This window comes from Schistocerca gregaria, chromosome 5, assembly GCF_023897955.1.
Source record: "Schistocerca gregaria isolate iqSchGreg1 chromosome 5, iqSchGreg1.2, whole genome shotgun sequence".
In the NCBI taxonomy this organism is placed as follows: domain Eukaryota; kingdom Metazoa; phylum Arthropoda; class Insecta; order Orthoptera; family Acrididae; genus Schistocerca; species Schistocerca gregaria.
This window is the reverse complement of record NC_064924.1, coordinates 252,690,242-252,834,420: the sequence shown is the minus strand read 5'-3', so window position 1 is coordinate 252,834,420 and position 144,179 is coordinate 252,690,242. Positions and strand designations below refer to the sequence as shown.

Genomic DNA, 144,179 nt, shown 5'->3' with positions numbered 1-144,179 from the left:
GGGTCCCGGGTTCGATTTCCGGCGGGGTCAGGGATTTTTCCTGCCTGGGTGTTGTTGTGTCGTTGTGACTGGGTGTTGTTGTGTCGTCTTCATCCCCATTACGCTCGGAGGAAGGCAACGGCAAACCACCTCCATCAAAACCATTCCTAGTACGGCGGTGCGGGTCTTCCGCATCATTCCCCTACGCTCTGTAAAGAAGCATGGGGCTTCATTTCCATTTTTTCCATATAAGTGATGACAAAATATGCTTATTTCTTTTATTGATAATCTCATTGGATTTCTCGATGATACAAAAAATATTGATTCATTGATCTTATCTACTTCCGCGACAAAAAAAAAAATACATTTCGATTAGATTTGGAAATGGAGCACAGAAATTCGAAACTGTTCTCTTAGAGTTACGCTACCGACTCACTTGGTTTAATGTAACATGAAAACTTTGATTGTTATTCTCGTGAACTATTGACTGTTGGCACTTAAGATAGAATTGGTTTCGCTTTATTTTAACCCTTCTTTCACCAAGCGAAGTTGCGAATGTGTCGGAGAGCGTGCTATGATGGGCTCCCCTTGTTTTTACAAATAATGGTGCAAAGTAATTGGTACTTCCTTCGAAAATTATCTCCTGCATCTTAGCCAGAGATTTCAGTGCGAAGGAAAGATCGTTATATGTTTCCACGCCCACATGTTTGTAAGGTGCATAGAAAGGTTAAATGAAAACGTCTCTAAAAACATGACAGGCTGTTAAAGCTTTTTTTCTTAACCTCTTATTGTTATTTCATCCATCTTGCGCCATAATGGTGGGGGTTGAGCTGTCAGCGGTATAATATTCCGCTCTTCAACCAATAGGACAAATAAAAGAAAAAAGAACATTACGACTGTTTTCCTTTTTAAGTGAAAAATCAATGTCGGGGGGCAACAGAAAACAAAAATACGTGCTACAGCCTTTTGAAAACATGTTTGCTAGGTAGATACGCAACGAGGTAGTCATGGTGGGGAGCGGTTACGCCGGTTCCGCTGATGTCATTTGCCGTCTACCCTGCGTCTCTTACCTGATTCGAGCCTCATCCACGTGTCTGTGAGTGCTATAGCAATATCTTTGAGTACACGTTTGCAGACTATACAGACATTATCCTCCTGAATGGCGGAGCTCACGGTAATGGAAGAGCTGATCGACGCATTTATCAAGCTCATTGTGCACAACATCTGAATCTTTTGCATTCTCTTTTCGCCATAATTATGCAACGGCTTTGAGAAAATATGCCTTCACCGTCAACAGGCGTGACTGTGGTGCTCCAAGCAGACTCTGCACACCCGAATTGGAAGGGGCCGTATTGCAGCACGTCGAAGAGGGGTGACGAGCAATTAAGGCGTGGAATTGCAAAACAAGTGATGCACTGGGTCACACATAATCAATTGCTTGTAAAAGGGGTCGCATTACTAACACGTTTTGAAATGGTTGTAGCACGGAAACAGTACGTTTCGGGACATCAGTTCCAATTCAACTTATTGCATACTTATTCCCCTCTGCATGTTCTAGAAGTCTGTAACGGGAGTTTCTGAACACCCTGAACACATTTTAAAGATACGTCACAGAATGGTGAATTCTTCAAAGAAAAACCACTAGAAACTGAAGTACTAGAACTGAGAGAGAAGTATGTCAGGAGGAGAGAATGTTCCATAGGGTTGAGGGGTTGTGGGTAGAAAAGATAGGGGTCTGTCAATGGAACAACTGTGGAGATGAAGGAAGGTACTGAGGTGTATAGTGGGAATACAGTAGAAGGACAGATGGTGAGGAGGAGTTTGGTTTGTGGGTATGGTGGTGATTACAAAAGGAAAGGGATGGGGATGGATGGGGAGGGAAGGGGGAGAGGAGCTCTAATCTGAAGGGGGATAGGAGGGGAAAAGCTAAGATTGACAGGAGCGAAAAATATTCAGGCGTATCTTACCATCCGCGAGAGGGAGTTGGTTGGAGTTACGTTGGGAGAGGATATGGAGTGTGCAAAGGTGTGGGGATGTTGGGGCGTCTTTTCAAAGTCGCGGCAACATATCAGGATTGGTGTTCAGAGGAGAGACGATGGGGTTATTGGAATCCAGTTTGCGTCTAGTGTACGAGATGCGGTGGTGTTTGATGTGGATGAGGAGGGGTGGGAACAGTTAAAGCTTTTTAAACTCTTATTCAAACGCCACCCCAGCTGAAGGCTCATCGATCGCAAAAGTCACAAAATACACTACTGGCCATTAAAATTGCCACACCAAGAAGAAATGCAGATGATAAACGGGTTTTCATTGGACAAAAATATTATACTAGAGCTGACATGTGATTACATTTTCATGCAATTTGGGTGCATAGATCTTGAGAAATAAGTACCTAGAACAACCACCTCTGGCCGTAATACCGGCCTTGATACGCCTGGGCATTGAGTCAAACAGAGCTTGGATGGCGTCTACAGGTACAGCTGCCCATGAAACTTCAACACGATACCACAATTCATCAAGAGTAGTGACTGGCGTATTGTGACGCACCAGTTGCTCGGCCACCATTGACCAGACGTTTTCAGTTGGTGAGAGATCTGGAGAATGTGCTGGCCAGGGCAGCAGTCGAACATTTTCTGTATTCAGAAAGACCCGTACAGGACCTGCAACATACGGTCGTGCATTATCCTCCTGAAATGTAGGGTTTCGCGGGGATCGAATGAAGGGTAGAGCCACGGGTCGTAACACATCTGAAATGTAACGTCCACTATTCAAAGTGCCGCCAATGCGAACAAGAGGAGAACGAGACGTGCAACCAATGGCACCCCATACCATCACGCCGGGTGATACGCCAGTATGGCGATGATGAATAAACGCTTCCAATGTGCATTCACCGCCACGTCGCCAAACACGGATGCGACCGACATGATGCTGTAAACAGAACCTGGATTCATCCGAAAAAATGACGTTTTGCCATTCGTGCACCCAGGTTCGTCGTTGAGTACACCATCGCAGGCGCTCCTGTCTGTGATGCAGCGTCAAGGGTAACGGCAGCCATGGTCTCCGAGCTGATAGTCCATGGTGCTGCAAACGTTGTCGAACTGTTCGTGCAGATGGTTGTTGTCTTCCAAACGTCCCCATCTGTTGACTCAGGGATCGAGACGTGGCTGCACGATCCGCTACAGCCATGGGGATAAGATGTCATCTCGACTGCTAGCGATACGAGGCCGTTGGGATCCAGCACAGCGTTCCGTATTACCCTCCTGAACCCATCGATTCCATATTCTGCTAACAGTCATTGGATCTCGACCAACGCGAGCAGCAATATCGCGATACGATAAACCGCAATCGCGATAGGCTACAATCCGACCATTATCAAAGTCGGAAACGTTATGGTACAAATGTCTCCTCCTTACACGAGGTATCACAACAACGTTTCACCAGGCAACGCCGATCGACTGCTGTTTATGTATGAGAAATCGTCTGGAAACTTTTTTCATGTCAGCACGTTGTAGGTGTTGCCACCGGCGCCAACCCTTGTGTGAATGCTCTAAAAATCTAATCATTTGTGTATCACAGCATTTTCTTGCTGTCGGTTAAATTTCGCGTCTGTAGCACGTCATCTTCGTGGTGTAGCAATTTTAATGGCCAGTAGTGTAATTTACAACTCTTGAAATAATACGTATGACATTTGTGGTACTTTAGCTACTGAACTGCTTGGTGTACGTAAGACAGGTAGTCATTACTCTCTCCCCAAAACAGTCAAGCAGCGACCAGGTAAGTAGGTGATGGTGCTTCCGTTACATATTCACGGTTCCTTGCGACACATTTGTCCAACAGTGGATGACTATGTGGAGATGCTAGTTGTAAAAATCGCCATTTGACTGATGAGGATGGGTTTCATTTTGAATTTCGCCTCTTCGTCATTCTCGAAATGTTTGCATGAAAGATTTTCTCGTCCGAGGAAAGAGGAGAAGTGATTGGAAACCACATCATGAGGTGTGGGGATAGGGAATCAAAATTTGACAGCTCACAGAGGCAGCAGTAGGCTGCGGTCTACCCAGCAAGAGCTGATATGTTGTTATGTAGCAGAAACCACAGGGTGACGAACCTAATGATGATCAATACGTCGTGCATGAATTACTTCTATTTTTTTCATTGCCTCCCCGACTGTGATTCGCCGGTCTTCGAGAACACAGGTCACCACCTCATTCGCGATTCCCGGTTTCTCATACACAGGTAGTCTGTCTGTTGATTTTTCCACATTCACACTTGTTGAACCACTCAGAACGTGTCAGCACAACCTAACCATTATGTAATTACTAAGTCAAGTGGTGGTGCGTTATTACCGCACAGATTCACCAACTCAGCATAGTTGTAATTCTTCAGGCTCACCCGGAGGTCTATTGACATCTTGAGGGTATTCTGCCAGATATCAGTGTCGTTACAGTTTATGTCGAAGTTGAACCTCACGTCAACGAGATAAAGCGTCGAGCAAGCATGGCACTTGAGAGAGAAAGGATTCGAGATATGCGCCACAGGCTAGGTGTGCGAGCCAGGGTGTTGTTTCACTTTCATCTAAACATGACAGCCTCCTTAGCAGCTGAAGACTGGGTCAGGTTAGACAGTGCCTCTTGGTCTCTAGCGAAGTGCACCAAGAAGAAAGCTTCAGTATGCCAGTATGCGAAGTTCAACTGCATGAGAACACAGAAGACGGGGAAAATCGCACTGTCATTAACCTAAGTGGTAACAATTTTGATGACGACACTTTGAAGGTACTCATCACGGGTCTCGGCTTTGCAACAACTCCTGAAAATGTGCCCATTTCAAGTTTCATCAATGCGGCGGAGCAAATTGCCAACAGACTTACACTTTGTGTCAGAAGAAATTCGCTGTGAGAACTACAGGGCGCTCACCAGGACAAATCCTCAAAAAGCGAAAGTCGTTTTGCAGCAGTCTGACTGTGATGAGAAAGTGCGTCAACTGCTGAAGGACCTTTCTCACAGGCTTTTGGAATGTCGCACTAGGGACAGGGTAGACAAGAAGACCAGGACACCTTTAAAGGAAACCGGTATGTCTGGCAAGCTCATTAAGGAACTACGAATGAGAGCGCCAGTTCCACCGAGGCTATATTGTCATCAACTCCAGTTTTGCATTACATATCATTGCCTGCTCCAATTTCAAGTACACTACAACTTCTCTTTTCATCTCTTCTTAATACGTCTGCATTCCTCTTCCCTTGAGGTGTATATCTGTATATTATTTTAGATACTTGTTCTTCTGGTATTCTTAGAATTTTTTCAGCTCCTTCTTTCTGATTCCTCTATACTACGTAGTATTTTCCGAAGTAAGCTTTCGCAGCCAGTTCATTCCTTATTTTACTATTTTTTATCCTATCTATGAGTATGTAATCAGCGAGAGGTTTTAGGAGTCTCATATATGATTCCACAATCCTCCTCCTCTGACTATGAGTTAGAGTCCAAGGCTCTGACCCATACATTAGAAGTGGCACAGCCATCACATTATAAAATTAGTACTGCGTCTTTTCTAAGTAGAGTGCTATTCACAGTACCTGCCAAACACTGGAATTTTTGCAGATTGTATTCATGATCATTGTGTGTGATAAGTGAGACCTCACATCCCAGGTATGTAAAAGTATTTATTTTTTATACCGGCTTATCATTAATTATTAATTTTGCTTACCTTGGAATGTCATTGTCTTAGTTTTACTTCTAGATATAGTCATACTGTAGGCATTTGCCACCTTTGCAAGTACGATACTGCTCTCTCTGATTTATCTTCTGAGTTAGCTAAGATTACTTGGTCATCTGCAAACAGGAGTGTATTTACAATTTTATTATTAAGCTTATAACGGTGCACTACTTCATTCTGGCATATCTTTAAGACGTCGTCCATGTAAATATTAAATATGTGGGGTGATAAGGGACATCCTTGTCTCACTCCTTGACGGATGAGTCTCGCAAACGGACTTCTTTTTTGTACTTTGATATTATTATGTATTTATCTATTTTTAATTCACTTATTAGGTGCAGGAGTATTCTAAAAATTTCTCATGATCTGATTCTGTTAAGTTTATAAAAAGCTTTCCCATAGTCAATAACGTGGGATGATTGTATTCTCTAAGTTTTCCAATAATTTTGCAGACTGGAGAGCAGTGACTAAAGAAGATCTTCATATCCGAAACCTTTCTGTTCCTCAGTAAGAAACGTTTCCGAAAGTACCTTTAGTCTATTTGTTATTGGTTTTGCATATTTCCTGTATCCAGCATTCAGAAGACTGATACGTCGATAACTGTCACCTTTTCTGTGATTGCTTTTTTTAAACAACTGTATTTCCAACAACTGTTTACAATGATTGTTGGAAATACAGCAACAGATCAGAGGATTCGCAAAGAGCAGGCGTAATCTCATTGTCCAAAAAAGAGGATCCAGGAAATGTAACAGTTGTCGAGGAATTAGTCTTCTGAAATCTGGATTCGAGGCTACATGTGCTGCCAAAAGTCACAAACAGGGCGTACCACTGAGCACAGTTGTCACAAACGTAGGCTACATCAATGTAACTAACAGCCAAATACTTGAATAAACTGCTGTTTTCATGCGTGGGGAAGTGTATTCACCGCAACCGCAAGTCAAGAGACATCTTGCAACATATCAAGCTACCGGTTTTGGTGTGGTATCCGTGTTCACTAGAGTGCCACTGAAAGGATCGATGGAGCTAATTGCAGAAAATTTAGCCACGCTGTGCGTAGCTTGTTCGGGCATATACTGACCTCAACCTATTTTCTGTATGGGGACAAAAATTACAAGCAGACAGAATGTGTAGACACGGGCAGCCCTCCGTCTCCAGCAGTTGCCAATATGTTGATGAGAGATTTTAAGAGGAGGCATTAGACACCGCTAGATACAAACACACATGCTTCTTCAGGTATGTGGGATGATACCTTTGTGATCTGTCGTCATGGTAGGGATAGACTCAGTGAGTTGCTGGAACGTCTGAACTCACGTCATCAAAACATTAAGTTCACCATGGAACTTGAAGCGGATGGCCAGTTGCCGTTTCTGGATGTAGTTGTCGAAAGGAGAGCAGATGTCTCTTATAGCCACACCATGTACAGCGAGCTTACACACACTAATTTATACCTGCAAGCCACCAGCTGTTACCGTAAAGTGTAGAAGTACGATGTTCTGAAGACATTGATCCACAGAGAACACAACTTCTCAGATCCAGTCAGTCTGGTAACAGAAATAGAGCATCTACGATCAATGTTCTGCAAGTAATGAGACGTGGCCAAACAAATTCAGAAGATCCTCCAGCCAACCACGTCGCCTCACGATCTTGACGATGAACAAGATGAGGCAAAGACGGTGGCGTACCTGGCCGACGCAGATCTATTTTTGTCTAAATAAACGGGTATCTCAGGAAGCATAAAATTAAAGTGTGTGTTCTGTCCCTCTACAAAAATAAGGGACTACTGGGAAATATGAAACAGAACGACTACGAAATTACATACACCAAAAACTTTTTGCATCACCCCGGTTCCCAGAACTTCTGAAGATAAACGTTGACTGTGAATATTGTATCACAGACACAGCCCCTTTCACTGTTCAGAGATGTCTCTAAACCTGCTCAAAGATATAAACAACCATGTATGAGCAGCGCCTATTAGACGGAGGGGGTCCGACAGCCGATCAGTTCCAGTCATTCCACCAAGACGGAGGTGTCGTCTGTAGTTCAACCATGCCTAGACGGTCAATACCGCGATTCGATCGCGTCCGCATTGTTACTTTGTGCTAGGAATGGCTCTCAACAAGGGAAGTGACCAGGCGTCTCGGAATGAGCCAGAGCGATGATGTTAGGACATGGAGGAAATACAGAGAGACAGGAACTGTCGATGATATGCCTCGCTTAGGCCCCCCGAGGGCTACTACTGCAGTGGATGACCGCAACCTACAGATTATGGCTCGGAGGAGCCCTGACAGCAACGCCACCATGTTGAATAATGCTTTTCGTGCAACCACCGGATGTCCTGTTACGAATCAAACTATGCGCAATAGGCTGCATGAGGCGCAACTTCACTCCCGACGTTCATGGCGAGGTCCGTCTGTGCAATCACGACACCATGCAGCGCGGTACAGATGGGTCCAACAAGATGCCGAATGGATCGCTCAGGATTGGCATCACGTTCTCTTTACCGATGGTTGTCGCATATGCTTTCAACCAGACAAACTTCGGAGATGTGTTTGGTGGCAACCCCTTCAGGCTGAACGCCTTAGACACACTGTGCAGCGAATGCAGTAAGGTGGAGGTTCCCCGCTGTTTCGGGGTGGCATTATGTGGGGCCGACGTACGCCGCTGGTGGCCACGGAAGGCGCCCTAGCGACTGTACGATACGTGAATGCCATCAATTGACCGGTAGTGCAACCATATCGGCAGCATATTGTCGAGGCATTCGTCTTCATGGACAACAGTTCACGCCCCCATCGTGCACATCGTGTGAGTGACTTCCTTCAGGATAAAGACATCGCACGACTAGAGCGGCCAACATGTTCTCCAGACATGAACCCTATCGAACATGCCTGGGATAGATTGAAATGGGCTGTTTAGGAACGACGTGACCTACCAACCACAATGAGGGACCTACGCTGAATCGCCGTTGAGGAGTGGGATAATCTGGAACAACAGTGCTTTGATGAACTTTTCTATAGTATGCCACGAGAAATACAGGCAGGTATCAATGCAATAGGACGTGCTACACGGTATTAGAGGTACCGATGTGTACAGAAATGTGAACCACCACCTCTGAAGGTCTCGCTGTATGGTGGTACAACACGCAATGTGTGGTTTTCATGTGAAATAAAGTGGGCGGAAATAATGTGTATGTTGATCTCTATTTCAATTTTCTGTACAACTCTCGGTGCAGAGATGATACAATACTTTTAGTAATGTGTGTTGTAATTTATAGTAGCCCTTGCCAATGTTGCACGTCGTATTGGCCAAACAACTAGGGCAATGGACAATAGGTGCAAAGAACACTAGAGGTACACCCGATTAAGACAGGCAACTAAATTGGCCATTACCGATCACTGTATGGAACTCAGTCGCTCAAGAACTATGATGAAACGAGGGTTCTGGCACACACTCCCAAATACTGTGACAGTTTTATAAGAATCTGCAGAGACAAAGATTACGAATAACCGTATGAATCGTAAGACTGGGAACCAATTTGGCAGGGCCTGGGATCCTGCACTGGAGATGCTAAAAACGCAACAGCATCACCAGGAGAACTTCACAAAAAGAAGAACTGAGGGTGCGAACATAGGAAACAAACCCGCAGACATAGCAGCAGATGGAGGGCGCTTCCAGTGGGAGAGGACTGCAAAGTGGACACATGAGACCGCACTGGACCGAAAACGGAGCACCGACACGCCAGCGAAGACGAAACACCAGCGCTTGGCCTGGTGCACCGGACAGAAGAGGGGAACACCTAAGAGAGTTTCTAGCGAGAGAGAACAGTTGGAACCGCAGTGGACCGAAAATGGAGCGCTAGACCACAGTCAGGCGCTCCATACCTAAGACGGACATTCGAAACCGACGATGGAGAGAGAAGAGCGTATGTATAAATACTGGACCCCTTCCATTCGACGAGCAATCTCGGTAGCATCTTTGTAGAAGGTAATGAATCACGGTGTTGAAATATCATGGAAGAACGAAGCTGATATGCAGCGGAACACTCGACACCCTAAGATATCAGCATAGTTTGTCGCAGAATTTCTTTGTGACAACCCCATCATCTCAGAGTAGCACTTGCACACTAGATACTTAGTTATTGTTGGATATATTTCAATCTCTGTTTTACCCAACAGTTTTTACCCTCCACAGCTCCCTGTAGTACGACAGAGGTTATTCCTTGATGGCTTAAAACACGTCTTATCATCCAGTCCCCTCTTCTTGTCTGTATTTCCCATATCTTCCTTTCTTCCCCTATTCTTTCCCTTTCTTACCAGCCCACACAATTTGCACATCCTCCTATTGCACCACATTTCAAACGTTTATATTCTCATCTTCCTACAGCCCATGTTTCACTACCACTCAATGCTGTTCTCTAAAAGCACATTCTCAGGGTTTCGTGTTCATTTTGTTACTAGGCGAAATCTTTTGGGCAGGAATGCTTTCTTTGCCTGTGCTAGTCTGCTTTTTATGTTTCTCTTGCTTCATCTTTTATTTGCTAATTTTCCTCCAAGGTATCTGAATTCCTTAACTTCGTCTACTTCTTGGTGCCCAATGTAGATAATAAGTTTATTGTTAACCTCATTTACGCTCCTTCTGATTGATGTTGTCTTTCTTCGGCATACTGTCAATCCATATTATATACTAATCAGATTATTTATTCCGGTCAACAACTATTGTAATTCTTCTTCAATTTCACTGTATCAGCGAATCTTGCCATTGATATCCTTTCACCCTGAATTTTTATCCCACGCTTTACTCATTCATTTAACTCCATCATTGCTTCTTCGACGTAAAAATTAGACAGTAGCAGCGAAAAACGTTATCAATTCTTATTTTTCCTCCTTGGTTCTTGCACGTATTTCGTATTACTCATCTTTCCTTATAGCTTACTCCTCTTTTTCTCAGAATTCCGAATATTTTGCACTGTTATGCATTGTCGAACACATTTATTAGCTCAAACAATCTTATGAACGTGTCTTCATTTTTCTTAAGTTTTATTTCAATTATCAAGTTGACTGACACTGCGGTGCCCTTACCTTCTAGAAAACCAAAGTAGTCGTCTTCTAACAGACTGATATTCTTGTGAGTGTTATTCTTTTTGACAGATTGGATTCAGCCGTTAACGTGATGGTGCAGTAGTCCACACACATGTCTTAGCTTGTTGACCTTGGAACTGGTTGGATGCGTTTTTCCGGTAAGTCTGATGGTATACAGCCAGTCTCATAAATTCTACAAACCAAGCTGAACAGTCGTTTGGTTGCTACTTCACCCAGTGATTTCAGGAAGCCCTAAGGAATGTTATCTCCCTCGTCTACCTGACTTGACGCAAGTGTTCAAAAGCTCTGTTAAACTATCACTATAGTAGTTGATACTCTGTGTCTTACAGACGTACATAAACATTTTTTCCTCTACCACGTCACTTGACAAGATTTCCCCATCCCATCCCTCCTCCCCTCTTCTCTGGCGCAGGGATATCTTGTGTATTCTCTTCACCTAAACGCTCTTCCTTCTGCGTTTAACAGTGAAATTTCGATTGCATTCTTACTGTTGACACTATTTCTTTTAATTTCACCGGGGTTGTTTTAAGATTTCAAGATAACGGACGTGTCCTACCGATAACTATTACTTTCTCGATTTCTTCGCAGTTTTCTGCACTATTTCGCCTTCGTTTCCCTACTATTTCCACGTATTTTGTTCTTAAGAGACTTATATTGTTGTAGTCACGTCATTCCTTGCAGTCACTTTCCTTGTAGCTATGTCTGTCCGTCTAATTTCTGTAATTCCCCTTTTAAGAGATATCCACTCCACTGCTCTGCGAACTGTGATATGCATTATCGCGATACCCACGTACTTAGCGACGTTTAAACGCGTCTCATCATTCTCAATATTTCAGTATCCAACTTCCTCCCACAATGATTATTCCGTACGATTTTCTTAAACTTCCTATACCTTTCATCATTACTAAATTGTGATCTGATTCTGTGTTTACTCCTGAGTACTGTTGCTCTCCCTCTCCGACGGAAGAAGAATTACATTGGCAAAAAAATTATTTATGTTTTTGGGGATGAGAGTATGTAGACGAGTACTCCATTGCCGGAATGATAGGCTTGCAATTCCTAATGTTCTACCGCCTGAATATTAATTATTACAGGCATGTGTCTTTATTTGTGCTTGGACAACGGACTTCGTAATGAAATAAAACTACAGGCTCTGAAAAAGTTTGCTAGCGTTAACAGCGATCTGCGTGAAACGTAGAAAATGGTTCCTAATTGTTCGCCGGCAAACCGTTATTCTGGAAAGCGTTACACGTACTTACAGGAACCCGAACATCTGGACAGTCAGCTGTGAAAATGGCGGTAATTAGTCTTACAATAAATATACGCACTCCGTTCCCAGCTAATGCAGTTATTATTATCTAATAATCACAACTGCTTACACAAGCAGTGGCCAAGGCAGGAGAGGGTAGGCTAGCAGAAGAAGACAAGAGTGAGAGTTTAGTAAAGACAAGTGATGAGCAACTTACAAGAATTCGGAGATAACGTTCTAATCGCAATTAGTGATATATACATTGTTTTCCCTCTCTTACCATGTGCATGAAAGGTCATTCAATTACAGATATTAAATCGCATTTATAACACGAAATATATACAACTATAAGAAGCATTTGACATACATAGGAAAAGAAGTCGATGTATCGTTACAGTACGCCTTCAATCCAGTACCTGATTTCGAAATTTTTGTCTGACCATGAAGTAATCCAGTTGGAATTTTCTCCTGTATGCGGGCATTCTCTACGTAAGCAGGAGATCCCAGGTGCGATTCCCGGTCGGGGCACACATTTTCAGCTGTCTCCATCGAGGTATATCAACTACATCTGTCGGCAACTGAGGGTTTTGCATTTAATCATCATTTATTCTAGAGAAGCTTCACGGTCATCAATGGTATCTGTTATTTCGAGAGCAGTTACTATCTTCATATATAGTGTTGCTTCAGATTACGAGGAAAATGGTGAATAATTCACATAAGATCTGAAAAGAACACACACTGAAGAAGTGTTCTGCAAGGTTTGCAGAAGAGCTTCTGTAAAGTTTGGAAGATAGGAGACGAGATACTGGCAGAAGTAAAGCTGTGAGTACGGCGCGTGAGTCGTGCTGCGGTAGCTCAGATGGTAGAGCACTTGCCCGCGAAAGGCAAAGGTCCCGAGTTCGAGTCTCGGTCGGGCACACAGTTTTAATCTGCCAGGAAGTTTCATATCAGCGCACACTCCGCTGCAGAGTGAAAATCTCATTCTGGAAACATCCTCCAGGCTGTGGCTAAGCCATGTCTCCGCTATATCCTTTCTTTCAGGAGTGCTAGTTCTGCAGTTTTCGCAGAAGAGCTTCTGTAAAGTTTGGAAGGTAGGAGACGAGATACTGGCAGAAGTAAAGCTGTGAGTACCGCGCGTGAGTCGTGCTTCGGTAGCTCAGATGGTAGAGCACTTGCCCACGAAAGGCAAAGGTCCCGAGTTAGAGTCTCGGTCGGGCAAACAGTTTTAATCTGCCAGGAAGTTTCACACACTGAAGAGTCAAAGAAACTGGTACATCGTGTAGGATCCCCGGCGAGAACGCAGAAGTGCTGCAACACGACTTGACACTGACTCGACTAATGTCTAAGTAATGCTGGAGGGAACTGACACAGTGAATTCTGCAGGGCTGTCCATAAATCCGTAGGAGTACGAGGCGACGGAGATGCAAGGCATCCAAGATATGCTCAATAATGTTCATATCTCGGGAGTTTGGTGGCCATCGGAAGTGTTTTATCTCAGAAGAGTGTTCCTGAAGCCACTCTGTAGCAATTCTGGACGTGTGGAGTGTCGCACTGTCCTGCTGGAATTGCCCAAGTCCGTCGCAATGCACAATGGACATGAAAGGATGCAGGTGAACAGACAGGATGCTTACATACGTGTCACCTGACAAAGTCGTATCTGGACGTGTCAGGGGTCCCAGACGCTATTACAGTGCTTCTACTAGCTTGAACAGTCTCCGCTGACACGCGAGTTCCATGGATTCATGAGGTTGTCTCCATACCCGTACTCGTATACCGGCCCGATACGATTTGAAGCGAGACTCGACTGACCAGGCAATCTGTTTCCAGTCATCAACAGTCCAGCGTCGGTGTTGATGCGCGCTGGCAAGGCGTAAAGCATTGTATCATGCAGTCTTGAAGGGTACACGAATGGGCCTTCGGCTCCGAATGCCCATAACGATGATGTTTCGTTGAATGGCTGGCACGCTGACACTTGCTGATGGCCCAACATTGAAATCTGCAGGAATTTGCGGAAGGGTTGCACTTCTGTCACGTTGAATGATTTTCTTGAGTCGTCGTTGGTCCCGTTCTTGCCGGATCGTTTCCGGCCGCAGGGATGTCGAAGATTTGATGTTTTATCGGATTCTTAGTATTCACAGTACTCTCGTGAAATGATAGTACGAGAAAATCCCCACTTCATCGCTACCTAGGAGATGCTACGTCCCACCGCTCGTGAGCCGACTATAACACAACGTTGTTGCTCGCTTAAATATTGATAACCCGCTATCGTAGTAGCAGTAACCGATCTAACAACTGCGCCAGACACTTGTTGTCTTATATAGGCGTTGCTGCCTGTTTACATATCCCTGTAGTGAATACGCATGCATACACCAGTTTCTTAAGCGCTTCAGTGTAAATACAGGAGAATGAAATGATTTTGCCTCTGTATTCCTCAAGCAAAAATTTTAGGGATTCGAGAATCATGGAACCAAATACACGCAATAACTCTTTAAATAAATTAATATTCACTATAATAACACATTAAGTGGGAGTCTGTACTGTTTGAAAAAGGATGCATGGTAGTAATGTTCACTTTGGAACAGTTTTTCGTGACGCATATGTCATCAGGCGCCAATGCCGTCCTGCAATACATCATTGGCAGGCGGGTTGCAGGCTGCACGGCCCCTGCGACACAACGACTGCACAGTCCTGTGAGGCAAGAAATTTTCAGTCCGGCCCACAGAGGGCCTTCGCGTACACCAGACACGAAGAACAGGTGGCGAGCGCAACCGCGACAGGGGTTGTTCCTGCTGCACCCCTTTTGCTGCACCCTCCGTTTCACATGCGGCCAATCTATTGCAAGTATACCTCCGGCTTGCGAGTTTAGGATCAAGCCGACCCCGGTTCAGGCACTTCCGTCGCAACCAAACAGTTGAGGTTACCTGCATCGGACCCAGCACCACTTCCGACGTCACGCCACCTTCGCCTACAGTGGACAACGCGTATGACATGCTCGCCGGAATAGTTGGTATCATTCGTTACTATCAGACTCGTCCGAAGACGAACGAATGTGGTCCGCAGCTCGTGGTCGTGTGGTAGCGTTCTCGCTTCCCGCGCCCTGGTTCCCGGGTTCGATTCGCGGCGGGGTCAGGGATTTTCTCTGCCTCGTGATGACTTGGTGTTGTGTGCTGTCGTTAGGTTTGAGTAGTTCTAAGTTCTAGGGGACTGATGACCATAGCTGTTAAGTCTCCTAGTGCTCAGAGCCATTTGAACTTTTTGAACGAATGTGTACAGTAATCTGCTGTGAACATTTACCCAACTCCCCCTTAACGTGTTTCTGTCACTGCTAAGAAGTCACAATCAGGACGTAAAAAACACTTGAGAGGAACCTTTATTAAGTGAAAGCAATCACAGTTCAGAGACCCACTCTCGCATCTAAAAAATGGCTCTGAGCACTATGGGACTCATCTGCTGGGGTCATCAGTCCGCTAGAACTTAGAACTACTTAAACCTAACTAACCTAAGGACATCACACACATCCATGCCCGAGGCAGGATTCGAACCTGCGACCGTAGTAGTCGCACGGTTCCGGACTGCGCTCCTAGAACCGCGAGACAACCGCGGCCGGCTCTCTCGCATCTCCCATGCCTTCCAAACTGACCACGTCTCACAACCTCATGGCGACACGTAGGTGTATAAAACACGTGACTTTGAACAGCTCTAGTTTACTTTATTTATCTTAATCATAGTCTGCTTTATTCCACTGTAATCTTGTATTTTCTACTAATATGGTCCAGTACTTAATTCCAGCATCATCGAGTACTTAATTTCAAATTCCTTAGGAGCTAGTATCGTCCAGTAATTTGTGTTGCTATCATAATGCCTTCGTATTTGTATAATTCATTACTTTATGCCAGTAGCTTTCACTCCCTCTCATGTCCGATTCGTGAAGGGCTATAATTGCATTGTTCACTTGCGGTACTGGTTCGATAAATGAATCCTAGCTTAAACCGTTTCACGGCATTTAGTCTGTGAGTTCAAACAGAGAAACGAAACTTCACTTCGAAGCAGTTTCCTCCTAAAATAATCAATTTGTGTAATTAGTTCGCCGGCTGGGGTGGCCGCTACAGTCTGGAACCGCACAACCGCTACGGTCGCAGGTTCGAATCCTGCCTCGGGCATGGATGTGTGATGTCCTTAGGTTAGTTAGGTTTAAGTGGTTCTAAGTTCTAGGGGACTGATGACCTCAGAAGTAAGTCCCATAGTGCTCAGAGCCATTTGAACAATTTTGTGTAGTTAGTCCGTTAACTAGCTTCGAGTAAGCCGTACACACCAAGCACACAGCAAACTCAGTTTGCCTATGCTTTTACACCCAGATTTTCCAATCCCTTAGAAGCTCTTTCACGGTAGCGGGGAACTAATAATAAATGGCGAGGCGATATACTTACGTTTAGACTTATGGATGGTCAACATAAAAAAGTCTCCAGTCAGTCAGTAAAACTTTCAGTCCGTAGCAAAAGCTAGAGATAAAGTCCATTTCGTCAGCACTTTTTCCTTAGAAGAGACTGAGTTAAAGGCACACTGCTTCAGGGACATTTGAACGAACTTCGAGGTTTGGGGACTCAGCAGAAAGAAAAGTATCTGCCGAAGGAAAAGTAGGTTTCCTCATTAACTTTATCTGTCAGACAGATCAACAGCCGGCCGTTGTGGCCGAGCGGTTCTAGGCGCTTCAGTCCGGAACCGCGGTGATGCTACGGTCGCAGGTCCGAATCTTACCTCGGGCATGGGTGTATGCGATGTTCTTAGGTTAGTTAGGTTTAAGCAGTGCTAAGTCTAGGGGACTGATGACCTCAGATGTTAAGTCCCATAGTGCTTAAAGCCATTTGAACCATTTGAACGAATCAACATTTCATTTTCACATTAGTAAGTGAAAATATCGATTCTACTTTCCACAGTAGAACCAGTTTCTGTAAATAATGTCGCTAACACACGATAGTACGTTGTTGCTCTTCAGATCATAATGACAGAATGAATTGGAGTCAATTATATTACACCAACAAAGAGAGGAATGTTGAGGGCCTAAGTATTCTGATCAAAAGACCACTTACCATCGTTCTGCCTTGATTTCCAAATATTTTTGGAGTACCACTTGGAGCGAGGGTGAGAGAAACAGTACACTGTTACCAGCCTGTTCGTTGGGGGCGTTAAGCTCGGCAGTTTCCTTGATGTTGTCTAGTGGAGTAGAATATGAGCTGGAAACAGATTTAAGATCACCTTTACTTTTAGTCCCTACTCCTCCACTGCAACACCAACGTAAAACTGCATTCCACAAGTGCAGAACGGTGTCATCCATACGTCACACGTAGGCAGTTCATACTTCGAATCTAGTTGAAGCGGAGCAATGACTGGAGATCAGTCCAGAACTTACCCGTCGTTCCCGACTGTCGCCCAGTGTACACTTGTGTCGTATGCCAAGTTGAAGCCAACCATTTTAATCGTACATGCCAAATTTTTTAAAAAAAGCAAACCATGGAAGCATTTTGCAGAAATAGATACAAAAAGGCGATTCTTATCCCCCTCGAAACCAGCGCTTTGTATACTAATGAAGTCAATTTATATGCGAGACCTCACTCTTGAATTCCGTCAAGTTAAACGTTCTCAGGTTATCACGCCCAAAACAGCCTTTGTAATTGACAATGGTAACACAAATCTGTTCCCTACATCACAGTAACACTCAAACTATGACCTCAAAGAAGCATAATAACAAAACCTTGTAGCTTCACCCACACACTCACACAACTGATTTTGTATGAAATATATATCGGCACACGTATATGTTAGTGGAGCTGTCATGAATTTTGTTTTCACTTTGTGCTCTTGTATCTGATACGTATTGCATTACCATCTAGATATTTGTTAGAAACCGGTACGAAACTATAAAATATTTCATGGAATGTATCTTTCTTAGGAGATGGATTAACACAGACAATTATATTTGTACCAATAGTAGAAAATATTTCTAGTGCGTACTTTCAACTCTGCTCTCTGTAATTTTTTCAGTGACTGATAGCACCTAATGAAATGTAATTTTTTTATTTTTAGCAATCTGTAAATGCTTACTAGTATGTCATTTACACGCCACACTCCTTAACTGCAGCTCCTGCAGCTCTCAGAATTGTATATTATTTCTATTCCTTAATTCACTGCCGCTATTTTAACACGTTTCGCTGCAGGCAAGATAAAGTGCTTCATTGTTTCTCTTGCGTTTTTAATTACTCCATTGTGTTTTCTAGCTGTAGTGGGTGTCAGGTCGCTGTTACCTTGTTGCCTAAGGTTCACTTTAAAACTATAACTAATTAACTAATCTAGAAAAGTAATTATTAAGTTACAGGTTGACTGCAAATAAAGTACGCAGAGTCAAATCACAAGACAAATGATCCATATAATTACGAGGCTTGCCCTCCAAACACAGACTGTTTTAGTATCTTCTTCCATACTTCTAACGTGTTTTAATTAACATCCACCATTTGCTTTGACTAATTTACTTTTCCTCGTAATTCATAATTTTTACATTGGAACTTCAGTACTGAAAACTATATTTGGTTGTAAAATGGAACAGTTTATGTTATTACGCGAGAAACTGTAAAAATTAGTACTTTTTTAAAATACTAAGTGGCAGATCTTTCAATATACAATAAATTAATAAAATGTTTCCTTCACTTATTTTTTACTGTTCGCCTACGTAGGTTGGAGACCAAAAGTAGGTCTTTAGCTGAGTGGAAAGTGTGTATAATATACGTGTATTTGTAAGTTACTCATTTAAGACTGGGTTTCATATTTTATCACATTTATCCATGTCCATAACTAGAATTCTGTCGACCATGGCATGAACCTTTTTTTATTGTAGTCACATATTCTGTTTCTTCCTTGTAAGTACGTGAAAACTGTAAATCTTCGCTAATGAAATTGCCAGTGTTCGTATATTTCACTTAATCACTATTTATTTTTACATATATAATTATGACTGCATGTTTTTACCTATCTGAATTTTATTCTACAAAAGATGACATATCCTTGCTTTGTTATCGTTCTTCATATCTCCCCACTCCCTCAGAAGGCAGAAAGTAGTTGTGTTGCTGTCTTCAGTCCAAAGACTAGTTTGATGCAGCTCTCTATGCTTCGCTATGCTGTGCAAGCTTCTTCATCTCCAAGTAACTGCTGCAGCCTACATCTTTCTGAACCTGCTTAGTATATTCATCACTTTGTCTCCCAATATGATTTTTACCCTCCACACTGTCCTTAAATACTAAATAGGTGTTTCCTTGATGCCTCAGAACATGTCCTACCAACCGATCCCTTCTTCTAGCTAAGCTGTGTCACAAATTCCTCTTCTCCCCAATTCTATTCAGTACCTCCTCATTAGTTACGTGATCTAGCCATCTAATCTTCAGCATTCTTCTGTGGCACCACACTTGGAAAGCTTCTATTCCATTTTTGTCTACAGTATTTATCGTCTATGTTTTACTTCCATACAGGGCTACACTTCACACAAATACTTTCAGAAAAGACTTCCTGACACTTCAATATATACTCAATGTTAATAAATTTCTCCTCTTCATAAACGCTTTCCTTGACATTGGCAGTCTACATGTTATATCCTCTCTACTTCGAGCGTCATCAGTTATTTTGCACCACAAATAGCAAAACTCATCAACTACTTTAAGTGTCTGATTTCCCAATCTGATTCCCTCAGAATCACCTCGACCCCATTCCATTATCCTCATTTTGCTATTGTTGATGTTCATCTTATATCCTTCTTTCAAGACACTGTCCATTCCGTTAAACTGCTCTTCCAGGTCCTTTGCTGTCTCTGACCGAATTACGATGCCATAAATTTTAATTCCTACTCCGAATTTTTCTTTTGTTTCCTTTACCGCTTGCTCAATATGCAGACTGAATAACATCAGAGGTAGGCTACAGCCCTGTCTCACTCCCTTACCAACCACTGCTTCCTTTTCATGCCTCTCGTCTCTTATAACTGCCATGTGGTTCCTATACAGATTATAAATACCTTTTCGATCCTTGTATTTTACACCGACCACCTTTAGAATTTGAAAGAGAGTATTCCAGTCAACATTGTCAAATGCTTTCTCTAAGTCTGAAAATGCTAGAATCGTAGGTTTTCCTTCCCTTAATCTATTTTCTAAGATAATGCTTAGGGTCAGTATTGCCTTACGTGTTCCTACATTTCTACGTAATCGAAACTGATCTTTAACGAGGTCGGCTTCTACCAGTTTTCCTATTCGTCTGTAAAGAATTCGTCTTAGTATTTTGCAGCAGTGACTTATTAAGCTGATAGTTCGGTAATTTTCACGCTTGTCAACACCAGCTTCCTTTTTGATCAGAATTATTATATTCTTCGTGAAGTTTGATGGTATTTCGCCTGACTCATACATCTTGCTCATCATATCAAAGACCTGTCAGGGGCTATCGGTCCTGTTAATGGAATGTTGTCCACTCCCAGGGCCTTCTTTCGACTCAGGTCTTTCAGTGCTCTGTCAAACTCTTCACGCTGTAACATATCTCCAATTTCATCTTCATCTAAGTCCTCTTCCATTTTCATAATATTGCCCTCAAGTACATCGCCTTGTGTAGACTCTCTCTACACCCCTTCAAAATTCCTGTTTTCCCTTCTTTGCTTAGTACTGGTTTTCCAACTGAACTCTGAATATTCATGTAAGTGGTTCTCTTTTCTCCAAAGGTATCTTTAATTTTCCTGTAGGTTGTGTCTATCTTACTCATGGTGATATATGCCTCTACATCCTTACATTTGTCCTCCAGCCATCATTACTTAGCCATTTTGCACTTACTGTCAATGTCATTTTTGAGACGCTCGTATTCAACTTTGCCTGCTTCTTTTACTGCATTTTTATATTTTCTCCTTTCATCAACTAAATTCAATATCTTTTCTGTTACCCGGAGATTTCTACTAGTCCTTGTCTTTTTACCTATTTGATCCTCTGCTCCCTTCACGAATTCATCTCTGAAAGCTACCCATCCTTTTTCTGCTGTTTTTCTTTCTCCCATTCTTGTCAATCGTTCACTAATGCTCTCTCTGAAACTCTCTACAGCCTCTGGTTCTATCAGTTTATCCAGGTCCTATCTCCTTAAGTTCCTACCTTTTTGCAGTTTCTTCAGTTTTAATCTACAGTTCATAACCAACAGATTGTGGTCAGAGTCCACAATTTAAAACCTGGTTCCTAAATCTCTGTCTTACCATTATATAATCTATCTGAAACCTTCCAGTGTCTTCAGGCCTCTTCCATGTATACAACCGTCTTTTATGATTCTTAAACAAGGTCTTAGCTATGATTAAGCTATTCCCTATGCAAAATTCTAGCAAACGGCTTCCTCTTTCATTCTTTATCCCCATTCGATTTTCATCTACTACTTTTCCTTCCTTTCTTTTACTACTATCGAATTCCAGTCCCACATGACTATTAAATTTTCGTCTCCCTTCACTATCTGAATAATTTCTTTTATATAATCACACATTTCTTCAATGTCTTCGTCATATGCGGAGCTAGTTGTCATATGAACTTGTACTGCTGTGGTAAGCGTGGGCTTCGTGTCTATCTTGGCTACAATAATGCGTTCACTATGCTGTTCGTAGTAGCTTACTCGCTCTCCTATTTTTTATTCACTATTAAACCTATTCCTGCATTACCCCTACTTGATTTTGTATTTATGACCCTATATTGGTCTGACCAAGAGTCTTGTTCCTCCTGCCACCGAACTTCACTAATTTCCACCATATCTAATTTTAACCTATCCATTTCCCTTTTTAAATTTTGTAACCCACCTGCCCAATAAAGGGATCTGACATTCCACGCTCCGATCTGTAGAAGGCCAGTTTTGTTTCCTGATAACGACGTCCTCCTGAGTAGTCCCTGCCTGGAGTTCCGAATGGGGGACTATTTTACCTCCGCAATATTTTACCCAAGAGGACGCCATCATCATTTAACCATACAGTTGCATGTCCTCGGGGAAAACAACGGCTGTAGTTTCCCCTTGCTTTCAGCCATTCGTAGTACCAACGCAGCAAGGCCGTTTTGGTTAGTGTTACAAGGCCAGATCAGTCAATCATCCAGACTGTGGCTCGGGAATGAAAATAAACCACAGAAGCTTCAGTTAAAAGTATGTGGCTCACATCATAATCATGGATACAAGACGCAGTACAGTTTTTGTCCGATCGTGAACCACGTGTTACACATGGCCACCACATGAAAAAAGAATAGATTGAATAGAAATTCTAGATACACTAGATATCCCTGCAAATATTTAAGTAAACGAGAGGTGTAATGGACATGTGCACTATATAGATGAATTAATGAAAACCAGTTAATGAACAATGTTCTTGGATAGCTAAATGCTACACTCAACAATGAAACTCACATTAAGAGAGCGGAAAACATGTTGCAAATATGCCTTAAATAAGCTGCACAATACTAGCTGCAGCCTCTCTGTACTATTTGCAACTCTTAGCACTAGAATGACCATCAGAAAGAAACTTCAAAGAAAATTACTACCCTAGGCATCCATAGTCAACTCGTGGAGGCTGAACCAAGCACTCCGCCACAACAGCTCCTCCAAAACCACGCTGAAATAGGTACGTACAAGGATAGAGAAGTACTGCATTGTTTCGTTCAAAGGGGCTCACCACAGAGTCCACGTGGCCATGCAACACTATTTTTGTCCCGCAGTTGTAGCCTCCAAAGTAAATCCTGGCAGATATGGCTTTATCGAACTAGTCAAAGACTCTGATACTTTCAGTAATCGATCACAAACAATGTTTTCAACGTGCCTGCGATTCAGAATTCGTGGACAAAAGGAAAATTATGAAAGTTGACATTCTAATAAACAGAAAACGTTAAAAATTCTTGAGAATTAAAAATACAAGTGACTGACATTAGAGGCAGAGAGAAGCAAAAACTTTTGACGGTGCTTTGGTAAGAAATCTAGGCTGTTCAACTTTTGTTACTATCTGTAACATCCTCAGTGGGGGAGTGCCGTCCTGTAATGTGGAGAATCGTTTCCCTTCTAGAAAAATATCGTTTCTGATCGACATTCTATCACTGCAAAGAATTTTGAGATGTACCTGGTTGTTCACAGATCTTCAAAATGAAAGGTAAGGTAGGATATCACACTAATTTCTGTCAAGTTTGACATCTTAGCAAAAACATGTGATCGAAAATAGTTTTCTTTTATTACCGCAGTATTTACTTATAAAATAAGGTCAGTAACGTAAAATGTGCTTTATTAATGCACTTATTAGTGTTTCTGTTACTTTGAAGTACATACGAAGTTCATATAGTAGATAACTGTGTAATCAAAAAGTTGATTTATGTTAAAGTTATTGTTTTATGTTGAATGTAGTATGTGTCCTTATTAATGATAAATATTTTCAGAGGCGGTGAGAATCGGCAAATACAGTATATGAAAACATGCTGTGAAACAATCGAGCTGGAACTTGGAACTTTAAAACGAGAACGAGAAAATTTCAGATTAACTGGTGGTCTCCTGACGACAATAAACCTTCCATTAGGCATGTATTTGTGGTAATTCTAACTACCTGCAAAAATTACATATTGCGCTCTATCTATGGAGATACGTCATCGTTCTGTGTTATCTATCTGAAGAAACCTGGTTTTGTTCGAACAGTGTCACTTGGTAAGATATCTCCATCAGTAACAACGTATTTCACACAAACGAAAACTTTCCCTTAACTCTAAAAGAATTAATTAAGTGGAATCACAGCAAGTGAACGAGTTATCCTTGAAAAATATTTCTATTCATTTTTCAGGGAGCCTGTAAATCAGGGCGAAATGAGTTGGATCTCCATCACGTTTGAACTATAAACGGATACGAACATCAAGCAATTCCTCTTCCAAATTGTGGGAAAGTAATCTTAGATATTCAAAACAAATTCACATTACCAGCTATTCACAGTTCTGGTGACAAGATTCACAGCATTCTATCACGACCATTGCATTCTGTCTGACAACGTTTCACCCAAGCAAAGAAGATAATCAGAAAAGAGGTGATGGGCCAAACAGCAGTTCAGCACCCATTGGTTCAACAAAAGGCATATCCCTAAATCAGCAGGAGTGAATATTTGCTCTTCTTGTGAGTCATGTTACTTTCCACGCATACTTGTACGAGACATTCATTTCACCTGGAACTGACCAATGGTTTATTGAAGGCTAATAATGGTTGCGACCAAGCACTGATTTTCCAACTTGAGAGGTCCTTCAGTTCTTTGTGATCTTTCGTCTTTTCACTGCTGTGTAACGTTCCCTGTTTTCCTTGACAGCTGAAAACATTATTCTCAAGGATCTCTCCTAAGTGGTAATCAGACCGATACATCCCTTCGTCCTCCATACAGTTTTCATTTTCTTATTTGTTCTTTAAAATTATATCTGTTGATTTGGAAACCGTGTGACACAGCATTTGCTGCACGTGGGCAGATGAATTACACTTCAAATTATAAGCAGAGACTGAAGTCTTCAAACTTTTACAAAGCACCCACCGTATCAGTGGACAAACAACGCCATCTACAATATCGAGAGATGTGGCGTAGCTGTAATACAGTACAGTAGACTGGTATTCGGGACGACAGCAGTTCAAATCTAAATCTGGTCAAGCAGATTGATATAGGTCGAAATTCCCCTATGTCACGTAATCTGATTGTCAAGATTGTACCTTTCAACTGCCGCTGCAGATTTTCTCTCCCCAGGCATCCAGTTTGTGAAACTGTGCTTCATCTTCAATGAAAATGTCGTTTACAGGAAATTAAATCTTACTAGTCCTTCCAGATTTTTCCCATGTACCGCTAATTAGCGTAGATTAGGCCCCCATCTCTCATTATATACATTTACAATTTGGTCGGGTTTTCCTACCTACTAACAGAAAAAATCCAAGCACCAAAAAATAATTAATGTAGAGTAGTGAAATTTCTGAAATACATTTTCCTAGGTGACATATTCAGGTGACTAACATTGGGAGATGACATGTTAATGTAAGCGCTAGAAAAGTAATTGAAAATGTGAAATTCTGGTACGTATCCACCAGAATTCTTAATGCAAGCTCGCAAATGTGCATGTATTTTGTTGTACATGTGCAGGATGTCAGTTTGTGGAATGGAGATCTTTGCTACTTGCACTTAGTCGGTCAATACAGGGACGGTTAATGGTGGTTGTGCATGACGCTGCAGTTGTCGTCCGACGATGTCCCATAAGTGCTCGATTGAAGACATATCTCGTGATCGAGCAGACCAAAACAACACGTCGACAGTCTGTAGAGTGTGATGGGTTACAACAGCGGTGTGTGGGTGAGCGTTATCCAGTCGGAGAACACCTTGTGGAGTGGTGTTCATGAATGGCGGCACAACAAGTCGAATGATTTGGATGGACGTTACAATCAGGATGCTTAGGATAATCACGAAAGTGCCCCCCTGCTGTCATACAAAATCGCACTCCGGACCATAGCTCCAGGCTGAGGTCTTCTGTGTCCAGTACGCAGGCTGGTTGGTTGCAGTCCCTCAACTGATATCACACAGTCATCACAGGCAATGAGACAGAACCAGCTTTCATCAGAAAACACCTCCACTCTGCTCTACAGTGAGCTCTCGCTTTATACTCTTGAAGTCGCCAATGACGGTGGTTTGGGGTCGCGTGTGGCACGGAGCTGTCCTTGAAGTAACTTATTTGTGACAGTTTTTTGTGTAAGTGTAGTGCCAACTGCTGCTCAGATACCGCTGCAGAGCCGACCGGAGCAGCCGAGCGGTTCTAGGCGCTACAGTCTGGAACAGCGTAACCACTACGGTCGCAGGTTCGAATCCTGCCTCAGGCATGGATGTGCGTGATATCCTTAGGTTAGTTACGTTTAAATAGTTCTAAGTTCTAGGGGACTGATGACTTCAACAGTTATGTCCCATAGTGCTCAGAGCCATTTGAGCCTCAGTACGATGCTCGAGAGCTATGCGCTAATCCGGCGGTCTTCCTTATCGGGAGTGCCATGTGGTAAAAGCAGTCAGTATTGTGGTTGTTTACCAATAGTAATGATGTTTCCAATCATCGATTAATATTATTTACTGCAAAAACATTTTATTTTGAATTATTACTTTTTCAATATGATAATCAAACCCAACTTTTTACAAAAACAACAGTAATAAACGGAATGGCTTACAAGATAACACAAACAGGCCTGTGGTCCAAGGTGACTGGAGGCCAGAGCATCCTCACATTGACATAACAGAGCTAGAAAATGAGCCTCGACGAACATATGACGGCCAGTCGTGGAAGCAATAAAACCAATATACAGGGACCTTGCAGATACAAAATTACTTAGCAGATGTCTACATGGCAATACACAAAACCCTAATGAGAGTTTCAACAGCTGCGTGTGGCAATGAGTACCAAAAACAGTGTTTGTTGGGTAGACAGTACTCAAAATGGGTGTGATGGATTTTGTCATCTGTTTCAGTGATGGTGTAATCATCAGGATAAAAGTAATGGACAAATTAGGCATCCAACCAGGAAATAATAGGATAGCTGCTCAATTTTCGAAACTACATTTTCAGAACCTTAGGTACATATAACTTCACAATGGTTTCATCCATGTTCACCAAATTTCTCTCAAGTGAAGAATGGAATAGCATCTTTGTATTATTCCAATACGTCGCAGATGATCTATTTTTGTCATTCTGTATACAATTTTAGCTGTATATTTAGACAAAGTAGTAATGTGGTATAATAAGGGTTTTTCTATTTCCTCAGATATACTCCAAGCGACAAAACGAGAGGCATAATCTGTTCCTATGAAAGTTGACAGCAGCCTGCCACAGTTTGAATGCTATTAGACTGATGACGGACCAGAAAATGGTATCAAAATGGGAACGTGTATTATAAAAACATTTATTAGGCAAAATACTGTAATTCTTAATAACAGATATTACAAGAAATTTCCTTTTACAGCTTGAGTTAATGTCATTCATTGTTGGTAAAAACCCAGGTCCCTTTAAAGAGAAACTGGTGCATTTATCGCGTCGTCAGACACTGCCGCATCTTGACAGCTAGAACACGAAGTTTCGGACATGGTTTCCACATATTTTTTATCAGGATATATCTGGGATTGGTTGATAGGACCTTTCCTGAGATAACAACAGGTTTTTCTGGATGCGGTTTACAGTAGTTTTGTAGCTGTGTGAGAGTAGTGGGTAGAGCAGCGTCAAATTAATCTTCGGACTGAGGACCACAACAACACAACAACAACAACAACAACAACAGTATGTCATCTAATACAGATTTGATATTTTTAGGAAAAAGAAGATATGGAATAAAATTTTTATTTATACTTTCCCGAGTATTATCTAACATATAATCCCATTGTGTTATTTGATCTAAAAATAAGGAAATTTTGTTTAGCGTAATTCTATTCCCTCGCTCTGAGGGGAACGACTGGGTTGAAAAGAGCGTATACACCGCTAATCACTCAAATGTATTTCAAAATATTGCCGAAGTATACAAGGAACATCTATGTACTGTATAAATGTAATAGTAAAACTCGAATCCGTCGCATTGGCAAGTCTTCCATTTTCACGATGAGGGGATTAAACGTAAGATATATGAGCCGCCATGCAGCTGTTTGTAGGTTTCCGCCCTCTGTTATAGGCCAGCCCGTATCCTTTAGTTGGTATGGCTGCAGTTGTTTGTCTACTTCTCGTTTTGACTGGCGCAACTCGTTTCGTAAGCGTTGCATACCCACCAGTGGCAGCAACGGAGGTTATCGATTTGTTGTAACTGTTGCCCTATCTTTGGGGTGACGTGGATGTTTTTCTGTGTCGTGGGAGTGTGGCAGTTTGGTTGGGGACTCAGGAGGAGCCAGGTCCGTGCAGTGCTAGAACATGCCGGGACCGCTGGCGGCGCACATGGACTGCCGGATGGAAGGGCTGTGGCCACGAGGGTGCACGACCTCGTTGTGAACCAGATCTGCAGGCTTTAAGATGGGTGCATTTCAATTCAAGTTGAGAAACCTCCACCACTGTGACATCTCGTGATTCTCCAGTGACTTGAGTTCATGTTGCTGCTCGTAGTGCCGCCGAGGCAGAGCACCGAGTAGAGTGCTTGGGGAAGGCGGATCTGATTAGCCTTCCTCGAGTTCTTATTACTATTTACTGTGTTCAGTTTATTACAAATTAAGTTCAACCAGCGGTATTTTTCCTGCATGGTGGCCACTAACGCCCCAGTTACTTGCCCTGGGGTTAGTGTATGTAACGGCAGTGTACGTTTCCTCACCCTGCAGCTGCTATCCGGTAAGGTGTGTAGTTTTGACAGCTTTCTTGATTGTAGGCCGTTTGTGATTCTTCTTCTCTGGTTGCAGTGTTCCGTTTATCATTCTGGGTGCTCTGAGCACAGTATTCTGGAGACGTAGTGCACTCCACCGGTTCAGGCTTTGGCGTGTTGTTCCATTCTTGCATTTGGTTTATTGGATGTCAGGTAGCTTCAGCATGATTGTTATTAGTCATTTGTTAGACTGCCACTAGTCTGAGTTACCATCTTGTGAAGTGAATGCTACTCTTGGCTGCCTATCTCATCGCACGCGAAAGTGTTTGTTGCTGGACCTTCTCAGAGGTCGATTCCTGGAGCATCGTCTCTGGCTGGTCCTTGTGTTTCATTAGTGTATTATTATTACCATACCTTGTAATGCCTACATTAAAACGTTATGTATGTCGACTTAATAGTTCCAACCGCCTTCTGGAATGAATCTAGCAGTATAAGAGTTGTGTTACAAGATTACCATCTGTTTGGTGGTCAGTTGCTAGTTTCTTTTAATTAACCTTTGCCTATATTTGCTGTTTTACAGTAGGTTTCTAAATTTTTATATGATTGTCGTTCCTGGCGTGTAAGGACTTCAGCCACGACTGTAGTAATTTGCTTTGAAAAAATGATTCGATATTTCTATTTTAGCAGTAAGTCTTAAAACCTTATTTACTGCCATTCCTGGCGTCTGATACATTCAAATGTGTTTATGGCCACTTACTTTTAATATTTCAATACCTTTAAGTTGTAACTGCAGAGAGTTCTTAAACGTTCTTAATTTACTGTCATTCTTGGCGCATAAGGCCTTCAGTCGTGATCACAGTTTTTTTTATTAAACATTATCTGTATCCGTATTTTATGGTGATTTGCTAAATTGTAACGCACTGAAAACACTATTATTTACACAGTCGTTTATTCCTTCGTTAATAAAGCGTGGTATTTTTTTATATTTATAGTTGAGCCTGGAATTACTTTTAAAAAAATAAATGTGTGTAACTTTAAAAGACAACCAATAGTAACTGAGTACCGCCGCGTCCACAATCGTAACCGAATGCTGCCTTCTCTTAACAACCAGGTTTCAATATAGGAAATCAGTACACTGGGAAACAGGTTAGTGGAATCACACAAACGGACGTCGAAGTCAGGTGGAAGTCATATGCGCCGAAGGAATCAATTTTTTCGCGTGACAAAAACATTTCAACACATGACTACAGGCGTAATCGAAGGCATCAGCATTCGACGTCGTTATGCTTCGATGCTATTCTACGAAAAGCTGACATGTAAAAATGGCTCTGAGCACTATGCGACTTAACGTCTGAGGTCATCAGTCGCCTAGAACTTAGAACTAATTAAACGTAACTAACCTAAGGGCATCACACACATCCATGCCTGAGGCAGGATCCGAACCTGCGAATGCAGCGGTCGCGCAGTTCCAGACTGTAGCGCCTAGAACCGCTCGGCCACTCCGGCCGGCTTCACCGAAGCGTTTAAAGTTAAAACATGTCTTTCCTAGCTGCTGGTGAAAAATAATTCGGTAGCTGAAATGTACAATTGACTTATATAATATTTTATTTCAGTGGTATTTATATCCACGTTGCTAAACGTTATTGCTTTACTGGGATTCCGGTTTACTGATAAATTGGAAATGCCGTGTGACTATGGTTTCCCGTCGTGTAGACCGTTCGCCTGGTGAAAGCCTTTTGAGTTGACGCCACTTCGGTGATTTGCGTGTCCATGGGGATGAAATAACGATGATAAGGGCAACGCAACACCCAGTCTCTGAGCGGAGAAAATCTCCCGAGACAGCCGGGAATCGAACTCGGGTCTTTAGGTACGACTTTCGTCGCGCTGTCCACTCAGCTACCAGGGGCGGGGCACGGGTATGTTAACAACAATGCCATCTCACTTAAACCGTTGTGTACCGTTGCCTAGCAATTACTTCCGTATTCTCTGGAGTACTCGAAGTATCCATACGAATTCGTTCTGAGAGTTATTGAGTGTAAGGAGCTTCAGTTGTGAATTAAGTACTGCAGTGTTGCATTTTGTGTTTCGAGCACATCTAGCGAAACATTTTAAAGTTCTTGTGGAGCTTTAGAAGCTTTCAGAAGAGCGAACGCCCAGCTTCAGAGGCGAGGTGCGTTGTGCTGCAAGAGGTATGAGCCGTTGATTTAACTACCATCTATTTATTTATCATACTGGATCATTTGCACTTAGAATATCGTATAAGCTTATAATGGCTGAGTATATAGCGGAGAAGTACTGGAAAACTGATGCGGGTCCTAGAGTGTGATATCATTTGAGAACATGCCGTTATTAACGGTATCCAATGTGAAATAGAACATTGTTTTTTTTTTATGCAGTTTCAAAGGTTGGATGTTAACTTGTAGAGGCAGATTTCTGTACTTTGTTTTTGGCGAACTTCGTGCCCATGCCTAATGTATTCTCAAATTAATTGCTTAGTTCCACAATGATGACGGTGTAACCAACTTTCTCTCTTTTGGATTACTCACACGTACTCCCTGCGATTTTGGAGTTCAGTGCTGCTGTAATTTTGGTCCGTGTGTGAAGAAAAATTAATTTTGGACCTCTTGATAAGTGCACTGCATCGTATCGAGCAAAGCTGGTAGTATAACAAAAGAGTTTTTCTCCTCTGTTACTCAAGATATGTGAATGAATATCTTGGAGTAGGTGGCGTGTGAGAAAAGCAATGAGACTGATTCCCCCCCATGAACCATGGACCTTGCCGTTGGTGGGGAGGCTTGCGTGCCTCAGCCATACAGATGGCCGTACCGTAGGTGCAACCACAACGGAGGGGTATCTGTTGAGAGGCCAGACAAACGTGTGGTTCCTGAAGAGGGGCAGCAGCCTTTTCAGTAGTTGCAGGGGAAACAGTCTGGATGATTGACTGATCTGGCCTTGCAACTTTAACCAAAACGGCCTTGCTGTGCTGGTACTGCGAACGGCTGAAAGCAAGGGGAAACTACAGCCGTAATTTTTCCCGAGGACATGCAGCTGTACTGTATGATTAAATGATGATGGCATCCTCTTGGGTAAAATATTCCGGAGGTAAAATAGTCCCCCATTCGGATCTCCGGGCGGGGACTACTCAGGAGGATGTCGTTATCAGGAGAAAGAAAACTGGCGTTCTACGGATCGAAGCGTGGAATGTCAGATCCCTTAATCGGGCAGGTAGGTTAGAAAATTTAAAAAGGGAAATGGATAGGTTAAAGTTAGATATAGTGGGAATTAGTGAAGTTCGGTGGCAGGAGGAACAAGACTTCTGGTCAGGTGACTACAGGGTTATAAACACAAAATCAAATAGGGGTAATGCAGGAGTAGGTTTAATAATGAATAGGAAAATAGGAATGCGGGTAAGCTACTACAAACAGCATAGTGAACGCATTATTGTGGCCAAGATAGATACGAAGCCCACACCTACTACAGTAGTACAAGTTTATATGCCAACTAGCTCTGCAGATGATGAAGAAATTGAAGAAATGTACGATGAAATAAAAGAAATTATTCAGATAGTGAAGGGAGACGAAAATTTAATAGTAATGGGTGACTGGAATTCGAGTGTAGGAAAAGGGAGAGTAGGAAACATAGTAGGTGAATATGGATTGGGGCTAAGAAATGAAAGAGGAAGCCGCCTAGTAGAATTTTGCACAGAGCACAACTTAATCATAGCTAACACTTGGTTTAAGAATCATGAAAGAAGGTTGTATACGTGGAAGAACCCTGGAGATACTAAAAGGTATCAGATAGATTATATAATGGTAAGACAGAGATTTAGGAACCAGGTTTTAAGTTGTAAGACATTTCCAGGGGCAGATGTGGACTCTGACCACAATCTATTGGTTATGACCTGCAGATTAAAACTGAAGAAACGGCAAAAATGTGGGAAATTAAGGAGATGGGACCTGGATAAACTGAAAGAACCAGAAGTTGTACAGAGTTTCAGGGAGAGCATAAGGGAACAATTGACAGGAATAGGGGAAAGAAATACAGTAGAAGAAGAATGGGTAGCTCTGAGGGATGAAGTAGTGAAGGCAGCAGAGGATAAAGTAGGTACAAAGACGAGGGCTGCTAGAAATCCTTGGGTAACAGAAGAAATATTGAATTTAATTGATGAAAGGAGAAAATATAAAAATGCAGTAAATGAAGCAGGCAAAAAGGAATACAAACGTCTAAAAAATGAGATCGACAGGAAGTGCAAAATGGCTAAACAGGGATGGCTAGAGGACAAATGTAAGGATGTAGAAGCTTATCTCACTAGGGGTTAGATAGATACTGCCTACAGGAAAATTAAAGAGACCTTTGGAGAGAAGAGAACCACGTGTATGAATATCAAGAGCTCAGATGGCAACCCAGTTCTAAGCAAAGAAGGGAAGGCAGAAAGGTGGAAGGAGTATATAGAAGGTTTATACAAGGGCGATGTTCTTGAGGACAATATTATGGAAATGGAAGAGGATGTAGATGAAGACGAAATGGGAGATACGATACTGCGTGAAGAGTTTGACAGAGCACTGAAAGACCTGAGTCGAAACAAGGCCCCCGGAGTAGACAACATTCCATTAGAACTACTGACGGCCTTGGGAGAACCAGTCCTGACAAAACTCTACCAGCTGGTGAGCAAGATGTATGAGACAGGCGAAATACCCTCAGACTTCAAGAAGAATATAATAATTCCAATCCCAAAGAAAGCAGGTGCTGACAGATGTGAAAATTACCGAACTATCATTTTAATAAGCCACGGCTGCAAAATACTAACTCGAATTCTTTACAGACGAATGGAAAAACTGGTAGATGCAGACCTCGGGGAGGATCAGTTTGGATTCCGTCGAAATGTTGGAACACGTGAGGCAATACTGACCTTACGACTTATCTTAGAAGAAAGATTAAGAAAAGGCAAACCTACGTTTCTAGCATTTGTAGACTTAGAGAAAGCTTTTGACAATGTTGACTGGAATACTCTATTTAAAATTCTAAAGGTGGCAGGGGTAAAATACAGGGAGCGAAAGGCTATTTACAATTTGTATAGAAACCAGATGGCAGTCATAAGAGTCGAGGGGCATGAAAGGGAAGCAGTGGTTGGGAAAGGAGTGAGACAGGGTTGTAGCCTCTCCCCGATGTTATTCAATCTGTATATTGAGCAAGCAGTAAAGGAAACAAAAGAAAAATTTGGAGTCGGTATTAAAATTCATGGATACGAAGTAAAAACTTTGAGGTTCGCCGATGACATTGTAATTCTGTCAGAGACGGCAAAGGACTTGGAAGAGCAGTTGAACGGAATGGACAGTGTCTTGAAAGGAGGATATAAGATGAACATTAACAAAAGCAAAACGAGGATAATGGAATGTAGTCAAAGTAAATCGGGTGATGCTGAGGGAATTAGATTAGGAAATGAGACACTTAAAGTGGTAAAGGACTTTTGCTATTTAGGAAGTAAAATAACTGATGATTGTCGACGTAGAGAGGATATAAAATGGAGACTGGCAATGGCAAGGAAAGCGTTTCTGAAGAAGAGAAATTTGTTAACATCGAATATAGATTTATGTATCAGGAAGTCGTTTCTGAAAGTATATGTTTGGAGTGTAGCCATGTATGGAAGTGAAACATGGACGATAAATAGTTTGGACAAGAAGAGAATAGAAGCTTTCGAAATGTGGTGCTACAGAAGAATGCTGAAGATTAAATGGGTAGATCACATAATTAATGAGGAAGTATTGAATAGGGCTGGGGAGAAGAGAAGTTTGTGGCACAACTTGACTAGAAGAAGGGATCGGTTGGTAGGACATGTTTTGAGGCATCAAGGGATCACAAATTTAGCATTGGAGGGCAGCGTGGAGGGTAAAAATCGTAGAGGGAGACCGAGAGATGAGTACACTAAGCAGATTCAGAAGGATGTAGGTTGCAGTAGGTACTGGGAGATGAAGCAGCTTGCACAGGATAGAGTAGCATGGAGAGCTGCATCAAACCAGTCTCAGGACTGAAGACAACAACATCAACAACAAGGTTTTATTTCCTTCAAACGACAGTAATGTCCCCTGCGAAGTAGTCCCCTTCGGCAGCTGTAGGCCTGCGAAGTCGTTGTTCCTCGGTATCGGTAGAGGCGTAGAAAGCCTTCAACTGGTAGGGCCTTTGCCATGTCGGTCACATGCTCTTAAATGTTCTCCAGAGTCCCAAAATGACATCCTTTTAAGACATTTTCCAATTTTGGAAAAAGAAACAATTCACAGTTAACACGTTTCTGTGAATATGGGGGGGGGGGGGGGGGCGAGGACTGTGGAACAATAGGAATGAAAGTGGCCATGTGGCATGGTGCGTTACCGTGATGCAACATCCAATATGCAATGTATGATCTCACTCGATTCACTTCTTTCCTGAGCTTTTCCAGGACATCGTTTTAACACAGCTGTTTGACGGTTTGTCCTGGATGAACAAATTCTATATGCAAAAAAGCAAATCTGTCAAAACAACAAATCAGTTTTGCTTCGGGCTTTGCCTTGATGATCAAGCTTATTTCAGTCGAAGAGATTCCTCGGGGTTCCTCTCCTCACTTTGCCAGTTGGTCTCAGGATAGTGTTCGGAAATCCATGATTCATAACCTGTGATTACACAACTGAATCATTCGTGGCCATGGGCAGTTCTCGCAAGAGGACAACGCCCACGTTTCTTCCATTCTCCTCCTGCTCAGTTGTGAGTCTTTTTGACACCGTTTCGCATAAATACACTCCTGGAAATGGAAAAAAGAACACATTGACACCGGTGTATCAGACCCACCATACTTGCTCCGGACACTGCGAGAGGGCTGTACAAGCAATGATCACACGCAAGGCACAGCGGACACACCAGGAACAGCGGTGTTGGCCGTCGAATGGCGCTAGCTGCGCAGCATTTGTGCACCGCCGCCGTCAGTGTCAGCCAGTTTGCCGTGGCATACGGAGCTCCATCGCAGTCTTTAACACTGGTAGCATGCCGCGAGAGCGTGCACGTGAACCGTATGTACAGTTGACGGACATCGAGCGAGGGCGTATAGTGGGCATGCGGGAGGCAGGGTGGACGTACCGCCGAATTGCTCAACACGTGGGGCGTGAGGTCTCCACAGTACATCGATGTTGTCGCCAGTGGTCGGCGGAAGGTGCACGTGCGCGACGACATGGGACCGGACCGCAGCGACGCACGGATGCACGCCAAGACCGTAGGATCCTACGCAGTACCGTAGGGGACCGCACCACCACTTCCCAGCAAATCAGGGACACTGTTGCTCCTGGGGTATCAGCGAGGATCATTCGCAACCGTCTCCGTGAAGCTGGGCTACGGTCCCGCACACCGTTAGGCCGTCTTCCGCTCACGCCCCAACATCGTGCAGCCTGCCTCCAGTGATGTCGCGACAGGCGTGAATGGAGGGACGAATGGAGACGTGTCGTCGTGAGCGATGAGAGTCGCTTCTGCCTTGGTGCCAATGATGGTCGTATGCGTGTTTGGCGCCGTGCAGGTGAGCGCCACAATCAGAACTGCATACGACCGAGGCACACAGGGCCAACACCCGGCATCATGGTGTGGGGAGCGATCTCCTACACTGGCCGTACACCTCTAGTGATCGTCGAGGGGACACTGAATAGTGCACGGTACATCCAAACCCATAGTTCTACCATTCCTAGACCGGCAAGGGAACTTGCTGTTCCAACAGGACAATGCACGTCCGCATGTATCCCGTGCCACCCAACGTGCTCTAGAAGGTGTAAGTCAACTACCCTGGCCAGCAAGATCTCCGGATCTGTCCCCCATTGAGCATGTTTGGGACTGGATGAAGCGTCGTCTGACGCGGTCTGCACGTCCAGCACGAACGCTGGTCCAACTGAGGCGCCAGGTGGAAATGGCATGGCAAGCCGTTCCACAGGACTACATCCAGCATCTCTACGATCGTCTCCATAGGAGAATAGCAGCTTGCATTGCTGCGAAAGGTGGATATACACTGTACTAGTGCCGACATTGTGCATGCTCTGTTGCCTGTGTCTATGTGCCTGTGGTTCTGTCAGTGTGATCATGTGATGTATCTGACCCCAGGAATGTGTCAATAAAGTTTCCCCTTCCTGGGACAATGAATTCACGGTGTTCTTATTTCAATTTCCAGGAGTGTATTTCACACGTGCAAAACGTCGATGCAAATTTGATGTATGCTGAAAATGTTTAACCATGTCATCCATCATCTTTATGTTTACACACTGCTTCGATGTCACAAGAGAGCGCATACGTTCGACGTTTTCTTCGGTTTTATAAGGTGAAGGTCTACCCTGAACGAGGTTCATCATCAACGTGTTCTCGGCCTTCCAGAAATGATATGTGCCGCACAGAAACTTGGACTATTTGATAAGGAATGTTCCCCATAGGGTTGTTTCAATTTTGAAAAGATCACTCTCTCTGGTACCCCAAGTGTAACACTAGATGGCATAACATTGCTCTAAATTCCACTTTTGCACTTTTACAACACGCAGAAAAAAAAAAAAAAAATTCCCCGATGGCGCTTTCAAAATGACGGCAGTACGGAGTTGTAGTTACCGGGGTTGCTACTTAATGTTGATCATAGTGTATGCTAACAACAATACCATGTCACTTAAACCGTTGTGAACCGTTGCCCAGCAGTTACTTCCGTATTCTCTGGAGTACTCGAAGTATTCATACGAATTCGTTCTGCGAGTTATTGAGTGTACGAAACTTCTGTTGTGAATTAAGTGTTCCAGTGTTGTATTTTGTGTTTCGAGCACTTCTAGCGAAACATTTTAAAGTTCTTGAGGAGCTTTTCTCAGCGAAGCGAACGCCCAACTTCAGAGGCGAGGTGCATCGTCCCCGCATTAGGTGTGAGCCATTGATTTAATGCTGCATATTAATTTTGTATACAAAATCGTCTCGAGTTAGAATATCGTAAAAGCTAATAAATGACTGTGTATTTGATGGAGAAGTACTGGAAAATTGAAGCATTTTAATGGAGTGTAGTGTGATTACAGAATATGAAGTTCTTAACTGTATATAACGTGAAATAGCACTTCGTTTTAATCTTTATGGAGTTTCAAACGTCAGGTGGTTACTTGCAGAGTTAGACCTCCATACTAAATTTTTTTAAAGTTCATGTGCTTTCGTCATGTATTCTCAAATTAACAGTTTAGTTTAACAATTACAACCATGTCAAGTGCTCTTTCAGATTCTATCCGTTCTGGTTTCACCCATGACGTCCTCTTGACGTCATTACTTAACGTTGCAGAGCGTGTAAGCGGTCTGTTCTTAAATACTATCTATGTTTGTGTTAGCTACTGCTGTAATTTACAAAGTTTGTAAAATATGCTGTTTATTCAAAATATCTCGTGATATACGATGACGTTGTCTGTTGGGGGAGGACGGGGGTAACTTGACGCCACAGGTTATATTATCGATGGTGAAACTTGTAGCGATTTTTATTTCTTTTTTTCTGACAAATATTTAACTGTTTCTTTCTGTATTTCACATGATTCCCAAGGGTGAGGATAGGTAGTACCTTAAGAGCAAAACATACATTTTTGTGAGTGAAGTGATTAATGATAATTATTATCATGTTGATTGTTGCAATTCTTTAGCTCTTTTTGTAATATGGGAGAATTGTCTACGGTGACGTTAGCCGTGAATCTAAGTACATTGCTGAAATGGTCGTGAGAGGAACGAATATTAATGTTAGTAATACGTTTTTAACTTATTAATAGTTGGCTGCTTTTTTTCGAATGTGAGGTCGCTGCGGTGTAGCGTATATGAAATTGTTTTTTAGGGTTCATATTGTTGTTACCAGTGACTCGCGCTTTTGGCTTATAATTCTTTTTATGCTATGGTACTTTTGGACCTGTTGATATTCGTTTGAAGTGTGTTACCAAATTTTTGAATTTCTTTTCGTTCTTTTTATTCTGGAGGGTTTTTTGTGTTATTTTTCGATTAAGTCGTTGTTATGTGGAGTTTTCGGGTGCGTCTTTTCTTTTTTTCTTTTTTTAGGGGTTTATAATTTTTAGATTTTTTATGGAATTGTTCCTGTGTGTTATTTATTTATTATGTCGTTATATGGGGGTGTGTCTATAACTGCTGTCTTTGTTAGGGCTATATAGGTTTAGGGTATATTTTCTTTTTGTTCATTCTGGAAGAATCTGTGTGTGTTATTTTTCTATCATTTTGTTATTATGTGGATGTCTGACTGGTATCCCTGTCTTCATTTCATATGTGTACATTAAGTGAATTATTGGATTTCAATTTTGTGTTTTCGTTATATTTTCGTTGAGTTCATTCTAGAGAAATTTGTGTAAGATATTATTCGATTTTTTTATTATATTGATTTAGCTTTGTTAACCTTTCATTTTTTGTTTGCTTCTACCCAGTACTCTCTCATTCCTGCAGAAGTCCCGTTACTTTCATTTTATATGCTCTTTTAAAGAACTGCGTTATGCAATCACAGCTACAAAGGTTCATTTTATGAGAGAAAATCGATTTCGGTCGAGGATCAGACAGCCACCAAGTCCAAAAACGATCTCAGCTGGTAACTTGCGTAGTTCGAATAGCAGTTTCGGATATACAGTGTTCCGTCATTGATATTAACTTGGCATGTCCATTATGTCCATTTAACTTCATAGACTTTATTTCCCAATGTAAAGTGTATACAGATAATACCAATGGTAGAGCTATGTACGTTTGATAACTGCTATTGCAAATACGCGAAAGCATAGCTGAGACGGTTTTCGGAAGCGATTATGGTCTGATTCTAGACCAGATTCGATCTACATCTATATCTACATTTATACTCCGCAAGCCACCCAACGGTGAGTGGCGGAGGACACTTATCGTGCCACTGTCCCTTACCTCCCTTTCCTGTTCCAGTCGCGTATGGTTCGTGGGAAGAATCACTGCCGGAAAGCCTCCGTGCAAGCTCGAATCTAATTTTACATTCATGATCTCCTCGGGAGGTATAAGTAGAGTGAAGCAATACATTCGATACCTCATCCAGAAACGCACCCTCTCGAAACATGTACTGCAAGCTACACCGCGATGTAGAGCGCCTCTCTTGCCGAGTCTGCCACTTGAGTTTGCTAAACATCTCCGTACCACTATCACGCTTACCAAACAACACTGTGACCAAACGCGCCGCTCTTCTTTGGATCTTCTCTATCTCCTCTGTGAACGCGATCAGGCAAGGATCCCACACTGATGAGCAATACTTAAGTATAGGTCGAACGAGTGTTTTGTAAGCCATCTCCTTTGTTGATGGACTAAATTTTCTAAGGACTCTCCCATTGAATCTCAGCCTGGTACCCGCCTTACCAACAATTAATTTTATATAATCATTCCACTTCAAATAATTCCGCAAGCGTGCTCCCAGATATTTTACAGAAGTAACTGCTACTAGTGTTTGTTCCGCTATCATATAATCATAGAATAAATGATTCTTCTTTCAATGTATTCGCAATACCTCACATTTGTCTATGTTAAGGGTCAGTTGCCACTCCCTAGACCATGTGCCTATCCGCTGCAGATCTTCCTGCATTTTGCTACAACTTTCTAATGCTGAAACTTCTCTGTATAGTACAGCATAATCCGCGAAAAGCGGCATGGAACTTCCGACACTATCTACTAGGTCATTTATATATATTGTGAAAAGCAAGAGGCTAGTTTAATATCTGTAGACGTCTCTCCATTGAGAACAACATGCTGTGTTCTGTTTGCTAAAAACTCTTCAGTCCAGCAACACAGCTGGTCTGATATTCCGTAGGCTCTTACTTTGTTTATCAGGTGACGTTGCGTAACTGTACCGAACGCCTTCCGGAAGTGAAGAAAAATTGCATATACCTGGAAGCCTGCATCTAATATTTTCTGTTTCTCATGAACAAATAATGCGAGTTGAGTCTCTCACGGTCGCTGTTTCCGGAATCAATGTTTATTCCTACAGAGTAGATTCTGGGTTTTCAGAAATGACATGATACGCGAGCAAAAAACACGTTCTAAATTTCTACAACAGATCGATGTCAGAGATCTAGGCCTATAGTTTTGCGCATCTGCTCGACGACCCTTCTTGAAGACTGGGACTACCTGTGTCTCCTTTCCAATCATTTGGAACCTTCCATTTCTCTAAGAGACTTGCGGTACACGGCTATTAGAAGGGGGCAAGTTCTTCCGCGCACCCTGTGTAGAATCGAATTGGTATCCCGCTAGGTCCAGCGGACTGTCCTCTGTTGAGTGATTTCAGTTGCTTTTCTATTCCTTGGACACTTATTTCGAGCCGGCCGCGGTGGTCTAGCGGTTCTAGGCGCTCAGTCCGGTGCCGCGCGACTGCCACGGTCGCAGGTTGGAATCCTGCCTCGGGCATGGATGTGTGTGATGTCCTTAGGTTAGTTAGGTTTACGTAGTTCTAAGTTTTAGGGGACTGATGACCTTAGATGTTAAGTCTCATAGTGCTTAGAGCCGTTTGAACCACGTATTTCGATGTCAGCCATTTTTTCGTTTGTGCGAGGATTTCGTGAAGGAACTGCAGTGCTGTCTTCCTCTGTGAAACAGCTTTGGGAAAAGGTGTTTAGTATTTCAGCTTTAAGCGTGTCTTCCTCTGTTTCAATGTCATTATCCTCCCAGAGTGCCTGGATTCTTGCCACTTTTTGATTTAACGTAAGACCAGAACTTCCTAGGATTTTCTGTCAAGTCGGTACATAGAATTTTACTTTCGAATTCACTGAACGCTTCACGCATAGCCCTCCTTACGCTACGTTGACATCGTTTAGCTTCTGTTTGTCTGAGAGGTTTTGGTTGAGTTTAAACTTGCTGTGACGCTCTCTTTGCTTTCGCAGTACTTTCCTATCTTTTTTGTTGAACCACGGTGGGTTCTTCCCGTCCCTAACAGTTTTACTCAGCACGTACCTGTCTAAAACGCATTTTACGATTGCCTTGAACTTTTTCCATGAACCTTCAACATTGTCAGTTTCGGAACAGAAATTTTCGTTTTGATCTGTTAGGTAGTCTGAAATGTGCCTTCTCTTACTCTTGCTAAACAGATAAACCTTCCTCCATTTTTTATATTCTTCTTTACTTCCATATTCAGGGATGCTGAAACGGCCTTATTATCACTGATTCCCTGTACTGCACTTATAGAGTCGAAAAGTTCGGGTCTGTTTGTTATGAGTAGGTCCAAGATGTTATCTCCGAGAGTCAGTGCTCTGTTTAATTGGTCGAGGTAATTTTTGGATAGTGCACTCAGTATAATGTTACTCGATGCTCTGTCCCTACCACCCATCCTAAACATCTGAGTGTTCCAGTCTATATGTGGTAAATTGAAATCTCCACCTAAGACTATAACTTCGCTTAGAATATTTATGTGAAATGTATTCCAGATTTTCTCTCAGTTGTTCTGCCACTTATGCTGCTGAGTCGGGAGGTCGGTAAATGGAGCCAATTATTAACCTAGGTCGGTTGTTGAGTGTAACGTCCACCCATAATGCTTCACAGGAACTTTCCACTTCTACTTCACTACAGGATAAACTACTACTAACAGCGACAAACACGCCACCACCGGTTGCATGCAGTCTATCCTTTCTAAACAACTTCCGTGCCCTAGTAAAATTTACTAGAATTTATCTCTGGCTTCAGCCAGCTTTCCGTACCTATAGCGATTCCAGCTTCGGTACTTTCTATCAGCTCTTGATGTTCCAGTAATTTACCAACGCAGCTTCGACAGTTTAGACAGTTTACAATTACAATACTACTTGCTGCTTGGTTCCCGCATGTCCTGAATTTGCCCCGCAGCCTTTGAGGCTGTTGCCCTTTCGGTACTTCCCCGGGGTAACCTAACCTAAAAAAAAAACCGCCGAGTCGACGACACACGACCCCTGAAACCGGTGTAGCCGCCTGCTGTGTGTAGTGGACTTCTGACCTATCCAGCGGAACCCGAAACCCCACCACTCTATGGTCTCTAATGAAACGCACTGTTGTAGCTGTCCAATGCACAATACAGTTGTTAACATTCATTGAAGCTGCACAACGCCTTCTCTACAAAATAATTTTTATGTTTATTTCGATCGTAATAGTCTATGTTGTGATCGTCTTCTCCAAGAAAAGAGTCGGACTGTTATTAAATGTTACCTGTGGTTGTCGTGGTGGGCTTTCACAATGAAAACGGTGTAACCGATCTTCCTGTCTCGTCGATTACACCGACATATTGCTAATGATCATTGTAGTGTTATTCTGATAGAATTATCTTCCGTCTGCGAAGAACACACGTTGGAAACTGGTTATAACTGTGTAGATTTATACTGAGTTGACTTGGCACCTTAACATGAGAGTATTACTTCCCTGTTGCTTCTGTACATTAAAGCACTATCTCAAAGTATTGTTAGCTGTTAGATTACTTGGGAGTTTATTAACTGTACGGATGTTTTAGACATTTAGACTCAGCTGTATATTTTTCAATCGTAAAACATGATTATTTCTTCTGACATAAATTAAAATCACTGAAAATTTTCATTGCAGTGCTTGTTTAACCATTGACATCGACGTTACAGAACAACGTTGTGCTCTGCAGTTATCGAAGTTGCTGCTTAATGTTGACCACAGGCTTTGCTAACAAAAATCAACTTAACTGTGGTGGACCATTGCGTAGTAATTACTTCCGCATTTTCTGGAGTAGCTGAAGTATCGAAACGAATTCGTTCCTTGAGTTCATGAGTTAAAGAACTTTTAATTTTGATTCAGTCGCTATTGTGTTGGATTTTGTGTTTCGAGAACACGTTATTGGGGAGCTTTAGATGCTTTGAATGAAGCGAACGCCCTGCTTAAGAAGCAAGGTATATGGTTTGTAGTCGCCGAGAGGCAAGAGCCATTGCTTTTTCTGTCACCTACTTATTTTCAGTATACATCTGCAATTAGAGCATCGAATAAGCTTTCAGATGACTATGTATTTAGGGGAGATGTACCTGAAAACTGTAGTGAGATGTGGCTTCGCAACATGTTACTAGTAATGGGACTGCATGTGAAAACACTCTTCGATTTACATTCCAATACTTCAGAAACTTCCGATGATGCTTGACGTGTAGAGACAAATATCCTCACTGAGTGTTTGTCAACGTTCAAGTGCTGGAATGATATATTCTCAAATTTATAGCTTAGTTTCACAATGAGAATGGTGTCACCCATCTCTCTCCTTTTCGATTACCCATACATACGGTATGGCTTATTGTTGGTTCATGCTGTAATTTTTTGCCATAGGTGCAAAAGAAATGTCGTAAACAGGTTCCAGCTGTGTCGGATCATACTGAGTTGACATGGCAGTGTACCAAAAGCATGATCTTTTCCTGTCACTTAAGGAAGTACAATTAATATCTTGGAGCACTGTCGAATGTTAAACCTATTAGCTGTTTGTAAGCTATTTTTGTGTTTTATTCATGTAGAAACCGCTGGGTAAATTTTAATCGCAAACATAATTATTACGTTGTGCACGTTACTGTTTAGCTCACATGACGATGAAGTGTAGTTTATATTTAGGATTTTTCATGACTGACACAAAGAAGGAACAGTGCAGCCTTGATAGAATACATTGACTCGGCAGTATGGATAGCCGTAAAAATCGTATTCTCGTCATATACCGCGGAGGGTATAGCCACAGACTGTAGCGTAGTTTATTAATTAGTAACACACACACACACGAAACAAATTCTTTTTCCTGCCCCAGGGCAAGATATTTTGCGTATCATGCTGTAATAGCTGACAAAATCTGAAGTTGTAACAACTGAAGTAGGTGTATATCAGAAACTATTGTAGTATTGTAATGACTTGCTAATTAAGTTTAGTCTAATAGATAAGCCTTCAGATAGTTGCTATCAAAAAAATGTATTGTCTTCAGAGCAGATGTACCACTTAATGAACGCGCGATTGCTAAACATCGAATAAGTGTTATTGTTTTGATTCATGCACTGTGAATTACTGACACAGAATGAAAATAACTAAATCTCGACTAGTAAACAAATGTATAAGCTCAATCAATCATATAGACTGTACATGTCGTTTTTTATGGAAGCAGCTGCTTTTTTACAAAAGCTAAGGTCACAGACATGTCGTCACGGTCCCTGGTTTTTCTTGCGATCGAGTTGTGAAACACTGCTGCAAAACTTACTCGTAGACACGGTCTGGTCATGTCTAACGTGCTGTTTGTTATCGTTACAGCAATGTTCCGACGCATGAAGAAGTTTTTCTCCCGGTGTTTGGGAGGGGAGAAAGACGAGGGTCTGCGACTGGAGAACTTGGTCGCTGTTCGGGGTACTGTACAGGTGAGCCACGTCACGTTTCATCACTGGTGACGTAACATGCAAAGCAGTAAAGTCTGAGAGCTACCTGTCTGTACATAACATGGTCAGTAGATACTGCAGACTGTCACGATTTACTGTAAATGAATGTTTGGTTTTCTATGAACATCCCATGTGACACGTCAATTTAAATAACACGACATAAACAGGCAGCTCTGCTCGAGTGATGATTGTGTTGATTATATGAAGTACCAGCTAACTACCTAACTCCGTCCAAACAGGCCTCTGATGTTACAAACGTACCGATCGACCGCCTCGTCATCGTCAGCCGACGGACGTCACTGTATGGAGGAACACGTGGTCAGCATTGTGCTGTTCCGGACGTTGTCACTATTCGTGATCAGATATGAAATACCGGCAGCAATGAGTGTCACTGCTGGATGGATGGATTTGATGATCACTGGAGATCATAAGACTCTTCATCCTCAAACTTTAGCTTTTCTCCATATCTACATAAAATTATTAAAATTTTCCATAGTCATCTCGACTGTAAGTAGAACAAAGAGTTGGAGTCCTCTTAAACTGACTTCTGCCTTCGCATCAAAAGATAAAGTGCCATAAAATAAGGATGCTAAGAATTCTAATACCACTTGCGTCACAGATCTAGTGGTCTTTTAACATGAGGCCATTAGAAAAGTGTCATATTCGGATGGGAGCCATGGTGACTTCAGCATGTCAAAGTCGTATATTCTCTGACCTGCAGGGTAGCCTCACACTGTGTCTCGCTGTGTTCCCTGCAGGCCTCAATCACTGCATATCTGCTGGCTCTTTCCTCTGGATACCACTGGCCCTAGCTCCTCTCCTCCGTCTTATTACCACAACATATTCCGACTTGTCGCAGTAGGTAAGATAATGTTGATAAGCGAACCTGAATTCTGTTTAAACAATGCTGACAATTGTATTGAAGCCCATTAAACTTAACACTGACCTCACACTTGGACAGTTGATTCTAACCATTTATCATTGCGGGAAATTGAGTGCGGTATTTGTTAACACTGAACAAATAACGACGTGAGAGGCTTGAGAGAGGGAACATCCCTCTCCAGTTGTAAGGAATTATGGTGAAAAATATTTTAGGAGCAGAGCTTCACGTAGTATGCTTCCAACACGAGCGACTGGTTGATGACGACTTTTCAGACCATCTGGTTGCCCAGCCAGTCACTTACTGACCGTGTTTAATATAAGACTGACTAAAGGAAATGTACAGTGGAGTCAGAGATCAGAGAAACAGGAACTGTTAGCAAAACTTGTTATAGTCCCGTTTGCTTTTCTTTACAGAGAAAGAACAAGGAGGAGCTCGTAATAAAAAGACGGTGGCTCAAGTAGTTAAATTGTAGTCCTCTGTCATTCCAGTTTAACTCATCGTACTTAGGATAATGGTAGTGAATGTCGGAAGAACAGAATACTAGCTGATAATACAGCCAATTAGTGAATATCACTAACTCTAGGCCAAAAATTCGAAATAAATGTAAGAATTTGTGACACATGTATATGTAAAGAACTGGCGCTATCTCGGAATTACCAAACATGCTCTGCGACTAATCAAACTAATAAGTTCTTTTCCTTACAGGAGCGTCAGTTCACCCTGGACTCATTTTTTGAGGAGATACTGCAGAAGCGGCTGCAGGAAGAGAAAGAAGTCCTTTCTGTTTCGGTGAGTGTAAATTACAACAGTAGAAGGAATAGTAGCATCTGATTTCGAAATGAACTTTTCGTTTTCTCACTACATGATAACTATGGAATATGATACTAGTTACTGGTCTGCTTCCGGGTGTTAGGCAGAATTGTTGTGTTCATTTTTTGCACAATACTTCAACGGACGTCCCAGCCATCAACTTCATGTGCCGCAAACTTTGCAGTAATGTACGCTCTGCTTGACCCAAATCAGTCAGGAAACGTCTCACGATCTGAAGAAGATGGCTCGGTCATTTTTTGAAACTTTGACTATAAAGCAGGAACAACAACACGGAATAACCTCAGAAGCACACCATTAACCAGTCGTACACAGAAAATGTTAAAGATAATGGGATATTAGTTATTTGTTAATATTAATAGTATGTGAGATTTGAAAATTTGTGTTACTTGGATACTAAATTGAATTACTATATTCTTAATGTCGATACCTGAACCGTGCTAATTTGTGGTAGATGTTACAATTCGTTATACTTTTATATGACAGGAACTAGCACAAATTCTGAACCACTTCACATGTTAGATAACATGAAAGTAATAAGATGTTTTCCAACAGGTGCGTCAGTTCACACTGGACGCCTTTTTCGTGGAGTTGCTGCAGAGACGGCTGCAGGAGGAGGATTAAAGCGGTTCTGTTACGGTGAGTGGTACTTCGATCTGTGTATAGGACAATAGATTTTGGTTTCTAAGTGTATTTCTCGTTACATGATCACATGGTAGCTCCCTTCAGAAGCGGATTCTTCAAGATATTATTCGAGTATAGAGTTTTACGATTTTTAATATAGCTGAAAAATGCTGCCAGTTTAGATTTATCGATATTGCTACAAAATTCTTTGGTCGACCTTTAAACTTTCTCGGTCTGCTGTTCTTTTATAGCAATTGTGAACTCTGATCAGATACAAAATCCTTTCGCGGCATACATATCTTTTCGCTCTAGTATTGGTAGGATATACTTAAACTGAAGAATCAGTGGTACATACAATACCGTTGCCTACACTTTCAGATGATGGATAGCCATTCAGTAAACTTTCTCCTACGTCCCCTCTCGCCCATAACACAGTTATCATATTTTCAGCACAGTTTCACCTTCAGCGTCCCATGATTATTCTTGATATTTTAATCACATTTCTTTTGCTCCGTGATCGTTTATTTTTGCCACATAGTTATCCATGAAGTTCTACGAATTTGAACTGAACATTTACACAACTTGGCATTTGCCAACAGGCACAATTCTCTCCATTCCTTAATGAATATAGTTGAGGTGAGGATAATACATCAGTTTGCTTGATGTATCCACTATCTCATAAACATTATGATACTTGTAACTGCAATCTACTATCATGATGCAGTAATTTTTTAGACCGTTCACTACAATATATCACACTCCGGGAGGAGTAAATAGGCAAACATCATTGTCGGTAGTTTCATATTTGCGATAAAGAGTATTCTAGGGATCATGAGTTTGGGCGGTAGAAACACTCCTTCTATGGATACAGGAAACAACGATTTATTAGCATGGCGTTCTACGATAATTTAGCACTTTAATTTACAGATATCGTATCAACCCACCATAATAGGGCGACGTTTATAATTTTGAAGTTTATATTTGTCGACAGATTACTCCGGTGTCCTCCGCGCCCACCATGGAGGTCTGTACATCACACCGCGCAGCTCTTGAGAGCCGCCATGCCAGACGCTGGATGAGTTCACGCGTGGCCACCAACGCGACGTCTGGAGAAGACCGTCTGGCTGCTAAAATGTGCGACCGCGATAATGCGGCCAATACCACCTGAAACCACAGTTACCAATCCAATAAATCTTTGGATATGACATAACACGTCTCGTTATTTCTTTTATTAGCAATAGGCGGCGTTATGGTAATGCAGGGGACTCGCATGACGGTGGTTGAAGTTCTCTTTCGACCAGCAAGGTCTAGGGGTCTATGGCTTCTCTTAGTAGATTAAGGCAAACGCAATAATGGTTCCTTAGGTATAAAACTCGTTCGATTTTCTCGCCAATGCGAGTCCTGTCTGCCATTACCTCTCCGTCGATGAAAGTGGAAGTTATACTTGCATAATTCCTACTTGTTACTTTTATTAGAGTTACAAAATGAATATAAGGAATAACAGTAATGAAAACTGTTGTGACAATGGCACTGGAATGGAAATATTTGGAATCCACAGGCCTTCTCTTTGAAAATTTGATTATGAAGCTTAACAGCTAAATCATTGACACTAATGATAACACTCGAAAGACTAGAGTGATTATAAAATGTCTGCTTCTAAGGATAACAAAGTAGTATCTATAATCCCAATATTTACTAATCAGCTCAGTGAGCCACATGTGATATGGCCCCACACACGCAGCATACATTGTTCACTCATTAACTACTGTTTCTTCTTGTACGTAGAAAACTAGACTGATCAGCCAGAACATTACGACCATCTACCCAATAGCCGGTATGTCCACCTCTGACACGGGTATCAAGGGCGACGTGTCGTGACAGGGATGCAGTGAGGCTTTGGTAGGTCTCTGTAGGGAGTTGGTGCCACATCTGCACACACAAGTCGCTTAATTACCGTAAATTCCATGTAAATTGCACTCTGTCCAGCATTAAACTCTAATGTTAGTTCTTCCATACTTGGTCGCCCGTCCTGTTTTACCAGACTGCCCAGATTACGACCCCCAACACCTGTAATGAGGGGTGGCTCCGACAAGTCATGCAGTTTCCGGGTCAACTCAATCAGCCCTCGGACAAATTGAGACATATCGCATGTCTCCCCCATTCTACACGCGGACGGCACTCTCACCGATACCAGATGCACCGTGAGTTTGTCTGACTAGCAGTCATTCCTCGCCATGTGACGCCTGGACCAGTTCAAATCGACAGTGGGTCAGTGGCCATAACATTCTGCCTGTTCAGTGGCTGTGGGTATGAAGTAGTAGGTATGCAAACACACTCAGCAACTGGGCATAACAGAAGCGTGACGAGTGTCTTTGCCAGTGGGACACATAGATGAAAGCACACTTAGCGCACTCAAACTGATGCTGCAATTCACTGAACTGCACTGGCAAAATAACAATTGTCTAGCATGTGGATGTAACCTCAAACGAGTAAACAAAGGAATGAATAGTGCGATCATAATGCTCAGCCTTAAGGGCGACTTAGAATTCAGAGAGAGTTCATGAACGCTGCTACTTATACTGTGGCACCCATCCCCTTGATTTGTTATGACGTTAAATTTTACTTTCAGGAGAAATGTTACAGAGGAAAATGCTGTTGCAGAAGGCACGTTTTTATTTCATTTTTTATTTATTTCACCAAAAGTTAGGAAGAGTCGTTTGGAAGATTCATGGGGGTACGACATGAGCTATATGTGCAGCTTATACATCTGGATCACCTAGACGTAAGGATTTTGTCACAGACTGGAGCATTCTGCAATATTCATGGCTGTACCGGTAACTTCAACCTTAAGAAAATGACTCAGCTATTATGTTCCAAAAATACAGTAATGAAAATGTTTTAGAACTTTTGGGTAATTTATCGATATTGCGTCGGATAACAATGATAAGTAACGTCTTTTAAATCTCTCTAATGACTTTTGCTTGAAATAATAACGCAAACGCAAAATGTTAATATTAGCACGATTTTTCGTCACTTGTAGCTTAGTTTTTCCTTTATTATATAGATAAAATCTGATTACAAATGTACTGTATATTATAAACCTCTGAAGTGGCTAGCACGATGAGGCGAAAACGTTTGGTAAATACATGTAAATTCAGTAGCAAAAGACGGAATATCCTCTTATCTCTATGATAAAACCCAATTAGATTTTTCACAGATTATAGCGTCATTCACCGACTTGTAAAGTCAGCAGATGAATGAATTGAATAGCAAAATGATTTAGATAAGATACCTGTATGGTGCGAAAAGTTACAATTGACCATGAATAAAGAAAAGAGTGAAGTTATTCACATGAGTACTAAAAGAAATATGCTAAATTATCTATAATGTTGTGGGTAGAGCAAACCAAAGACTGTGATTCACTGGCGGAACAATTAGTAGGAACAACAGGTTTACTAAAGAAACTGCTTTTACCACGCTTGTCCGCCGTATTCTGGAGTATTGCTCTGCGATGTGGGATCCGCATCAGGTGGGACTGACGGATGACATCGAAAAAGTTCCATGAATGGCGGCTCGTTGTGTACTATCTCGAAATAGGGGAGATAGTGCCACAGACATGATACATGAATTGGAGTGTCAATAATTAAAACAAAGGTGTTTTTCGTTGTGACGAGATCTTGTCATGAAATTTCAATCACCAGTTCTCTCCGTCGATTGCGAAAACATTGTATTGCCATCCATCTACATAGGGAGAAATGATCATCATGATAAAATAAAAAAATCAGGGCCTGCACAGAATAATTTAAGTGCTCGTTTTTCCCGCGCGCCGTTCGAGTGTGGAACGGTAGAGAGCTTGAAGGCGATTCGTTGAACCCTCTGCCAGGCACTATATTGTGAATAGCAGAGTAATCACGTAGACGTAGACAATTTAGTTCTTGGTAGCTGTTAACAATAGAAGGGATACACAAAACATCGAAATGGCAAGTAATAACTCCCGACTTACGACACAAAAAACTCGGATAAGGCGATATAACGCAAAATTATAAGGTACTTCAGTACTGCATTTGATAGTTTATAGATATGGAAAAAATGTAAGGTGAAACAAATAATTTTTCGTTCTAAAATGTGGCCGGTGTTATACAGTACGATAATGGAATAGCATAGTGAATTGTATTCGTCACAGTTGTCTAAATATCTTTCTGTGCTTAAGGTTTCTTACGTTAGAATATCTGTTTTCAGAATAATGCGATAGGAAAACCTTCTACTGCTGAATAGAAACAAACTTCGGGTCCTACTCCACACACTTTTATTTTACCTTGAACAGCACCGTTACTTGTACATTTCAATAAGTTTCCTCCACATAGTTGCGAAAAAGTTAGGTACACAGCTCCTAAATTTATTTATTCTATGAATTCGTTCAGTAGATTGCTGGGTATGCACCATTTTAACGCATTTTCTAAACATATTACCACCACAACAAATAAGCTGATCCATTTTAGCTTATTCTTCATTCGATACTCTTGAAATTTATTAAGCCCCACAAGAAACGTGTGTCGGCTACAAGACATTCAGGTCCGGTAGGAATAAAACTTCACCGATCCCCCTGTTTGCAACATTACATGGGAGAATACTAACCTATCGGGAGAACTCTGATCTGTTACATCAAAAGTGGGAAGTGGTGACGTTAATATAACACAGCACACGAAGATGTAGAATTTAAAGATACTCGACGCCCCATTTGTTCAATGGATGGACAAACATAGGTATCTCATATTCCGAAGATGTAAAAGTTCTTTAAATTTGTGAACGGTTGATTTACTTTAACTGAAGGATAATGAAACGAAATAAAAATGAAATCTGATCATAAATTAAGCAAAAGTTTGAATTCTATGAGCGTGTTACTATGGCCATTTGAATATGCAGTGAAGTATCTGAAATAAAACCAAAGTCATGGTTCACACACAAGTGGGGAATACGGAAAGGGGCAAATCGATAAATCTTCTCAAATGTAATTACTAATTCGGGAAAGTGTTTGAACATCTCTGTTGCTGGTGTAGTTATTCATATAAGGATTCTTTACCCTTTTGCTGTGTTCCAGGTGAATTTGACACAAGGTTGTTAGAGGGCAGCTGTCAGTAGTTGTTATATGACAACACTCCAGTCTTGCTTCAGAACCTTTCTTCGTTGGATTTATGAACTCAAATACAGTCTTAGTTTCACGATGGCTACATTTATTTGTATACTTTTACTATAATCTGATAAGGTCCCCTGCTAACAGCACTATTGCACTGTTACTTAAAAACAAATTGCACGAATAATAAGATGTACTTCGTTAACTATGTCATATGTAACTCGTTTTCCAGAAAAAAGTTCCCGTTTCCTTCGCAAAAAATGGATTCTTGAGACGTCTTGCTGTCGAGTGTCAAAGTACTTCGAACTTTGAAATAAGTTCCAAATCAAAAGCAGATTGGAGTACTATCCCTCTGCGATAGTCCGATACCCTGTAGCTACCTCTCGAAGAAACTGTGAGCGTCTCAGAAGGAAAATTTTGGCCTACTAAGGCAAACGGCGAAAATACAGCTACTGCATTTTGTAAAATTCACAACAATCTCATTACACATCTCACGGCTAAAATCAAATAATCGCCAACAATAGTTGTACTTAAAGAACTTTCTGTAGCAGTGACTACTAACGTATATTCTTTAACCCAGAAAGGGGCCAAAATAATAGTCTGTTGTATCGTCAGTTGACATCTAACTAACTACGTGTTTTTCGTGATCTTACTGGTTTCCTACATTTCGTACAATATAATTAAAACGGGAAATCAACGGTGGTCGTTTTTAAAAGAGTTCCACGCATGTCCATCGGTGACAATCCACAAAATTCCGATAAGAAATCTAAATGACTTTCGACAGTACACAATGCTCTGGCTTCATCCTGCTCATTTGTAGAGCACTTCCGACAAGATTCACTATTAAAAGATATTCTGTTATCTTCGCTCTAAACAGAATCAAGCTAATAAACATGTGTGGTATGACAGGAGCACACTAGATAATATCGATTGCAGGAAATTACAGAATGTAGAGAACTGAAGCTTGGCTACTAAATAACAGCATTGCTCACATCTGGGCGAAAGCTGTGTGCTGTTATGTCGTTACAGCACCACAGCACATCGCTAGAGCATTTCAACCGACACATTCACTTCTCCCGTCCAGTAATTGCCATCCTGCGACGTGAGAACACATTACGTCTTTACTAAACTGATTAACAGCTGTGACCAGCTGTGACCTTAGATGGAGGTGACAGCTGCCGCTGTGTGTGCCCCTCCCCTTCTAAGGCCAAACAGGGGCGACCTCTCGCGGCCGGGTGTTCCGCACTGTGTCTCAAGTATGGTGAATTATTGGCGAAGACGAGAGCCTTCGATAACACTCGTCCACTTTGACAAATAACATCATCACAAGCCTCAAAATGCAACAAATTTTGATTTAAAAATGACAATCAAGACGTCATACTCATCAGATCACATAAAACAAAAGTATTGAAATCAAATTCGGATACATAAAAATTCTGAATAATAAATATTGAGCATTATGGGGAAACTGTGGCAATTTGGGGATATATATTCTCAAGTAAAAACCACAAAACCCCAAAAATACTAAAGTATTCAAAACAAAACAACCAGAAGAATACGATGAAGAATAGTGTAAAGAGGTTGGCATCGAAAATGCAAAAATAAAGTTTCACATTAGAGAAATTCAGCTGGTATCGAAGACATCTCACCATATATATAAATTAAGTGAAAAGCGAGACACCAATACAAAAGACCAAAAGGCAATATCAGCGTAGAGAGTTAAAAGGTAATACCAATACAGGTAGCCAATGTCACGAAAGTTAACGAAATACGGTAGCAAGCACATCACGTACGTTCATAACTAGATCGAATACTCTAATACTGATACAAGAAAACAACAAATTGCACAAATGGACAAAATGCAGTAACATAGGTTCACCAATACACCTCAACAGAAAATCGCAAAATCCCTCAGATTACGGGTAAATACTCTTTGTGTTCTTAGACGTGAGTTGTTAATCTGGATGTAGCGACTTTATTCTGTCGGCTACTGAATTCAACTAATTCTGCTACATCTTTGTACATTACTTTCAATTACTAACATCGCGTTCTTCACACTTTACGTTAGAATAACCAGTCTTCATTTACAATAACCTTTCGAAGACTTACGTTTTTCTTAATTGTTGATGTATCAGCTTTCCTTATTCAGTAATATCACTATTACTAAGTTATTAATTTCATTACATTTCAGGTTAGCTCACCTTTGAAGAAAATATGTGTAGAAGTTCACATAAGTTGTAATCACTGTGTAGTGACGTTACCAAGACAACCAAAGATAAGGTTTAAACTCTGGTCGATTAGGAGCGTAAGTGGTGTACAGCGGAAACTCGTCTTTCTGTTAAGTAACTAAATTTGTAGATTCAGTAACATGTCCAGTCCATCAAAATTTGCAACGCTGTGTATATATCCAATACAGACTACAAACACACACAGCATAAAGTGACAATACTAGCGCCCCTAACGAAAACAAACCGACGCTCCTCACACGTATGACACACGCCCCTACAACACCAATACTTCGCAGCTCCAGCTCGACAGGCGATATCGAAGAGTCAGGTCGAGCCACTTACTGTTTTGACATATCGCCTGCAGTCTGTCTTTCCCAAGTCAGTTTGTTTTACTTGTTACATTACCGCCATAATCGTGCAGCTCAGCACTGGAATGACTGCGGATGATTATCTCGTGCCGACAGAATGTTGTCTACTGAAACAACCATCAGTTTCTGCAGTTGATACATTTTTCCGTTTCATCCTGTTGGAAGTAGACATCTCCATGCTTGTAATTCGGGAGGCATCTGATGAGAAATATGTGTCCCGCCGAGACTTCCGCAGTTTTGTCGTTCTCATAGTTTGATAAGAAGCGGCTCCAGTCACGGAAACTGACATACGGCCGGGAGAGTGGTGTGCTGACGACATGCCCATCATTATCCGCATCTAGTGATGATGAGCTGAGGAGGACACGGCGGCCAGTCAGTACCTTTTGCCTTCATGTCCTGTTGGGATGGAGTTTAGTTTAGAGTTTTAGTTTTATGATCACGCATTAAGACCTTCATCGAGATCGAGGAACATTTTCTACAAAATTAATTATGGATTCCACATACAGACATAAAGCGACATTCAGTTCAATAACAGCGTCAGTAAGATGTGGAGCAGAAGAGAACGAGACCCAGGTTAATGCTGTTTTCCTTCATTTCGCACTGTCGCATACTCGTTCAGAAAAAAATTAAGAGCAAACGGCGGTTCGTCCTGTGGCGAGCGGAGCAGTGGATCGCACAGAAATATTCAACTGAGAGAATTTTACAGTGCATAAAAGTTTTAAATTTAAAAGCATCCATTCTTCTGCCTCTATGACAGATAAGTACTTAGTTATATAATGAACCTCTCCAACAACGTACACAGTCTTTCTTGAAACTAGTGGTCAGCTTTCACGTGCTCGGTTTCGCGCACGCTCAAAATCCGATCCTGCACCACTGAAGTCCACATTCCAGCTGCTGAGTTGGTCTGGAGGGGTGGAGAAGAGAGCGTGGGCAGCAGGTGTCTCCTGTACTCGGCACTGGAGCAACGCTCCGCCGTGTATGCACCAGGGCCCTCCTACTGTCGAACCTCGCGGAAGAGCCTTCCGACCCTGTCGTTCCACCAGTGTGACACATAAATATCAGATTTTGAATCTAATTCATGTCTGTTCTGTAACTTATGATACCTGTTTTGTCACTGAACACTGTGGAAAATGATACTTTTGAAACTGAAATAACAACAGCATTTAAGTCAGATACGACAGGTAGGAAATTTCTCTGTTTGCTGCAGTTAATATATCAGTACTGGGACCACATTTTACTGTGTGTCACTCGAGAATATTCGATGTGCAGTTGTAAATTTGAAGACGTCAGTTCTCAGACGTGCATTGTCTGCAGTAATAAATCAATATGTGTAATTTTCAAGTGCAGAGATTTAGGTTATAGAATTGTTTTTCCAGTTTCTTGAATTTAAGTTCTGTATCAAGGACTTATGGAGACTGGCGCCGAAAATCAAGTTAGTCAAGAAAACTAACTATAAAAATACAGATATTGTAAGGATTTTCAGACCAGACAGTTACGAGAAAGTAAATTGGGTATCTGGTTGTGGTATCGCAAACAAATTTTGTTGTTTCTCACGTTTACTGTGTGCGAAACGATTCGGATGCTACGAGGCGTTGATGATTTCAGACATTTATCACAGAAAGAAAAAAAAGACGGATTTTTCCACATCACAATATTTTAGGGAAAGGAGTTTTACACAACAACTGGACAGAGCTTGTAGGCATCCAATGGGATGACACTGCGGCGTCGCGGCTCCTTCTGTCCTTTATCTGCACCTACCTGTGAACTCGCTGCAGCAGATCGCCGGCAGAAAAGCCGAACAGAAACGTGCCATACTGCAACTCGTACCAGGCTGCATACAACGTAACTATTCAAAGAAACCTGGAAAAGGTCTTAATTTTGAATGAGAGGTGTAAGTACTGGAAAAATTTGCTATATTCTTAACCTTGATATTTTACACGTTCACTTCCAAGACCGTGCTAATCTTATCACAGTCATGCACAAACCCTTTCATTCACGTTAGCAAGATTATGGAGACGTATTTCTGGACATCTGAACAGTTACTAAGCTATTCTTAAATGATAATGTTCGTCATGGTATTAAGTTTTCGGTGTCTAATGCACTCACGTCTTTGGTCACCGATCTGCTTAATATGTCACTCGGAATTACTGTCTATTCTCATACACAAAATTGATTAAAAGATCCATAATTTCTAAAAAACACATTGCCTTCACTGTAAAGCACTTTTGACGTATGTAGCACAATGAAAGCCGGCAGATTATATCTTTCTTCGAAGCTCATACTACACATGACCGTACCATTGAAAGGTTGGGCTCCGACTACTCCAGACTGAAGTAAGCTTTCTCTATCTCCAAGAGAAAAGATGCGGGAACAATACTCCTTTCTGATTGGTCAGTTTTCTTTAAAGTCAATAGAAAAACATTGTTCTCCCTTTTTAGTCTGCGCTTTTCATGACCAATCAATCAGAAAATAACATGCTTTCGAAATGTACTTTTTCCCGAAATAAATATTTAGCATTCTGATATTTTGTTTATAGTAAACGCATTAAAAATTTTGTTCTTTCTCGTATGATGGAGGTTTACAGAGAAAAAAGAAAATTGCTGTCACCGATTCTGTACAAGTTAACGGAGATAAGACAATGAAACTTCAACAATTTCACTGTTTATCATAGTAGTCAGATATTTTTCCTCTAAGGGGAAATCTATAGCAAGGTCTTTTACATTCATGACACCTCGTGAAAAGAGTCCTAAAACTTCGGGATAATCGCTGAGAGAAATCAAAATATAGTTACTTCTCAGAGCTGCAATTGCACAGGTGCCATGAGTTGTCGTCTTTCAGATGCACAGACTCTTCTTAATGGCCGGGCAGTGTGGCCGAGCGATTCTAGGCGCTATTGTCTGGAACCGCGCGACCGTTACGTCGCTGATTCGAATCCTGCCTATGGCATGGATGTGTGTGATGTGCTTAGGATAGATAAGTTTAAGTAGTTCTAAGTTCTAGTTGACTGATGACCTCAAAATTTAAGTCCCGTAGTGCTCAGGGCCAGAATAGGGACGTCAGAAGATATTTCGTTGACCTCAGTGAGATTTTTAGTTTTACCCATGTTCTTCACAGTGTGTAATACACACTGAGCGGGAAAGTCTGCCATGATTCCTACACTAGGTGGAATTTTAAATCAAGAACTGTGCAAATTGTGCATGACAATAGAGACTTGTAGAATGCCTGGAGAAAACTGAGATTCTATCTCGACAAACCACTATAATTATTTAAGCAACAGCGCTCCGTGTGAAATGAAGGCACACAGCATTTCAATATTGGTTGTTTGTAATTATTATCACACTGTGCCAACATTGCTGCACTGTACAGCCAATTACAAAAATGAGTAGTTGGCCCAATTTGTGTACAACAAAAGGTAGAACACTGCAAAAATATATTCGGGCTAACATATCTGACATTATATCCACATGCAGAGAGTTGCTGCATCTTGCATAGAGATAGGGACAGGAAAGTAAATTCAAAAACGGTTCTTTCAAAAGAAGTGTGAGATAAAATTGTCACTGAAGTTGCTGAAAGCTTTGAATTTACTGGATGTCTCGTAGCTGCAAATTTATTTAATTCCGAAAAGTGTATATTGTAAGCAGGTCACTTTCTGCAAACATTGCTACAGGCGTCCTGCAAAATAAATCCCATCCCCATATTAAACACGAGGAATGAGTTTAGAAACTACTGGAATTCCTATTCGAAAATAATTTGCAGAAACATTGTAGTCAAACAACGAAACTCCTGAAAGTGACTGTTACCATACAGGCGCCATCGTCTGACGCGGACAGATTTTTCTCTATCTTGAAGATTTTCTGCGACGTGCTATGAGTCATCAGCTGCTAACAGCAGTCGCAGCGCTCTCAATCGAGAAGGACATGGTCATTGTAGAATCAATGAATTGAATGAATGCATCATTGGCAGAGTCTCTGCTCCTAATGAGCGGACTATGGATTATTCGTGCAACCATCATTCGTAAGCTAAGTGTCTTTCCGTAGGGTAGTTATTTTTTATTATTATTAAACCATGTATGTTAGTCATTTGAATCTTTGTAGATCATCTGCCAGTGACCGACTTGAAAAATCTGCGCGAAGCGCCACTGGTACAAGCTCACCGAGTAGCAGACCAAATGGCTGGTTGCAGGACATTCTAGAAAACAGAAATGAGAGGTTTAACTCAAGGGGAAAAATCGATACACTTAGCCTAGGGGAGCTCTACAGGGCTATTAGTGTTTGCAATGCGCTGTATGTAAATGGCGTAGCGGATGACATCGTAAGCTGCACGGGGCGGTTCTCAAACGATGCTGTTGTATACAGGAAGGTTGCAACATCAGACAACCGTATCGAAATGCGGGAAGACATGCAAACAGTGTCTAGTTGACACTGCACGCAAATAAAAGTAACGTACTGCACGCATAAGTGAAGAATTTGGAGATGAAGCATTGGATACAATAACAACCGGAAAATGCCTCAGAATAGCTATCGTATATGGACTAAAGAAGGAAGACCAACAAAAAATTGTCGCAGAGAAGCAGAGGAGTATCTGAGATTGACTGGAACAATCTGAAGGGAATCACCTCATTCACAACAGGAGTGGTTTTCAAAACTCTCGTTCGGCATTTCTTGAGTAATGTTCATCAGACGGACCATTATCAGGTAGGATTAGTAGAAGAAGCATCGTTGATGAGATGAAGAGCGACGCGTTTCCTCACGTGGTCGTTGGTTAGCGGCAGCGTTACTGATATACCCAACAAACTCCACTGGAAGGCGCTACTAGAGGGGTGTTGTGCATCGCGAAGAGGTTCACTGTTGAAAATTTATAGAATATACTTCCAAGAAGAGGCGGGCGTCATGTTATTTTCTCTTAGAGAAAATAACTTCCTGAGAGTATCACAACTAGAGAGTTATGTATGTACCATGAGTACACTCTGCCACTCAACAAAATGTAGCTCAAGTGCAGATGTAGAAGTAAATGTTTGCCTAAGATTGCGCTGACTGTTTCGTGGATTATGAAATGCTGTCAAACGATGGGATGACGTGCTTCACAATGGTTCAAATGGCTCTAAGCACTATGGGACATAACTTCTGAGGTCATCAGTCCCCTAGAACTTAGAACTACTTAAACCTAACTAACCTAAGGACGTCATACACATCCACGTCCGAGGCAGGATTCGAACCTGCGACCGTAGGGGTCGCGCGGTCCCAGACTGTAGCGCCTAGAACCGCTTGGCCAACACGGCCGGCAGATGACGTGGGCTTATAGCTACTCAAGTAAATTACATCTACAGTCCATTGTTGTCTATGCCATGGAGATACTTCTATTATTTATTTTAACACTAGCTATGTAGCCGAATCAGGTGCTTTTTACCGGCAGTCCGTTACGTTCTTCCTATATTAGGTCGTAATGCTTTTCCGTATTTGCGATCATGGCTACCTGTTGTAATTCACTGTACAGCTTCAATAATGAAACGAGTATTTGATGTGAATACATCTTGACATTCCAAACAGCCATTGAACCTATTTGTGCCGAGAATATATTGCGAATACATTCCATGTATTTCATAACTGCTGTAGTCGCCGCAGTTCGTGTGTCTTCGGACATGGATGCACGCTTGACCGAAGAAACTTGACATGATAACTGGGAATGACACACGCACTGCAGTATCGTATTTATCCGCCTCCACCGAGCAACTGACTTTCAAGGAATATGCCTCCTCTGTATGAGAATATTTGAAGTACATTCAACAATTAAAGAGACAAATTGGTCTGGAGAAAAAAGCATGTATTTTTACAAAATAATGCTTTTTCTACATTTAAACATAATCCCCTTGAATATTTGCGCACTTACTGCAACGGGCACAAGCCTTTTTATTCCGGCTGCAAAGAACTCTTTATCTTGATGTTTAACCAATTTCCCTGGAACCTCTTTTCACGTAATGCCTCCTTCAGTGCACTAAACATTTGGAAATCACTAGGTGCTAAATGAGAACTCTAAGGGGGATAAGGCAGTACTTCCCAGCCCATTATGTCGATGGTTTCGCGGATTAGATGAGCAATATGAGGACTTGCGTTGTCTTGCTGGAGAATCACACCTCTCCTCTCAGATCCACGACGTCTCTCTCTCATGGCTGGCTTCACCTAGTCTAAAAGCAAATACGATTAATATTGGCTGTTCATTCTATACTGTTCTTCAGGATCACAAAAAACTGGATCTTCAGCATCCCAAAACACCGTCAACATGATTTTTCCTGCTGATGCTCTGGTTTTGAATTTTTTCTTGACAGGTGAGTTAGTGTGCTTCCACTCCATGCTTTGTCCTTTCGTTTCTGGCTCATAATAGTCAACCCAAGCTTCATCACAAGTTAAAATTTTGTTGAGAAGTGCTCACCTCCTCTTTCATAACGTTCCTTTATCTCTGTGCATACTCTCTCTTTATTTCCTCGTGTAAGCGAGTCAAGTCCTTTGGGTCCCATCTTGCACATGTTTTGCGGTACTTCAGCTTGTTACAGATAATGTTATGAACTGTGACAGTACTAACTTGAGCCTTATCAATTATCATTTCCACAATACCACGGCGGTCAGCATGAATAATGTCATCAATTCGACTTTCCAGTGAGGGAGTTGAAACTGCAACTGGTCGGCCAGAACGGTATTCGTCAGTCACTGAGTCGCGTCCAGTTTTTTAACTGCTCTACGCACTTGTAAAAATTTGCACGATTCACACCACTTTCATCATAAACTTAACACATTCTACAGTATATATTCACTGGTTCCTAGAATTCAGAAAGTAAAAAACGAATAACAGAAAGTAGTTCAACTAATGTGGACGTTTCAAGCGGACTCGCCATCTTGAAATGCATTTTTGAGGTTATAAACAAAACAATGTTGATACATCAGCTGATCAGGACTAATCCTAGTGATACTAACTGAAAGCCATGAAAGTATCAAACTTGCCCTACTAACAGTTTTTCCCCAGACCATTTTGTCTCTGTAATTATTAACTGACGCTCGTACATAGTGAACGTAAGGGTACAGGATTTAGACATGTGGCTGGCGATATATGGAAGTTCGGGCCTGGCCATGAGTCGTGCACGGATAGCCAAATGATAAGGCGACCGCTCGTGATAAGCGGGAAATCCGGGTTTGAATTCCGGTCAGGCAGAGGTTTTCATTGTCGTCATTATATTATACAGCTGATGGTTGTCCATATCGCAACTGTGGATTATTCCATAACGGCTGTAGTCGTAGACGTGCCTGGTCCTTAGGACATGCATGCATGTCCGAAGGAATTTTACACTGTAATACGAAATAATACAGGCACTGTAGTATCGTATTTACCCGCCGACACCGGGAAAGCGAGTTTAAAGTAAAATGTGTCCAACGTACGAGAATATACGTAATGGATGTACGAGTACAGATGTAGACACATGGCTGACGGCATACGGAATACTGTTATTGTATGTCCGTCCTATTGGCAAGAGGTCTTTGGGACAACGACCGTTTACTATTGTGACAAAATGAAACACCTACAGCCGTCCTTATGATTTTATTTTACTTTGTCGCAACCAGTTTCAGCACTTCAATGCGCCATCTTCAGGCTGTTGTTGATGTGGTATGGCTTGATATGATCCGTATATATATCACATCAGTTGCCAGCAGAACCGGATACGCAGATAATGTGTCAGCACTCCAACCATCGACTGCCAACGGACTGACTGACGAAACCGCAGTGACTGTGTCTAATAAATTAGATTCATAAGCAGAGATTTAAAAAATTAAACTAATTTGCAAGCCTTGCGTTTTCGAGTAGCACTTTATAGTTTTCCTTCATGAGAAATGTTTCCGTTAAATCTTCCACTTTTCGCTTTGCTTTTTCCTACTGACTGAAATAGAAAGCTAATTGACCAGCTGAGGGTTAATGTTGTTTGTTTGCAAGAACCATACTGTAGAAACAATAAGCTCCCACATTTTCGAGCGGATGTAGTGATAGGTACGGGTCACGCTAAGGGAATGGCTACCACGGTCGTTACAAATGGAAATACTTTGTGACCCAAGGGGGCAACGCTGTTGGACAAGCACAGGGTAACAACAGAAGTGAAGGGTGCAGACAAAGAGCGTAGTAGTAAGCATGCATTACTCTCATCCTATCGTACGTTAGACAGATAAACTCAGAGTAGTTTCTCTATATAGACGAGGTCCGTGTCTCCTTGTGACAACAGATGCGAATGCAATATCATTTCTGTGGCACAGTAGGCAAGCTGACGAACGAGGGGAGGTACTAGAGGACGCAATGCAGGAACTACAGCTGATTGTTTTAAATCTGGAAGGCCAGCCGAGTACATTCGAAAAACAAGCTGGTGTAGTTACTAACAAGACGTTACTTTAGCAAACCGCACGGCGGCAGCTAAAAGTAATAGTTGGCAAGTGCTCCAGTACCCAACATACAGTGGCCATAGTACAATTGTCGTACAAGAGGGAAATGACAATAATGCAGAAGACAAGCAGAGGAAAGCACAATTGTGTCAGGCATCAGGAAATCTGATTGACATGGCTTAGTTTCCTACCTCGGAGTATGTAGAATGGATTCGCTTCCGGTACATGTAGATTTGGGTGCTGCACGAGAATTCGACAGTTTTTGGTGGCTTGCGATTTTCGAATGTCTTATAGTTTTAAGGGTCCCAAAATGTGTGTACAAGAGCTTTGAAAATTGCTGTAGCGTCCATGGCTTGCGGAGCAGAGTGAGGTAATCAAAAAGGTTATCAAGGCTGTCCTCAATGCTGCATAAGTATTCCACTGTTCTGGGCTCTTGGTACTGAACCCATATTACATATACTCTACGGGTTAGATGCTACTGTAGATGTTGTTGCATGCGCAGATGACATTCTAGTAGTTGTTTCTATACTCCAGAGCGAGACTGGAGGAAAAGATGAAATATGTGCTTACTCGGATGCAGCATTGTTGCAAGAGCAACAAACTGAGTATAGGTGTTTATAAAACTACATACATACTTCAGAAGGAAGACTTTCTCTTGGCAGTAATGTTTCCTGAGGTTTGATGGAATATCTGTAAAAGACAGCACTGTTTATAAATAGTTAGGCATTCTTCTAGACGAGAAAATAAACTCTGTAGAACACGTAAAATCTGTTACTCGGAAAGAGGGCCATAATTATCCAAAGATTGTCCGTGCTGGCAGTTCTGACAATAAATTACCGTTGCGTGTGGTGTGATGATACTACGAAGTTATCTTCAACGCCATAGTCAACTTCGCTGCCAGCGTCTTGGCACCTCGTCTTAGATTAGGCAGCTGGAAAACAATATGAGCGGAGCGTATTCTGAGGCTTTAGTGCCGGTCGAAGGTTTACTGGTAATCCTCGGGATGTGCCGGATGGATATCGTGCTACGTTTCAGGTCAGCAACCTTTTGGTCGGACCGTGAGTAATAAGATCGTGTGTATGAAATCACAGGAACACATAGTGGCCGAGCGGTTCTAGGCGCTTTAGTCTGGAACCGCGAGACCACTACGGTCGCAGGTTCGAATCCTGCTTCGGGCATAGATGTGTGTGATGTCCTTAGGTTAGTTAGATTTAAGTAGTTCTAAGTTCAAGGGGACTGATGATTTCAGATGTAAAGTCCCATAGTGCTCAGAGCCATTTGAACCATTTTGAACAGGAACTCATATTATTGATAAACATTTAAGAGCCCAGAAGTTAGATGATTGGCAGTCTGACTAGGGCACTAGGAGCACGGCAAGGCGTGTTTATGGCGCATTACCAAGCACTAGGAACAGGCTCAACCTGTGTGACGCTCACCCTCCTCGAGGTATGACGCAGCTGTAACAGGTCGCGATCCATACCCCAACCACCTTAACCGAATGGGACGTAGCAGCGCACCAGTCTGCGAATGTGGAGAGGAAGGTTCCACTGGGAATGCGATATGCAAACAATAACAGAAACATAAAAAGGAAAGAAGAGAAAGAATGCTACGGCCACCCACACGGGTATGCGTAGAATCGAGGACTGCCGAGGCACACACATACCACTGTGAGCGATGTAGAATAGTGTAGCAACAATATGTTTAGAAGTAAGTAAAGTTGGAGTTAAACGAAAACCATCAAGCTCTTCGAAAGCTGCTACTAACATATCTTGTAATATAAGATGGAAGTTATTCACTTGGAACTTGAGTTAATATCCTTTATTTTATGTTGATTATTTAAACTGATTATTATTTTTCAAATGTCCTGCTTTATTTCTACATTAGTATCACCGAAGATTGGTGTTAACATGATTTGCTATTAACTATATAACTTAAACGTTGTGTGCACCAAGATTAACGAATATGTACGACCTGTTTAGAGTTTCCAGATAACAGTTCTAAAACTCTTTGCAATAAATTAAATTAAATTATACTGGAATTCAAGTTGTCCTACTTGACACAATCACGTGGATTAAATATCCAGGCGTATTGTTGCAAAGCGATATGAAATGGAACAAGCGTATAAGGACTGCAGTAGGGGAGGCTTTCGTCTAGTGAGACAGTATTAGGAAAGCGCAGCTCTTCAAGAAAGGAGACAGCGAGTAGAACAGAAGAGTGACCAATTCTTGAGTATTGCTCGAGTGTTTGGGAAACTCGGCAAGTCGCATTAAACGAAATAATCGAAACATTCCAGAGTCTTGCTGCTAGATTTGTTGTCGGTAGATTCGATCAACAGGCAAGTGTTACAGAGATGTTTCGTAAACGCAATGGGAATTCCTGAGGGAAGACGACGTTCTTTTCACCAAACACTGATGAAACAATTTAGAGAACAGATATTTTCAACTGACTGAGAACGATTCTACTGCCACAAATGTGTACGGACTGCGAAGACAAGATAAATTAGGACTCGTACAGAGGCACATTGATAGTCTTTTTTCCCCAGCTTTTGCGAATGGAATATTACATGAAATATCTGGTAATGGTGCATGGTACGGCCCACCGTAAGGTGGCTTGTGGTGTTTCTGTATGAACGTAAATACGTACGCAAAAATGCTGCTGTTGCTGTCTACAGTCCGAAAACTCGTTTGATGTGGGTTTCCACGGTACTCTATCTTGGGCAAGCCTCTGCATCCTTGAACAACCACTGCCACTTACATACTTGGTTACATACGGTGTTAACCTGTATTCTAAGGTAAGTCGTAGGGTAAGTTTTGCCTCGCTTGTTCCTAGACTTCTGCGGAAACCAATCTGATATTCCCCGGCTTCGACATCTACTCGTTTCTCCATTCTTCTGTAAATAATTTGTGTCAATATTTTGCAAGCGTGTGTTATTAAGCCGATTATACGGTAACGTTCACACCTTTTAGTATCTGTAGCCTTTGGGATTGGAATTATTAGACTGTTCTTGAAGTGTGAATTTATTTTCCCTCTCTCATACTTCTTGCATAGGAGATGGAGTAGTTAATCCATGGCTGACTCTCCGAATAATGTTAGAAGCACACGTGGAATGTCGTTAACTCCATGGTCCGTGTGTCGACTTAGATATTGCAGTGCTGTGTCAAATTCTTTCCTACTCATATTCACCTATCTTCTCCTCTCTTTCTACAACATCAACTTCCAGTTTACTTACCTTGTATAGACCCCCTATAATAGTAGACGACCGAGACAGACGCAACAACATGGAAGTATCTGCTTTTGTGACATTTACGAGTTCCTAACTAGGAGAGACATTTATTATATCATCTGTGTGCTTTAATAGTTTAGTTTGGGCTTCTGCGTTAAAATTTAATATCTGATACCCACAGTACTCGTGTTTCCGTTTGCGTTAGAAAGTAAACCGATTTTGTGACATATTAAAAGTTCCTAATCAGGGGCAAATTATTTAGTAGATTTGCGCACCACCTGCCGATAGTCCGTTTATCTGCATCGTTTGGTTTTCCACGGACTTTAGTATGGAGAGGGACTGCGAATGTTGTGTGCGGATGCGAGCCGAGTTGGTGACTCTTGGCTCTCAGCTTAAGGCTGTGTTGGCTTCGGTCACACAGCTTGAGGCTGCAGTGGATGGGTACCACTGTTGTGGGCCGGCCGTGGGGATCCAACGGACATCTAGCATGGTCCTCACCTGTGGCCATCCCACTTACTGATCGCACTGAGGCTGACCCCTCACCTGTGGTCGAGTGGGTCGCCCCAGGACGTAGTAGGCGGAGAAAGACTTCCCAGGCGGCCGCACGTAAGGCCTCCCCAGTCTGTCTGACAAACAGGTTCCAGGTGCTGTCTGTGGCTTACTCTGTCGCTGAGCCAGATGCTGTCGCCTGTCCTGTATCAGAGGGAACCACTCAGCCTGCAAGATCCGGGCAATCGCAGAGGGTGGGATTATTGGTAGTTGGGAGCTCGAACGTTAGGCGCCTTATGGGGCCGCTTAGGGACTTGGCTGACAAGGACGATAGGGAAACCAATGTGCACTCCGTGTGCATACCGGGTGGAGTCATTCCAGATGTGGAAAGGGTCCTCCCAGATGCCATGAACAGCACTGGGTGCAGCCAACTGCAGGTGGTTGCTCATGTCGGTACCAATGATGTGGGTCACTTTGGATCCGAAGAGATTCTCTCTGGTTTCGAGCGGCTATAGAACTGGTAAATGCTGACAGTCTTGCTTGCAAGATGAAAGCAGAGGTGACCGTTCGTAGTATAGTCGACAGAACCGATTGCGGACTTCTGGTACAGAGCCGAGTGGAGGGTCTGAATCAGAGGCTCAGACGGTTCTGCGACCGTTTAGGCTGCAGATTGCACGACTTGCGCCAAAGGGTAGTTGGGTTTCGGGTTCTGTTGAAGAGGTCAGGTGTCCTCTATACGCAGGAGGCGGCCACAGAGGTAGTAGGGCTGTGTGGTGGGGATTGGGCGGTTTTTTAGGTTAGAGGGTCCCGGGAAAACACATGAAGGTCTTCAGGCACAAAGGGTGCACGCTGAAGAAAGGAAGAACATAGATGCAGGAACCATTGGTATAACAGTTGTAAATTGTTGTAGCTGTGTTGGGGAAGTAACAGAGCTCCAAGCGCTAACAGATATCACTGATGGTCAAATCGTTATAGGCACTGAAAGCTGGCTAAGGCCGGATATAAGCTGAGCCGAAATTTTTGCGAAGAACTTAAAGGTGTTCCGGTGGCGTGTTTGTTGCTGTCAGATCTATTTTAATTTGTCGCGAAATTGAAGTAGATACTTTCTGTGAGTTAGTATGGGCAGAGGTTATTGTTGGAAACCGGAATAAAATAATAACTGGATCCTTTTAGCGACCTCCCAATTCAGATTATATAGTTGCTGAAAGGTTCAAATAAAACTTGAATTTGATTTCAAACACGTACCCGACTCATACGATAATAGTCGGTGATGACTTTAATTTACCGTCAATATGTTGGCGAAAATACGTGTTTTATTCCCGAGGTACGCATAAAATATCATCCGATATTGTGCTAAACGCATTTTCTGAAAATTATTTTAAACAGTTGGTTCATGAGTCCACGCGAATAGTAAACGGTTGTGAAAATACACTTGAGCTCTTAGCAACAAATAATCCTGAGTTAGTAACGAGCATCAAAAACGATTCAGGGATTACTGAACACAGGGTTTTCGTAGCGAGACTGAATATTGTAAACCCCAAATCCTCGAAGAATAAGCGAAAAATATACCTATTCAAGACAGCAGGTAAAGATTCACTTGACGCCTTCCTGAGAGTCAATCTCCACTCATTCCAAATTAATAATATAAGTGTAGACCAGATGTGGCTTAAATTCAAAGCAATAGTATCGGCAGAAATTGAGAGATTCATACCAAATAAATTAACAAACGACGGAGCTGATCCTCCTTGGTACACAAAACGGGCTAGAACACTATTGCAGAAACAACGAAAGAAACATGGCAAATTTAACCAGAAGCTAAATCCCAAAGATTGGCGATCTTTTACAGAAGCTTGAAATTTAGCGTGGACTTCAATAAGAGATGCCTGTAACAGTTTCCACAACGAAACTTTGTCTCGAAACCTGGTAGAAAATCCAAAGAGATTCTGGTCGTATGTGAAGTATGTTAGCAGCAAGAAACAATGAATGCCTTCTATGCGCGTTAGCAAATGAAGATAGTATCGAAGACAGTGCTGCCAAATCAGAGTTACTAAACACAGCCTTCCGTAATGCCTTCACAAAAGAAGACGAAGTAAATATTCTAGAAATCGAATCGAGAACAGCTGCCAACATGAGTAACGTAGAAGCAAATATGCTCGGAGTAGTGAAGCAACTTAATCACTTAATAAAATCAAGTCTTCTGGCCGAGTCTGTATACCAGTTAGCTTCCTTTCGGAGTATGCTGATGCATTGGCTCCATACTTAACAATCATACACAACCGTTAGCTCGGCGAACGATCCGTACCCAAACACTGGAAAGTTGCACAGGTCACATCAATATTCAAGAAAGGTAGTAGGAGTAAGGCCCATTAAGTTAACGTCGATATGCAACAGGATTTTTGAACATATTATAGGCCCTTTTCTGTTCCTTATCTATATAAACGATTTGGAAGACCATCTGAGCAGCCGTCTTCGGCTCTTTGCAGATTACGCTGTCGTTTATCGACTAATAAAGTCATCAGAAGATAAAAGCAAACTGCAAAACGATTTAGAAGAAAAAGTATCTCAATCGTGCGAAAAGGGGCAGTTAACCGTAAATAACGAAAAGTGTGAGGTCATCCACATGAGTGCTAAAAGGAACTCGTTAAACTTCGGTTACACTATAAATCAGTGTAATCTAAAAGCCTAGGAATTACAATTACGAACAACTTAAATTGGAAAGAACACATAGAAAATGTTGTGGGGAAGGGTAACCAAAGACTGCGTTTCATTGGCAGGACACAGCCCTACTACGGAGACTGACTACACTACGCTCGTCCGTCCTCTTTTAGAATACTGCTGCGCGGTGTGGGGTTCTTACCAGATAGGACTGACGGAGCACATCGAAAAAGTTCAAGGAAAAAGAGGAGGAGGAGATTAGTGTTTAACATCCCGTCGACAACGAGGCCATTAGAGACGGATCGCAAGCTCGGGTGAGGGAAGGATGGGGAAGGAAATCGGCCGTGTCCTTTCAAAGGAACCATCCAGGCATTTGGCTGAAGCGATTTAGGGAAATCACGGAAAACCTAAATCAGGATGGCCCGAGACGGGATTGAACCGTCGTCCTCCCGAATGCGAGTCCAGTGTGTTAACCACTGCACCACCTCGCTCGATAAAGTTCAAGGAAAGGCACCACGTTTTTTACTAGATGTCTATATATTCCTTCCACATATGAGATTTCTCTTCCTTGCCTTCCCATCTTAGCTCTCGATTTCATGTTGCTGATGTTCTTATATTCAAAGCTCTCTTTGATTTTCTTATAGGCGGTATCTACTTTCCCCTAGTTACACATGTTTCTATGGGCTTGCATTTGTCCTCTAGTCATTCCTGCCTATCCAGTTTACACTTTCTGTCCGTTTCATTCCTTAGACGTTTGTATTCCTTTTTTCTAACTTCATTTTCTGCATTTATATATTTTTTCGCTTAATCAAGTATGTCCAATATCTCCTTTGATATCCAAGGTTTTCCACTATGTCTTGTGTTTTTAGATGTTTTATGTACCATGTGAGAAATTGATCGGCCTGCCCAACGTCCAACCTACACCCGATGGACTACTGGACTACTGTTGGTATGAGTTAGAAAGTCTACTTTGATCCAAACTTCAGCGTCCAATATCACTACCGTATCTGGTTTCATTTCTTGACGGAGAACGGTAGCTGTTCCTACACAGACACATTATTGTAAGTGTCTCCATCAGAGTTCAAGTCGTCATAAAGGTGAGGAACGGACGCAGGATATAGTAACGTCCACTAAAAGGTGATACAGCAGTGTGTATTCCATGTAGACAACGATGACGTGCTCATTGTGATACGGCTGAAAACGATCCTAATTGAATGCTTTAAAATAACTATTTTCAGTGAGTCGTAGACGGTATCTAGCACACATTTCTGATGCTAAACGTTTATTATAAGAACTTTGCTTCTCTGTCGTTATTAGCATCTAAGATACAAACTAAGACATGAAAACGACTCAAATTGGTCACAAATGGTTATTCACAGAGGAAAATGAAGATCTGCAAACTTCGGTCGCCGATGAATGAATATGTGACGCTGGAGCACTATTTCACCGCACACCTGACAAAAATAGTAAACAGGGGTCATGATAATTCCAGGACATAAAGTATTTGAGAATTTCATTCCGTGTACTCAGTTTGACAATAACTATGCCTCGGAAACAGGCTCGTGGACAATGTCAGCAGGTGACAGTATTCGAAAGAAGAAATATAGTTGAGTTCAGAGAAGCTGGTTGCAGTAATTGCCAATCGTTCGATATTTGAATAGGAAATCACGCAACGATGGTGGCAAATACGAGCGGAACATCGCCGAACACAGAGTTAATAAGTACGGGTGACCTAGATAGACGAAAGAGGTCTGACTTCATGTGGTTACTTAAGCTGACTACCTTCGACCTATGTACAACCAGAAGATCGTTCGCAGTGGTTGTTGGGTACTTTCGGCCTGGGAGAGCGTCTGCTGGAGTAGAAATGTTTTCAGTGATGATTCTGACTTCGAGCTGAACCCCGATGACCAACGACGATGCGTCTGAAGACGCCCCAGATAGTAGTGGGCTACCAATGTGACTGTTGGCCACCATGCAGTCCGACAACCGGAAATGATATCTTGGGGTGGTATTTCATTTCATAGCAAGGCCCCTTCGGTTGCAATCCGCTGCACCCTTACAGCAGAGCGGTACGTAGACGATATTCTACGACGCATTTTGTTGCCGTTCATGACAAGGCGTCTTGGACTTGCATTTCAGCAAGATAATGTCCGCCCGCACACGGCAAGGTTATCTACTAACTGTCTCCATGATTGCCATACCCTACCTTGGTCAGAAAAGTCGCCAGATCTCTCCGCTATGGAGAACATTTAGTGTTCTATGGGCAGAGCCCTACAAACAACTCTGAATTTTGCTGATCTAAAGCGCCAATTGGAACGAATCTGGCACTATATCCCTCTGGACGACATGCAACAAGTCTGTCAATCAATGCCAGAAGAACAGCTAGATGCATTAGCGCCAGACATAGATAAATTCCTTATAGACTTTCTTAATTTGTGTAGCTTTTTCTCGTGATTAAACCATTCAATTTTTGTAATGGGACTCCTTCGTTTGTCTGTATATGTACACGACATCTACTGATTTCCGCCCCATTGGTATAATTCCTTCTTCGTGTGTCGTATTTTGTTTAATTTTTTAAAAAGTGTACTTGATATGTCTAATTGTTAAGGGGACCTGGCCTTGAACTGTCTGAAATTATCTAAAACAATTCTTGTCACCGTCTGAAAGACAATTTTATCCCGTTTCAAAAAATGTTTTTTTATCTACATTTCAGTTGTTGATATGGTCTTAAACGCTCTTTGAACGAATGTCTGCAAACCAGCCACGCTCTTGCGACAGGCAAGGAATAGCACCATAAACATTTGTTGCCTGCCACAGTCATGGAAACGATAAAGCCAATATGCATGGACCTTGCAGATACAAAATTACTTAGCAAATGTCTATATGGCCGTACGCAAAACCCTAATGAGAGTTTCGACATCTGCGTGTGGCAACGAGTACCAAAAACAGTTTTTGTTGGATGGACAGTACTCAGAATTTGTATGATGGATGCTGTCATCTGTTTCAATGATTGTGTAATCAGCAGGATAAAAGTAATGGACAAATTAGGCACCCAGCCAGGAAATATGATAGTTTCTCTGACTGCCATAGATTGTCAGCGACTAGTTGAAGCTGAAAGGGCTGTGAAAGCCACCCCTATAGAGTCCAGAGTAAGGAAAAGGCCTCTGAAGAAGTCTGCAGAGGATAAAGAAGCAGCTGGCCAGGAAGATTACGCTGCTGGAATGTTCTGAAAGAGGCATACGGTGAGTCAAAGATATTGTGAATATTCTTCTCTCATTTTCTCGAAACTACATTTTCAGAACCTTAGGTACATATAACTTCTCAATTGTTTCATCCCTGTTCACCAAATTTTTTTCGAGTGAAGAATCGGATAGCATCTTTGTATTGCGCCTAATACATCGCAGAAATGATCTATGTTTGTCATTCTGTATATAATTTTAGCGGTATAATAAGGGTTATCCTATTTCCTCAGATATCCTCCAAACGACAAAACGAGAGGCATAATGTGTTCCTATGACTGTTGACAGCAGTCTGTCAGAGTCTGAATGCCATGAGACTGATGATGGACAAGGAAATGGTACCAGAATGAGAAGTTAGGCAAAATACTGTAATTCCTAAACTGTAAAAGATATTTTAATAAATTTCCTTATACAGCTTGAGTTAATGTTATTCATTGTTGGTAAAAAAACCACACCCTCCACCGCATTGCAGATGAAGAGTAATGTGCACTGAGAACGAGGTATAAAAATGCAGTCCGTTGAAGCCCAGGTCCCCTTAAAGAGAAACCGGTGCATTTATCGCGTCGTCAGACACCGCCGCCTCTTGGCAGCTATGACATGAAGTTGAGGACATCGACATCTGAGAAGAGAAATATTATTGTCCTTTTGGGCGACAGATAATGTATTTTGTTTCCACTTGTTTTATACTAGGATATATCTGGGATTGGTTGATAGGACCCTTCCTGAGACAGGAACAGGGTTTTTCTGGATGAAATTTACAGTAGTTTTGCAGCTATGTGAGAGCAGGGGGGAGAGCAGCATCAAATTAATCTTCGGACTGAAAACCATAACAACAGCAGCAATATGTCTTGTACGGCATATTTAATGTTTTTAGGAAAAAGGAGATAAGGAATAAAATTTTTCTTTATGCTTTTCAGAGTATTATCTAACACATAATTCCCTTGTGTTATTTAATCTAAAAAGAAGGAAATTTTGTTTAGCGTAATTTTATTCCTTCGCTCTGAGGGGAAAGGAATGTATACTCAATTTATCACTCAAATGTATTTAAAAATATTACTGAAGTATACAACGATAATCGAAGTAATGTATAAATGTAATCATCAATACGAAAGCTGGTTCGAACACCGTAGTAGTTTGGTCATGTTGCTTCCTCCAGCCTAGCTTATTTGGAAGTTCCCCTTTTAAAATGGTTCTTTTCAAGAGAACTTCAATTAAAATATACGCGGTGGTCCATTGATCGTGACCGGGCCAAATATCTTACGAAATAAGCGTGAAACGAAAAAACTACAAAGAACGAAACTTGTCTAGCTTGAAGGGGGAAACTAGATTGCGCTATGTTTGGACCGCTAGATGGCGCTGCCATAGGTCAAACTGCATTTTAAAAAAATAGGGGTTAGTGCATGTAACAACAGCGTAAGTTTCTTCGCCCTGTCGCTGATGTCCGGTAAGGTGTGTAGTTTTGACAGCTTTCTTGATTGTAGGCCTGTTTCTGATTCTTCTACTCTGGTGGCAGTGTTTCCGTTCTCGTTCTGGGGGCTCTGAGTACAGTATTCTGGGGGCGTAGTGCACTCCGCAGGTTCCGGCTTTTGTGTGTTGTTCCATTCCTGCATTTGGTTTATTGGATGTCAGGTCCCTTTAGCAAGACTATCATTAGCCATTCGTTAGACTGCCACTAGTGTGAGCTACCATCTTGTAAAGTGAATGCAACTCTTGGCTGCCTATCTCATCGCACGCGAAAGTGTTTGTTGCCGGACCGTCTCAGAGGTAGATTCCTCGAGCATCGTCTGTGACTGGTGTTTTATTATTGTATTATTTATTAACATACCTTGTAATGCTTACATTGAAACGTTTGTATGTCTAGTTAATAGTTCCAGCAGAGGTCTGGAATAAATATAGCAGTGTACGGGTTGTGTTACAAGATTACCATAATCTTATTTCACCTGTTTGGTGGGCAGTTGCTTGTTTCTTTTAATTAACCTTTGGTTGTATTTGCTGTTTTACCGAAGGTTTCTCAATTTTTTATATAATTGCCGTTCCTGGCGTGTAAGGCCTTCAGCCATGATGGTAGTCATTTGCTTTGAAAAAATAATTCGATATTTCGAGTTTAGCAGTTAGCCTTAAAACCTTATTCTCTGCTTTTCCTGGTCTGATGCCTTCTACTGTGTTTGTGGCCACCTACTTTTAATAAATTAAATACCTTTAAGTTGTAATTGCAGTGAGTTCTTAAACATTCTTAATTTAAAGTCATTCATGGCGTGTAAGGCCTTCAGTCGTGATCAGAGTGGCTTGCTTTTTTCTTTTTAAACGTTATCTGTGTTTTATGATCCTGCCTTCCCTTGACAACCAGGTTTCAATATAGGAAATCACTACACTGGGAAACACATTAATGGAATCATACAAACGGACGTCGAAGTCAGGTGGAAGTCACATATGGTGAAGGAATCAATTTTACCGCTTGACAAAAACATTTCAACACATGACTACAAGCGGGATCGAGGGAGTCAGCATTCTACGTCGTTATGCTTCGATGTTATTCTACGAAAAGCTGAAATGTAAAAATAGCTCTGAGCACTATGCGACTTAACGTCTGAGGTTATCAGTCGCCTAGAACTTAGAACTAATTAAACATAACTAACCTAAGGACATGACACACATCCATGCCCGAGGCAGAATTCGAACCTGCGACCGTAGTGGTCGCGCGATTGCAGACTATAGCGCCTAGAACGGCTCGGCCACTCCGGCTGGCTCCATCGAATCCCTTAAAGTTAAAACATGTCTTTCCTAGCTGCTGATGAAACATAATTCGGTAGCTGAAATGTACAATTAACTTATATAAATTTTATTTCAGTGGTATTTATATCCACGTTGCTAAACGTTATTGCTTTACTGGGATTCCGGTTTACTGATAAATTGGAAATGCCGTGTGACTATGGCCTCCCATCGTGTAGACTGTTCGCCTGTTGAAAGTATTTTGAGTTGACGCCACTTCGGCGATTTGCGTGTCCATGGGGATGAAATTACGATGATAAGGGCAACGCAACACCCAGTCTCTGAGCGGAGAAAATCTCCCGAGACAGCCGGGAATCGAACTCGGGTCTTTAGGTACGACTTTCGTCGCGCTGTCCACTCAGCTACCAGGGGCGGGGCACGGGTATGTTAACAACAATGCCATCTCACTTAAACCGTTGTGGACCGTTGCCTAGCAATTACTTCCGTATTCTCTGGAGTACTCGAAGTATCCAGACGAATTCGTTCTGAGAGTTATTGAGTGTAAGGAGCTTCAGTTGTGAATTAAGTATTGCAGTGTTGCATTTTGTGTTTCGAGCACATCTAGCGAAACATTTTAAAGTTCTTGTGGAGCTTTAGAAGCTTTCAGCAAAGCTAACGCAAAGCTTCAGAGGCGAGGTGCGTTGTGCTGCAAGAGGTATGAGCCGTTGATTTAACTACCACCTATTTATTTATCATACAGGTTCATTTGCAGTTAGAATTTCGTATAAGCTTGTAAATGGCTGAGTATATAGCGGAGAAATACTGGAAAATTGATGCAGGTGCTAGAGTGTGGTATCATTTCAGAATATGCCGTCGTTAACGGTATGCAGTGTGAAGTAGACGACTGTTTTACTTTTTTATGCAGTTTCAAAGGTTGGATGTTTTCTTGTAGAGGCATATTTCTGTATTTTGTTTTTGGCGAAGTTCGTACCCATGTATCATGTATTCTCAAATTAATTGCTTAGTTCCACAATGATGACGGTGTAACCAATCTTTCTCTCTTGTGGATTACTCACACGTACTCCCTACGATGTTGGAGATTAGTGCTGCTGTAATTTATTTCCGTGTATGAAGAAAAATTTATTTTGCAACTCGTGTCAAGTACACTGCATCGTATCGAGCAAAGCTGGTAGCATAACAAAAGTGTTTTTCTCCTCTGTTACTCAAGATAGGTGAATGAATATCTTGGAGTAGGAGGCGTGTGAGAACAGCAATGAGACTCATTTCTAATATACCACGGTTTTATTTCCTTCAAACGACAGTAATGTCCCCTGCGAAGTAGTCCCCTTCCTCAGCTATAGGCCTGCGAAGTCGTTGTTCCTCGGTATCGGTAGAGGCGTAGAAAGCCTTCGACTGGTAGGGCCTTTGCCATGTCGGTCACATGCTCTTAAATGTTCTCCAGAGTCCCAAAATGACATCCTTTTAAGATCGATTCACCTCTTTCCTGAGCTTTTCCATGCAAGCGTTGTAACACAGTTGCTTGACGGTTTGTCCTGGATGAAGAAATTCTATATGCAAAAAAGCAAATCTGTCGAAACAACATATCAGTTTTGCTTCAGGCTTTGCCTTGATGATTCGAGCTTATTTCAGTCGAAGCCATTCGTGGCCATGGGCAGTTCTCGCAAGAGGACAACGCACACGTTTCTTCCATTCTCCTCCTGCTCAGTTGTGAGTTTTTTGGCACCGTCTGGCATAAATATATCGCACGTCAAAACTTCGATGCAAATTTGATGTATGCTGAAAATGGTTCATTTGCAGTTAGAATTTCGTATAAGCTAATAAATGACTGTGTATTTGATGGCGAAATACTGGAAAATTGAAGAATTTTGTGGAGTGTAGTGTGATTACAGAATATGAAGTTCTTAACAGTATATAAAATGAAATAGCACTTCGTTTTAATACTTTATGGAGTTTCAAACGTCAGGTGGTTACCTGCAGAATTAGACTTCCATACTTAATTTTTTTTAAGTTCGTGTGTTTTCGTCATGTATTCTCAAATTAACAGCTTAGTTTATCAACTACAACCATATCAAGTGCTCTTTCAGATTCTATCCGTTCTGGTTTCACCCATGACTTTACGTTGCAGAGCGTGTTGTTGGACTGTTATTAAATACTATCAACGTAATTTACAAAGTTTGTAAAATGTTTTGTTTATTCAAAATATCTCGTGATATACGATGGTGTTGTATGTTGGGGGAAGAGGGTAACTTTTCTGACAAATATTTAATGTTTCTTTCTGTATTTCTCACGATATCCGAGGGTGAGGATAGACAGTACCTTAAGAGCAGAAGATAATTTTTTGTGAGTGAAGTGGTTAATGAGAATTATTTTCATGTAGATTGTTGCAATTCTTTCGGTCTTTTTTTAATATGGGAAAATTGTCTACGGTGACGTTAGCCGTGAACCTAAGTACATAGCAGAAATGGTCACGAGAGGAACGAAAAGTAATGTGAGTCATAGTTGGCTGCTTTTTTTCGAAAGTGACGTTGTTGCGGTGTACCGTATATGAAATTGATTGTTTTGTAGGGTTCATATTGTTGATACCACTGACTCGGGTTTTTGGTGTATAATTCTTTTTGTGCTATGGTACTTTTTGACCTGTTTAATATTCATTTGCAGTGTGATGTCAAATTTTTGAATTTATTTTCGTTCTGTTCTGGAGGAATTTTTTTGTGTTAATTTTCGATTAAGTCGTTGTTATGTGGAGTTTCCGTGTGCGTCTCTTCTTTTTTTCTTTTTTTTGGTCTTTATAATTTTTAGGTTTATTATGCAATAGTTCCAGTGTGTTATTTATCTACTGTGGGGATGGGTCTGGTTTTGCTGTGTTTATTAGATTTATATAGGTTTAGGGAATATTTTCTTTTTGTTAATTCTGGAAGAATTTATGTGTGTTATTTTACTATTATGTTGTTATTATGTGGATGTCTGACTGGTATCCGTGTCTTCATTTCATATGTGTAGATTAAGTGAATTATTGGATTTCAATGTTGTATTTTCGTTGAGTTCATTCTAGAGAAATTTGTGTAAGATATTATTCGATTTTTTATTATATTGACTTAGCTTTATTAACCTTTCATTTTTTGTTTGCTTCTGCCCAGTACTCTCTCATTCCTGCAGCATTCCCGTTGCTTTCATTTTATATGCTCTTTTAAAGAACTGCATTATGCAATCACAGCTACAACGGTTTATTTTATTAGAGAAAATCGATTTCGGATGAGGATCAGACCGCCACCAAGTCCACAAACGATCTCAGCTGTTAACTTGCGTACTAGGAATAGCAGTTTCGGATATACAGTGTTCCGTCATTGATATTAACTTGTCATGTCCATTGTGTTCATTTAACCTCATAGACTTTTTTCCCAATGTAATGTATATTACCAATGGTAGATAATACCAATGGTAGAGCTATCTACGGTTGATAAGTGCTACTGCACTTACTCGAAAGCATAGCTGAGACGGATTTCGGAACCGATGGTGGACTGATTCTAGAGCAGATTAGATCTACATCTACATCTACATTTATACTCCGCAAGCCACCCAACGGTGTGTGGCGGAGGAAACTTTTCGTGCCATTGTCATTACCTCTCTTTCCTGTTCCAGTAGCGTATGGTTCGCTGGAAGAACGACTACCGGAAAGCCTCCGTGCGAGCTTGAATCTCTCTAATTTTACATTCGTGATCTCCTCGGGAGGTATAAGTAGGGGGAAGCAATATATTCGATACCGCACCCTCTCGAAACCTGGACAGCAAGCTACACCGCGATGTAGAGCGCCTCTCTTGCAGAGTCTGCCACTTGAGTTTGCTAAACATCTCCGTAACGCTATCACGCTTACCAAATAACCCTGTGACGAAACGTGCCGCGCTTCTTTGGATCTTCTCTATCTCCTCCGTCAAACCGATCTGGTACGGATCCCACACTGATGAGCAATACTCCAGTATAGGTCGAACGAGTGTTTTGTAAGCCACCCCTTTTGTTGATGGACTACATTTTCTAAGGACTCTCCCAATGAATCTCAACCTGGCACCCGCCTTACCAACAATTAATTTTATATGATAATTCCACTTCAAATTGTTCCGCACGCGTACTCCCAGATATTTTACAGAAGTAACTGCTACCAGTGTTTGTTCCACTATCATATAAACATACAGTAAAGGATCCTCCTTTCTATGTATTCGCAATACCTTACATTTGTCTATGATAAGGGTCAGTTGCCACTCCCTGCACCAAGTGCCTATCCGCTGCAGATCTTCCTGCATTATCTACAACTTTCTAATGCTGCAACTTCCCTGTATACTAAAGCATCATCTGCGTAAAGCCGCATGGAACTTCGCGCCCCTATCTACTAGGTCATTTATATAGATTGTGAAAAGCAGTGGTCCCATAACACTCCCCTTTGGCACGCCAGAGGTTGTGAAAAGCAATGGTCCCATAACACTCCCCTTTGGCACGCCAGAGGTTACTTCAACATCTGTAGACGTCTCTCCATTGAGAGCAACATGCTGTGTTCTGTTTGCTAAAAACTCTACAATCCAGCCACACAGCTAGTCTGATATTCCATAGGCTCTTACTTTGTTTATCAGGCGACATTGCGCAGCTATATCGAACGTCTTCCGGAAGTGAAGGAAAAATGCATGTACCTGGGAGCCTGCATCTAATATTTTGTGGGTCTCATGAACAAATAAAGCGAGTTGGGTCTCTCACGATTGCTGTTTCCGGAATCCATGTTGATTCCTACAGAGTAGATTCTGGGTTTCCAGAAATGACATGATACGCGAGCAAAAAACATGTTCTAAAATTCTACAACAGATCGATGTCAGAGATCTAGGTCTATAGTTTTGCGCATCTTCTCGACGACCCTTATTAAAGACTGGGACTACCTGTGTCTCCTTTCCAATCATTTGGAACCTTCCATTTCTCTAGAGACTTGCGGTACATGGCAATTAGAAGGGGGCAAGTTCTTTCGCTTACCCTGTGTAGAATCGAATGGGAATCCCGTCAGGTCCAGTGAACTTTCCTCTGTTGAATGATTTCAGTTGCTTTTCTATTCCTTGGACACCTATTTCGATGTCAGCCATTTGTTCGTTTGTTCGAGGATTTAGCGAAGGAACTGCAGTGTGGTCTTTCTCTGTGAAACAGCTTTGGAAAAAGATGTTTAGTATTTCAGCTGTAAGCGTGTCATCCTCTGTTTCAGTGCCATTATCGTGCCAGAGTGTCTGGATTTGGGCCACCTATTGATTTAACATAAGACCAGAACTTCCTAGAATTTTCTGTCAAGTTGGTACATAGAATTTTACTTTCGAATTAACTGAACGCTTCACGCATAGTCCTCCTTACGCTAACTTTGACATCGTTTAGCTTCTGTTTGTCTGAGAGGTTTTGGCCGCGTTTAAACTTGCAATGAAGCTCTCTTTGCTTTCGCAGTAGTTTCGTATCTTTGTTGTTGAACCACGGTGGGTTTTTCCCGTCCCTCACAGTTTTACTCGGCACGTACATGTCTAAAACGCATTTTACGATTGCCTTGAACTTTTTCCATAAACACTCAACATTGTCAGTGTCAGAACAGTAATTTTCGTTTTGATCTGCTAGGTAGACTGAAATCTGCCTCCTCTTACTCTTGCTAAACAGATAAACCTTCCTCCCTTTTTTATATTCCTGTTTACTTCCATATTCAGGGATGCTACATAGGCCTTATGATCACTGATTTCCTGTTCTGCGCTTACAGAGTCAAAAAGTTCGGGTCTGTTTGTTAGCAAAAGATCCAAGATGTTATCTCCACGAGTCGGTTCTATGTTTAATTGCTCGAGGTAAGTGCACTCAGTATAATGTTACTCGATGTTCTGTCCCTACCACCGGTCCTAAACATCTGAGTGTCCCAGTCTATATCTGGCAAACTGAAATCTGCACCTAAGACTATAACACGCTTAGAAAATTTCTGTGAAATGTATTCCAGATTTTCTCTCAGTTGTTCTGCCATTAATGCTGCTGAGTCGGGAGGTCGGTAAAAGGAGCCAATTATTAATCTAGCTCGGTTGTTGAGTGTAACCTCCACCCACAATAATTCAAAGGACTATCCACTTCTACTTCACTACAGGATAAACTACTACTAACAGCGACAAACACGCCACCACCGGTTGCATGCAATCTATCCTTTCTAAACACCGTCTGTGCCTTTGTAAAAATTTCGGCAGAATTTATCTCTAGCTTCAGCCAGATTTCCGTACTTATAACGATTCCAGCTTCGGTGCTTTCTATCAGCGCTTGAAGTTCCGGTAATTTAGCAACGCAGCTTCGACAGTTTTGACAGTTTACAATTACAATACTGATTGCTGCTTTTTCCCCGAATGTTCTGACTATGCCCCGCACCCTTTGCGGCTGTTGCTCTCTCCGTACTTTCCCGGATCCATCTAACCTAAAAAAAAAAAAAAAACGCCCAGTCGACGCCACACAACCCCTGATACCCGTGTAGCCGCCTGCTGTGTGTAGTGGACTCCTGACCTATCCAGCGGAACACGACACCCCACCACCCTATGGTCGCTAATGAAACGTACCGTTGTAGCTGTCCATTGCACAATACAGGTGTTAACATTCATTAAAGCTGCACAACGCCTCCTCTACAAAATATTTTTTATGTTTGTTTTCGACCGTAATAGTCTATCTTGTGATCGTCTTCTACAAGAATACAATCGGACTGTTGTTAAATGTTATCTGTGGTTGTCGTGGTAGACTCGGAGCGGTCTCTGTTTACTTTAATTCTTACTTTCACAGGGAAATGGTGTAACCGATCTTCCTGTCTCGTCGATTGCACCGACATATTGCCAATGATCATTGTAGGGTTATACTGCTAAAATTATCTTCCGTCTGCGAAGGAGAACACTCGCTGGAAACTGTTTATAACTGTGTAGATTTATACTGAGTTGACTTGGCACCTTAACATGAGAGTGTTACTATCCTGTTGCTCATGGACATTAAGCACTATCTCGAAGTATTGTTAACTGTTAGATCACTTGGGAGTTTATTAACTGTACGGATGTTTTCAATATTTAGGCTCCGCTGTACATTTTTCAATCGTAAAACATGATTATTCCGTCTTACATAGATACAAATTACTGAAAATTTTCATTGCAGTGCTTGTTTAACCATTGACATCGACGTTTCAGAACAACGTTGTGCTCTGCAGTTATCGAGGTTGCTGCTAAATGTTTACCACAGGGTTTGCTAACAAAAATCTGCTTAACTGTGGTGGACCATTGCGTAGTAATTACTTCCGCATTCTCTGGAGTAGCTGAAGTATCGGAACGAATTCGTTCCTTGAGTTCTTGTGTAAAAGAAATTTTAATTTTGATTCAGTCGCTATTGTGTTGGATTTTGTGTTTCGAGAACAAGTTCTTGGGGAGCTTTACTTGCTTTGAATGAATCGAACGCCCTGCTTCAGAAGCAAGGTATATGGATTGTAGTCGCCGACAGGCAAGAGCCATTGCTTTATCTGTCACCTACTTATTTTCAGTATACATCTGCAATTAGAGCATCGAATAAGATTTAGATGACTATGTATATAGTGGAGATGTACCAGAAAACTGTAGTGTGATGTGGCTTCGAAACATGTTACTAGTAACGGGACTGCATGTGAAAACACTCTTCGATTTACATTCCAGTACTTCAGAAACTTCGGATGATGCTTGACTTGTAGAGACAAACATCCTCACTGAGTTTTTGTCAACGTTCAAGTGCTGGAATGATATATTCTCAAATTTGTATCATAGTTTCACAATGAGAATAGTGTCATCCATCTCTCTCTCCTCTTCGATTACACATACATAACGGTATGTCTTATCGTTGGTTCATGCTGTTATTTTCTGCCATCGGTGAAAAAGAAATGTCGTAAACAGGTTCCAGCTTTGTAGGGTCATACTGAGTTGACATGGCAGTGTAGCAAAAACATTATCTTTTCCTGTCACTTAAGGAAGTACAATTAATATCCTGGAGCACTGTCGAATGTTAAACCTATTAGCTGTTTGTGAGCTATTTTTGTGTTTTCTTCATGTAGAAACCGCTGGGTAAATTTCAATCGCAAACATAGTTATTACGTTGCGCACGTTACTGTTTAGTTCACATGACGATGAAGTGTACGTTAGATTTAGGAATTTTCATGACTGACACAAAGAAGGAAAAGTGCAGCCTTGAGAGAATAGATTGACTCGGCAGTATGGATAGCCGTAAAAATCGTATTCTGGTCATATACCGCGGAAGGAATAGCCATCAGATTGTAGCGTAGTTTATTAATTAGTAACTTCATCCCGCCACCAACACACATAAGATACAAATTCTTTTTCCTGCCCCAGGGGAAGATATTCCGCATATCATGCTGTAATAGATTACAAAATCTGAAGTTGTAACAACTGAAGTAGGTGTATATCTGAAACTATTGTAGTATTGTAATGACTTGCTAATTAAGTTTAGTCTAATAGATAAGCCTTCATATAGTTGCTATCAAAAAAATGTATTCTCTTCATAGTAGATGTACCACTTAATGAACAAGCGATTGCTAAACATCGAATAAGTGTTATTGTTTTGATTCATGCACTGTGAATTACTGACACAGAATTAAAATAACTAAATCTCGACTAGTAAACAAATGTATAAGCTCAATCAATCATATAGACTGTACATGTCGTTTTTTATAGAAGCAGCTGCTTTTTTTTACAAATGCTAAGGTCACAGACATGTCGTCACGTTCCCTGGTTTTTCTTGCGATCGAGTTGTGAGACACTGCTGCAAAACTTACTCGTTGACACGATCTGGTCATGTCTAACGTGCAGTTTGTTATCGTTACAGCAATGTTCCGACGCATGAAGAAGTTTTTCTCCCGTTGTTTGGGAGGGGAGAAAGACGAGGGTCTGCGACTGGAGAACTTGGTCGCTGTTCGGGGTACTGTACAGGTGAGCCACGTCACGTTTCATCACTGGTGACGTAACATGCAAAGCAGTAAAGTCTGAGAGCTACCTGTCTGTACATAACATGGTCAGTAGATACTGCAGACTGTCACGATTTACTGTAAATGAATGTTTGGTTTTCTATGAACATCCCATGTGACACGTCAATTTAAATAACACGACTTAAATAGGCATCTCTGCTCGAGTGATGATTGACACGATTATATGAATTACCAGCTAACTACCTAACTCCATCCAAACAGGCCTCTGATGTTACAAAGGTACCGATCGAACGCCTCGTCATCGTCAGCCGATGGACGTCACTGTATGGAGGAATATGTGGTCAGCATTGTGCTGTTCCGGACGTTTTCACTTTTCGTGATCAGATATGAAATACCGGCAGCAATGAGTGTCACTGCTGGATGGATGGATTTGATGATCACTGGAGATCATAAGACTCTTCATCCTCAAACTTTAGCTTATCTCCAGACCTACATAAAATTATTAAAATTTTCCATAGTCATCTCGACTGTAAGTAGAACAAAGAGTTGGAGTCCTCTTAAACTGACTTCTGCCTCGCATCAAAAGATAAAGTGCCATAAAACAAGGATGCTAAGAATTCTAATACCACTTGCGACACAGATCTAGTGGTCGTTTAACATGAGGCCATTAGAAATGTGTTATATTCGGATGCGAGCCATGTTGACCTCAGCATGTCAAAGTCGTATATTCTCTGAGCTGCAGGGTAGCCTCACACTGTGTCTCCCTGTGTTCCCTGCAGGCCTCCTTCACTGCATATCTGCTGGCTCTTTCCCCTGGTTCCCACTGGCCCTAGCTCCTCTCCTCCGTGTTATTACCACAACATGTCCCGACTTGTCGCAGTAGGTAAAATAATTTTGGTAATCGAACCTGAATGCTGTTTAAACAATTCTGACAATTGTATTGAAGCCCATTAAACTTAACACTGACCTCAGACATGGACAGTTGATTCTAACCATTTATCATTGCGGGAACTTGAGTGCGGTATTTGTTAACACTGAAAAAATAACGACGTGAGAGGCTTGAGAAAGGTAACATCCCTCTCCAGTTGTAAAGAATTATGGTGAAAAATATTCTAGGAGCAGAGCTTCACATAATATGCTTTCAACACGAGCGACTGGTTGTAGACGACATTTCAGACCATCTGGTTGCCCAGCCAGTCACTTGATGACCGTGTTTAATATAAGACTGACCAAAGGAAATGTAGCAAAACTTGTTATAGTCCCGTTTGCTTTTCTTTGCAGAGGAAGAACAGGGAGGAGCTCGTAATAAAAAGACTGTGGCTCAAGTAGTTAAATTATAGGCCTCTGTCATTCCAGTTTAACTCATCGTACGTAGGATAATGGTAATGAATGTCGGAAGAACAGAATACTAGCTGACAATACCGCCAATCAGTGAATATCACTAACTCTAGGCCAAAAATTCGAAATAAATGTAAGAATTTGTAACACATGTATATGTAAAGAACTAGCGCTATCTCTGAATTACCAAACATGATCTGCGCCTGATGAAACTAATAAGTTATTTTCCTTACAGGAGCGTCAGTTCACCCTGGACTCGTTTTTTGAGGAGATACTGCAGAAGCGGCTGCAGGAAGAGAAAGAAGTACTTTCTGTTTCGGTGAGTGTAAATTAAAATAGTAGAAGGATTAGTAGCATCTGATTTCAAAATGAATTTTTCGTTTTCTCACTACATGATAACTATGGAATATGATACTAGTTACTGGTCTGCTTCCGGGTGTTAGGCAGAATTGTTGTGTTCATTTTTTGCACAATACTTCAACGGACGTCCCAGCCATCAACTTCATGTGCCGCAAACTTTGCAGTAATGTACGCTCTGCTTGACCCAAATCAGTCAGGAAACGTCTCACGATCTGAAGAAGATGGCTCGGTCATTTTTTGAAACTTTGACTATAAAGCAGGAACAACAACACGGCATAACCTCAGAGGCACACCATTAACCAGTCGTGGCCAGAAAAATGTTAAAGATAATGGGATATTAGATATTTGTTAGTATTAATTGTTGCTGAGACATCACACGACTGGTGTTTATTGGATACTAAGCTGAGTTACTAGATATTAAGTACCGACACCTGTACACTGCTAAATTTATGATAAATGGAACACTTGGTAACACTTTTACATGATAGAAACTAGCATTAATTTTGAACTACTGCACATGTTGGACAACATAAAACTAGTAAGTTCTTTTCCAACAGGAGCGTCAGTTCACTTTGGACGCGTTTTTCGAGGAGGTGCTGCAGAAGCGGCTGCATGAAGAGAAAGAAGTCCGTCCTGCTCCGGTTAGTATAAATTCGCACAGTGTAGGGAATAGCAGCATTTGGTTTGAAAGCGAATTTTTCGTTTTCTCACTATATGATAACTTACTCTCGAAGATGGTACTAGATACTAGTCTGCTTCCGGGTGTTAGGCAGAATTGTTGTGTTCATTTTGTGCACAATACTTCAACGGAACTCCCAGCCATCAACTTCATGTGCCGCGAACTTTGCGGTAATGTACGCTCTGCTTGACTCAAATCAGTGAGGAAACGTCTCACGATCTGAAGAAGATGGCTCGGTCAGTTGTTGAAATTTTGACCATAAAACAGAAACAACAACACGGAAGAACCTCAGAAGCACACCATTAACCAGGCGTACACAGAAAATGTTAAAGATAATGGGATATTAGTTATTTGTTAGTATTAATGGTATCTGAGATGTGAAACGATTTGTGTTAGTTGGATATTAAATTTAATTACTATATTCTTAATTTCGATACCTGAACCTTGCTAATTTGTGGTAAATGTTACAATTCGTCATACTTTTATATGACAGGAATTAGCACAAATTCTGAATCATTTCACATGTTAGATAACATGAAAGTAATCAGATCTTTTCCAACAGGAGCGTCAGTTCACACTGGACGCCTTTTTCGTGGAGTTGCTGCAGAGACGGCTGCAGGACGAGGATTAAGGAGGTGCTGTTACGGTAAGTGGTACTTCGATCAGTCTAAAGGACAACAGATTTTAGTTTCTAAGTGTATTTCTCGTTTCATGATCACATGGTAGCTCCCTTCAGAAGGGGATTCTTCAAGATATTATTCGAGTATAGAGTTTTACGATTTTTAATATAACTGAAATGCTTTCAGTTTAGATATATCACCGTGGCTATCAAATTCTATGGTCGACCCACAAACTTTCTCGGTACCCTTAGTCTGCTGTTCTATACCAATTTTGAACTCTGATCAGATACAAATCCCTTTCGCGGCATACATATCTTTTCGCTCTAGTATTGGTGGGATATACTTAAACTGAAGAATCAAAGATACATGCAATACCGTTGCCTACACTTTCAGATGCTGGATAGCCATTCAGTAAACGTTCTCCTAGGTCCCCTCCCGCCCATAACACAGTTATCATAGTTTCATCACAGTTTCACCTTCAGCCTCCCACGATTATTCCTTACATTTTAATCCCATTTCTTATGCTGCATGATCGTTTATTTTTCTGCCACATAGTTATCCATGAAGCTCTATGAATTTGAACTGAGCATTTACACAACTTTTAAGAAACTCTACTATGCATTTGCCAACAGTCACAATTCTCTCCATTCCTTAATGAATATAGTTCAGGTGAGGATAATACATCAGTTTGCGTGATGTATCCACTAACTCATAAATATTATGGTACTTGTAACAGCTATCTACCATCGTGAAGCAATAATTTTGTAGACCGTTTCACCACTATATATCACACTCTGGGAGGAGTAAATAGGCAAACAGTCACTGTCGGTAGTTTTAATATTTGCGATAAAGAGTATTCTAGGGATCATGAGTTTGGGCGGTAGAAACACTCCTTCTATGGATACAGGAAACAACCATTTATTAGCATGGGGTTATGCGATAATTTTGCATTTTAATTTACAGATATCGTATCAACCCACCATAATAGGGCGACGTTTATAATTTTGAAATTTATATTTGTCGGCAGATCACTCCGGTGTCCTCCGCGCCCACCTTGGAGGTCTGCACTTCACACCGCGCAGCTCTTGAGAGCCGCCATGTCAGACGTTGGATTTGTTCACGCGTGGCCACCAACGCGACGTCTGGAGAAGACCGTCTGGCTGCTAAACTGTTCGACGGCGATACCGCGGCCAATACCACCTGAAACCACAGTTACCAATCCAATAAATCTTTGGATATGACATAACACGTCTCGTTATTTCTTTTATTAGCAACAGGCGGCGTTGTGGCAGTGCAGGGGACTCGCATGACGGTGGTTGAAGTTCTCTAGACCAGCAAGGTCTAGGGGACGATGGCTTCTCTTAGTAGATTAAGGCAAACGCAATAATGGTTCCTTAAAAATAAAACTAATTCGATTTTCTGTCCAATGCGAGTCCTGTCTGCAATTACCTCTCCGTCGATGAAAGTGGAAGTTATACTTGCATAATTCCTACTTGTTACTTTTATTAGAGTTACAAAATTAAATATAAGGAATAATAGTAATGAAAACTGTTGTGGCAATGGCACTGGAATGGAAAAATTTGGAATCCACAGGACTTACCTTCGAAAATTTGCATATGAAGCTTAACAGCTAAATCATTGACACTAATGATAACTCTCGAAAGACTAGAGTGACTATAAAATGTCTGCTCCTAAGGATAGTAGTATCTATAATCCCAATATTTACTAATCAGCTCAGTGAGCCACATGTGATATGGCCCTACACACGCAGCATACATTGTCCACTCATTAACTACTGTTTCTTCTTGTACGTAGAAAACTAGACTGATCAGCCAGAACATTACAACCATCTACCTAATAGCCGGTATGTCCACCTCTGACACGGGTATCAAGGGCGACGTGTCGTGGCAGGGATGCAATGAGGCTTTGGTAGGTCTCTGTAGGGAGATGGTACCACATCTGCACACACAAGTCGCTTAATTACCATACATTCCAAGTAAATTGCACTCTGTCCAGCATTAAACTCTAATGTTAGTTCTGCCATCTTGGTCGCCCGTCCTGTTTTACCAGTCTGCCCAGCTTACGACCCCCAACACCTGTAATGAGGGGTGGCCCCGACAAGTCATGCAGTTTCCGGGCCAACTCAATCAGCCCTCGGACAAATAGAGACATATCGCAGGTCTCCCTCATTCTACACGCATACGGCACTCTCACCGATACAGATGCACCGTGAGCTTGTCTGACTAGCAGGTATTCCTCGCCATGTGACGCTGCTATCGCCTGGACCACTTTATATCGACAGTGGGACGGTGGCCATAACATTCTGCCTGTTCAGTGTCTGTGGGTATGAAGTAGTAGGTATGCAAACACACTCAGCAGCTGGGCATAACAGAAGCGCCACAGGTGTCTTTGCAAGTGGGACACATAAATCAAAGCATACTTAGTGCAGTCAAACTGATACTGCAATTCACTGAACTGCACTGGCGAAAAAACAATTGTCTAGCATGTGGATGTAACCTCAGACGAGTAACCAAACGAATGAATAGTGCGATCATAATGTTCAGCCTTAAGGACGACTGAGAATTCAGAGAAAGTTCATGAACGCTGCTACGTATTCTGTGGCACCCATCCCCTTGATTTGTTATGAAGTTAAATTTTACTTTCAGGAGAAATGTTACAAAGGGAAATGTTGTTGCAGAAGGCACGTTTTTATTTCATTTTTTATTTATTTCACCAAAAGTAAGGAAGAGTCGTTTGGAAGATTTATGGGGGTACGACATGAGCTATATGTGCAGCTTATACATCTGGATCACCTAGACGTAAGGATTTTGTCACAGACTGGAGCATTCTGCAATGTTCATGGCCGTACAGGTAACTTCAACCTTAAGAAAATGACTCAGCTATTATGTTCCAGAAATATAGTAATGAAAATGTTTAAGAACTTTTGGGTAATTTAAAGATATTGCGTCGGATAACAATGAGTAACGTCTTTTAAACCTCTCTAATGACTTTTGCTTGAAATAATAACGCAAACGCAAAATGTTAATATTAGCACGATTGTTCGTCACTTGTAGCTTACATTTTCCTTTATTATATAGATAAAATCTGATTACAAATGTACTGTATATTATAGACCTCTGAAGTGCTACCACGATTAGGCGAAAACGTTTGGTAAATACACGTAAATTCAGTAATAAAGGACGGAATATCCTCTTATCTCTATGATAAAACACAATTAGATTTTTCACAGATTATAACGTCATTCACCGACTTGTAAAGTCAGCAGATGAATGAAATGAATTGGAAAATGATTTAGATAAGATACCTGTATGGTGCGAAAAGTTGCAACTGACCATGAATAAAGAAAAGAGTGTAGTTGTTCACATGAGTACTAAAAGAAATATGCTAAATTTCGATTACACGATAAGTCACACAAATCTGAAGGCTGTAAATTCAACTAAATACTTAGAGATTACAGTTACAAATAATCTAAATTGAATCAATCACATAGATAATGTTGTGGGTAGAGCAAACCAAAGACTGTGATTCACTGGCAGAACACTTAGTATGAGCAACAGGTTTACTAAAGAAACTGCTTTTACCACGCTTGTCCGCCGTATTCTGGAGTATTGCTCTGCAGTGTGGGATCCGCATCAGGTGGGACTGACGGATGACATCGAAAAAGGTCAAAGAATGGCGGCTCGTTTTGTACTATCTCGAAATAGGGGAGATAGTGCCACAGACATGATACATGAATTGGAGTGTCAATAATTAAACAAAGGTGTTTTTCGTTGTGACAAGATCTTGTCATGAAATTTCAATCACCAGTTCTCTCCCTCGATTGCGAAGACATTGTGTTGCCACCCATCTAGATAGGGAGAAATGATCATCATGATAAAATAAGAGAAATCAGGCCTCGCACAGAAAAATTTGAGTGCTCGTTTTTCCCGCGCACCGTTCGAGTGTGGAACGGTAGAGAGCTTGAAGGCGATTCGTTGAACCCTCTGCCAGGCACTATATTGTGAATAGCACAGTAATCACGTAGACGTAGACAATTTAGTTCATAGTAGCTGTTAATAATAGAAGGGATACACAAAAAATCGAAATGGCAGTTAATAACTGCCGACTTACGACACAAAAAACTCGGATAAGACGATGTAACACAAAATTAGAAGGTACTTCAGTACTGCATTTCATAGTTTATAGATATGGAAAAAAAAGGTGAAAGAAATAATTTTTCTTCCTAAAATGTGGCCGGTGTTATACAGTACGATAATGGAATAGCAAATTGAATTATATTCGTCACAGTTGTCTAAATAAGTTTCAGAATGTTGTTAGTTACACTGTGCTTAAGGTCTTCTACGTTAGAATATCTGTTTTCAGAATAATGCGATAGGAAAACCTTCTACTGCTGAATAGAAACAAACTATGCCTCCTACTCCACATACTTTTATTGTACTTTGAACAGCACTGTGACTTGTACATTTCAATAAGTCTCTTCCACATTATTGAGAATTAGTTAGGTACACAGCTCGTAAATTTATTTATTCTATGAATTCGTTCAGCAGATTGCTGGGTATGCACCATTTTAACGCATTTTCTAAACATATTACCACCACAACAAATAAGCTGATCCATTTTAGCTTATTCTTCATTCGATACTCTTGAAATTTATTAAGCCCCACAAGAAACGTGTGTCGGCTACAAGACATTCAGGTCCGGTAGGAATAAAACTTCACCGATCCCCCTGTTTGCAACATTACATGGGAGAATACTAACCTATCGGGAGAACTCTGATCTGTTACATCAAAAGTGGGAAGTGGTGACGTTAATATAACACAGCACACGAAGATGTAGAATTTAAAGATACTCGACGCCCCATTTGTTCAATGGATGGACAAACATAGGTATCTCATATTCCGAAGATGTAAAAGTTCTTTAAATTTGTGAACGGTTGATTTACTTTAACTGAAGGATAATGAAACGAAATAAAAATGAAATCTGATCATAAATTAAGCAAAAGTTTGAATTCTATGAGCGTGTTACTATGGCCATTTGAATATGCAGTGAAGTATCTGAAATAAAACCAAAGTCATGGTTCACACACAAGTGGGGAATACGGAAAGGGGCAAATCGATAAATCTTCTCAAATGTAATTACTAATTCGGGAAAGTGTTTGAACATCTCTGTTGCTGGTGTAGTTATTCATATAAGGATTCGTTACCCTTTTGCTAAGTTCCAGGTGAATCTGATACAAGGTTGTTAGAGGACAGCTGTCAGTACTTGTTATATGACAACACTCCAGTCTTGCTTCAGAACCTTTCTTCGTTGGATTTATGAACTCAAATACAGTCTTAGTTTCACGATGGCTACATTTATTTGTATACTTTTACTAGAATCTGATAAGGTCCCCTGCTAACAGCACTACTGCACTGTTACTTAAAAACGCATTGCACTAATAATAAGATGTACTTCATTAGCTATGTCATATGTAACTCCTTTTCCAGAAAAAGTTCCAGTTTCCTTCGCAATAAATGGATTCTTGAGACGTCTTGCTGTCGAGTGTCAAAGTACTTCGAACTTTGAAATAAGTTCCAAATCAAAAGCAGATTGGAGTACTATCCCTCTGCGATAGTCAGATACCCTGTAGCTACCTCTCGAAGAAACTGTGAGCGTCTCAGAAGGAAAATTTTGGCCTACTAAGGCAAACGGTGAAAATACAGCTACTGCATTTTGTAAAATTCACAACAATCTCATTACACATCTCACGGCTAAAATCAAATAATCGCCAACAATAATTGTACTTAAAGAACTTTCTGTAGCAGTGACTACTAACGTATATTCTTTAACCTACAAAGGGGCCAAAATAATAGTCTGTTGTATCGTCAGTTGACATCTAACTAACTACGTGTTTTTCCTGATCTTACTGGTTTCCTACATTTCGTACAATATAATTAAAACGAGAAATCAACGGTGGTCGTTTTTAAAAGAGTTCCACGCATGTCCATCGGTGACAATCCACAAAATTCCGATAAGAAATCTAAATGACTTTCGACAGTACACAATGCTCTGGCTTCATCCTGCTCATTTGTAGAGCACTTCCGACAAGATTCACTATTAAAAGATATTCTGTTATCTTCGCTCTAAACAGAATCAAGCTAATAAACATGTGTGCTATGACAGTAGCACACTAGATAATATCGATTGCAGGAAATTACAGAATGTAGAGAACTGAAGCTTGGCTACTAAATAACAGCATTGCTCACATCTGGGCGAAAGCTGTGTGCTGTTATGTCGTTACAGCACCACAGCACATCGCTGGAGCATTTCAACCGACACATTTACTTCTCCCGTCCAGTAATTGCCATCCTGCGACGTGAGAACACATTACGTCTTTACTAAACTGATTAACAGTTGTGACCAGCTGTGACCTTAGATGGAGGTGACAGCTGCCGCTGTGTGTGCCCCTCCCCTTCTAAGGCCAAACAGGGGCGACCTCTCGCGGCCGGGTGTTCCGCACTGTGTCTCAAGTATGGTGAATTATTGGCGAAGACGAGAGCCTTCGATAACACGCGTCCACTTTTTCAAATAACATCATCACAAGCCTCAAAATGCAACAAATTTTGATTTAAAAATGACAATCAAGACGTCATACTCACCAGATCCCATAAAAGAAAAGTATTGAAATCAAATTCGGAAACATAAAAATTCTGAATAATAAATATTGAGCATTATGGGGAAACTGTGGCAATTTGGGGATATATATTCTCACGTAAAAACCACAAACCCCAAAAATACTAAAGTATTCAAAACAAAACAACCAGAAGAATACGATGAAGAATAGTATAAAGAGGTTGGCATCGAAAATGCAAAAATAAAGCTTCAAATTAGAGAAATTCAGCTGGTATCGAAGACATCTCACCATATATATAAATTAAGTGAAAAGCGAGACACCAATACAAAAGACCAAAAGGCAATATCAACGTAGAAAGTTGAAAGGTAATACCAATACAGGTAGCCAATGTCACGAAAGTTAACGAAATACGGTAGCAAGCACATCACGTACGTTCATAACTAGATCGAATACTCTAATACTGATACAAAAAAACAACAAATTGCACAAATGGACAAAATGCAGTAACATAGGTTCACCAATACACCTCAACAGAAAATCGCAAAATCCCTCAGATTACGGGTAAATACTCTAATACGTGAGTTGTTAATCTCGATCTAGCGACTTTATTCTGTCGGCTACTGAATTCAACTAATTCTGCTACATCTTTGTACATTACTTTCAATTACTAACATCGCGTTCTTCACACTTTACGTTAGAATAACCAGCCTTCATTTACAATAACCTTTCGAAGACTTACGTTTTTCTTAATTGTTGATGTATCAGCTTTCCTTATTCAGTAATATCACTATTACTAAGTTATTAATTTCAATACATTTCAGGTTGCCTCACCTTTGAAAAAAAATATGTGTAGATGTTCACGTAGGTTGTAATCACTGTGTAGTGACGTTACCAAGACAACCAAAGATAACGTTTAAACTCTGGTCGATTAGGAGCGTAAGTGGTGTACAGCGCAAACTCGTCTTTCTGTTAAGTAACTAAATTTGTAGATTCAGTAACATGTCCAGTCCATCAAAATTTGCAACGCTGTGTATATATCCAATACAGACTACAAACACAGCATAAAGTGACAACACTAGCGCCCCTAACGAAAACAAACCGACGCTCCTCACACGTATGACATACGCCCCTACAACACCAATACTTCGCAGCTCCAGCTCGACAGCCGATATCGAAGAGTCAGGTGGAGCCACTTACTGTTTTGACATATCGCCTGCAGTCTGTCTTTCCCAAGTCAGTTTGTTTTACTTGTTACATTACCGCCATAATCGTGCAGCTCAGCATTGGAATGACTGCGGATGATTATCTCGTGCCGACAGAATGTTGTCTACTGAAACAACCATCAGTTTCTGCAGTTGATACATTTTTCCGTTTCATCCTGTTGGAAGTAGACATCTCCATGCTTGTAATTCGGGAGGCATCTGATGAGAAATATGTGTCCCGCCGAGACTTACGCAGTTTTGTCGTTCTCATAGTTTGATAAGAAGCGGCGCCAGTCACGGAAACTGACATACGGCCGGGACAGTGGTGTGCTGACGACATGTTCATCAATATCCGCATCTAGTGATGATGAGCTGAGGATGACACGGCGGCCAGTCAGTACCTTTGGGCCTTCATGGCCTGTTGGGATGGAGTTTAGTTTAGAGTTTTAGTTTTATGATTACGCATTAAGACCTTCATCGAGATCGAGGAACATTTTCTACAAAATTCATTATGGATTCCACATACAGACATAAAGCGACATTCAGTTCAATAACAGCGTCAGTAAGATGTCGAGCAGAAGAGAACGATACCCAGGTTAATGCTGTTTACCTTCATTTCGCACTGTCGCACACTTGTTCAGAAAAAAATTAAGAGCAAACGGCGGTTCGTCCTGTGGCGAGCGGAGCAGTGGATCGCACAGAAATATTCAACTGAGAGAATTTTACAGTGCATAAAAGTTTTAAATTTAAAATCATCCATTCTCCTGCCTCTATGACAGATAAGTACTTAGTTATATAATGAACCTCTCCAACGACGTACACAGTCTTTCTTGGAACTAGTGGTCAGCTCTCACGTGCTCGGTTTGGCGCACGCTCAAAATCCGATCCTGCACCACTGAAGTCCACATTCCAGCTGCTGAGTTGGTCTGGAGGGGTGGAGAAGGGAGCGTGGGCAGCAGGTGTCTCCTGTACTCGGCACTGGAGCAACGCTCCGCCGTGTATGCACCAGGGCCCTCCTACCGTCGAACCTCGCGGAAGAGCCTTCCGACCCTGTCGTTCCACCAGTGTGACACATAAATATCAGATTTTGAATCTAATTCATGTCTGTTCTGTAACTTATGATACCTGTTTTGTCACTGAACACTGTGGAAAATGATACTTTTGAAACTGAAATAACAACAGCATTCAAGTCAGGTACGACAGGTAGGAAATTTCTCTGTTTGCTGCAGTTAATATATCAGTATTGGGACCAGGTTTTACACAACAACTGGATAGAGCTTGAGGGCATCCAATGGGATGACACTGCGGCGTCGCGGCTCCTTCCGTCCTTTATCTGCAGCTACCTGTGAACTCACTGCAGCATATCGCCGGCAGAAAAGCCGAACAGAAACGTGCCATACTGCAACTCGCACCAGGCTGCATACAACGTAACTGTGCAAAGAAACCTGGAAAAGGTCTTAATTTTGAATGAGAGGTGGAAGTACTGGAAAAATTTGCTATATTCTTAACATTGATATTTTACACGTTCACTTCCAAGCCCGTGCTAATCTTACCACAGTCATGCACAAACCCTTTCATTCACGTTAGCAAGATTATGGTGACGTATTTCTGGACATCTGATCAGTTACTAAGCTATTCTTAAATGAAAATGTTCGTCATGGTATTAAGTTTTCGGTGTCTAATGCACTCACGTCTTTGGTTACCGATCTGCTTAATATGCCACTCGGAATTACTGTCTATTCTCAAACACAAAATTGATTGAAAGATCCATAATTTCTAAAATACACATTGCCTTCTCTTTAAAGCACTTTTGACGTATGTAGCACAACGAAAACCGGCAGATTATAACTTCCTTCGGAGCTCATACTACACACGACCGTACCATTGAAAGGTTGTCTCCGACTACTCTAGACTGAAGTAAGCTTTCTCTATCTCCAAGAGAAAAGATGCGGGAACAATACTCCTTTCTGATTGATCAGTTTTCTTTAAAGCCAATAGAAAAACATTGTTGTCCCTTTTTAGTCTGCGCTTTTCATGACCAATCAATCAGAAAATAACATGCTTTCGAAATGTACTTTTTCCCGAAATAAATATTTAGCATTCTCATATTTTGTTTACACTTTACGTTATTAACTATTTTCATTTGCACTCGAATTAGCTTTCCTTTTACCATAGACTTACTTGACATATTATGTTACTAAATTCCCCGTTGTACAACGTTCATCAGTAGAAGAATGATTTATATAGTTTCTTTAGACCACATTTACGTGTCATTGACACTACTAAAAGCATATAAAACTGTACAGTGGTAAATGAACAAACAGCTTTCAAGAAATAAACAGTAAAAGTCGCAAAAACATGCGCTTGACCTGTTTCTTGAATGTCTCTGTGCGCTACTGGACTCTGGTAGGTGAAAATAAGAGCTACGTATCGACTGAACCCACTTCCAGACCATCTGTCACTGTGCACGCATGAGTCATTCTCCCGATACACAGGTTCTAGACACAATGATCAGATTCGCCAATATCGTTACACACTCTCTCTCTAAACCTGTGTGATTTGTTGTAGTTTATTGTGTTTCTGAGCTTGCACTTCGTGGAAAATATGGATGCAGCAACTCATAAAATTCAGGTATTTCCCAACGTCTTCTAGATTTCATTTAGGATTCATTGGTGGATCTGATACTTTATTTAACGATCATCTTTGGAAGGCCTGTGTTTTAAAAGACACATGTAAAAGTATTAAAAATTTTGTTCTTTCTCGTATGGCGGAGGTTTACAGAGAAAAAAGAAAATTGCTGTCACCGATCCTGTACAAGTTAGCGGAGATAAGACAATGAAACTTCAACAATTTCGCTGTTTATCATAGTAGTCATATATGTTTCCTCTAATGGAAAATCTATAGCAAGGTCTTTTACATTCCTGACACCTCGTGAATAGAGTAGTAAAACTTTGGGATAATCGCTGAGAGAAATCGAAATACAGTTATTTCTCAGAGCTGCAATTGCCCAGGTGTCATGACTTGTCGTCTTTCAGATGCACAGACTCTTCTGAATGGCCGGCCAGTGTGGCCGAGCGGTTCTAGGCGCTATTGTCTGGAACCGCGCGACCGTTACGGTCGCTGATTCGAATCCTGCCTAGGGAATGGATGTGTGTGATGTGCTTAGGATAGATAGGTTTGATTAGTTCTAAGTTCTAGGGGACTGATGACGTCAAAATTTAAGTCCCGTAGTGCTCAGAGTCAGAATAGGGACGTCAGAAGATATTTCGTTGATCTTAGTGAGATTTTTAGTTTTACCCATGTTCTTCGCAGTGTGTAATACATACTGAGCAGGAAAGTCTGCCATGATTCCTACACTAGGTGGAATTTTAAATCAAGAACTGTGCAAGCTGTGTATGAAAATAGCGACTTCTAGAATGCCTGGAGAAAACTGAGATTCTATCTCGACAAACCACTATAATTATTTAAGCAACAGTGCTCCGTCTGAAATGAAGGGACACAGAATTTCAATTTTGGTTGTTTGTGATTATTATCACACTGTGCCAACATTGCTGCACTGTACAGCCAATTAGAAAAATGAGTAGTTGACCCACTGTGTGTACAACAAGGGGCAGAACACTGCAAAAATATATTCGGGCTAACATATCTGACATTATATCCACATGCAGAGAGTTGCTGCATCTTGCATAGAGATAGGGACAGGAAAGTAAATTCAAAAACGGTTCTTTCAAAAGAAGTGTGAGATAAAATTGTCACTGAAGTTGCTGAAAGCTTTGAATTTACTGGATGTCTCGTAGCTGCAAATTTATTTAATTCCGAAAAGTGTATATTGTAAGCAGGTCACTTTCTGCAAACATTGCTACAGGCGTCCTGCAAAATAAATCCCATCCCCATATTAAACACGAGGAATGAGTTTAGAAACTACTGGAATTCCTATTCGAAAATAATTTGCAGAAACATTGTAGTCAAACAACGAAACTCCTGAAAGTGACTGTTACCATACAGGCGCCATCGTCTGACGCGGACAGATTTTTCTCTATCTTGAAGATTTTCTGCGACGTGCTATGAGTCATCAGCTGCTAACAGCAGTCGCAGCGCTCTCAATCGAGAAGGACATGGTCATTGTAGAATCAATGAATTGAATGAATGCTTCATTGGCATTGGCATTGGCATTTCGTGTGTCTTCGGACATGGATGCACGCTTGACCGAAGGAACTTGACATGATAACTGGGAATGACACACGCACTGCAGTATCGTATTTATCCGCCTCCACAGAGCAACTGACTTTCAAGGAATATGCCTCCTCTGTATGAGAATATTCGAAGTTCATTCAACAATTAAAGAGACAAATTGGTCTGGAGAAAAAAGAATTTATTTTTACAAAATAATGCTTTTTCTACATTTCAACATAATCCCCTTGAACATTTCTGCTCTTATTACAACGGGCTACAAGCTTTTTTTATTCCGGCTGCAAAGAACTCTTTATCTTGATGTTTAACCAATTTCCCACAAAATTTTTCACGTGTTCTTTGTCCTGGAACCTCTTTTGGCGTAATGCCTCCTTCAGTGCACTAAACATTTGGAAATCACTAGGTGCTAAATGAGAACTCTAAGGGGGATAAGGCAGTACTTCCCAGCCCATTATGTCGATGGTTTCGCGGATTAGATGAGCAATATGAGGACTTGCGTTGTCTTGCTGGAGAATCACACCTCTCCTCTCAGATCCACGACGTCTCTCTCTCATGGCTGGCTTCACCTAGTCTAAAAGCAAATACGATTAATATTGGCTGTTCATTATATACTGCTCTTCGGGATAACAAAAAACTGGATCTTCAGCATCCCAAAACACCGTCAACATGATTTTTCCTGCTGATGCTCTGGTTTTGCTTCCACTCCATGCTTTGTCCTTTTGCTTCTGGCTCATAATAGTCAACCCAAGCTTCATCACAAGTTAAAATTTTGTTGAGAAGTGCTCACCTCCTCTTTCATAACGTTCCTTTATCTCTGTGCATACTCTCTCTTTATTTCCTCGTGTAAGCGAGTCAAGTCCTTTGGGTCCCATCTTGCACATGTTTTGCGGTACTTCAGCTTGTTACAGATAATGTTATGAACTGTGACAGTACTAACTTGAGCCTTATCAATTATCATTTCCACAATACCACGGCGGTCAGCATGAATAATGTCATCAATTCGACTTTCCAGTGAGGGAGTTGAAACTGCAACTGGTCGGCCAGAACGGTATTCGTCAGTCACTGAGTCGCGTCCAGTTTTTTAACTGCTCTACGCACTTGTAAAAATTTGCACGATTCACACCACTTTCATCATAAACTTAACACATTCTACAGTATATATTCACTGGTTCCTAGAATTCAGAAAGTAAAAAACGAATAACAGAAAGTAGTTCAACTAATGTGGACGTTTCAAGCGGACTCGCCATCTTGAAATGCATTTTTGAGGTTATAAACAAAACAATGTTGATACATCAGCTGATCAGGACTAATCCTAGTGATACTAACTGAAAGCCATGAAAGTATCAAACTTGCCCTACTAACAGTTTTTCCCCAGACCATTTTGTCTCTGTAATTATTAACTGACGCTCGTACATAGTGAACGTAAGGGTACAGGATTTAGACATGTGGCTGGCGATATATGGAAGTTCGGGCCTGGCCATGAGTCGTGCACGGATAGCCAAATGATAAGGCGACCGCTCGTGATAAGCGGGAAATCCGGGTTTGAATTCCGGTCAGGCAGAGGTTTTCATTGTCGTCATTATATTATACAGCTGATGGTTGTCCATATCGCAACTGTGGATTATTCCATAACGGCTGTAGTCGTAGACGTGCCTGGTCCTTAGGACATGCATGCATGTCCGAAGGAATTTTACACTGTAATACGAAATAATACAGGCACTGTAGTATCGTATTTACCCGCCGACACCGGGAAAGCGAGTTTAAAGTAAAATGTGTCCAACGTACGAGAATATACGTAATGGATGTACGAGTACAGATGTAGACACATGGCTGACGGCATACGGAATACTGTTATTGTATGTCCGTCCTATTGGCAAGAGGTCTTTGGGACAACGACCGTTTACTATTGTGACAAAATGAAACACCTACAGCCGTCCTTATGATTTTATTTTACTTTGTCGCAACCAGTTTCAGCACTTCAATGCGCCATCTTCAGGCTGTTGTTGATGTGGTATGGCTTGATATGATCCGTATATATATCACATCAGTTGCCAGCAGAACCGGATACGCAGATAATGTGTCAGCACTCCAACCATCGACTGCCAACGGACTGACTGACGAAACCGCAGTGACTGTGTCTAATAAATTAGATTCATAAGCAGAGATTTAAAAAATTAAACTAATTTGCAAGCCTTGCGTTTTCGAGTAGCACTTTATAGTTTTCCTTCATGAGAAATGTTTCCGTTAAATCTTCCACTTTTCGCTTTGCTTTTTCCTACTGACTGAAATAGAAAGCTAATTGACCAGCTGAGGGTTAATGTTGTTTGTTTGCAAGAACCATACTGTAGAAACAATAAGCTCCCACATTTTCGAGCGGATGTAGTGATAGGTACGGGTCACGCTAAGGGAATGGCTACCACGGTCGTTACAAATGGAAATACTTTGTGACCCAAGGGGGCAACGCTGTTGGACAAGCACAGGGTAACAACAGAAGTGAAGGGTGCAGACAAAGAGCGTAGTAGTAAGCATGCATTACTCTCATCCTATCGTACGTTAGACAGATAAACTCAGAGTAGTTTCTCTATATAGACGAGGTCCGTGTCTCCTTGTGACAACAGATGCGAATGCAATATCATTTCTGTGGCACAGTAGGCAAGCTGACGAACGAGGGGAGGTACTAGAGGACGCAATGCAGGAACTACAGCTGATTGTTTTAAATCTGGAAGGCCAGCCGAGTACATTCGAAAAACAAGCTGGTGTAGTTACTAACAAGACGTTACTTTAGCAAACCGCACGGCGGCAGCTAAAAGTAATAGTTGGCAAGTGCTCCAGTACCCAACATACAGTGGCCATAGTACAATTGTCGTACAAGAGGGAAATGACAATAATGCAGAAGACAAGCAGAGGAAAGCACAATTGTGTCAGGCATCAGGAAATCTGATTGACATGGCTTAGTTTCCTACCTCGGAGTATGTAGAATGGAATCGCTTCCGGTACGTGTAGATTTGGGTGCGCAGCTACTAACTGAACTCTTACAAGGAGCACAGGACATTTATATTCCTAGGAAAAAGGTAAACAATCAGAATACGATCCCTTAGAGCCTTGAATTTTCCACTCTGAGGTAAGATCGAGAAGAAGAACGAACATACTCTAGGGCAATCAGAGTGCAGTGCTAGGCGCCATGAATACAGGGATATTAAGACGCTCTACAAAACTTTGCTTCAGGAAACTGAAAGAATACGCTGGCAGAAATTTATACGAAGGCACCTGCAATTTGACATCCTTGAAAGACTGAATAAATGATTGACTGAAAAGATTACGGGACCTAGTATCATGTCCGCAATTCTTAAGGAGGATAGCTCAATGACTACTGGACGGAGAGAGTCGCCAGAATATCTGCTAACCGCCCTGCCTCCAGATGATAACACAGATGCTGAGATACACGCACAACTTTTAAATGAAGTAGATAACGAATATGACAGTCAGATGTTGGTGATCCGGTCTGGTCAAGAAGAAGTTGCTGTCGCGATTTCCAAGGTCAAAACTGCAAACGCCCCTGGTGTGGATGGCGTATACTCTGAAGCAATGCGGATGGTAGGTCCATAGATGGAGCTAGATTTGACAGCATTCCAATACGAGGCGTTGCGAATAGGTAGGATGCCGGCAATATTGAAACCAGCTAGACCAGTAATGACTGAAAAGGGAAGAATAAAAAACCGGCACTAACAAAAAGCTATAGACCTGTTGATTATTAAACGTCTTGGCCTAATTTCAGCAACGTCTGCTCTGTGATCGGTTGCAGGCGCACAGAGAGCTCTTGCGTCTCAACCAGTGTCAACATGGCTTCAGAAAAAGGAAATGTGTACATGATGCGATTAGTATAGTTCTTCAGAGTGTAGAAAATTCGACAGCGAAATTTGCAGTCACGCCAATGACTGACACTGCACGAGAATTCGACAGCTTTTGGTGGCTTGCGATTTTCGAATGTCTTATAGTTCTCAGGGTCCCAAAATGTGTGTACAAGTGCCTTGAAAATTACTGTAGCGTCCATGGCTTGCGGAGCATAGTAAGGTAATCAAAAAGGTTATCAAGGCTGTCCTCAAGGCTCCATAAGTACTCCACTGTTCTGGGATATTGGTACTGAACCCATATTACATCTACTCTACAGGTTAAATGCTACTGTAGATGTTGTTGCATGCGCAGATGACATTCTAGTAGTTGTTTCTATACTCCAGAGCGAGACTGGAGGAAAAGATGAAATATGTGCTTACTCGGATGCAGCATTGTTGCAAGAGCAACAAACTGAGTATAGGTGTTTATAAAACTACATACATACTTCAGAAAGGAAGACTTTCTCTTGGCAGTAATCTTTCCTGAGGTTTGATGGAATATCTGTAAAAGACAGCACTGTTTATAAATAGTTAGGCATTCTTCTAGACGAGAAAATAAACTCTGTAGAACACGTAAAATCTGTTACTCGGAAAGAGGGCCATAATTATCCAAAGATTGTCCGTGCTGGCAGTTCTGACAATAAATTACCGTTGCGTGTGGTGTGATGATACTACGAAGTTATCTTCAACGCCATAGTCAACTTCGCTGCCAGCGTCTTGGCACCTCGTCTTAGATTAGGCAGCTGGAAAACAATACGAGCGGAGCGTATTCTGAGGCTTTACTACCGGTCGAAGGTTTACTGGTAATCCTCGGGATATGCCGGATGGATATCGTGCTACGTTTCAGGTCAGCAACCATTTGGTCGGACCGTGAGCAATAAGATCGTGTGTATGAAATCACAGGAACACATAGCGGCCGAGCGGTTCTAGTCGCTTCAGTCTGGAACCGCGAGACCGCTACGGTCGCAGGTTCGAATCCTGCTTCGGGCATGGATGTGTGTGATGTCCTTAGGTTAGTTAGATTTAAGTAGTTCTAAGTTCAAGGGGACTGATGACTTCAGATGTATAGTCCCATAGTGCTCAGAGCCGTTTGGAACATTTTGAACAGGAACACATATTATTGATAAACGACATTTAAGAGCCAGAAGTTAGATGGTTGGCAGTCTGACTGGGGCAGTAGGAGCACGGCAAGGCGTGTTTATGGCGCATTACCGAGCACTAGGAACAGGCTCAACCTGTGCGGCGGTGCGCCTGCTCTAGGTATGACGCAGCTGTAACAGGTCGCGATCCATACTCCAACCACATCCACCGAATGGGACGTAGCAGCGCACCAGTCTGCCAATGTGGAGAGGAAGGTTCCACTGGGAATGTCGTTCTGAGAGTCCCTCTTTTTTCAGGTAGAGAGAGACTAGACTGCGATATGCAAACAATAACAGAAACATAAAAAGGAAAGAAGAGAAAGAATGCTACGGCCACCCACACGGGTATGCGTAGAATCGAGGACTGCCGAGGCACACACATACCACTGTGAGCGATGTAGAATAGTGTAGCAACAATATGTTCAGAAGTAAGTAAAGTTGGAGTTAAACGAAAACCATCAAGCTCTTCGAAAGCTGCTACTAACATATCTTGTAATATAAGATGGAAGTTATTCACTTAGAACTTGAGTTAATATCCTTTATTTTATGTTGATTATTTAAACTGATTATTATTTTTCAAATGTCCTGCTTTATTTCTACATTAGTATCACCGAAGATTGGTGTTAACATGATTTGCTACTAACTATATAACTTAAACGTTGTGTGCACCAAGATTAACGAATATGTACGACCTGTTTAGAGTTTCCAGATAACAGATCTAAAACTCTTTGCAATAAATTAAATTAAATTATACTGGAATTCAAGTTGTCCTACTTGACACAATCACGTGGATTAAATATCCAGGCGTATTGTTGCAAAGCGATATGAAATGGAACAAGCATATAAGTACTGCAGTAGGGAAGGCTTTCGTCTAGCGAGACAGTATTAGGAAAGTGCAGCTCTTCAAGAAAGGAGACTGCGAGTAGAACAGAAGAGTGACCAGTTCTTGAGTATTGCTCGAGTGTTTGGGAAACTCGGCAAGTCGCATTAAACGAAATAATCGAAACATTCCAGAGTCTTGCTGCTAGATTTGTTGTCGGTGGATTCGATCAACAGGCAAGTGTTACAGAGATGTTTTGTAAACGCAATGGGAATTCCTGAGGGAAGACGACGTTCTTTTCACCAAACACTTATGAAACAATTTAGAGAACAGATATTTTCAACAGACTGAGAACGATTCTACTGCCACAAATGTGCATTAGGCGTACGGACCGGGAAGACAAGATAAATTAGGACTCTTACAGAGGCACATTGATAGTCTTTTTTCCCCAGCTTTTGCGAATGGAATATTACATGAAATATCTGGTTATGGTGCATGGTACGGCCGGAGGGCTTGTGGTGTTTCTGTATGAATGTAAATGCATACGCAAAAATGCTGCTGTTGCGGTCTACAGTCCGAAAACTCGTTTGATGTGGGTTTCCACGGTACTCTATCTTGGGCAAGCCTCTGCATCCTTGAACAACCACTGCAACTTACATACTTCGTTATCGGATTCATCACTTGGTTTCCTTCTGTAATTTTTACTCGACTTTGCAGAATATGTCCTGTCAAGCGCTTCCTCCTTTTAGTCAAGTTATGACACAATTTTTTTTTTTGTCTCCCAATTTATGTTCAGTACTTCCTCATTATTTACGCGATCTACGCATTTAATTTTCAACATTCTTCTGCAGTGATACATTTCAAAGGCTCTATTCCCTTCTTGTGTGAACTGTTTATGTCCACGATTCATTTTCGTACAGGGCTACATTCCAGACAAAAACTATGAGAAGAGACTGTCAGCATTTAAATCTACATACGGTGTTAACAAATTTCTCTTCTTCAGGCACCCTTTTATTACTATTGCTGGTGTATGTTTTATATCCTTCCATCTTTGGCCATAATCAGTTATACCACTGCCATAATAGAAAAAGTCATCTACTACTTTACGTAACTCAGTTCCTAATTCCCTCAGCATGCCCTGAATTAATTTTTCTGCATTCCATTACACATTGCCCATTCCATTCAATTGCTTTTCCAAGACCTTTCTCGTCTCCGAGAAAATTTCACCGTCAGCAGCAAAACTCAAACTTTTTCTCCCTGAACTGTAAGTCCTTCACCAAATTTCTCCTTGATTTTATTCACAGCCTCCTTAACGTACAGATTGAATAACACCAGGGATATGCTACAACGCTGTCTCATCCCTTTCTCTGCCACTGCTTCCCTTTCAAACCCATCTACTCTTGTAACTGCCATTTGGTTTCTGTGCAAGCAGTAAATAATCCCTGGCTCACTCTATTTTACCTCCATTAACTTCAGAATTTCAAACAGTCTCTGACAGCCAACACTGACAAAAGCATTTTTTAAGTATACAGGAGCTATAAACAAAAGTTGGCCTTCCCTTAACCTGTATTCTAAGGTAAGTCGTAGGGTGAGTATTGCCTCGCTCGTTCCTAGACTTCTGCGGAAACCAATTAGATATTCCCCGGCGTCGATATCTACTAGTTTCTCCATTCTTCTGTATATAATTTGTGTCAATATTTTGCAAGCGTGTGTTATTAAGCCGATTAAAGGTAACGTTCACACCTTTTAGCATCTGCAGCCTTTGGGATTGGAATTACTAGACTGTTCTTGAAGTGTGAAGCTATTTTCCCTGTCTCATACTTCTTGCATAGGAGATAGAGTAGTTAAGTAATGGCTGACTCTCCGAAGGATGTTAGAAGCACACGCGGAATGTCGTTAAATCCATGATCCGTGTGTCGACTTAGATATTCCATTACTGTGTCAAATTCTTCTCGCCATATCATACCTCTACTCATATTCACTTATCTTCTCCTCTCTTTCTACAACATTCACTTCCAGTTTACTTACCTTGTATAGACCCCCTATAGTAGTAGACGACCGAGACAGACGCAACAACATGGAAGGATCTGCTTTTGTGACATTTACGAGTTCCTAACTAGGAGAGACATTTATTATATCATCTGTGTGCTTTAATAGTTTAGTTTGGGCTTCTGCGCTAAAATTTAATATCTAATACCCACAGTACTCGTGTTTCCATTTGAGTCAGAAAGTAAACTAATTTTGTGACATATTAAAAGTTCCTAATCAGGGGCAAATTATTTAGTTTCACCTGAGTGCTTCCGTAGTTAGTTTTTTTGAATATCTGCGTATTTCTAGACACAGTTTGTGCGTTTTCGTCAGGGTCTACAGTAGATTTGCGCACCACCTGCCGATAGTCCGTTTATCTGCATCGTTTGGTTTTCCACGGACTTTAGTATGGAGAGGGACTGCGAATGTTGTGTGCGGATGCGAGCCGAGTTGGTGACTCTTGGCTCTCAGCTTAAGGCTGTGTTGGCTTCGGTCACACAGCTTGAGGCTGCAGTGGATGGGCACCACTGTTGTGGGCCGGCCGTGGGGATCCAACGGACGTCTAGCATGGTCCTCACCTGTGGCCATCCCACTTACTGATCGCACTGAGGCTGACCCCTCACCTGTGGTCGAGTGGGTCGCCCCAGGACGTAGTAGGCGGAGAAAGACTTCCCAGGCGGCCGCACGTAAGGCCTTCCCAGTCTGTCTGACAAACAAGTTCCAGGTGCTGTCTGTGGCTTACTCTATCGCTGAGCCAGATGCTGTCGCCTGTCCTGTATCAGAGGGAACCACTCAGCCTGCAAGATCCGGGCAATCGCTGAGGGTGGGATTATTGGTAGTTGGGAGCTCGAACTTTAGGCGCCTTATGGGGCCGCTTAGGGACTTGGCTGACAAGGACGATAGGGAAACCAATGTGCACTCCGTGTGCATACCGGGTGGAGTCATTCCAGATGTGGAAAGGGTCCTCCCAGATGCCATGAACAGCACTGGGTGCAGCCAACTGCAGGTGGTTGCTCATGTCGGTACCAATGATGTGGGTCACTTTGGATCCGAAGAGATTCTCTCTGGTTTCGAGCTGCTAACAGAAGTGGTAAAGGCTGACAGTCTTGCTTGCAAGATGAAAGCAGAGGTGACCGTTCGTAGTACAGTCGACAGAACCGATTGCGGACTTCTGGTACAGAGCCCAGTGGAGGGTCTGAATGAGAGGCTCAGACGGTTCTGCGACCGTTTAGGCTGCAGATTCCACGACTTGTGCCAAAGGGTAGTTGGGTTTCGGGTTCTGTTGAAGAGGTCAGGTGTCCTCTATACGCAGGAGGCGGCCACAGAGGTAGCAGGGCTGTGTGGTGGGGATTGGGCGGTTTTTTAGGTTAGAGGGTCCCGGGAAAACGCATGAAGGTCTTCAGGCACAAAGGGTGCACGCTGAACACAGGAAGAACATAGATGCAGGAACCATTGGTATAACAGTTGTAAATTGTTGTAGCTGTGTTGGGGAAGTAACAGAACTCCAAGCGCTAACAGATAGCACTGTTGGTCAAATCGTTATAGGCACTGAAAGCTGGCTAAGGCCGGATATAAGATGAGCCGAAATTTTTGCGAAGAACCTAATGGGGTTCCGAAAAGATAGGCTAAACACGGTTCCGGTGGCGTGTTTGTTGCTGTCAGAACTATTTTGATTTGTCGCGAAATTGAAGTAGATACTTCCTGTGAGTTAGTATGGGCAAAGGTCATTGTTGGAAACCGGAATAAAATAATAACTGGACACTTTTAGCGAACTCCCAATTCAGATTATACAGTTGTTTTATTCCCGAGGTACGCATAAAATATCATCCGATATTGTGCTAAACGCATTTTATGAAAATTATTTTAAACAGTTGGTTCATGAGTCCACGCGAATAGTAAACGGTTGTGAAAACACACTTGAGCTCTTAGCAACAAATAATTCTGAGTTAGTAATGAGCATCAAAAACGATTCAGGGATTACTGAACACAGGGTTTTCGTAGCGAGACTGAATATTGTAAACCCCAAATCCTCGAAGAATAAGCGAAAAATATACCTATTCAAGACAGCAGGTAAAAATTCACTTGACGCCTTCCTGAGAGTCAATCTCCACTCATTCCAAATTAATAACATAAGTGTAGACCAGATGTGGCTTAAATTCAAAGAAATAGTATCGACAGAAATTGAGAGATTCATACCAAATAAATTAACAAACGACGGAGCTGATCCTCCTTGGTACACAAAACGGGTTAGAACACTATTGCAGAAACAACGAAAGAAACATGGCAAATTTAACCAGAAGCTAAATCCCAAAGATTGGCGATCTTTTACAGAAGCTCGAAATTTAGCGTGGACTTCAATGCCAGATGCCTGTAACAATTTCCACAACGAAACTTTGTCTCGAAACCTGGCAGATAATCCAAAGAGATTCTGGTCGTATGTGAAGTATGTTAGCAGCAAGAAACAATCAATGCCTTCTATGCGCGATAACAATGGAGATACTATCGAAGACAGTGCTGCCAAATCAGTATTACTAAACACAGCCTTCCGTAATGCCTTCACAAAAGAAGACGAAGTAAATATTCTAGAATTTGAATCGAGAACAGCTGCCAACATGAGTAACGTAGAAGTAAATGTCCTCGGAGTAGTGAAGCAACTTAAATCACTTAATAAAATCAAGTCTTCTGGCCGAGTCTGTATACCCGTTAGCTTCCTTTCGGAGTATGCTGATGCATTGGCTCCATACTTAACAATCATACACAACCGTTAACTCGGCGAACGATCCGTATCCAAACACTGGAAAGTTGCACAGGTCACATCAATATTCAAGAAAGGTAGTAGGAGTAACGCCCATTAAGTTAACGTCGATATGCAGCAGGATTTTAGAACATATATTGTGTTCGAACATTATGAATTACTTCGAAGGATACGGTTTAGTGACACACAGTCAACATGTGCTTAGGAAACATCGTTCCTGTGAAACACAACTAGCTCCTTATTCACATGAAGTGCTGAGTGCTATTGACAAGGGATTTCAGATCTATTCCGTATTTATGGATTTCCGGAAGGCTTTTGACACTGTACCACACAAGCGACTCGTAGTGAAATTGCGTGCTTATAGAATATCGTCTCAGTTATGTGATATACTGTCGGAGAGGTCACAGTCCTTAGTAACTGACGGAAAGAGATCGAGTAAAACAGAAGTGATTTCTGGCGTTCCCCAAGGTAGTGTTACAGGCCCTTTACTATTCCTTATCTATATAAACGATTTGGGAGACCATCTGAGCAGCCGTCTTCGGCTCTTTGCAGATGACGCTCTCGTTTATCGACTAATAAAGTCATCAGAAGATAAAAGCAAACTGCAAAACGATTTAGAAGAAAAAGTATCTCAATCGTTCGAAAAGGGGCAGTTAACCCTAAATAACGAAAAGTGTGAGGTCATCCACATGAGTGCTAAAAGGAACTCGTTAAACTTCGGTTCCACTATAAATCAGTCTAATCTAAAAGCCTAGGAATTACAATTACGAACAACTTAAATTGGAAAGAACACATAGAAAATGTTGTGGGGAAGGGTAACCAAAGACTGCGTTTCATTGGCAGGACACAGCCCTACTAAGGAGACTGACTACACTACGCTTGTCCGTCCTCTTTTAGAATACTGCTGCACGGCGTGGGGTCCTTAACAGATAGGACTGACGGAGTACATCGAAAAAGTTCAAGGAAAAAGAGGAGGAGGTGATTAGTGTTTAACGTCTCGTCGACAACGAGGTCATTACAGACGGATCGCAAGCTCGGGTGAGGGAAGGATGGGGAAGGAAATCGGCCGTGCCTTTTCAAAGGAACCATCCAGGCATTTGCCTGAAGCGATTTAAGGAAATCACAGAAAACATAAATCAGGATGGCCCGAGACGGGATTGAACCGTCGTCCTCCCGAATGCGAGTCCAGTGTGCTAACCCCTGCGCGACCTCGATCGATGAAGTTCAAGGAAAGGCAACACGTTTTGTAGTAGCGGGAAATATGGGACATAAAGATGTCTATGTATTCCTTCCACCTATGAGCTTTCCATTCCTTGCCTTCCCATCTTAGCTCTCGATTTCATGCAGCTGATGTTCTTATATTCAAAGCTCTCTTTGATTTTCTTATAGGCGGCTGAACACGATCCTAATTGAATGCTTTAAAGTAACTATTTTCAGTGAGTCGTAGACGGTAACTAGCACACATTTCTGATGCTAAACGTTTATTATAAGAACTTTGCTTCTCTGTCGTTCTTAGCATCTAAGATACACTCTAAGACATGAAAACGACTCAAATTGGTCACAAATGGTTATTCACAGAGGAAAATGAAGATCTGCAAACTTCGGTCGCCGATGAATGAATGTGCGACGCTGGAGCACTATTTAACCGCACACTTGACAAAAATAGGAAACAGGGGTCATGATAATTCCAGGACATAAAGTATTTGAGAATTTCATTCCGTGTACTCAGTTTGACGGTAACTATGCCTTGCAAACAGGCTCGTGGACAATGTCAGCAGGTGACTGTATTCGAAAGAAGAAATATAGTTGAGTTCAAAGAAGGTGGTTGCAGTAATTGCCAATCGTTCGATATTTGAATAGGAAATCACGCAACGATGGTGGCAAATACGAGCGGAACATCGCCGAACGCAGAGTTAATATGTACGGGTGACCTAGATAGACGAAAGAGGTCTGACTTCATGGGGCTACTTAAGCCGACTACCTTCGACCTATGTACAACCAGAAGATCGTTCGCAGTGGTTGTTGGGTACTTTCGGCCTGGGAGAGCGTCTGCCGCAGTAGAAATGTTTTCAGTGATGATTCTGACTTCGAGCTGAACCAAGATGACCAACGACAATGCGTCTGAAGACGCCCCAGATAGTAGTGGGCTACCAATATGACTGTTGGCCACCAAGCAGTCCGACAACCGGAAATGATATCTTGGGGTGGGATTTCATTTCATAGCAAGGCCCCTTCGGTTGCAATCCGCTGCACCCTTACAGCAGAGCGGTACGTAGACGATATTCTACGCCGCATTTTGTTGCCCTTCATGACAAGGCGTCTTGGACTTGTATTTCAGCAAGATAATGTCCGCCCGCACACGGCAAGGTTATCTACTAACTGTCTCCATGATTACCATACCCTACCTTGGTCAGAAAAGTCGCCAGATCTCTCCGCTATGGAGAACATTTAGTGTTCTATGGGCAGAGCCCTACAAACAACTCTGAATTTTGCTGATCTAAAGCACCAGTTGGAACGAATCTGGCACTATATCCCTCTGGACGACATGCAACAAGTCTGTCATTCAATGCCAGAAGAACAGCTAGATGCATTAGCGCCAGACATAGATAAATTCCTTACAGACTTTCTCAATTTGTGTAGCTCTTACTCGTGATTAAACCATTCAAATTTTGTAATGGGACTCCTTCGTTTGTCTGTATATGTACACGACATCTACTGATTTTCGCCCCATTGGTATAATTCCTTCTTCGTGCGTCGTATTTTGTTTAATTTTTTAAAAAGTGTACTTGATATGTCTAATTGTTAAGGGGACCTGGCCTTGAACTGTCTGAAATTATCTAAAACAATTCTTGTCACCGTCTGAAAGACAATTTTATCCCGTTTCAAAAAATGTTTTTTTATCTACTTTTCAGTTGTTGATATGGTCTTAAACGCTCTTTGAACGAATGTCTGCAAACCAGCCACGCTCTTGCGACAGGCAAGGAATAGCACCATAAACATTTGTTGCCTGTCACAGTCATGGAAAAAATAAAGCCAATATGCAGGGTCCTTTCAGATACAAAATTACTCAGGAAATGTCTACATGGCAGTACGCAAAACCCTAATGAGAGTTTCGACATCTGCGTGTGGCAACGAGTACCAAAAACAGTTTTTGTTGGATGGACAGTACTCAGAATTTGTATGATGGATGCTTTCATCTGTTTCAATGATTGTGTAATCAGCAGGATAAAAGTAATGGACAAATTAGGCACCCAGCCAGGAAATATGATAGCTTCTCTGACTGCCATAGATTGTCAGCGACTAGTTGAAGCTGAAAGGGCTGTGAAAGCCACCCCTATAGAGTCCAGAGTAAGGAAAAGGACTCTGAAGAAGTCTGCAGAGGATAAAGAAGCAGCTGGCCAGGAAGATTATGCTGCTGGAATGTTCTGAAAGAGGCATACGGCGAGTCAAAGACATTGTGAATATTCTTCTCTCATTTTCTCGAAACTACATTTTCAGAACCTTAGGTACATATAACTTCTCAATTGTTTCATCCCTGTTCACCAAATTTTTTTCGAGTGAAGAATCGGATAGCATCTTTGTATTGCGCCTAATACATCGCAGAAATGATCTATGTTTGTCATTCTGTATATAATTTTAGCGGTATAATAAGGGTTATCCTATTTCCTCAGATATCCTCCAAACGACAAAACGAGAGGCATAATGTGTTCCTATGACTGTTGACAGCAGTCTGTCAGAGTCTGAATGCCATGAGACTGATGATGGACAAGGAAATGGTACCAGAATGGGAAGTTAGGCAAAATACTGTAATTCCTAAACTGTAAAAGATATTTTAATAAATTTCCTTATACAGCTTGAGTTAATGTTATTCATTGTTGGTAAAAAAACCACACCCTCCACCGCATTGCAGATGAAGAGTAATGTGCACTGAGAACGAGGTATAAAAATGCAGTCCGTTGAAGCCCAGGTCCCCTTAAAGAGAAACCGGTGCATTTATCGCGTCGTCAGACACCGCCGCCTCTTGGCAGCTATGACATGAAGTTGAGGACATCGACATCTGAGAAGAGAAATATTATTGTCCTTTTGGGCGACAGATAATGTATTTTGTTTCCACTTGTTTTATACCAGGATATATCTGGGATTGGTTGATAGGACCCTTCCTGAGACAACAACAGGTTTTTCTGGATGAAATTTACAGTAGTTTTGCAGCTATGTGAGAGCAGGGGGGAGAGCAGCATCAAATTAATCTTCGAACTGAAAACCATAACAACAACAACAGTATGTCTTGTACGACAGATTTAATGTTTTTAGGAAAAAGAAGATACGGAATAAAATTTTTCTTTATGCTTTCCAGAGTATTATCTATCACATAATTCCCTTGTGTTATTTAATCTAAAAAGAAGGAAATTTTGTTTAGCGTAATTTTATTCCTTCGCTCTGAGGGGAAAGGAGTGTATACTCAGCTTATCACTCAAATGTATTTAAATATATTACTGAAGTATACAACGATAATCGATGTAATGTAATAGTAAAACTCGAATCATCAATACGAAAGCTGGTTCGAACACCGTAGTAGTTTGGTCATGTTGCTTTCTCCAGCCTAGCTTAGTTGGAAGTTCCCCTTTTAAAAAGGTTCTTTTCAAGAGAACTTCAATTAAAATATACACGGTGGTCCATTGATCGTGACAAGGCCAAATATCTTACGAAATAAGCGTGAAACGAAAAAACTACAAAGAACGAAACTTGTCTAGCTTGAAGGGAGAAACAAGATGGCGCTATGGTTGGACTCCTAGATGGCGCTACCATAGTTCAAACTGCATTTTTTAAAATAGGAACCCCCATTTTTTATTACATATTCGTTTAGCACGTAATGAAATATGAATGTTTTAGTTGGACAGCTGGGGGTTAGTGCATGTAACAACAGCGTAAGTTTCTTCGCCCTGCCGCTGCTGTCCGGTAAGGTGAGTAGGTTTGACAGTTTTCTTGATTGTAGGCCGTTTGTGATTCTTCTACTCTGGTGGCAGCGTTTCCTTTCTCGTTCTGGGCGCTCTGAGCACAGTATTCTGGGGGCATAGTGCACTCCGCAGGTTCTATCTTTGGCGTATTGTTCCATTCTAGCATTTGGTTTATTGGATGTCAGGTACCTTCAGCAAGATTATCACTAGTCATTCGTTGGACTGCCACTAGTGTGAGTTTCCATCTTGTGAAGTGAATGCAACTCTTGGCTGCCTATCTCATCGCACGCGAAAGTGTTCGTTGCCGGACCTTCTCAGAGGTCGGTTCCTCGAGCATCGTCTGTGACTGGTGTTTTATTATTGTATTATTTATTAACATACCTTGTAATGCCTACATTAAAACGTTATCTATGTCTAGTTAATAGTTCCAGCAGAGGTCTGGAATAAATCTAGCAGTGTAAGGGTTGTGTTACAAGATTACCATCATCTTATTTCTCCTGTTTGGTGGTCAGTTGCTTGTTTCTTTTAATTAACCTTTGCTTGTATTTGCTGTTTTACCGAAGGTTTCTCAATTTTTTATATAATTACCGTTCCTGGCGTGTAAGGCCTTCAGCCATGATTGTGGTCATTTGCTTTGAAAAAATAATTCGATATTTCGATTTTAGCAGTAAGCCTTAAAGTCTTATTCCTTGCCTTCCTGGTCTGATGCCTTCTACTGTGTTTGTGGCCACCTACTTTTAATAAATTAAATACCTTTAAGTTGTAATTGCAGTGAGTTCTTAAACATTCTTAATTTAAAGTCATTCTTGGCGTTTAAGGCCTTCAGTCGTGATCAGAGTGGCTTGCTTTTTTCTTTTTAAACGTTATCTGTATTTTATGATGATTTGCTAATTTTTAACGCACTGAAAACACTATTATTTACACAATCGTTTATTCCTTCATTAATAATGCGTGGTATGTTTTAATTTATTGTTGAGTCTGGAATTACTTCTTTGAAAATAAATGTGTGTAACTGTTAAAGGCAACCAATAGTAACTGATTACGGCCACGTCCACAATCGTAACCGAATCCTGCCTTCCCTTGACAACCAGGTTTCAATATAGGAAATCGCTACACTGGGAAACACATTAATGGAATCATACAAACGGACGTCGATGTCAGGTGGAAGTCACATATGGTGAAGGAATTTTAGCGCTTGACAAAAACATTTCAACACATGACTACAAGCGGGATCAAGGGCGTCAGCATTCTACGTCGTTATGCTTCGATGTTATTCTACGAAAAGCTGAAATGTAAAAATGGCTCTGAGCACTATGCGACTTAACGTCTGAGGTTATCAGTCGCCTAGAACTTAGAAATAATTAAACATAACTAACCTAAGGACATCACACACATCCATGCCCGAGGCAGAAATCGAACCTGCGACCGTAGTGGTCGCGCGATTCCAGACTATAGCGCCTAGAACGGCTCGGCCACTCCGGCTGGCTTCACCGAATCGTTTAAAGTTAAAACATGTCTTTCCTAGCTGCTGATGAAAAATAATTCGGTAGCTGAAATGTACAATTGACTTATATAATATTTTATTTCAGTGGTGTATATATCCACGTTGCTAAACGTTATTGCTTTACTGGGATTCCGGTTTACTGATAAAATGGAAATGCCGTGTGACTATGGTTTCCCGTCGTGTAGACCGTTCGCCTGGTGAAAGCCTTTTGAGTTGACGCCACTTCGGTGATTTGCGTGTCCATGGGGATGAAATAACGATGATAAGGGCAACGCAACACCCAGTCTCTGAGCGGAGAAAATCTCCCGAGACAGCCGGGAATCGAACTCGGGTCTTTAGGTACGACTTTCGTCGCGCTGTCCACTCAGCTACCAGGGGCGGGGCACGGGTATGTTAACAACAATGCCATCTCACTTAAACCGTTGTGTACCGTTGCCTAGCAATTACTTCCGTATTCTCTGGAGTACTCGAAGTATCCATACGAATTCGTTCTGAGAGTTATTGAGTGTAAGGAGCTTCAGTTGTGAATTAAGTACTGCAGTGTTGCATTTTGTGTTTCGAGCACATCTAGCGAAACATTTTAAAGTTCTTGTGGAGCTTTAGAAGCTTTCAGCAAAGCTAACGCAAAGCTTCAGAGGCGAGGTGCGTTGTGCTGCAAGAGGTATGAGCCGTTGATTTAACTACCACCTATTTATTTATCATACAGGTTCATTTGCAGTTAGAATTTCGTATAAGCTTGTAAATAGCTGAGTATATAGCGGAGAAGTACTGGAAAATTAATGCAGGTGCTAGTGTGTGGTATCATTTCAGAACATGCAGTCGTTAACGGTATGCAGTGTGAAGTAAACGACTGTTTTACTTTTTTATGCAGTTTCAAAGGTTGAATGTTTACTTGTAGAGGCATATTTCTGTACTTTGTTTTTGGCGAAGTTCGTACCCATGTATCATGTATTCTCAAATTAATTGCTTAGTTCCACAATGATGACGGTGTAATCAATCTTTCTCTCTTGTGGATTACTCACACGTACTCCCTACGATGTTGGAGATTAGTGCTGCTGTAATTTATTTCCGTGTGTGAAGGAAAATTTATTTTGTAACTCGTGTCAAGTACACTGCATCGTATCGAGCAAAGCTGGTAGCATAACAAAAGTGTTTTTCTCCTCTGTTACTCAAGATAGGTGAATGAATATCTTGGAGTAGGAGGCGTGTGAGAACAGCAATGAGACTCATTTCTAATATACCAAGGTTTTATTTCCTTCAAACGACAGTAATGTCCCCTGCGAAGTAGTCCCCTTCGGCAACTATAGGCCTGCGAAGTCGTTGTTCCTCGGTATCGGTAAAGGCGTAGAGAGCCTTCAACTGGTAGGGCCTTTGCCATGTCAGTCACATGCTCGTAAATGTTCTCCAGAGTCCTAAAATGACATCCTTTTAAGATCGATTCACCACTTTCCTGAGCTTTTCCATGCAAGCGTTGTAACACAGTTGTTTGGCGGTTTGTCCTGGATGAAGAAATTCTATATGCAAAAAAGCAAATCTGTCGAAACAACAAATCAATTTTGCTTCGGGCTTTGCCCTGATGATTCGAGCTTATTTCAGTCAAAGCCATTCGTGGCCATGGGCAGTTCTCGCAAGAGGACAACGCACACGTTTCTTCCATTCTCCTCCGGCTCAGTTGTGAGTTTTTTTGTCACCGTCTGGCATAAATATGTCGCACGTCAAAACTTCGATGCAAATTTGATGTATGCTGAAAATGGTTCATTTGCAGTTAGAATTTCGTATAAGCTAATAAATGACTGTGTATTTGATGGCGAAATACTGGAAAATTGAAGCATTTTGTGGTGTGTAGTGTGATTACAGAATATGAAGTTCTTAACAGTATATAAAATGAAATAGCACTTCGTTTTAATTCTTTATGGAGTTTCAAACGTCAGGTGGTTACCTGCAGAATTAGACCTCCATACTTAATTTTTTTTAAGTTCGTGTGCTTTCGTCATGTATTCTCAAATTAACATCTTAGTTTAACAATCACAACCATGTCAAGTGCTCTTTCAGATTCTATCCGTTCTGGTTTCACCCATGACGTCCTCTTGACGTCATTACTTTACGTTGCAGAGCGTGTTATTGGTCTGTTCTTAAATACTATCTATGTTTGTGTTAGCTACTGCTGTAATTTACAAAGTTTATAAATATGCTGTTTATTCAAAATATCTCGTGATATACGATGACGTTGTCTGTTGGGGGAGGATGGGGGTAACTTGACGCCACAGGTTATATTATCGATGGTGAAACTTGTAGCGATTTTTGTTTCTTTTTCTCTGACAAATAATTAACTGTTTCTTTCTGTATTTCACATGATTCCCGAGGGTGAGGATAGGTAGTACCTTAAGAGCAAAACATACATTTTTGTGAGTGAAGTGATTAATGATAATTATTATCATGTTGATTGTTGCATTTCTTTAGCTCTTTTTGTAATATGGGAGAATTGTCTACGGTGACGTTAGCCGTGAACCAAAGTACATTGCTGAAATGGTCGTGAGCGGAACGAATAGTAATGTTAGTCATACTTTTTTAACTTATTAATAGTTGGCTGCTTTTTTTCGAATGTGAGGTCGCTGCGGTGTAGCGTATATGAAATTGTTTTTTAGGGTTCATATTGTTGTTACCAGTGACTCGCGCTTTTAGCGTATAATTCTTTTTATGCTATGGTACTTTTTGACCTGTTGATGTTCGTTTGAAGTGTGATACCAAATTTTTGAATTTCTTTTCGTTCTTTTTATTCTGGAGGGTTTTTTGTGTTATTTTTCGATTAAGTCGTTGTTATGTGGAGTTTTCGAGTGCGTCTTTTCTTTTTTTCTTTTTTTAGGGGTTTATAATTTTTAGATTTTTTATGAAATTGTTCCTGTGTGTTATTTATTCATTATGTCGTTATATGGGGATGTGTCTATAACTGCTGTCTTTGTTAGGGCTATATAGGTTTAGGGTATATTTCCTTTTTGTTCATTCTGAAAGAATTTGTGTGTGTTATTTTACTATTATGTTGTTATTATGTGGATGTCTGACTGGTATCCCCGTCTTCATTTCATATGTGTAGATTAAGTTGAGTTCATTTGTGTAAGATATTATTCGATTTTTTATTATATTGATTTAGCTTTATTAACCTTTCCTTTTTTGTTTGTTTCTGCCCAGTACTCTCTCATTCCTGCAGCAGTCCCGTTACTTTCATTTTATATGCTCTTTTAAAGAACTGCATTATGAAATCACAGCTACAACGTTTTATTTTATTAGAGAAAATCGTTTTCGGTTGAGGATCAGACCGCCACCAAGTCCACAAACGATCTCAGCTGTTAACTTGCGTACTACGAATAGCAGTTTCGGATATACAGTGTTCCGTCATTGATATTAACTTGTCATGTCCATTGTGTCCATTTAACCTCATAGACTTTTTTTCCCAATGTAATGTATATTACCAATGGTAGATAATACCAATGGTAGAGCTATCTACGGTTGATAAGTGCTACTGCACTTACGCGAAAGCATAGCTGAGACGGATTTCGGAACCGATGGTGGACTGATTCTAGAGCAGATTAGATCTACATCTACATCTACATTTATACTCCGCAAGCCACCCAACGGTGTGTGGCGGAGGACACTTTTCGTGCCATTGTCATTACCCTTTCCTGTTCCAGTCGCGTATGGTTCGCTGGAAGAACGACTACCTGAAAGTGGTGCGACCTCGAATCTCTCTAATTTTACATTCGTGATCTCCTCGGGAGTTATAAGTAGGGGGAAGCAATATATTCGATACCACACCCTCTCGAAACCTGGACAGCAAGCTACACCGCGATGCAGAGCGCCTCTCTTGCCGAGTCTGCCACTTGAGTTTGCTAAACATCTCCGTAACGCTATCACGCTTACCAAATAACCCTGTGGCGAAACGTGCCGCGCTTCTTTGGATCTTCTCTATCTCCTCCGTCAAACCGATCTGGTACGGATCCCACACTGATGAGCAATACTCAAGTATAGGTCGAACGAGTGTTTTGTAAGCCACCCCTTTTGTTGATGGACTACATTTTCTAAGGAGTCTCCCAATGAATCTCAACCTGGTACCCGCCTTACCAACAATTAATTTTATATGATCATTCCGCTTCAAATTGTTCCGCACGCGTACTCCCAGATATTTTACAGAAGTAACTGCTACTAGTGTTTGTTCCACTATCATATAATCATACAGTAAAGGATCCTCCTTTCTCTGTATTCGCAATACCTTACATTTGTCTATGATAAGGGACAGTTGCCACTCCCTGCACCAAGTGCCTATCCGCTGCAGATCTTCCTGCATTATCTACAACTTTATAATGCTGCAACTTCCCTGCATACTACTGCATCATCTGCGTAAAGCCGCATGGAACTTCCGACACTATCTGCTAGGTCATTTATATATATATTGTGAAAAGCAATGGTCCCGTAACACTCCCCTTTGGCACGCCAGAGGTTACTTCAGCATCTGTAGACGTCTCTCCATTGAGAGCAACATGCTGTGTTCTGTTTGCCAAAAACTCTACAATCCAGCCACACAGCTAGTCTGATATTCCGTAGGCTCTTACTTTGTTTATCAGGCGACATTGCGCAGCTATATCGAACGCCTTCCAGAAGTGAAGGAAAATTGCATCTACCTGGGAACCTGCATCTAATATTTTGTGGGTCTCATGAACAAATAAAGCGAGTTGGGTCTCTCACGATTGCTGTTTCCGGAATCCATGTTGATTCCTACAGAGTAGATTCTGGGTTTCCAGAAATGACATGATACGCGAGCAAAAAACATGTTCTAAAATTCTACAACAGATCGATGTTTTGCGCATCTTCTTGAAGACTGGGACAACCTGTGTCTCCTTTCCAATCATTTGAATCCTTCCATTTCTCTAGAGACTTGCGGTACATGGCAATTAGAAGGGGGCAAGTTCTTTCGCTTACCCTGTGTAGAATCGAATGGGAATCCCGTCAGGTCCAGTGATCTGTCATCTATTGAATGATATCAGTTGCTTTTCGATTCCTTGGACACCTATTTCGATGTCAGCCATTTGTTCGTTTGTGCGAGGATTTAGTGAAGGAACTGCAGTGTGGTCTTTCTCTGTGAAACAGCTTTGGAAAAACGTGTTTAATATTTCAGCTTTAAGCGTGTCATCTTCTGTTTCAATGTCATCATCCTCCCAGAGTTCCTGGATTCGGGCCACTTTTTGATTTAACGTAAGACCAGAACTTCCTAGGATATTCTGTCAAGTCGGTATATAGAATTTTACTTTCGAATTTACTGAACGGTTCACGCATAGCCCTACTTACGCTAACTTTGACATCGTTTAGCTTCTGTTTGTCTGAGAGGTTTTGGTTGCGTTTAATCTTGCAGTGACGCTCTCTTTGCTTTCGCAGTAGTTTCGTATCTTTGTTGTTGAACCACGGTGAGTTTTTCTCGTCCCTCACAGTTTTACTCGGCACGTACATGTCTAAAACGCATTTAACGATTGCCTTGAACTTTTTCCATAAACACTCAACATTGTCAGTGTCGGAACAGAAATTTTCATTTTGATCTGCTACGTAGTCTGAAATCTGCCTTCTCTTACTCTTGCTAAACAGATTAACCTTCCTCCCTTTTTTATATTCCTGTTTACTTCCATATTCAGGGATGCTACATAGGCCTTATGATCACTGATTTCCTGTTCTGCGCTTACAGAGTCGAAAAGTTCGGGTCTGTTTGTTATCAAAAGATCCAAAATGTTATCTCCACGAGTCGGTTCTATGTTTAATTGCTCGAGGTAATTTTTGGATAGTGCACTCAGTATAATTTTCCTCGATGTTCTGTCCCTACCACCGGTCCTAAACATCAGAGTGTCCCAGTCTATATCTGGCAAACTGAAATCTCCACCTAAGACTATAACACGCTTAGAAAATTTCTGTGAAATGTTTTCCAGAATTTCTCTCAGTTGTTCTGCCATTAATGCTGCTGAGTCGGAAGGTCGGTAAAAGGAGCCAATTATTAATGTAGTTCGGTTGTTGAGTGTAACCTCCACCCACAATAATTCATAGGAACTATCCACTTCTACTTCACTACAGGATAAACTACTACTAACAGTGACAAACACGCCACCACCGGTTGCATGCAATGTATCCTTTCTAAACACCGTCTGTGCCTTTGTAAAAATTTCGGCAGAATTTATCTCTCGCTTCAGCCAGCTTTCGTACTTACAACGATTCCAACTTCTTTGCTTTCTATCAGCGCTTGAAGTTGCGGTAATTTACCAACGCAGCTTCGACAGTTTTGACAATTTACAATTACAATACTGATTGCTGCTTTGTCCCCGCATGTCCTGACTATGCCCCGCACCCTTTGAGGCTGTTGCCCTTTCAGTACTTCCTCGGGGCCATCTAAATTAAAAAACCGCCCAGTCGACGCCACACAACCCCTGATACCCGTGTAGCCGCTTGCTGTGTGTAGTCGACTCCTGACCTATCCAGCGGAACCCGAAACCCCACCACCCTCTGGTCGCTAATGAAACGTACCGTTGTAGCTGTCCATTGCACAATACAGTTGTTAACATTCATTGAAGCTGCACAACGCCTCCTCTACAAAAATTTTTTTATGTTTGATCTCGACTGTAATAGTCTATCTTGTGTGCGTCCTCTCCAATAATAAAAAATGGTTCAAATGGCTCTGAGCACTATGGGACTCAACTGCTGTGGTCATTAGTCCCCTAGAACTACTTAACCCTAACTATCCTAAGGACATCACACACATCCATGCCCGAGGCAGGATTCGAACCTGCGACGGTAGCTCTCCCACGGTTCCGGACTGCGCGGAAGGGCTTCTCCAATAATACAATCGGACTGTTATTAAATTGTATCTGTGGTTGTCGTGGTAGACTCGGAGCGGTCTCTATTTACTTTAATTTTTACTTCCACAATGACAACGGTGTAACCGATCTCATGTCTCGTCGATTATACCGACATATTGCCAATAATCATTGTAGGGCTATACTGCTAGAATTACCTTCCGTCTGTGAAGAAGAACACACGTTGGAAATTGGTTATAATTGTGTTGATTTATACTGAGTTGACTTGGCACCTTAACATGAGAGTATTACCTTCCTGTTGCTTATGGACATTTAAGCACTATCTCGAAGTATTGTTAACTGTTAGATCACTTGGGAGTTTATTAACTGTACGGATGTTTTCAACATTTAGGCTCCGCTGTACGTTTTTCAATCGTAAAACATGATTATTCCGTCTTACATAGATACAAATTACTGAAAATTTTCATTGCAGTGCTTATTTAACCATTGACATCGACGTTACAGAACAACGTTGTGCTCTGCAGTTATCGAGGTTGCTGCTTAATGTTTACCACAGCGTTTGCTAACAAAAATCTGCTTAACTGTGGTGGACCATTGCGTAGTAATTACTTCCGCATTCTCTGGAGTTGCTGAAGTATCGGAACGAATTCGTTCCTGGAGTTCATTAGTAAAAGAACTTTTAATTTTGATTTAGTAGCTATTGTGTTGGATTTTGTGTTTCGAGAACAAGTTATTGGGGAGCTTTAGATGCTTTGAATGAAGGGAACGCCCTGCTTCAGAAGCAAGGTATATGGTTTGTAGTCGCCGAGAGGCAAGAGCCATTGCTTTATCTGTCACCTACTTATTTTCAGTATACATCTGCAATTAGAGCATCGAATAAGCTTTTAGATGACTATGTATTTAGTGGAGATGTACCTGAAAACTGTAGTGAGATGTGGCTTCGCAACATGTCACTAGTAATGGGACTGCACGTGAAAACACTCTTCGATTTACATTCCAATACTTCAGAAACTTCCGATGATGCTTGACTTGTAGAGACAAATATCCTCACTGAGTGTTTGTCAACGTTCAAGTGCTGGAATGATATATTCTCAAATTTATAGCTTAGTTTCACAATGAGAATGGTGTCACCCATCTCTCTCCTTTTCGATTACCCATACATACGGTATGGCTTATTGTTGGTTCATGCTGTAATTTTTTGGCATAGGTGAAAAAGAAATGTCGTAAACAGGTTCCAGCTGTGTCGGATCATACTGAGTTGACAAGGCAGTGTAGCAAAAACATTATCTTTTCCTGTCACTTAAGGAAGTACAACTAATATCCTGGAGCACTGTCGAATGTTAAACCTATTAGCTGTTTCTGAGCTATTTTTGTGTTTTCTTCATGTAGAAACCGCTGGGTAAATTTTAATCGGAAACATAGTTATTACGTCGTGCACGTTACTGTTTAGCTCACACGACGATGAAGTGTAGTTTAGATTTAGGATTTTTCATGACTGACACAAAGAAGGAAAAGTGCAGCCTAGAGAGAATACATTGACTCGGCAGTGTGGATAGCCGTAAAAATCGTATTCTGGTTATATACCGCGGAAGGAATAACCATCAGATTGTAGCGTAGTTTATTAATTAGTAACTTCATCCCGCCACCAACACACATAAGAAACAAATTCTTTTTCCTGTCCCAGGGGAAGATATTCCGCATATCATGCTGCAATAGATGAAAAAATCTGAAGTTGTAACAACTGAAGTAGGTGTATATCTGAAACTATTGTAGTATTGTAATGACTTGCTAATTAAGTTTAGTCTAATAGATAAGCCTTCAGATAGTTGCTATCAAAAAAATGTATTCTCTTCAGAGCAGATGTACCACTTAATGAACACGCTATTGCTAAACAACGAATAAGTGTTATTGTTTTGATTCATGCACTGTGAATTACTGACACAGAATTAAAATAACTAATTCTCGACAAAAACAAATGTATAAGTTCAATCAATCATATAGACTTTACATGTCGTTTTTTACGGAAGCAGCTGCTTTTCTACAAAAGCTAAGGTCACAGACATGTCGTCACGGTCCCTGGTTTTTCTTGCGATCGAGTTGTGAGACACTGCTGCAAAACTTACTCGTAGACACGATCTGGTCATGTCTAACGTGCTGTTTGTTATCGTTACAGCAATGTTCCTACGCATGAAGAAGTTTTTCTCCCGGTGTTTGGGAGGGGAGAAAGACGAGGGTCTGCGACTGGAGAACTTGGTCGCTGTTCGGGGTACTGTACAGGTGAGCCACGTCACGTTTCATCACTGGTGACGTAACATGCAAAGCAGTAAAGTCTGAGAGCTACCTGTCTGTACATAACATGGTCAGTAGATACTGCAGACTGTCACGATTTACTGTAAATGAATGTTTGGTTTTCTATGAACATCCCATGTGACACGTCAATTTAAATAACACGACTTAAATAGGCATCTCTGCTCGAGTGATGATTGTGTTGATTATCTGAAGTACCAGCTAACTACCTAACTCCGTCCAAACAGGCCTCTGATGTTACAAACGTACCGATCGACCGCCTCGTCATCGTCAGCCGACGGACGTCACTGTATGGAGGAACACGTGGTCAGCATTGTGCTGTTCCGGACGTTGTCACTATTCGTGATCAGATATGAAATACCGGCAGCAATGAGTGTCACTGCTGGATGGATGGATTTGATGATCACTGGAGATCATAAGACTCTTCATCCTCAAACTTTAGCTTATCTCCATATCTACATAAAATTATTAAAATTTTCCATAGTCATCTCGACTGTAAGTAGAACAAAGAGTTGGAGTCCTCTTAAACTGACTTCTGCCTTCGCATCAAAAGATAAAGTGCCATAAAATAAGGATGCTAAGAATTCTAATACCACTTGCGTCACAGATCTAGTGGTCGTTTAACATGAGGCCATTAGAAATGTGTTATATTCGGATGGGAGCCATGGTGACTTCAGCATGTCAAAGTCGTATATTCTCTGACCTGCAGGGTAGCCTCACACTGTGTCTCCCTGTGTTCCCTGCAGGCCTCCTTCACTGCATATCTGCTGGCTCTTTCCCCTGGTTCCCACTGGCCCTAGCTCCTCTCCTCCGTGTTATTACCACAACATGTCCCGACTTGTCGCAGTAGGTAAAATAATTTTGATAATCGAACCTGAATGCTGTTTAAACAATTCTGACAATTGTATTGAAGCCCATTAAACTTAACACTGACCTCAGACATGGACAGTTGAATCTAACCATTTATCATTGCGGGAACTTGAGTGCGGTATTTGTTAACACTGAACAAATAACGACGTGAGAGGCTTGAGAAAGGGAACATCCCTCTCCAGTTGTAAGGAATTATGGTGAAAAATATTTTAGGAGCAGAGCTTCACGTAGTATGCTTCCAACACGAGCGACTGGTTGATGACGACTTTTCAGACCATCTGGTTGCCCAGCCAGTCACTTGCTGACCGTGTTTAATATAAGACTGACTAAAGGAAATGTACAGTGGAGTCAGAGATCAGAGAAACAGGAACTGTTAGCAAAACTTGTTATAGTCCCGTTTGCTTTTCTTTACAGGGAAAGAACAAGGAGGAGCTCGTAATAAAAAGACGGTGGCTCAAGTAGTTAAATTGTAGGCCTCTGTCATTCCAGTTTAACTCATCGTACTTAGGATAATGGTAGTGAATGTCGGAAGAACAGAATACTAGCTGATAATACAGCCAATTAGTGAATATCACTAACTCTAGGCCAAAAATTCGAAATAAATGTAAGAATTTGTAACACATGTATATGTAAAGAACTAGCCCTATCTCTGAATTACCAAACATGCTCTGCGCCTAATCAAACTAATAAGTTATTTTCCTTACAGGAGCGTCAGTTCACCCTGGACTCGTTTTTTGAGGAGATACTACAGAAGCGGCTGCAGGAAGAGAAAGAAGACCTTTCTGTTTCGGTGAGTGTAAATTACAACAGTAGAAGGATTAGTAGCATCTGATTTCAAAATGAATTTTTCGTTTTCTCACTACATGATAACTATGGAATATGATACTAGTTACTGGTCTGCTTCCGGGTGTTAGGCCGAATTGTTGTGTTCATTTTGTGGACATTATTTCGACGGACATCCCAGCGATCAACTTCATTTGCTGCGAACTTTGCAGTAATGTGTACTCGCTGCTTGGACTCAAATCAGTCATGGAACGTCACACGACCTGAAGAAGATGGCTCGATCAGTTACTGAAATGTTGACCATAAAGCAGGAACAACAACACGGCATAACCTCAGAGGCACATCATTAACCAGTCGTGTCCAGAAAAATGTTAAAGATAATGGGATATTAGTTATTTGTTAGTATTAATAGTATCTGAGATGTGAAACGATTTGTGTTAGTTGGATACTAAATTGAATTACTATATTCTTAATTTCGATACCTGAACCTTGCTAATTTGTGGTAAATGTTACAATTCGTCATACTTTTATATGACAGGAATTAGCACAAATTCTGAATCACTTCACATGTTAGATAACATGAAAGTAATCAGATCTTTTCCAACAGGAGCGTCAGTTCACACTGGACGCCTTTTTCGTGGAGTTGCTGGAGAGACGGCTGCAGGAGGAGGATTAAGGCGGTGCTGTTACGGTAAGTGGTACTTCGATCTGTCTAAAGTACAACAGATTTTAGTTTCTAAGTGTATTTCTCGTTTCATGATCACATGGTAGCTCCTTCAGAAGGGGAATCTTCAAGATATTAAGCGAGTATAAAGTAATACGATTTTTAATATAACTGAAATGCTGTCAGTTTAGTTATATCACCGTGGCTACCAAATTCTATGGTCGACCACAAACATTCTCGGTACCCATAGTGCTGTTCTTTTATACCAATTGTGATCTCTGATCAGATACAAAACCCTTTCGCGGCATACATATCTTTTCGCTCTAGTATTGGTAGGATATACTTAAACTGAAGAATCAATGGTACATACAGTACCGTTGCCTACACTAACTCATAAATATTATGATAGTTGTAACAGCTATCTACCATCATGGTGAAATAATTTTGTAGACCGTTTCACCACAGTAGATCACACTCCGGGAGGAGTAAATAGGCTAACATCACTGTCGGTAGTTTTCATATTTGCGATAAATAGTATTCTAGGGCTCATGAGTTTGGGCGATAGAAGTACTCCTTCTATGGACAAAGGAAACGACCATTTATTAGCATGTGTTACTACGATAATTTAGCACTTTCCTCTACAGATGCCGTATCAATCCACCATAATAGGGCGAGGTTTATAATTTTCAAATTTATATTTGTCGGCAGATCACTCCAGTGTCCTCCGCGCCCACCTTGGAGGTCTGCACTTCACACCGCGCAGCTCTTGAGAGCCGCCTTGATCACTCCAGTGTCCTCCGCGCCCACCTTGGAGGTCTGCACATCACACCGCGCAGCTCTTGAGAGCCGCCTTGACAGACGCTGGATGTGTTCACGCGTGGCCACCAACGCGACGTCTGGAGAACACCGTCTGGCTGCTAAAATGTGCGACCGCGATATCGCGGCCAATACCACCTGAAACCACAGTTACCAATCCAATAAATCTTTGGATTTATGATATAACACGTCTCGCTACGTCTTTTATATGCAATAGGCGGCGTTGTGGTAGCGCAGGGGACTCGCTTGACGGTGGTTGAAGTTCTCTTTCTACCAGCAAGGTCTGGTGGTCGATGGCTTCTCTTAGTAGATTAAGGCAAACGCAATAATGGTTCCTTAGGTATAAAACTCGTTCGATTTTCTCTCCAATGCGAGTCCTGTCTGCCATTACCTCTCCGTCGATGAAAGTGGAAGTTATACGTGTATAATTCCTACTTGTTATTTCTATTAGAGTTACAAAATGAGTATAAGCAATAATAGTAATAAAAACAGTTGTGCCAATGACACTGGAATGAAAAAATTTGGAATCCGCAGGACTTCTCTTTGAAAATTTGCGCATGAAGCATAACAGGTAAATCATTGACACCAATGATAACACTCGAAAGGCTAGAGTAACTATAAAATGTCTACTAAGGATAACAAAGTAGTCCCTATAATCCCAATATTTACTATTCACCTCAGTGATTCACATGTAATATATCCCTACACACGCAGCATACATTGTTCACTCATTAACTACTGTTTCTTCTTGTAGTAGAAAACTAGACTGATCAGCCAGAACATTGCGACCACCAAACTAAAAGCCGGTATGTCCACCTCTGACACGGATATCAAGGGCGACGTGTCGTGGCAGTGATCCAATGAGGCGTTGGTAGGTCTCTTTAGGGAGTTGGTACCACATCTGCACTGACAAGTCGCTTAATTACCATAAATTCCCGTAAATTGCACTCTGTCCAGCATTAAACTCTAATGTTAGTTCTGCCATACTTGGTCGCCCGTCCTGTTTTACCAGTCTGCCCAGCTTACGACCTCCAACATCTGTAACGAGGAGCGGCCCCGACAAGTCAAGCAGTTTCCGAAATGGCCTTGGAACGCCTCCGGGACAACACAATCAGCCCTCGGTAAAAAAGAGACATATCGCAGGTCTCCCCCATTCGACGCGCGGACGGCACTCTCACCGATACTAGATGCACCGTGAGTTTGTCTGACTAGCAGTCATTCCTCGCCATGTGACGCTGCTTCGCCTGGACCATTTTATATCGACAGTGGGTCGGTTGCCATAACATTCTGCCTGTTCAGTGTCTGTGGGTATGAAGTAGTAGATATGTAAACACACTCAGCAGCTGGTCATAACAGAAGCGCGACAGGTGTCTTTGCAAGTGGGACACATAAATCAAAGCACATTTAATGCAATCAAACTGATGCTGCAATTCACTGAACTGCACTGGCAAAATAACAATTGTCTAGCATGTGGATGTAACCTCAGACGAGTAAACAAAGGAATGAATAGTGCGATCATAATGCTCAGCCTTAAGGGTGACTGAGAATTCAGAGTGAGTTCATGAACGCTGCTACTTATAATGTGGCCCCTATCCCTTTGATTTGTTATGACGTTAAATTTTACTTTCAGGACTAATGTCACAGAGGAAAATGGTGTTAAAGAAGGCACGTTTTTGTTTCATTTTTTATTTACTTCACCAAAAGCAAAGAAGACCCGTTTGGAACATTTATGGGGGTTCGACATGAGCTATATGTGCAGCTTATACATCTGGATCACCTAGACGTAAGGATTTTGTCACAGACTGGAGAATTCAGCAATGTTGATGGCTGTACAGGTAACTTCAACCTGAAGAAATTGACTTAGCTGTTATGTTCCAAAAATAAAGTGACGAAAATGTTTAAGAATATTTGGGTAATTTAAAGATAATTCGTTAGATAACAATGATAAGTAACTACTTTTACACCTCTCTAAGAACATTTGTGTGAAATAATAACGCAAACGCAAAATGTTAATATTTGCACCATTTTTCGTCAGTTGCAGCTTAGATTTTCCTTTATTATATAGATTAAATCTGATTACAAATATTATATATATTATAGACCTCTGAAGTTGCTAGCACGCTTAGGCGAAAAAGTTTGGTAAACACACGTAATTCAGTAGTAAAGGACGAAATATCCTCTTATCTCTATGATTAAACACAATTAGAGTTTTCACAGATGATAACGTTATTTACTACTTGTAAAGTCAGCAGATGACCAAAATGAATTAAAAATGATTTAGATAAGATATGTGTATGGTGCGAAAAGTTGCAACTGACTATGAATAAAGAAAACAGTGTTCTCTCCGCCGATTGGGAAAGCATTGTGTTGCCACCCATATACATAGGGAGAAATGATCATCATGATAACATAAGAGAAATCAGGGCTTTACCAGAAAAATTTAAGTGCTCGCTTTTCCCGAGCGCCGTTTGAGTGTGGAACGGTAGAGAGCTTGAAGGCGATTCGTTGAACCCTCTGCCAGGCACTATATTGTGAATAGCAGAGTAATCACGTAGACGTAGACAATTTATTTCATGGTAGCTGTTAACAATAGGAGGGATACACAAAAAATTGAAATGGCAGTTAAGAACTTCCGACTTACGACACAAAAAAATAGGATAAAGCGATGTAACACAAAATTATAAGGTACTTTAGTACTGCATTTCATAGTTTATAGACATGGAAAAAAATGTAAGGTGAAACAAATAATTTTTCTTCCTAAAATGTGGGCGGTGTTATACAGTACGATAATGGAATAGCAAAGTGAATTGTATTCGTCACAGTTGTCTAAATAACTTTCAGAATGTTGTAAGTTACACCATGCTTAAGGTCTTCTACGTTAGAATTTCTCTTTTCAGAATAATGCGATAGGAAAACCTTCTACTGGTGAATAGAAACAAACTTCGCCTCCTACTCCACACAATTTTATTTTACTTTGAACAGCACCGTGACTTGTACATTTCAATATGTCTCTTCCACATAGTTGCGAAATAGTTAAGTACACAGCTCGTAAATTTATTTATTCTATGAATTCGTTCAGCAGAAGGCTGGGTATGCACCATTTTAACGCATTTTCTAAACATATTACCACCACAACAAATAAGCTGATGCATTTTAGCTTATTCTTCATTCGATACTCTTGAAATTTAGTAAGCCCCACAGGAAACATGTGCGGGCTACATGATATTCATGTCGGGTAGGAATAAAACTTCACTGATCCCCCCTGTTTGCTAACATTACATGGGAGTATACTAACCTATCGGGAGCACTCTGATCTGTTACATCAAAAGTGGGAAGTGGTGACGTTAATATAACACAGCACCCGAAGACGTAGAATTTAAAGGTACTGGACGCACCATTTGTTCAATGGATGGACAAACATAGGTATCTCATATTCTGAAGATGTAAAAGTTCTTTAAATTTGTGAACGGTTGATTTACTTTAACTGAAGGATAATGAAACTAATAAAAATGAAATCTGATAACTTAAGCAAAAGTTTAAATTCTATGAGCGTGTTACTATTTCCATTTGAATATGCAGTGAAGTATCTGAAATAAAACCATAGTCATGGTTCACACACAAGTGGGGAATACGGAAAGGGGCAAATCGATAAATCTTTTGAATGTAATTACTAATTCGGGAAAGTGTTTGAACATCTCTGTTGCTTGTGTAGTTATTCATATAAGGATTCTTTACCCTTTTGCTGTGTTCCAGGTGAGTTTGACACAAGGTTGTTAGAGGGCAGCTGTCAGTACTTGTTATATGACAACACTCCAGTCTTCCTTCAGAAGCTTTCTTCGTTGGATTGATGAACTCAAATACAGTCTTAGTTTCACAATGGCTACATTTATTTGTATACTTTTACTAGAATCTGATAAGGTCCCCTGCTAACAGCACTATTGCACTGTCACTTAAAAACACATTGCACGAATAATAAGATGTACTTCGTTAACTATGTCATATGTAACTCCTTTTCCAGAAAAAAGTTCCAGTTTCCTTCGCAATAAATGGATTCTTGAGACGTCTTGCTGTCGAGTGTCAAAGTACTTCGAACTTTGAAATAAGTTCCAAATCAAAAGCAGATTGGAGTACTATCCCTCTGCGATAGTCCGATACCCTGTAGCTACCTCTCGAAGAAACTGTGAGTGTCTCACAAGGAAAATTTTGGCCTACTGAGGCAAACGGTGAAAATACAGCTACTGCATTTTGCAAAATTCACATCAATCTTATTACACATATCACGGCTAAAATCAAAATAATCGCCGACAATAATTGTACTTAAAGAACTTTCTGAAGCAGTGACTACTAACGTATATTCTTTAACCCAGCAATGGACCAAAATAATACTCTGTTGTGTCGTCAGTTGACATCTAACGAACTTCGTGGTTTTCCTGATCGTACTGGTTTCGTACATTTCGTACAATATAATTAAAACGGGAAATCAACGGTGGTCGTTTTTAAAAGAGTTCCACGCATGTCCACCGGTGACAATCCACAAAATTCCGATAAGAAGTCTAAATGACTTTCCACAGTACACAATGCTCTGGCTTCATCCTGCTCATTTGTAAAGCACTTCCGACAGGGTTCACTATTACAAGATATTCTGTTATAATCGGTCTAAACAGAATCAAGCTAATAAACATGTGTGCATTGACAGTAGCACACTAGATAATATCGATTGCAGGAAATTACAGAATGTAGAGAACTGAAGCTTGCCTACTACTATACAACATTATTGCTTACATCTGGGCGAAATCTGTGTGCTGTTATGTCGTTACAGCACCACAGCACATCGTTCCAGCATTTCAACCGACACATTTACCTCTCCCGTCCATTAATTGCCAGCCTGCGGCGTGAGAACGCTCTACGTCTTTACTAAACTGATTAACAGCTGTGACCGGTCGTGTTCTCATCTGGAGGTGACAGTCGGCGCTGTTTCCGCCCCTCCCTTCGTAATGCCAAACAGGAGCGAATTTTGGCGGTCGGATGTACGGCAGTGTGTCTCAAGTATGGTGAACTATTGGGGAAGACGAGACCCTTCGATAACACCAGTCCACTTTGCCCAATAATATCATTACAAGTCTCAAAATGCAACACAAATTTGATTTAAAAATGGCTATCAAGACGCCGTAATCACCAGATCTCATAAAACCAAAGTATAAAAATCAATTTCAGAAACATAAAAATTCTGAATAATAAATATTGAGCATTACGAGGAAATACTGAAGTATTCAAAACAAAACAACCAGAAGAAAACGATGAAGAATAGTATAAAGAGGCTGGCATCGAAAATGCAAAAATAAAGCATCAAATTAGAGAAATTCAACTGATATAGAAGACATCACACGGTATGTATAAATTAAATGAAAAGCCAGATACCCATACAAAAAACCAAAACCAATATCAGTACAGAAAGCGAAAAAGTAATACCAGTACAGGTAGCCAATGTCACGAAAGTTAACGAAATACGGTAGCAAGCACATCACTTACCCACATAGCTCTAACGAACACTCCAGTACCGATACAGAATGCAAGAAATTACAAAATGGAAAAAATGCAGTAACATGGGTTCACCAATACACCTCACAGAAAATCGCAAAATCCCTGAAATTACGGGTAAATACTCTTTGTGTTCTTAGATGTGAGTTGTTACGCACTAATCTGGATCTGGCGACTTCATTCTGTAGGCAACCAAACTCCTCTAATTCTTCTACATCTTTGTACATTACTTTCAATTACTAAAATCGCGTTCTTCACCCTTTACGTTAGAATAACCAGTCTTCATTTACAATAACCTTTTGAAGACTTACGTTTTTCTTAATTGTTGATGTATCAGTTTTCCTTATTCAGTAATATTACTATTACTATTCGCCAAGTTATTAATTTAATTACATTACAGATTGGCTCACCTTTGAAAAAACATAAGTTGTAAACACTGTGTACTCACGTTACCAAGGCAACAAAAGATAACGTTCAAACTCTAGTTGATTCGGAGTGTAAGAGGAATATAGCGTAAACTCGGTCTTTTCTTAAGTAACTAAACTTGCTTATTCAGAACATGCTCACTCCATCAAAATTTGCACCACTATGTATATATCCAATACAGATTACAAACACAGCATAAGGTGACAAAGCTAGCGCCTCTAACGAAAACAAACCAACGCTACGCACACGTATGACGTCACCCGCCACAGCACCAATACATCACAGCTGAAGCCCGACGGACGATATTGAAGTTTCAGGTCGACACAGTTACTGTTTTGTCATATCACCTACATTCTGCTTTCCCAGGTCAGCTTATTTTACTTGTTAAATTAACGAAATAATACAGCAGCTCAGCACTGCAATAACTTCCTATGCTTGTCTCCTCCTGACAGAATGTTATCTACTGAAACGACGATCAGTCTTTGCAGTTGATACACTTTTCCGTTTCATCCTGTTGGCGATAGACACCTCCATTCTTGTAATACGGGAGGCATCTGGAAAGGAATATGTGTCCCTGCGAGACTATGCAGTTTTGTCGTTCTCATAGTTTTCACTTTGGTTACATGTTGTTGGTAGGCTGTATACCAATAAACTCTGAATTTTGTGACGTCTGTGCAAAATTCTGCTGTTTTTGCAACGATTCCTGGTGTTGCCAGCTTACTAACAAGTGAATAATCCAAGAAGTGATAGCCCAAATTAACTTTTCCAGTCTAACATAAATGTCCACTTTCAGTCGCACCAGTTCCTTATTATCGTGCAGAGCGATAAAAACTTACATGTGGTGAGCCATGGGATACCTTTACTGTATGCAGATTTCTAGTGCTTCTAGAACAGAAATCACACACAGGAATACACTCAGCCGAAGAATGAAGTACTGGTCATAGCTTATCTTTTAACAGCACTTTCTCGTAGTTAGTTGGCCAACGAAAGGTACTAAGCCGCTGGGAAAAGTGCAGGTCAGCCGCGTTTTCAACAAAACACACATAGCTATTGACCTATATCACTGACTCCGTTCGGTTCTGGAAATGTGGAACATGTTTTATGATTACACATTACGACCTTCTTAGAGATCGAGGAAGATTGTCTACAAAAATCATTACGGATTCTACAAACAGACATCCAGCGACATTCAGTTCGATATAATCGTCAATAAGATCTAGAGCAGAAGACAACGAGACCCTGGTGGCAGTCTCTCTTTAGTGAACAAAGTACGAGCAAGCGGCAGTGCGTCCTGTGGCAAGCGGAGCAGTGGATTCCACAGAAATATTCATCTGACAGAATATTACAGTGCATAAAAATTTAAAATTTAAAATCATCCATTCTTCTGCCTCTATGACAGAAAAGTACTTAGCTATGAGGCGTTGATGATTTTAGACATTTATCACACAAGACAAAAAAGAAAAAAAGACGAATTTTTCCAGTTCACAATATTTCAGAGAAAGCGGTTTTACACAACAACTGGATAGAGCTCGTATTCAGCCAATGGGAAGACAGTGCGCCAGCGCTCCTCCTTCCGGCCTTTATCTGCAGCTACCAGTGAACTCGCTGCAGCAGATCGCCGGTAGGAAAGTCGAGTAGAAATTTACCGTACTGCAACTCGCATCAGGCTGCATACAACGTAACTATTTCAAGAGTCGGGAAAAGTTCTTAATTTTGAATGAAAGGTGGAAGTACTGGAAAAATTTGCTATATTCTTAACCTTGATATTTTACACGTTCACTTCCAAGCCCATGCTAATCTTAACGCAGTCATGCACACACCATTTCATTTGCGTTATCAAGCTTATAGTAACATATTTCCCGAAATCTGAACAGCTACTAAGCACGGATTGTTCTTAAATGAAAATTCTCGCCATCCTATTTAGTTTTCGGTGTGTAATCCACTCAAGTTTTTAGTCATCGATCTGCTCAATATGCCACGGGAAATTACTGTCTTTTGTCATACAGAAAATTGCTTAAAAAATCCGTATTTTCTAAAATAACACAGTGCCTTCACTTTAAAGAACTTTTGAGGCATGTAGCACAACGAAAACCAGCAAATTGTCACTTCCTTCGGAGATCATACTACACACGACCGTACCATTGAATCGTTGGGCTCCGACAACTCTAGACTGCTGTAAGCTTGCTCTATCAGCAAGAGAAAATACGCACGAAGAGTACTCAGTTCTGATTGGTCAGTTTTCTTTAAGGCCAATAGGAAAATATTATTGAACATTTTAGTCCGCGCTTTTCATGTCCAACCAATCAACAAATAACATGCTTTCGAAATGTACTATTTTGCGAAATAAATATTTTGTTTATATTTTAACTTATTAACTGTTTTCATTTGCACTCGAATTAGCTTTCCTTTCCCCATAGACTTAGTTGACATATTATGTTACAAAATTCCCCGTCGTACAGCGTTCATCAGTAGAAGAATGATCTACATATTTACTTTAGACCACATTCACGCATAATTGACACTACTAAAAGCATATACAAAACTGTACAGAGATAAATAAACAATTGGCAAAAACATGTTCTTGACCTGTTTCTTGAATGTCTCTGTCGACTACTGTTCTCTGTTGGATGAAAATTAGAACTACGTATTCGACTGAACCCGCTTCCAGACCATCTGTCACTGTGGACGCATGAGTCATTCTCCTGATATACAGGTTCTAGACACAATGATCAGATTCGCCAATATCGTTACACACTCTCTAAAACTGTGTGATCTGTTGTAGTTTGTGATGTTTCTGAGCTTGTACTTCGTGGAAATTGTGGATGCAGAAACTCATCAAATCCAGGATACCCAACATCTTCTAGATTTCATTAAGGTTTCATTGCTGGATGTGATACCGTATTTAACGATCATCTTTAGAAGGCTGCTGGTCTCAAAAGCCCACGTAAACATATTCAAAATTTTATTCTTTCTTGTACCAGTTAGCGCAGATAAGACAATGACATTGCAACAACTTCACTTTTTATCATAATATTCAGATTTGTTTCCTCTAATGGGAAATCTGTAGCAAGGTCTTTGATATTCCTGATACCTTGTGAACAGGGTCCAAAAACGTTAGTATAATTGATTAGAGAAATCGTAATATAGTCATTTCTCAGAGCTGCAATTGCACGGGTGTCATGAGTGGTCGTCTTTCAGATGCACTGACTCTTCTGAATGAACATTTTGAACATGCCTATGTAGTTCATTTTTATGCCCAAACGCAGGATCTAATTTTAACCTACGCAGAGAGTCAGAATACGGACGTTAGAAGATATTTCGTTGACCATTGTGAGCTTCTTAGATTTACACATGCTCTTCACAGTATGTTACTGACATACTGAGCAGGAAAGTCTGCCCTGTTTCCTACACAAGGCGGAATTTTAAATCAAGAACTGTGCAAACTGTGTATAAAAATAGTGACTTCTAGAATGCCTGGAGAAAACTGAGAGTCGATCTCGACCAAACATTACAATTATTTAAGCAACAGTGCACCGTCTGAAATGAAGGCGCAGGGCATTTCAATTTTGGTTGTCTGTATTTACAAACACACTGTGCCAACAATGCTGCATTCTACAGCCAATTACAAGAATGAGTAGTTGACCCACTGTGTGTACAACGAGGGGTAAAACACTGCAAAAATATATTCGAGCAAAGATATCTGACATGATTTACACGTGCAGAGAGCTACTGCATCTTGCACAGAGATAGGGCCAGAAATATGAATTACAAAAAAACGATTGTTTCAAAAGAAGTGTGAGATAAAATTGTCGCTCAAGTTGCTGAAAGTATTGAATTTACCTGATATCTCGTAGCTGCAAATTTATTTAATTCCGAAAAGTGTCTGCCGAATGCAGGTCAATTTCTTCAAACATAGCTACTGCTAGCATCCTTTCTTTCAGGAGTGCTAGTTCTGCAACGTTCGAAGGAGAGCTTCTGTAATGTTTGGTAGTTAGATGACGAGATACTGGAAGAAGTAAACCTGTGAGTACCGGAACTGAGTCGTGCTTCGGTAGCTCAGAAGTTAGAGCACTTGCCCGCGAAAGGCAAAGGTCCCGAGTTCGACTCTCGGTCGGGCACACAGTTTTAATCTGCCAGGAAGTTTCATATCAGCACACACTCCACTGCAGAGTGAAAATCTCATTCTGGAAACCTCCCCCAGGCTGTGGCTAAGCCACGTCTCCGCAATATCCTTTATTTCAGGAGTGCTAGTTCTGCACGGTTCGCAGGAGAGCTTCTGTAAAGTTTGGAAGGTAGGAGACGAGATACTGGCAGAAGTAAAGCTGTGAGTACTGAGCGTGAGACGTGCTTCAGTTTTAATCTGCCAGGAAGTTTCATATCAGCACACACTTCGCTGCAGAGTGAAAATCTCACTCTGGAAACCTCCCCCAGGCTGTGGCTAAGCCATGTCTCCCCAATATCCTTTGTTTCAGGAGTGCTAGTTCTGCAAGGTTCGCAGGAGAGCTTCTGTAAAGTTTGGAAGGTAGGAGACGAGATACTGGCAGAAGCAAAACTGTGAGTACCGGGAGTGAGTTGTGCTTCGGTAGCTCAGATGGTAGAGCACTTGCCCGCGAAAAGCAAAGGTCCCGAGTTCGAGGCTCGGTCGGGCACACAGTTTTAATCTGCCAGGAAGTTTCATATCAGTACACACTCCGCTGCAGAGTGAAAATCTCATTCTGGAAACCTCCCCCAGGCTGTGGCTAAGCCACGTCTCCGCAATATCCTTTATTTCAGGAGTGCTAGTTCTGAACGGTTCGCAGGAGAGCTTCTGTAAAGTTTGGAAGGTAGGAGACGAGATACTGGCAGAAGCAAAACTGTGAGTACCGGGAGTGAGTTGTGCTTCGGTAGCTCAGATGGTAGAGCAATTGCCCGCGAAAGGCAAAGGTCCTGAGTTTGAGTCTCGGTCGGGCACACAGGAAGTGTCATATCAGCGCACACTCCGCCGCAGAGTAAAAATCCCATCTGGAATTCTGGAATTCCTACTCGAAAATAATTTGCAGAAACATTGTAAGCAAACAACGAAACTTCTGAAAGTGACTGTTACCATACTGGTGACATATTCTGACGAAGACAGAAGGCTTTCTGCGACGTGCTGTGAGTCAGCAGCTCCTAACAGCAGTCGCAGCGCTCTCAATCACGGACATTGTCAGCAGCGTTGGAGAATTCAGTGAATTGAATGAATGCATCACTGACAGAATCTCTGAATTTAAGGAGAGGAAAATGGGCTTTCGTGCAAACATCCATTGTAAAGTAAGTGTATTTCCGTAGAGTAGCTATTTATTATTATTATTAAACCATGTGTGTTAGTCATTTGAAACTTTGTAGACCATTTTACAGTGAACCCCTAGAAAAATCTTCGCGAACCGCCACAGGTACAAGCCTACCGAGTAGCAGAACAAATGACTAGTTTCAGGACATTCTAGCAAACAGAAATAACATGTGTAACTCAAGATTAAAAATCGATACATATAGTCCAGGGGAGCTCTACAGGACAATCAAAGTTTGCAATACTCTGTATGTAAATGATGTAGCGGATAACGTCGTAAGCTTCACGGGGCTGTTCTCAGACTATGCTGTTGTCTGCAGGAAGGTTGCAAACTCAGACAACCGTATCGAAATGCGGGAAGACATGCAAACAGTTCACGATTGGTCTAGTTGACACTGTACGTAAATATATGTAACGTACTGCACGTGCATGTTGAAGAGTTTGGCGATAAAATATCGATTACAATAACAACCACAAAATTTATCATGATAGCTATTCTACATGGACAAATGAGGCAAGATCAACTAAAAATTGTCGCAGAGAGGTAGAGGAGTATCTAAGATTTTTTGTAACAATCTGAAGGGAACTACCTCACCCACAAGAAAAGTGGTTTTCAAAACACTCGTTTGGCATTTCTTGACTATTATTCATCAGTCAGATCATTATCAGGTAAGATTATTAGAAGAAGCACCGATGATGCGATGAAGAGCGTCGCGTTTCATCACGGGGTCATTGGTAAGCGGGAGTGTTACCGAAGTATCCAACGAACTCCACTGGCAGGCGCTGCAAGAGAGATGTTGTGCACCTGGAAGAGGTTCACTGTTTAAAATTTAGAAAATGTACTTCCAAGAAGAGCTGGGCGTCATATTATTTTGTCTTAGAGAAGCCTCTAGAATTGATTACACCTAGAGAGTTAAGCATATACCATAAGTACCCTCTGCTACACAAAATATTGTAGCTTTAAGTGCAGATGTAGAAGTAAATGTTTCCTTCAAATTGCTCTGACTATTTCGTGGTTTATAAAATGCTGTCAAACGGTGAGATGACGTGGATCAGTGCTGTGCAAGTATATGATGTCTCACGTCTATCGTTGTCCTTGCCATGGATCTACTTCGATTATTTCTATTGCCTGCTTGCTATGTAGCCGAATCAGGAGCTTATTACCAACGGTCAGTTACGTTCTTACTATATCAGGTCGTAATGCTGTTCCGATTTAGCGATTCCACTGTAAAGCTTCAATAAAAGAGTATTTGGTGTGAATGTATCTTGACGTTTCAGACAGCCATTGAACCTATTTGTTGCCGAGAACCTACTGCGAATATACCTCATGTATTTCCTAACGACTATAGTCGCTGCAGTTTATGTATCTTCGGACATGGTTGCAAGCTTGTCCGAAGGAACTTCACATCATAATTAGGAATGACACGGACACTGTAATATCGTATTTATCCGCCGGCACCGAGCAACTGACTTTCAAGGAAAATGTCTCCTCTATGTGGGCAAATTCGAAGGTCATTCAATGATTAAAGAGACAAATTGGTCTGGAAAAAAAGCGTTTATTTTTACAAAACAATGCTTGTTCTATATTTCAACATAATCCCCTTGAACATTTATGCACTTATTCCAGCGGACTACAAGCTTTTTTATTCCAGCTGCAAAAATCTCTTTATCTTGATGTTTGAACCAATTTCCCACAAAATTTTTCACGTCCTCGTTGCCCTGGAACCTCTTCCCACGTAATTGAATTTACTTTAAAAATATATCGGTCTTGCTGGAAACTTAAGTTTCATACTGTTCAGATTTACGCCTGCCAGCCGGAGCGTGGACTGAGAATTTTCCGAGTGTTTGCTCAAGGGGGAAGAGTGTATCATACCATAGAGAATATCTTTGGGTGTTCCAGTAAAAGAAGGGTTTTGTTATCAAGCGTTCACAGAACATTCCGTTTTATCTACGATTTTCTACAGACTATTGACATTTTTGGATTTTACCTGCATTGAACTTCAGTATCCGTGAAAGGAAACAATTTTTGTGTTGATGAATATCATTTGGATAATAAAAGGGAACAGAAGATTATTCTTATGTTTTGTTGCAGGGGTGTTCTGAGCACGGAGTACTTCACAACCGATATAAAATTGGGTCTTAAAAATCAAAAAGACTATAGCAACCTTTGTGGACGTCACGAAAGCATTCAACTCTACCGAAAGACAGTCTCGGAAGGACGCTGAAGAACAGAGGATTAGACAGCACTACACGAGAACAACAGAAGCTTAAGACAAGCGTAAAGTTCAATGGAGTTTGAGGACAAGACCGGTATAAAACATGGAGACGGATTGCCACCATATTTGTTCAAGGTAGTGCTGGACGAAACGATCAGAAAGTGGAAGCAATAAACCATAAAGTGGCAGCACCAAGGAAACAAGTGGCAATCAAAACGGACAACAGAATTCAAATAAGCTGCCTAACCTTATCGAACGACATTGTAATAGTGAGACGGAAGAAGACGCAAGGGAGCAACTTGAGGGCTTACACAAGATAACTAGAACGGTGGGACTAAGGAGCGCCTACAACAAGAAAAAACTGGAAAATACCTTCAGATAGAAGTTTCAATAGCTGTGAGAGAATATGACAGGAAGAAACTGGTGCAAGGGGCAATACGAAAGCGGATGAAGAAGATAAAATCAGCCTTCTTAAACGCCTGAGCTTTATGGAATAAAAATAATATTCCTACGGTTATAACGACATTACAAGGCAACAATGAGGAATGTCGTACAATATGTGGTTGAAATGATAAAACTAGGGAGATATGTTGCCAGCAAAATAAAGAAAGCAGAGAGAAAAATACTGAGGAAAATATTGGGCACTAAATGTGATTGAGAAAGATGGATGTGAAGATCTGGGGAAGAACTGTACAAGAGGATTAGGACAATATCGGGAGGAATAAAAATGAAAAACACAATTTTTTGTACGACGTATGATCATGATGATAAGAATAGAATGGTCAAAAGAATATTGGGAACGGTGTAGGACGGAGGAAAAGTGGTGTTGTAATCAGGAATAATTAGTAAACACTTAACAATATTCCAAGGATTAAAGACAGAGAAGTATATAGGAAAAGGGTTTAGGATCAGCAGTGAAATAGGAGAGAAGGATACTGACGATTTTGGAAGAACAGCGGAAAGAATGGGAGGTTTTCGGAGGTGGAGACGGGAAAACACCGAGGGCTACCCGTGAACTGACAGGAGTCAGCCCTGGATCTACGATATTTTCGAACCGGGGCAAAAACTTAATAGTGCCCCCCCCCTCCCCATCGAGCGTTTGAGATAGGACGTCAAAAACTAAAAGAAATAGATTTTTAAAAATGTACTCATTTTGTACCATACATCTTTCTGAAGGGTTTGATATAAAATACATATATTTTCAAGCAAATATAAGACATGTTTTTTAATCTTAAGTGTGCTAAAGCGCAGTGTCATGTCTCTTCACACAGCATTCTTCTACCGCGCGTCATCTTATTTCGTCTGTGGAATTCTAACGCGTATATTTTGTAATAGAAGCCATCAAACTTATATTCAGATGCGTGGAAATTAAAATGTCATGTGGTGTCTCTCCTGCTCTCAGTCGACTGATTTGACACCTACCCCCTTAAAAAAAACTCACAATTGATAGTAGGTGGGATTCAAAAAATGGTTCAAATGGCTCTGAGCAGTATGGGACTTAGCTGCTGAGGTCATCAATCCCCTATAACTTAGAACTACTTAAACCTAACTAACTTAAGGGCATCACACACATCCATGCCCGAGACAGGATTCGAACCTGTGACCGTAGCGGTAGCGCGGCTCCAGACTGTAGCGCCTAGAACCGCTCGGCCACTCCGGCCGGCTACTACTAATCGGGATTGTTTGTAACCAGGAAAATAAGAACTCTCCAGAAAATTTGCGCTCTTGGTGGCTTATTAGCTAATAACTTGCTCTTTTGTGTGACATAAAATTAAATGTAGGAAACACAATACCTGTAAAG

General features: G+C 41.3%; 1 long non-coding RNA gene across 2 annotated transcripts; it reads right to left on the bottom strand.

Annotated features, from left to right (window-relative positions):
* Nucleotides 1–47,919: 47,919 nt before the first annotated feature.
* Nucleotides 47,920–134,885, bottom strand: LOC126272774 (uncharacterized). Of its 2 annotated transcripts, XR_007549263.1 has the most exons (4): nt 134,842–134,885; nt 128,812–129,031; nt 88,547–88,693; nt 47,920–48,215 (listed from the first exon to the last, which is right to left on the bottom strand). It is a non-coding gene; the product is annotated as an uncharacterized LOC126272774 (long non-coding RNA). The 2 variants fall into 2 exon arrangements; XR_007549262.1 differs by lacking the exon at nt 47,920–48,215 and having other exon boundaries at nt 88,396–88,693.
* Between the last annotated feature and the right edge of the window lie 9,294 nt (nt 134,886–144,179).